This window comes from Hyperolius riggenbachi, chromosome 1, assembly GCF_040937935.1.
Source record: "Hyperolius riggenbachi isolate aHypRig1 chromosome 1, aHypRig1.pri, whole genome shotgun sequence".
Lineage (NCBI taxonomy): Eukaryota > Metazoa > Chordata > Amphibia > Anura > Hyperoliidae > Hyperolius > Hyperolius riggenbachi.
Genome location: NC_090646.1, coordinates 17,667,340 through 17,811,518, shown reverse-complemented (window position 1 = coordinate 17,811,518; position 144,179 = coordinate 17,667,340). Strand labels below are relative to the sequence as shown.

General features: G+C 48.3%; 2 protein-coding genes across 3 annotated transcripts; both read right to left on the bottom strand.

The window, feature by feature from the left end:
* Positions 1-26,922: 26,922 nt before the first annotated feature.
* LOC137545099 (LYR motif-containing protein 2-like) lies at positions 26,923-39,483 on the bottom strand. 2 transcript variants are annotated; one of them, XM_068266209.1, is made up of 3 exons: positions 39,009-39,483; positions 27,939-28,068; positions 26,923-27,444 (listed from the first exon to the last, which is right to left on the bottom strand). In XM_068266209.1, exons 1-3 carry the CDS (start codon positions 39,203-39,205, stop codon positions 27,364-27,366), a joined length of 408 nt encoding a protein of 135 aa, XP_068122310.1. In that variant the 5' UTR covers positions 39,206-39,483; the 3' UTR covers positions 26,923-27,363. The 2 variants fall into 2 exon arrangements, with proteins under 2 accessions (XP_068122310.1, XP_068122315.1); XM_068266214.1 differs by having other exon boundaries at positions 27,939-28,079; positions 39,009-39,453.
* Positions 39,484-63,648: 24,165 nt separating this feature from the next.
* LOC137545093 (uncharacterized) lies at positions 63,649-110,731 on the bottom strand. Its single transcript, XM_068266206.1, has 3 exons — positions 109,512-110,731; positions 81,368-81,760; positions 63,649-64,535 (listed from the first exon to the last, which is right to left on the bottom strand). Exons 1-3 carry the CDS (start codon positions 109,558-109,560, stop codon positions 64,309-64,311), a joined length of 669 nt encoding a protein of 222 aa, XP_068122307.1. The 5' UTR covers positions 109,561-110,731; the 3' UTR covers positions 63,649-64,308.
* Positions 110,732-144,179: the final 33,448 nt, after the last annotated feature.

Sequence of the window (144,179 nt, the reverse complement as noted above, 5' to 3'; positions counted from 1 at the left end):
AATCATAAATTATAGTTTGCTTTAAACCTAATAAGTTGCCAAGATATACAAATTCACACACGATAAAATGTGGTCCATATTCTACATATGGTCTTGAAATCCCCCCAGCATCCCCCCCCCAGTGAAATTAGGCCCAGGTGATTTTTTTTTCTTTCCAAACCATAGGTGCAAAGGATGCTGGTAGACCAATGTCAAAACTCCACCCCTCATGTCCATGTGATCTAATCCAAACAGGCAGACAGACATCTGAAATAAAAATTATAGCAAACAGACATGATAAGACGGCTGCAGCAGTTCTCCTGTCTCTCTTCTCTCCTACACACTGTGAAAAGAGAAATAATTTGATCAAGGCAGGCAGAGAGCAGGGATGGAGGGGCAGGGAAGGGAACCAGGCTGAAGAGGATGACACAATGCTTTAGCAAGACTTCAGCTTCAGGAGAAATAAGGAAGTGGTACTTACAGATATAAATCTGACTCTATTTTATCCACTATGATGTACCAGGTGTAAACTTTATATGTTCATCTAGCTATACACAGTGCATAGACTATATATACAGTGGCTTGCATAAGTATTCAGCCTCTTTGAAGTTTTCCACATTTTGTCACATTACTGCCACAAACATGCATCAATTTTATTGGAATTCCATGTGAAAGACCAATACAAAGTGGTGAACACGTGAGAAGTGGAACGAAAATCATACATAATTCCAAATTGTTTTTACAAATTAATAACTGCAAAGTGGGGTGTGTGTAATTATTCAGCCCCCTGAGTCAATACTTTGTAGAACCACCTTTTGCTGCAATTACAGCTGCCAGTCTTTTAGGGTATGTCTCTACCAGCTTTGCACATCTAGAGACTGAAAGCCTTGCCCATTCTTCTTTGCAAAACAGCTCCAGCTCAGTCAGATTAGATGGACAGCGTTTGTGAACAGCAGTTTTCAGATCTTGCCACAGATTCTCAATTGGATTTAGATCTGGACTTTGACTGGGCCATTCTAACACATAAATATGTCTTGTTTTAAACCATTCCATTGTTGCCCTGGCTTTATATTTAGGGTTGTTGTCCTGCTGGAAGGTGAACCTCCGCCCCAGTCCCAAGTCTTTTGCAGACTCCAAGAGGTTTTCTTCCAAGATTGCCCTGTATTTGGCTCCATCCATCTTCCCATCAACTCTGACCAGCTTCCCTGTCCCTGCTGAAGAGAAGCACCCCCAGAGTATGATGCTGCCACCACCATATTTGACAGTGGAGATGGTGCATTCAGAGTGATGTGCAGTGTTAGTTTTCCGCCACACATAGCGTTTTGCATTTTGGCCAAAAAGTTCCATTTTGGTCTCATCTGACCGGAGCACCTTCTTCCACATGTTTGCTGTGTCCCCCACATGGCTTGTGGCAAACTGCAAACGGGACTTCTTATGCTTTTTTGTTAACAATGGCTTTCTTCTTGCCACTCTTCCATAAAGGCCAATTTTGTGCAGTGCATGACTAATAGTTGTCCTATGGACAGAGTCTCCCACCTGAGCTGTAGATCTCTGCAGCTCGTCCAGAGTCACCATGGGCCTCTTGACTGCATTTTTGATCAGCGCTCTCCTTGTTCGGCCTGTGAGTTTAGGTGGACGGCCTTGTCTTGGTAGGTTTACAGTTGTGCCATACTCCTTCCATTTCTGAATGATCGCTTGAACAGTGCTCCGTGGGATGTTCAAGGCTTTGGAAATCTTTTTGTAGCCTAAGCCTGCTTTAAATCTCTCAGTAACCTTATCCCTGACCTGTCTGATGTGTTCTTTGGACTTCATGGTGTAGTTGCTTCCAAGATTCTCTTAGACAACCTCTGAGGCCATCACAGAGCAGCTGTATTTGTACTGACAGTAGATTACACACAGGTGCACTCTATTTAGCCATTAGCACTCATCAGGCAATGTCTATGGGCAACTGACTGCACTCAGAGCAAAGGTGGCTGAATAATTACGCACACCCCGCTTTGCAGTTATTTATTTGTAAAAAATGTTTGGAATCATGTATGATTTTCGCTCCACTTCTCACGTGTACACCACTTTGTATTGGTCTTTAACGTGGAATTCCAATAAAATTGATTCATGTTTGTGGCAGTAATGTGACAAAATGTGGAAAACTTCAAGGGGGCCGAATACTTTTGCAAGCCACTGTATATCCTACTAATATTATAAACTAGCTGGATGCCCGGCGTTGCCCGGGTATGTATTTGGCAGGTGTTGACCCCGCCCCTTTTCCTAACCCTAACAGACAATTACTTAATTACTTAATGACCAAGTTTGTGAGCTTTGCGATCCTTGGCATCAATAATTTGCATTGAAATAAAATAAATCTGATTGGCTGTGGCTCCACCCCTTTTCTGAATTTGAACCCAAATCACCCAATGGCCAAGTGTCCCAGGCTTGTGCCATTAACAGTGCAAGAATGGCAGCAATTACATATTCCCCATGAAAATCAATAGGTGAATTTTGATCATCTTTTGTAGGCTCCACCCACTTTTCTGAATATTAATCCCAGTCACCCAGTGATCAATTGTGCAAAGTATGAGAACCCTACCATTAACAGTGTAAGAATGGCTGCAGTTTACATTTTCTCAGTGAAATGTGTATTTGTCTCCGCCCACTGATGATGCGGAATTGGCCGATTATGTATTTGGCTGGTGTTGGCTGCGCCCACTTTTCCTAACCTTAACACACAATTACTTAGTTACTCAATGACCAAGTTTGTGAGCGTTGCGGTCATTGGCATCAATAACCTGCATTAAAATGGTGGCTGGATAGTGTAATGGTTAAGGGCTCTGCCTCTGACACAGGAGACCTGGGTTCGAATCTCGGCTCTGCCTGTTCAGTAAGCCTGCACCTATTCAGTAGGAGATCTTGGGCAAATCTCCCTAACACTGCTATGCCTATAGAGCGCGTCCAAGTGGCTGCAGCTCTGGCGCTTTAAGTCCGCCAGGAGAAAAGCGCAATATAAATGTTCTGTGTTTGTTTGTAAAATGAAACAAATCTGATTGGCTGTTTGTGGCTCCACCCCCTTTTATCAATTTAAATCCCAGTCACCCAATGATCAACTGTACCAGGTTTGAGGCTTGTGCCATTAACAGTGCAAGAATGGCAGCAATGAAATATTCCCCTGAAAAATCAATAGGTAATTTTTGATTGGCTTTTGTAGGCTCCACCCACTTTTCTGAATATTTATCCCAGTCACCCAGTAATTAACTGTGCAAAATGTGAGAACCCTACAATTAATAGTGTAAGAATGGCTGCAGTTTACATTTTCCCAGTAAAATTTGTATTTGTCTCCGCCCACTTATGACCCCGTGTTGCACGCTTATGTATTTGGCTGGTGTTGGCTATACCCACTTTTCTAACCCTAATGCACAATTAATCCATTACTCAATTACCAAGTTTGTGAGCTTTGCGGTGTTTGTCATCAATAATTTGCATTGGAATGAAACAAACCTAATTGGCTGTTTGTGGCTGCACCCCCCTTTCTCAAATTGAACCCCAGTCACCCACTGACCAACTGTACCAGGTTTGAGGCTTGTGCCATTAACAGTGCAAGAATGGCAGCAATGTAAATATTCCCCTTGAAAATCAATAGGTGAATTATGATTGGCTTTTGTAGGCTCCTCCCACCTTTCTGGATATTAATCCCAGTCACCCAGTGACTAACTGTGCAAAGTTTGAGAACCCTACCATTAACAGTGTAAGAATGGCTGCAGTTTACATTTTCTCAGTGAAATTTGTATTTGTCTCCGCCCCCTTTTTGGTTATGGGAATAAAAATTATCCTATACTTTAATCCAGGTAATGTACTATGTGTGTGCCAAATTTCATTCAAATCCGTTCAGCCATTTTTGCGTGATCGAGTAACAAACATCCAAACATCTAAACTTTCCCATTTATTATACTCGCTGGACGCCCGGCGTTGCCCGGGTATGTATTTGGCTAGTGTTGGCTCTGCCCACTTTTCCTAACCCTAACACACAATTACTTAATGACCAAGTATGTGAGCTTTGCGGTCTTTGGCATCAATAATTTGCAATGAAATAAAATTAATCTGATTGGATGTGGCTCCACCCCTTTTCTGAATTTGAACCCCATTTACCCAATGGCCAACTGTACCAGGTACAGGTGATTAACAGTGCAAGAATGGCTGCAATTAAATATTCCCCTGAAAAATAAATAGGTGGATTTTGATTGGCTTTTATAGGCTCCACCCACTTTTCTGAGTATTAATCTCAGTCACCCAGTGACCAACTGTGCAAAGTTTGAGAACCCTACCATTAACAGTGTAAGAATGGCTGCAGTTTACATTTTCCCAATGAAATTTGTATTTTTCTCCACCCACTTATTTCCTAACATTGTTCAGGTATGTATTTGGCTGGTGTTGGCTCCGCCTACTACTTCTAACCCTAACACACAATTACTCAATAACCAAGTTTGTGAGCGTTGTGGTCTTTGGCATCAATAATTTGCATTGAGATTAAACAAATCTGATTGGCTGTTTGTGGCTCCACCCCTTTGTCTGAATTTGAACCCCAGTCACCCAATGACCAACTGTACCAGGTTTAAGGCTTGTGCCATTAACCGTGCAAGAATGGTAGCAATTACATAGTCCCCTTGAAAATCAATAGGTGAATTTTGATTGGCTTTTGTAGGCTCCACCCACTTCTCTGAATATTTATCCCAGTCACCCAGTGACCAATTGTGCAAAGCTTGAGAACCCTACCATTAAAAGTGTAAGAATTGCTGCAGTTTACATTTTCTCAGTGAAATTTGCATTTGTCTCCGCCTACTGATGACCCGGCATTGCCCGATTATGTATTTTGCAGGTGTTGGCTGCGCCCACTTTTCCTAACCCTAACACACAATTAATCAATTACTCAATGACCAAGTTCGTGAGCTTTGCGGTCTTTGGCATCAATAACTTGCATTAAAATGAAACAAATCATATTGGCTGTGTGTGGCTCCACCCCGTTTTATAAATGTAAACCCCAGATCAACTGTACCAGGTTTGAGGCTTGTGCCATTAACAGTGCAAAAATGGCAGCAATGAAATATTCCACTGAAAAATCAATAGGTAATTTTTGATTGTCTTTTGTAGGCTCCACCCACTTTTCTGAATATTAACCCCAGTCACCCAGTAACCAACTGTGCAAAGTTTGAGAACCCTACCATTAACAGTGTAATGGGGAGTTCAGCTCCATAGAATAGACTGTGTAGAGTATGGCTCTCATACTACATGGAAGGGGGTAAAATTGGTCTGATATCTTTCATTTATCTTTCAAGTGTGTACACACCATAAAAATGGCTGCTGTTTACATTTTCCTAGTAAAATTTGTATTTGTCTCCGCCCACTTATGACCCGGCGTTGCCCGCTTATGTATTTGGCTGGTGTTGGCTGTGCCCACTTTTCTAACCCTAATGCACAATTAATCCATTACTAAATTACCAAGTTTGTGAGCTTTGCGGTGTTTGGCATCAATAATTTGCATTGGAATGAAACAAATCTAATTGGCTGTTTGTGGCTCCACCCCCTTTCTGAAATTGAACCCTAGTCACCCAATGATCAACTGTACCAGGTTTGAGGCTTGTGCCATTAACAGTGCAAGAATGGCAGCATTGTAAATATTCCCCTTGAAAATCAATAGGTTAATTTTGATTGGCTTTTATAGACTCCACCCACTTTTCTGAATATTAATCCCAGTCACCCAGTAACCAACTGTGCAGTTTGAGAACCCTACCATTAACAGTGTAAGAATGGCTGCTGTTTACATTTTCCCAGTAAAATTTGTATTTGTCTCCGCCCACTTATGACCCGACATTGCCCGCTTATGTATTTGGCTGGTATTGGCTGTGCCTACTTTTCTAACCCTAACACACAATTAATCAATTACCAAGTTTGTGATCTTTGCGGTGTTTGGCATAAATAAATTGCATTGAAATGAAACAAATCTGATTGGCTATTGGTGGCTCAAGCCCCTTTCTGAAATTGAACCCTAGTCACCCAATGATGAACTGTACCAGGTTTGAGGCTTGTGCCATTAACAGTGCAAGAATGGCAGCAATGTAAATATTCCCCTTGAAAATCAATAGGTTAATTTTGATTGGCTTTTATAGACTCCACCCACCTTTCTGAATATTAATCCCAGTCACCCAACGACAAACTGTGCAAAGTTTGAGAACCCTGCCATTAACAGTGTAAGAATGGCTGCAGTTTACATTTTTCAGTGAAATTTGTATTTGTCTCCGCCCCCAAATATCACGTAGGAGAAAGTTTTTGTAAAAAAAAGTTAATTGAATAAGGGCCTGGAATTCTTAATACTGTGGTCAAATGTGGACTTCTACAGCAAAAGAGAGGACAACAGTTATTATTATTACAGGTAGTCTGCGGTTAACGAACGAGATAGGTTCATTCTTAACCTGAATCTGTTCTTAAGTCTGAACATTGTGCCATCTCTGTTTCCTGTACCTCCTCTGTGCCCCCAATGTCCCCCTCTGTGTCACCTCTGCCCCCTGTACCTCCTCTGTGCCCCCTTGTGCCTCCAGTGTCCCCCTCTGTGTCACCTCTTCCCTCTGTACCTCCACTGTGCCCCCCTGTGCCTCCAGTGTCCCCCTCTGTGTCACATCTGCCCCCTGTACCTCCTCTGTGCTCCCCTGTGCCTCCAGTGTCCCCCTCTGTGTCACCTCTGCCCTCTGTACCTCCTCTGTGCCCCCCTGTGCCTCCCGTGTCCCCCTCTGTGTCACCTCTGCCCTTTGTACCTCCTCTGTTCCCCCTGTGCCTCCAGTGTCCCCCTCTGTGTCACCTCTGGCCTCTGTACCTCCTCTGTGCCCCCCTGTGCCTCCCGTGTCCCCCTCTGTGTCACCTCTGTCCCCTGTACCTCCTCTGTGCTCCCCTGTGCCTCCAGTGTCCCCCTCTGTGTCACCTCTGTCCCCTGTACCTCCTCTGTGCCCCCCTGTGCCTCCAGTGTCCCCCTCTGTGTCACCTCTGTCCCCTGTACCTCCTCTGTGCCCCCCTGTGCCTCCAGTGTCCCCCTCTGTGTCACCTCTGCCCTTTGTACCTGCTCATACAAGTTTAAAAGCTATTTTTTTCTTTAATTTTTTTAAAATCGATTTTCTCAAAAACTACAAGTCCTATTTGAATTTTTTTTTTTACGTGTTCCCATGGAAACATTGAATCCATGCCGTTCGTAAATCGGGGACTACCTGTATTATTATTATTATTATTATTAAGATTATTACTATAATAAAAATAAGCTGTCTAGATGTGGGGGTTGGTGTGGCTCTGTAAAAGTTAAAGCTATAGGCTTGCTATACACCAGCGGTTCTGAATGCTTTTAATCACAAACTTATACATCGCTCAGATGTCTACAATAAATAATCAATATGATTCATATATATCATGACACATGTAGTATCCGTGCAGATGTATCACACCAATATGGTGTGTCTACTAAAATCAAAACAGTTCCTGTGTATGACAGAGTTCCATGGGTGAGCTTCTGGAGGAAAAGGCTTGAGTCAGTCCTTTGCTGTAATTGTTATCTCTACCAGAACGGCGCTACAAACATTGATAATCTCTGTAACAGTTATAGCCACCACCAGGAACACCCTAAAGGATCCACACTCACCAACAGCAGTGGGCCAGTTATTACAGTGACCTTAAAATGCCTCTGGGGTACTTGCCAGGCTCCCCACACCCTGTGGCTGGATACCACTCAGATATATCCTTATCTCCTCTTGGGTCACATGTATACCTCAATGCAAACAAATGCTATCATTGAGCAGTTATCTCATTAAAATGACAGTTTATTAGCAGGTTCCACTCACATGACAAAAGCAGATGGTAAGCTTGTGCAGTATAGGAGCGGGCTCCACCCCGTGCAGCCTCCCGGGCTGACCGCCGTATAGTTGTTGTATCAGGTTCCCACTCGCTCCACTACACCACCGCGTCCCGCCGTTTTGGCATGTGTCACTTCCGCATAAGGCTCCTCCCTATCGATTTCATCATGAGAATTCAGGGGATGGAGACACCATGCGGAGATCGCGCATATACGTCCGTCTGCTCCGCCCCGCCCGTGACGTCACACGTACGCCGCATGCAGTGTCGCAGACGCACAGATCCACCCTCCTTGAGCCTCAATCTGCGTTCCGGAGCCTTTCAGATCTTGCCACAGATTCTCGATTGGATTTAGATCTGGACTTTGACTGGGCCATTCTAACACATGGATATGTTTTGTTTTAAACCATTCCATTGTTGCCCTGGCTTTATGCTTAGGGTAATTGTCCTGCTGGAAGGTGGACCTCCGCCACAGTCTCAAGTCTTTTGCAGACACCAAGAAGTTTTCTTCCAAAATTGCCCTGTATTTGGCTGCATCCATCTTCCCATCTTTCCAACTCTGACCAGCTTCCCTGTCCCTGCTGAAGAGAAGCACCCCAAAGCATGATGTTGCCACCACCATATTTGACAGTGGGGATGGTGTGTTCAGAGTGATGTGCAGTGTTAGTTTTCCGCCACACATAGCGCTTTGCATTTTGGCCAAAATGTTCCATTTTGGTCTCATCTGACCAGAGCACCTTCTTCCACATGTTTGCTGTGTCCCCCACATGGCTTGTGGCAAACTGCAAATGGGACTTCTTATGCTTTTCTGTTAAAGTGAATGTGTACCGCTTTAAAAATAAAAAAGTCAGATACTCACCTAAGGAGAGGGAAGGCTCGGTCCTAATGAGCCTTCCCTCTCCTCTCCCGGTGCCTGGTCCTGTGCAGGATCCCCCGTAGCAGTTTGGTCAAATACTGCCACTTCCGCCGCCGAAGGGATGTTTCGGAAGCCTTCAGGAGCACTCGGGCTCCTGAAGACGGGCTGCTCCATACTACGCATGCGCGAGCGCCCTCTATGATGCAATCGCGCGTGCGTAGTATGGAGCGGTCCGTCTTTGGAAGCCCGAGTGCTCCCAAAGACCTCCGAAGTCCCTGCGGCAGCGGACGCGAACGGGGGAGCCAGCAGCTTGTCCAGAGTCACCATGGGCCTCTTGACTGCATTTCTGATCAGCGCTCTCCTTGTTCGGCCTGTGAGTTTAGGTGGACAGCCTTGTCTTGGTAGGTTTACAGTTGTGCCATAGTCCTTCCATTTCTGAATGATCGCTTGAACAGTGCTCCGTGGGATGTTCAAGGCTTTGGAAATCTTTTTGTAGCCTAAGCCTGCTTTAAATTTCTCAATAACTTTATCCCTGACTTGTCTGGTGTGTTCTTTGGACTTCATGGTGTTGTTACTCCCAAGATTCTCTTAGACAACCTTTGAGGCCGTCACAGAGCTGCTGTACTTGTACTGACTTTAGATTACACACAGGTGCACTCTGTTTAGTCATTAGCACTCATCAGGCAATGTCTATGGGCAACTGACTGCACTCAGATCAAAGGGGGCTGAATAATTACGCACACCCCACTTTGCAGTTATTGATGTGTAAAAAATGTTTGGAATCGTGTATGATTTTCGTTCCACTTCTCACATGTACACCACTTTGTATTGGTTTTTCACGTGGAATTCCAATAAAATTGATTTATGTTTGTGGCAGAAATGTGACAAAATGTGGAAAACGTCAAGGGGGCCGAATACTTTTGCAAGCCACTGTATAATGTTACATCAATAATAATCTCTTATATATCTAAAAGTATGTCTCTTTAGTTCCATCTAGTGGTTAATTTCGATATTATTTTCCCTCCTTCACCCTCCATTATATTCAGATCAATATTTCATATGCATCCCCAGATTAATTATATGGTATTCTTCTGTCAACTATCATCAATAAAACTTATAAAAAAAGGAGACCGAGAGCCCAATATAGTGTAGTATGTTATGGAATTGGATGATAATAACCGGAGTATCACACAGCTTAGAGTCCAATGATAGCTTAGAGTCCAATGATAGCTTGGCACCTCTGTGAAGGTGTTGCCAAGCTATCATTGGACTCTAAGCTGTGTGATACTCTGGTTATTCATTGCCTGATGAAGCGGGATGTTGCCCGTGAAACGCGTTGCAGTTGTTGTTTAGGAGTATGTGAATAAATTGTTGTTTCTTCAATCAACAGCATTTTGTCTGTTTTGGTGTGGCTGGTCCACCACCTGAATACTTTTAAACCTTTTATCGAATTTTATCCTATTGGCGCCTCTGTATCTCCATACAATAAAACAATTTAGGTCAACCTCTATGTTCAGACCCTTGGGCTGCATTGTTTCCATCTGGAAAATCCACTGTGTTTCTTTTCTAGAAATAAGTCTAATCTTATTCCCTCCCCCTCCCCCCCCCCCCTCCATGGTATACTCACCTTTTCTATGGCACAGAAGCTCCTAAAATGCTCAGATACACTATGCCCTCTGACCCCCTTTCTTATATTTCTGATATGTTCAGCTATACGTTCTGTCAGCTCCATTTTTGTGCGGCCTATGTACTGTTTACCACAGTCACACCAAAGTAGCTACACCACCCCCTGGTATGGCATGTTCTATTTTGCTCAATGCGAAAGGATCTCCCATTATGAAAAGACACAAACCAATCCGTCCTCATACCCCTGGCCCCCCTACAAGAAAAACATCCCCACATGGGAAAAAAAACCTTTTTTTTCCCATGGTGCCAATCTTGGTAGTTCAGGGGAGCCACACAGCTAGCGGCCAATATGTTTTTTAGATTGTGGGCTCTTCTATATATCATTTTGGGTTTATCATGGAGTAACTTTTTTAGGGTAACATCCTCCAAAAAAAATTCCCCAATACTTCAAAATGATCCTCTCCAGCGTCTTGTGTTGGTTACTAAATTCTGTTACAAACGCTGTTTGGTATTGCTGACCCCCTCCCCCCTCCCCCTTGGTTTGGAATAGTTCCTTTCTGTCCCTTTTCCCACTTCAATCATGGTTCTTTGCAGTTCAGTTTCATCATAGCCCTTCTCCATAAATCTATTAATCAAAATTTGTGATTGCTCTGTGTATTCCTGTACTCTAGTGCAGTTGTGCCACCATCCTCACCATCTGGCCCCCGGGTATCTCCCCTATCCACCTGGGATGGTGATTACTATCCACTGGAATAAATTCATTCCTGTCAGTGTCCTTAACCTTCCAGGCGGTAAGCCTGAGCTGAGCTCGGGCTATGCCACGCAGGAGGATTTCTCAGGCCCTGCTGGGCCGATTTGCATATTTTTTTTTTTGGTACATGCAGCTAGCACTTTGCTAGCTGCGTGTACTGCCCGATCGCTGCCGCCCCGTGCCAATTTGCCGATACGCAGCCCCCCCCAGACCCCATGCGCTGCCTGGCCAATCAGTGCCAGGCAGCGCTGAGGGGTGGATCGGGACTCCCTTTGACGTCACGACGTCGATGACGTCATCACGACAGGGGAAGCCCTAAAGGGATTTCCAGACGGGCTTGATCGCCGGAGGCGATCGAAGAGGGTGGGGGGGTGCCGCTGCACAGCAGCTGTCATGTAGCTAGTGCTGCGCTGCCCCCTTAATTGACCGCCAGGAAGGTTGAAGTGACTTTTCGTGATCAACTTTTGACCCTCTTTCCTTATATTTAAATCCCAAAACATTATAGTGCACATATTAAACTCTACATTGAGTTCAATATTCCAATTATTATTGTTCAACCGTGCATTGAATCCTTGCAAACTTTCAACTGACCCTTCCCATAACCAGAACAGGTCATCTATGTATCTAGACCAATATTTGAACGGTGCCTGTGTTTCCACCTCCGTGACACCCTCTTCCCATCTAGACATAAAGAGGTTGGCAAGACATGGTGCACACCCTGCACCCATAGCATCACCTCGTATCTGTAAAGAATATTCCCCCTGGTGCCAAAAATAATTTCTTTTAAGCGCAAACGTGAGTAGCTCTAATATAAAGGCTATTTGCAGGAGGCCGCACGGGGTGGAGCCCGTTCCTATACTCCACAAGCTTACCATCTGCTTTTCTCATGTGAGTGGAACCTTTTAATAAACCGTCATTTTAATGAGATAACTGCGCAATGATATGCTTTGTTTGCATTGAGGTATACATGTGACCCAAGAGGAGATAAGGATATATCTGAGTGGTATCCAGCCACAGGGTGTGGGGAGCCTGGCAATTACCCCAGAGGCATTTTAAGGCCACTGTGATAACTGGCCCACCGCTGTTGGTGAGTGTGGATCCTTTAGGGCAGGGGTCCCCAACCTTTTCCGGCCCAGGGACCGCTTTCTGACCAAATTTTTCTCCGGGGACCGGGGGGGTGTTATGGGGTGATGAGTTGGGTGCGCGACCTAGTGAACAGTGTCGTGCGCAGCGGGTTACGGGGGGGGGGGAGGGTTCTGGGGTGCAGCTGCATTGCTAGCATAGTTGCCCAAGTATAGGTAGTTTAGTTGCCCCAGTATGGCTAGTATAGTTACCCCAGTATAGTGCCCCAGTATAGCTAGTATAGTGACCAGTATAGCTAGTATAGTCCCAGTATGGGTAGGTAGTGCCCCAGTATAGTGCCCAGTATAGCTAATATAGTGTCCAGTATGGGTAGGTAGTGCCCCAGTACAGCTAGTAAAGTGCCCAGTATAGCTAGTATAGTGCCTGTATAGCTAGTATAGTTCTCCAGTATGGCTAGTATAGTGCCCAGCATGGCTAGTATAGTGCCCAGCATGGCTAGTATAGTGCCCAGCATGGCTAGTACAGTACCCCAGTATGGCTAGTATAGTGCCCAGCATAGCTAGTATAGTGTCCAGCATAGCTAGTATAGTGCCCAGCGTGGCTAGTATAGTGCCCAGTGTGGCTAGTATAGTGCCCAGTGTGGCTAGTATAGTGCCCAGCATGGCTAGTACAGTACCCAGCATGGCTAGTATAGTGCCCAGCGTGGCTAGTATAGTGCCCACTATGGCTAGTACAGTACCCCAGTATGGCTAGTATAGTGCCCAGCATAGCTAGTATAGTGTCCAGCATAGCTAGTATAGTGCCCAGCGTGGCTAGTATAGTGCCCAGTGTGGCTAGTATAGTGCCCAGCATGGCTAGTACAGTACCCAGCATGGCTAGTATAGTGCCCAGCGTGGCTAGTATAGTGCCCACTATGGCTAGTATAGTGCCCAGCATGGCTAGTATAGTGCCCAGCATGGCTAGTATAGTGCCCAGCATGGCTAGTATAGTGCCCAGCATGGCTAGTATAGTGCCCCAGCTTGGCTAGTATAGTGCCCAGCATGGCTAGTATAGTGCCCCAGCATGGCTAGTATAGTGCCCCAGTATAGCTAGTATAGTGCCCAGCATGGCTAGTATCATGCCCAGCATGGCTAGTATAGTGCCCAGTATGGCTAGTATAGTGCCCAGCATGGCTAGTATAGTGCCCCAGTATGGCTAGTATAGTGTCCAGCATGGCTAGTATAGTGCCCCAGCATGGCTAGTATAGTGCCCAGCATGGCTAGTATAGTGCCCAGCATGGCTAGTATAGTGCCCAGCATGGCTAGTATAGTGCCCAGCATGGCTAGTATAGTGCCCAGCATGGCTAGTATAGTGCCCAGTATGGCTAGTATAGTGCCCAGCATGGCTAGTATAGTGCCCAGCATGGCTAGTATCGTGCCCAGCATGGCTAGTATAGTGTCCAGCATGGCTAGTATAGTGCCCCAGCATGGCTAGTATAGTGCCCAGCATGGCTAGTATAGTGCCCAGCATGGCTAGTATAGTGCCCAGCTATAGCTAGTATAGTGCCCAGCATGGCTAGTATAGTGCCCCAGCATGGCTAGTATAGTGCCCAGCATGGCTAGTATAGTGCCCAGCATGGCTAGTATAGTGCCCCAGTATGGCTAGTATAGTGCCCAGCATGGCTAGTATAGTGCCCAGCATGGCTAGTATAGTGCCCCAGCATGGCTAGTATAGTGCCCAGCATGGCTAGTATAGTGCCCAGCATGGCTAGTATAGTGCCCAGTATGGCTAGTATAGTGCCCAGCATGGCTAGTATAGTGCCCCAGTATGGCTAGTATAGTGTCCAGCATGGCTAGTATAGTGCCCCAGCATGGCTAGTATAGTGCCCAGCATGGCTAGTATAGTGCCCAGTATGGCTAGTATAGTGCCCAGCATGGCTAGTATAGTGCCCAGCATGGCTAGTATCGTGCCCAGCATGGCTAGTATAGTGTCCAGCATGGCTAGTATAGTGCCCCAGCATGGCTAGTATAGTGCCCAGCATGGCTAGTATAGTGCCCAGCATGGCTAGTATAGTGCCCAGCTATAGCTAGTATAGTGTCCAGCATGGCTAGTATAGTGCCCCAGCATGGCTAGTATAGTGCCCAGCATGGCTAGTATAGTGCCCAGCATGGCTAGTATAGTGCCCAGTATGGCTAGTATAGTGCCCAGCATGGCTAGTATAGTGCCCAGTATGGCTAGTATAGTGCCCAGCATGGCTAGTATAGTGCCCAGCATGGCTAGTATAGTGTCCAGCATGGCTAGTACAGTACCCAGCATGGCTAGTATAGTGCCCCAGCATGGCTAGTATAGTGCCCAGCATGGCTAGTATAGTGCCCCAGCATGGCTAGTATAGTGCCCAGCATGGCTAGTATAGTGCCCCAGTATAGCTAGTATAGTGCCCAGCATGGCTAGTATAGTGCCCAGCATGGCTAGTATAGTGCCCAGCATGGCTAGTACAGTACCCCAGTATGGCTAGTATAGTGCCCAGTATGGCTAGTATAGTGCCCAGCGTGGCTAGTATAGTGCCCAGTATGGCTAGTATAGTGCCTAGCATGGCTAGTATAGTGCCCCAGCATGGCTAGTATAGTGCCCAGCATGGCTAGTATAGTGCCCAGCATGGCTAGTACAGTACCCCAGTATGGCTAGTATAGTGCCCAGCATAGCTAGTATAGTGCCCAGCATAGCTAGTATAGTGCCCAGCGTGGCTAGTATGTGCCCAGTAAAGTGCCCTAGTATGGGTAAGTGGTGCCCATGCTCATGTTACCTTATGAGCGAGCGGGCGGCCGCTTCCGGATTCCCACAGGCGCCGCTCTCCTTCATGCCTCATCTCCGATACCAGCAGCGCGTCTTGTGGAGGAGGGAGGCGGGGCAGCGGCTTCCTGTAGGGGCGATATGCTATGCTGCTACCATGGCAACTGCTGCCCCGCCTCCTTCCCTCCTCTGCAAGACGCGCTGTTAGCGGAGATGCTGCATAAAGGAGAGAGGCGCCTGGAGGAATCCGGAAGCGGCCGCTCGCTCATAAGGTAACATGAACGGCGGCCGCGGGGGGGGGGCAGAGGGGCGAGAGGACAGACCCTCCGTGGCCCAGCTGGAAACTGCCAACGGACCGGCAGTGGGCTGCGGCCCGGTGGTTGGGGACCCCTGATTTAGGGTGTTCCTGGTGGTGGCTATAACTGTTATAGAGATTATCAATGGTTGGAGCGCTGTTCTGGTAGAGATAACAATTTCAGCAAAGGTTCTGGATGCTTGCCTGGCTTCAGGGTTATAAAGAGATAATTTGCATATTCAGTAGCAGTGCATTATGGGTAACCACAGATATTCACTTAAAACTAAATTATTGCAAGGACCTTCTTTTTTAAAAAGGCAAACCAAACTAAGCATTGTTTTTTACTCGGAGGGCTTTTCAGTCTCTTTTAGTCCTCTATACTTTCCTTGTAGTTTGGGTCACCCTGAGCTGCTTGGTTACTGAGTTATTATTATTATCAGCATTATCTGATTTGTAATGTGTTTAATATTGAGAACGTGTTATAGAATGTGGCTTTATACAGTAATTTTATATTTGGCTAGAAATGTCATTTTGTAGATAAATCCTTTGTACAGTCACACAGGTATTGGCATTGTAACTCCTCTGTATAATTAGATCCTCGTAGCTGGCAGCTTGCGCTCCCCCTCCCTCCTCACCTGCCTGACCCATTACACAGAGGACATTGTCACCTGGCTGTGTAATTGCACAGCCGTAACTTTCATAGAAAGTAAATTACAGTGTGCGTCACTTCTGTTCCAATTTCACCTTCGTTCTCACGGGGAAAGTCTCCAAGGGCAGCCGGCAGCCAGGCTTTCATTATGCAGAAGGGACTGCTACGTAATTGTTTTCATCTCTAAACTTGCAAACACAATAACATGTGTTTTAATTTGGAATTGTTTTTACAGTCCTTTGAGAAATAGACACTGAAATGTTTCCGGACGCACCTGCTATGTGATATTGTAACATGAGAGAAGTAAATCTATACGTGACCGAGGTCACAGCCCAAAAAATCAAGACATGGGAGAAGTTACATGATACATGACCCCGGTCATAGACAAAAAAAGAATCAAGCTATGAGAAAAGTTAACTACTGATACATAGCATGACTCAGGTCACAGCCAAAAATACATAAGTATTAATCAAATTATGCACAAAAACTGCAATGTAGGATTTCAGCAATGACGGAAACAAAGAATAAATAAAAGTACACAGTCATTGAAATTAAAGTCTTGTAAAAATATAAAATACAGTTGCAAGAAAAGGACTGTTTTCACAATGCCCGTATGTCTGAAAAAACATAAATGCTTAAAGCGGACCTAAACCAAACATTTTTTTTAATTAAAAATATTTAGTTGCACCGCTCTGACACATACAAAGATAACTAAACACTCCTTCAAGCCTATGAGCATTTCAGTGCATGCTTTTCACCCTTCTCTGTTCATAACTAGGGTTATACAGGTGGCAGCCATTAGCAATTCCTCCATTGCCGGACACCACCTACTCCACCAGTCTGCCGGATTCTGTCCCGGCAATATGAAAGGAAGGGAGGGGTTCCTCCAATAAATGTAAAATATTTTATATTTGTCATCATGCAGCTGAAAAAAAGGATGCCATTTATTATTATAATTTAGAAAGATTTTATTTCTGAAATCTTGTATTTTTAGTTTGGGTCCACTTTAAGGTTAAAGAGAAACTCCGACCAAGAATTGGACTTTATCCCAATCAGTAGCTGATACCCCCTTTTACATGAGAAATCTATTCCTTTTCACAAACAGACCACCAGGGGGGGCGCTGTATGACTGATATTGTGGTGAAACCCCTCCCACAAAGAAACTCTGAGGACCGTGGTACTCCTGGCAGTTTCCTGTCTGTGCATTGTGGGAAATAGCTGTTTACAGCTGTTTCCAACTGACAAAAAAGCATGCAGCAGCTACATCACCTGCCAACAGTAAAAATGTCACCATGTGATAAATGTCAGAATATAAATCAGGGATTTAAAAGATTTTACAATGGGCAAACACTGACTAAATAATTTATACATAATTATTGTAAAAATGAAGCACTTTTTTATTACATTATTTTCACTGGAGTTCCTCTTTAAATTGAAATTCCAATTTTACTATAAATAATAAATAAAATAAATGAATTCATTTAAACACTTCCCCGCCCCAGTATGTCCGTGCTCCCGCTCGCTCAGTTAGTGAAGGTAAATCACATAAGATATCGCCTGTAGTGTGTGGGCCACTACTCGATCAACTTTCGATCAACCATACAAAAGTCGATTACTTAATAAAGTTGATCGCTTTGCCAATTGAATTAAAATCGCTAGATGTATGGCTACATTTAGATGGCTGACAAAACCACAGATCAACAACTGCACTTAGTGGGGAATTCCCTTTTAAAGTGGATCCAAGATAAACTTTTACTCATTGCATAATTGTGTTCCTTTATATAGTTTATAAGGCGTTCCTCAAGCCCAATACTTTTTTTTTGTTTTAATACCCTAATTCCCTATAAACTAAACAAGCCTAGTCCACAGCTTCTCCAGTGCCAGAGCCTTAGTAGCAAGGGCTTATGGGAGCTTAGTCTGGGCAGGAGGAGGTTACTAGCCAGAGATTTCAGAGGCCGAGGGGAGGAGAGAGGGGTGACATTTTCACAGGGTGAGGGGTGGAGATGCAGAGCAGCTTGCCTGTGTAATGATCACAAACAGAACATGGCTGCCCTCATTGTATCACAGCAAGAAATAATGCTCTACTGTTGAAGCGGTTTGCAGCTAGATTTGCTGTGTAAACTATCTAAACTTTAGATAAGATATAGACAAGTTACTTGTTATATTTAGTGTTTCATCTCGAAACCCTTTATCCTGGCTGGTGTCTTCTTCCAGGTATCATGCAAATATAAACGGATATCTCCACATAGCGTAGTACTGTTTCAAACACTGGACACTTGTTTGTGCATGTCTTTTCCAATGCATGGAGACACCTTGTGGCAATACTCCTCCACCAAATAGACTCCAAGACGTTCCTCTTTGAAACCAGCAAACAGCGCTTGAGCCCTTCTGAGCCATGCATTAATCTCGTGGTCACGTTAAACAACTCAAATAAGAGTTGCCATAGGGTAATAACATTTTATTAAAAACTAATTAAAAGAATTGCTTTCAAAAAAGTGACTGTGTACACTGCACATTTAAAATTCATCCACATGTAGTCAGCATCTCACATTCCAGGCTCCACCCTACCGGTTTCATTATCTGGTGACTCCTCCCTGACATGTTAGGAAGATTTGCCCAAGCACTTCTTACTGAATAGGTGCTGACCCTAGTCAGGATTCCAACCCTGGTCTCCCATTTCAAAGGCAGAGCCCTTAACCTCCTTAGCGGTAACCCCGTGCTGGACATGGGGTAAGCCGCCTCGGAGGATATCTCAGCCCCTGGTGGGGCGAATTCTGTAAAGTGCTGTACGCGCAGCTAGCAGTTTGCTAGCCACGCATACAGCTTGATTGGCGCTGCCGCGCGGTGATCGGCCGCACGCAGCGGCGGAAGAGGGCCCCCACCAGAGCTCTGCGCAGCCCGGACCAATCACTCCCGGGCAGCGCAAAGGGCTGGATCGGGTGCGCCTGACGTCAGGGCGTCGGCTGACGTTCATGACCTCATTCCGATCGTAGCCATGGCGACAGGAGAAGCAAAACAGGAGATCGCGTTCTATACGCAATCTCCTGTTTGCTGTTGTTGTTGGCGGCGATCGGACTAGAGGGACACATGTGCCCTCTAGTGGTGTTTCATGTAGCTACCACTCGGGTAGCTACATGAAACAAAAAAAAAATTACAAAAAAAAGTGTAATGCAGCCTCCTTGGTGGAAAAATTGAACCGCCAAGGAGGTTAAAGGACACCCGAGCCGAAAATAAACTAATGAAATAAACAATTGTATTATTATTTTATGTTTAAATCTACTTTTTAAATGTTTACTGTTTTATTGTTTTTGCTCAATGACACATTCATTGAAGTATGCCAGAGCTAAAATCTATGAACTATAGAACCTTTTTATCTGTTCCCTGCTCTCAGACGCAATTTTCTATTAGGAAAATGCTTTATAGTTGAAATTTCTTATCAGTGAGGGTCACACTGTAGTTACTTCCTGTCTGAGTCATGACTGAGTCAGCCACTTACATGTCTGATATTTAACTCTTTCAGGCTGAGAAAGAAAAAAAGAAACACAGTTTAGTTATTTGTGTGCTAGGCACTGTACATACACATGTCTATCTCATCATGTCACATGTCCCCTCGGGTAGCCTTAAAGGACTTCCGAGGCCAAATCTACAAGAAAAAAAATTAAAAAAAAGTTAGATACCTGCATCACTTTGGAAGACACGGAGGACGCCGTCTGCGCCCTCTGTGCTGTTCCGCCGGGTCCCCGCCGCTCAATAGCCCTCCAAACGGTAACCGACCGCACGGCCCGCTTCGAGCTCTCCTGCCTGCACAAAGATGGCCGCCGGAGCTGGGCGCGGCTGCGCAGTACGCATAGCCGTGAGTGCGGCTGCGCAGCTCTAGGGCCAACCCACCGATCTACGCTACAGGCTGTTTCCCTGGGCCGTGTGGTCGGGAGCCGTTCAGGGGGCTATTGAGCGGCTGGGACCCGGCAGGAAGGCGCGGACGGCATCCTCCGTGTCTTCCAAAGTGATGCAGGTATCTAACTTTTTTTTTTTTGTAGGTTTGGCCTTGGAAGTCCTTTAAACCAGTACACTATCCAGCCACTACATAAACATCCATGTTATGAGCCAGGATTAGGGGCTGTAACAGAAAACTTAAATAGTGGACTACCTGCTATACAAATTGTGACTGGAACAGCGGGTTCCATTGGTGCCCGAAAAAATATGCAGTCATCACAATTTTTTTCAGGCGCCACACTACTATTTATAGATGCAATTTGTAAAGTGGTTTGCCCCAGCACACAGTAATTTATGGGGGGTGCTTTGTGCTGCTAGTCATGGCTATTAACTTTAGTGCCTACGATGGCACCCAAACTTCCCCCAAGTTTACTCTAACGCTTGTGGGCTGCTGCCAAGTTTGAATTACTATACAGCCGATGACTCACTGGGAGTATCAATGCGCCAGAGTTCTCCAGGCTTTGGTGGGAGGATAGTGTTCGGTATAGATGGAGGAGGTTAGTGTTAGGCATAGATAGAGGATGCACAAAAGGTGTATCAGCGCATCACCAGGCCGCCTCCGAATGGCCTCTATTCAGAGGTGCGCTGAGCCCCCCCAGAAACTGCAAACACACCTTGAACCCAAACGGAAGCTCTGCATATACATTAAAAGCAAAGCTGTTAAGTGGGAGCAGCTGACCAAAAATGAATTAAATTAGTACATAGCAAGGAAATGAGCAGCGCTACTTAAAAACAGACTAGTGCCTACCTGCAAAAGAGTGCAAGCCCCACTTGTGGGATATAATACACACCGAGCATACACATGACCTGTCTACCACTTGGAGGATGTTGGTTTCCTGTAACAGCTTGCATGCAACCTATTAAGTACTCGTCCCTCCCACTGCGAAGAAGTCAATCCTCCATGGGAGGGGCCTAACACTAACTAAATCCTAACCTATGTATATGCATAGCCTGGGTGCGGCTAATCAAGTAAATTCGAAAATTGAAAACTGCGCAAAAGGTGGATCAGCACATCACCAGGCCGCCTCCGAGTGGCCTCTATTCAGAGGTGCGCTGAGCCCCCCCAGAAACTGCAAACGCACATTGAACCCAAACGGAAGCTCTGCATATTTGCAGTTTCTGGAGGGGCTCAGCGCACCTCTGAATAGAGGCCATTCGGAGGCGGCCTGGTGATGCGCTGATCCACCTTTTGCGCAGTTTTCAATTTTCGAATTTACTTGATTAGCCGCACCCAGGCTATGCATATACATAGGTTAGGATTTAGTTAGTGTTAGGCCCCTCCAATGGAGGATTGACTTCTTCGCAGTGGGAGGGACGAGTACTTAATAGGTTGCATGCAAGCTGTTACAGGAAACCAACATCGTCCAGTGGTAGACAGGTCATGTGTATGCTTGGTGTGTAGTTTATTCCACAAGTGGGGCTTGCACTCTTTTGCAGGTAGGCACTTGTCTGTTTTTAAGTAGCGCTGTTCATTTCCTTGCCATAGATAGAGGATGGTTCATGCTAGGAGTAGGTGGGAGGAGGTTAGTATTAAAGGGAACCTTAACTGAACGGGGGGGGTAGAGTTTCACTTACCTGGGGCAATGACCAGCACCCTGCAGCAGTCCTGTGCCCTCGGAGCCGCTCTGGAATCCTCCAGTCCCCCGCTGTCACTTAGTTTCGTTTTTGACGACTCACCAGTCGGCCGGCCGCATGCGTATTATTGGACGCATTCCCTACTGCAATTAGCGCTGTTGCGGACCGCAACGCGTACAAAAATACGCGTTGCCGCATTCCGCATGCGTAGATATGCAGCAACGCGTATTTATGTACGCGTTGCGGCGCAACAGCGCTTATTGCAGTAGGGAATGCGTCCAATAATACGCATGGCGGCCGGCCGACTAGTGAGTCGTCAAAAACAAAACTAAGTGACAGCGGGGGACCGGAGGATTCCAGAGCGGCTCCGAGGGCACAGGACTGCTGCAGGGGGCTGGTAATAGCCCCAGGTAATTGAAACTTTTACCCCCCCCCCGTTCAGTTAAGGTTCCCTTTAAGCCTAGATAGGAGGTTTGTGTGAGAGTTAGGGCTCATTTCCATGAGCAGCTGAAGGCGGTAAATTCACCACCTGTCACCCATGTGAATGAACCCGATGTGGCCTGGACAAGCTGACGTCCCAGTGGCTGACAGTGTGTTCACACCAATGGAAAGCCCCACAGATCAGATGCATTTATGAGTGTGGGCATGCCTTGACCGCTTCCTTCCGCACTCTGCTATTATCACACTGTGAGTTCAGCCAGGTACTTGCCATTCAACGCCGGGCCATCAGCCAATTAATGTACTAGTTGATGGCCCGGCGTTCCCCGGGTATGAATTTGGCTGGTTTTGGCTGCACCCACTTTTTTCTAACCCTAACACACAATTACTCGATGACCAAGATTATGAGCTTTACGGTCTTTGGCATCAATAATCTGCATTGAAATGAAACAAATCTGACTGGCTATTTGTGGCTCCACCTCCTTTTCTGAATGTGAACCCCAGTCACCCAATGACCAACTGTACAAGATTTGCGGCTTGTGCCATTAACAGTGCAAGAATGGCAGCAATTACATATTCCCCTTGAAAATCAATAGGTGAATTTTGATTGGCTTTTGTAGGGTCCACCCACTTTTCTGAAGATTTATCCTGGTCACCCAGCGACCAACTGTGCAAAGTTTGAGAACCCTACAATTAATAGTGTAAGAATAGCTGAAGTTTACATTTTCTCAGTGAAATTTGTATTTGTCTCCGCCCCCTTTTTGGTTATGGGAATAAAAAGTATCCTATACTTTATTCCAGGTAATGTACTATGTGTGTGCCAAATTTCATTCAAATCCGTTCAGCCATTTTTGCGTGATCGAGTAACAAACATCTAAATGTTCAAATTTATAATATTAGTAAGATAAGATCTTATCTACAAATTGCATTGGATCTATTTGCTACATATTGCTTGCAAGCGGGAACCAAGCCTAACGTAAGCTGTAATATGCAGGTGATATGGTGCTATCCACATTGCTTGCTATTGATGACTTACTGACTCATCAGTTATGTATAGTAATTTTTCTGTTCACTACTACCATCTGGTGGACAATACTTGGCACTACTGTACAGCACTGAAATTATCAACACGAAAATGCAATGTATACTGCTTCCCTCCAGTGGCCGAAGATCAGTATTGCTGCACATCACACAAAAGAATGCGATGACTAGGACCATTGTGTGTCTGAAACATGTCAACACGTAGTGCCTGATTTTTAACCTGTACTCAAAGCCATTTTCTTGCATAGTTTTGGACATTGTGAGGAACCCTCTTTTCTGTACGGTTTATTGGGAAATGAAAAAGTACTGTCAAGTATTTTCTTGCTTGCTGGTGGCTTAAACAGCATTTCATTAATAAGGTTTGAAAATTGCACCTAGGTCAATGACTCCATTACTTTTGGTGAAAAAAAAATGTCCTTGAAAAAAACATTGGCACTACTCATGATTAACTGTCTGCTGTGTTCCCAAAAAGCTATCTGAGTATGTATATGGTGTATTATTTTTACCCTGACAAGCCAGAGATAAGAATGTGGGGTGTTTGAAAGCTGAGGCCTACGTCATGTGAATTATTTTAAGTGAACTGAAAAAAACTGTAAAAGAAATCACTATTTTTAAAAGTTATGGTCAAATTTCAGCAGAATCGTAAAACTCCAAATGTTATAAAAGAAGGCCTGGCTTTTCTTGAATATTTTGATGCTCCAGGGGCTTTGCTAAGAAAGAATGACTATTATTTTTAGTGCAAAAAATAGCTTTTAGTGCAAAAAATAGAAAAATACATTGGTCTGCTGTGTGTCCAAAAAGCTATCTGATTATGTAAATGGTGTATCATTTTAACCGTGACAAGCAACAGAATAGAATTTGGTGGGTTTTAGGCCCATCATACATGCTGCATCATTTTGAGTCGCCCTACACTCCCCCGCTGCAGTGGACATTAGTCTCTGTGAGACTGGCCACACTACCTACAGTGCGACACCATGCAGTGGGAGTATTGTTGATGCAGATTCTACATTGCGTTACTAAGCATTAGAGTCTATGGCCCCGCAACAATCTATTTAGAGACTACTCAGCGAGTGCAGTAATTGGCCCCAATGACAGAGCCATGGTCCCGCCCACAAGACCATCGGCTCCAGTAACAGTAGTGACCATGCTTGGCAGAACACCCCCCCTCCCCAACCCAATTGGCCACAGAGCATCTGAAGGCTGGCTCATGCTACTTCTGTACACAGGATCAGTCGCTACTCCCTGGATGGAGAGTGATTGATCTGGACAGGGGAACACTGGCCACATTAAGATGGTGCAGCGGGGCAAGGGTCAGCCTGTCTGGCAGCAGAGAGCTCCACCATGTATGTGTGGGGGGACACCTGCCGCTGATCCCAATGGTATTACTCGGACCATAAGATGCACAGATTCCCCCTCACACACACTTGAGGGGAAGGAAAGTGTGTCTTATGGTCCATAAAATACAGTATGTCTTGTCAATTATTTTTTGTGACAAACTGAATCAAAAGCAATAAAATTGTTATTTTTACATACTCTCTACCAAAGAAACCAAAAAGTGACAGAATTTGTGGCGAAAAAAATTATAAAAAAAACAATGTATAGATCATTTAGGTGTGATGAGCAGGGATGCTCATCACGGATGAATCACGAGTAACCACGGTGGTGACTCGTGATTCAAATGAGCGTTAATTGCCCCAGCTGAGCAGGTAGATGCGACGGTGTAAATTACCCATAATGCCACAGTCCTCCCAGTGTTTCAATGAGCTTGCAAGCGTCTTATTGGACGCGCTGCAAGCCTCGCTATGGAGCACTTCCTCTTTCCGGCTTGAAGGAGGAAGTGCTCCATAATGAGGCTTGCAACGCGTCCAATAAGACGCTTGCAAGCTCATTGAAACACTGGGAGGACAGTGGCATTATGGGTAATTAACCCCGCCGCATCTACCTGCTCAGCTGCAGCAATTAACGCTCATTTGATTCACGAGTCACCACCGTGGTTACTCGTGATTCATCCGTGATGAGCATCCCTGGTGATGAGTAGTGATAAAGTTATTGGCAAATAAATGAGAGGAACACTGAAATGTGAAAATTGCTTGAATGCATAAGATGAAAAAAAAAACTTAGTGGATGATGGTGACAAGGCCAAAAAGTCAGGAAACAGGGAACACTAGGATACAGGCAACAACAAAAACCTGACATATATTGCATCCATCTATCCAATATAATATATATAATCATATATTGCCCTTACAGTAAATGTGTAATGTGGGTGCTGCCATCTGCATTCTCTTTGCGGTAGTGCCACGGACTCAACCGTCCTGTTGGTCTTCTGGTGTCTATAGTACATATGAGCCACGCCCTGGACAGACATGTAGCCACGGGAGACATCTCATCTGCATACTGGTCCTTGGAAAAGGGCTCAGGAAGTATTACGGTGGCCATACACTAATAGATAGCCAATAGGGATGATCAATGGCATGCAAATATTTCTGAGTTCATGCAGATTTATGTAAATTTGTATGCAAATAAATGCAGCTTGAAAATGGACCAATCAATTTAAACCTGGGTGAGACTTGATTAGTCCATGTTCAAGCTGCAAATATTTGCATGGAAATTTACATAAATCTGCATGAACTCAGAAATATTTGCATCTCATTGGTCATCCCTAATGGCCACCAGATGGACCGTTAGATAGATCCCTTGCTGTGTACAGTGTGTGGGCAGCCAATCGATCTCTCTCTGATCAGATTTTCAATCTATTTCAGCTTGAAATTGACTGAACATATGTGGAGCCGCCGCTGCCTGCCTGTCCTCCCCCCATCTGGCAGAAGAGCTCACACTTGTCCTGCTGGCGTGTGTCCTCCAGGTCTGGCGGTTTACTCCTCTCTCTGTGTCTTCTCTCCCTGTCATGTGACGTAAGCTGAAGTTCAAACACTAGAGGACTGGCACACGTGCTCCCGGAGCTCTAGTGTTCGAAATTCAGCTTGTGTCACATGAGAGGGAGAGGAGACTGGGAGGAGGAGACCTACGGCATGGAATAAAGACACTGGACACGGAAGAAAGCGCGCCAGCGAGGCAGGTGAGAGTACTGCCAACACTCTGTGTCGGTCATCGCCAAATCCAACTCCACTAGCGACACACTCCCAACCTGCCGCTGTTCAAGCAATATTTTTAATCCTGTACGATCAAGCGAATCGATCGATTTTGGAGGAAATGGCAACATCTGAGTTAGCGACTTCTAGCAGATTCAATCACATCGATCAAATCTGCTGTATATCGATGGGTAAAATCATCTAATGTATGGCCAGCTTTATACACAGGGCACAATAGTGCTTTTACAAGGAAGTCGTCAAACATCACTGAAGAGAAAATAGTCTGATTGGATAATTAATTAATTGTATTTATAGAGTCTCAAAGAGGACTTTCCTGAAATACTATTGTTGTTATTTTTATTTAAAGGTTAAAGAGGTTCTGTGGGTTCCTTTAAAAATCAAAAACTGACACTTACCTGGGGCTTTTACCGGCCCCCTGCAGATAACATGTCCCTTGCCGCCACTGAAGAATCTTCCGTTACCCAGTACCGTCTAATTATTCATCTAACTAGACAAATGCAACTGCGTCTGCGCGGCCGCGTGTGTCCTCACTCACGCTCGCATCTCCAGGAGCTTCCTGCGCAGGCGCAGTACAAGAAAACTTTGTACCGCACCTGTGCAGGAAGCTCCCTGAGATGTGAGTGGGAGCGAGGACGCGCGCAGCCGCAGTTGCATTTGTCTTGTTAGACGGTGACCGGCGGCGGGAGAACGGAAGATTCTCCAGTGGTGGCGAGGGACAGGGTATCTGCAGGGGGCCGGTAAAAGCCCCAGGTAAGTGTCAGTTTTTGATTTTTTTAAGGAGCCCACAGAACTACTTTGAACTCTACCCTCGTGAGTGAGCTGTTGGACATCCTGTCTACACACGGACACAACAGTTTTAGCTGCCACAAGAAAAGACTCGAGGAGTGAAACTGTAAAAGGAATTAGCTTTTAATGAGTGTGTATGCATCATACGCCGCCCCCAGGTGGTCGGTGCAGAACGTGCGGTATGTCCAGTCTTTGGGCTGCAAGTTCCAATCATAGGTCAGATGCACCGTTACCTGCACTGACACCCCGCGACCCTACAGAGCTTCAGTGCTGGGTCCAACTGCATTGTGCCTGATGTGGCTACTATGTTACCCAGTCCTCATCACTTATCCTCGTCACTTGTCACAGGCTGAGAAGACATGTCACGTATCACTCCTCTCCCAATCGAGTCTAGGACCATCCAGTGTAACAGTGACATCAGGGTAGGTCCTCCAATGGCCTCAGCACCACCAGTACCTCCATGAGTGGTTGGCACCTTCTACAGCGCTCCCAAAGGCGGGATATACTCTGCAGGTCACATGACAACGAGCAGTCCACGCTCTATGACTTGGCCAGCTGAAGAGCTCTCTCCAGTTCCTTCACCTGCTGCTGCCCCTGCATGATCATCATCCGGATGGTGGTCTGAAAAAAACACGCAAGAGGCCAGACAGTCAGAAGTGGGGGTGGGGATAAGCATGCTAATCAATCACAATTCATGAGTGCCACCTCTCCTGTGGAACTCTACACCACTGCATGCCAATTGTGCTCCAAGCCTGGAAAACCAAGAACGATCCGTTACAACAGTGACAGGCAAACTTGGCTCTTCAGCTGTTAAGGAACTACAAGTCCCACAATGCATTTGCCTTTATGAATCATGACTGGGGCTGTGAGACTCCTTTATTGCATTATGGGACTTATAGTTCCTTAACAGCTGTAGAGCCATGTGTGCCTATCACTGCCTTATAACACAAGCTTATGACTTGTTATAGGTAGAATTTGGAAGCTCACAGCCTAATCCACTAAACCCTTCATCTCTTCCTTTGGTGCCTCCACCCCTCTACATTATAACATTCAAATAATGGCCAGATAGCGGCTGATTATGTCTTACATGAATCATGCCCTCCTCCAGGACTCACCTCATCAGTAGTGGACTGATTCTGGCGGAACTCGCCCCGGGCCCAATCCTTCATGTAGCTGCGGTCAGCGGGGTCGGGGATCTGACGGACGGCTCGAAGGATGCGGCGGTACAAGCCGAGGACCTGCTGCCTGAGGAGAAACTAAAGACACAAAAATTAGCTCAGATTCCTGGAGCCGTCACACGTCCCTCCCGCACCCAGGAGACGGCACCATGCCTGGCAGCGCTGAGATGCTGGGGGCAAATCCCAGAAGAGAGCTACAGAAGGCGCAACCACCAGGTGGTGGTAATTACTATTCCCCCTCCAGGCCGCCAGGGAAAGATGTAACTCTGCTGAAGTTTTATCGCCACCTAGTGGATGCGCCCGGCTAACGGAAAAGTACCGAAACCCTTTATAGTACACTCCAAGGGACCAGGAAAAGTAGTTTACTATAGCAGAACCGGTCATACATTATTTATACAGACTCATTTGCTGGGACCTGAGGGCTGAGTTTACTATATCAAGAGGTGTACTGTATCATAGTTTTCTATAACGAGATTCTGCTGTAGTATATTCTACTGGGGTGACTGTGTGCCTCCATAATGGCTGCAGCTTCCTCCCTGGCCTCAGGGTACAGGAAGAGGGGGTAATGGTTTGTCAGCTCCCTCTTGGCAGAAAGTTATGGAAGGGACCCAAATGTCTGGAATAGGCGATAGATAGATATCTTAAGTCAGAAAAAAAAATGAGTTTTACTCACCTGGGGCTTCTACCAGCCCCCTGCAGCAGTCCTGTGCCCTCGCAGCCACTCACTAATCCTCTGGTCCCCCGCTGCCAGCTAGTTCTGCTTTTACCAGCCCCCTGCAGCCGTCCTGTGCCCTCGCAGCCACTCACTAATCCTCTGGTCCCCCGCTGCCAGCTAGTACTGCTTCTACCAGCCCCCTGCAGCAGTCCTGTGCCCTCGCAGCCACTCACTAATCCTCTGGTCCCCCGCTGCCAGCTAGTTCTGCTTCTACCAGCCCCCTGCAGCAGTCCTGTGCCCTCGTAGTCACTCACTGCTGCTCCAGTCCCCCACCGCCAGCTAGTTCTGCTTCTACCAGCCCCCTGCAGCAGTCCTGTGCCCTCGCAGCCACTCACTAATCCTCTGGTCCCCCGCTGCCAGCTAGTTCTGCTTCTACCAGCCCCCTGCAGCAGTCCTGTGCCCTCGCAGCCACTCACTAATCCTCTGCTCCCCCGCTGCCAGCTAGTTCTGCTTCTACCAGCCCCCTGCAGCAGTCCTGTGCCCTCGCTGTCACTCACTAATCCTCTGGTCCCCCGCTGCCAGCTAGTTCTGCCTCTACCAGCCCCCTGCAGCAGTCCTGTGCCATCGCAGCCACTCACTAATCCTCTGCTCCCCCGCTGCCAGCTAGTTCTGCTTCTACCAGCCCTCTGCAGCAGTCCTGTGCCCTCGCAGCCACTCACTAATCCTCTGCTCCCCCGCTGCCAGCTAGTACTGCTTCTACCAGCCCCCTGCAGCAGTCCTGTGCCCTCGCAGCCACTCACTAATCCTCTGGTCCCCCGCTGCCAGCTAGTTCTGCTTCTACCAGCCCCCTGCAGCAGTCCTGTGCCCTCGCAGCCACTCACTAATCCTCTGCTCCCCCGCTGCCAGCTAGTTCTGCTTCTACCAGCCCTCTGCAGCAGTCCTGTGCCCCCGCAGCCACTCACTAATCCTCTGCTCCCCCGCTGCCAGCTAGTTCTGCTTCTACCAGCCCTCTGCAGCAGTCCTGTGCCCTCGCAGCCACTCACTAATCCTCTGCTCCCCCGCTGCCAGCTAGTACTGCTTCTACCAGCCCCCTGCAGCAGTCCTGTGCCCTCGCAGCCACTCACTAATCCTCTGGTCCCCCGCTGCCAGCTAGTTCTGCTTCTACCAGCCCCCTGCAGCAGTCCTGTGCCCTCGCAGCCACTCACTAATCCTCTGGTCCCCCGCTGCCAGCTAGTTCTGCTTCTACCAGCCCCCTGCAGCAGTCCTGTGTCCTCGCAGCCACTCACTAATCCTCTGGTCCCCCGCTGCCAGCTAGTTCTGCTTCTACCAGCCCCCTGCAGCAGTCCTGTGCCCTCGCAGCCACTCACTAATCCTCTGATCCCCCACTGTCAGCTAGTTCTGCTTCTACCAGCCCCCTGCAGCAGTCCTGTGCCCTCGCAGCCACTCACTAATCCTCTGCTCCCCCGCTGCCTGCTAGTACTGCTTCTACCAGCCCCCTGCAGCAGTCCTGTGCCCTCGCAGCCACTCACAATCCTCTGGTCCCCCGCTGCCAGCTAGTTCTGCTTCTACCAGCCCCCTGCAGCAGTCCTGTGCCCTCGCAGCCACTCACTAATCCTCTGGTCCCCCGCTGCCAGCTAGTTCTGCTTCTACCAGCCCCCTGCAGCAGTCCTGTGCCCTCGCAGCCACTCACTAATCCTCTGGTCCCCCTCTGCCAGCTAGTTCTGCTTCTACCAGCCCCCTGCAGCAGTCCTGTGCCCTCGCAGCCACTCACTAATCCTCTGGTCCCCCGCTGCCAGCTAGTTCTGCTTCTACCAGCCCCCTGCAGCAGTCCTGTGCTCTCGCAGCCACTCACTAATCCTCTGGTCCCCCGCTGCCAGCTAGTTCTGCCTCTACCAGCCCCCTGCAGCAGTCCTGTGCCCTCGCAGCCAATCACTAATCCTCTGGTCCCCCGCTGCCAGCTAGTTCTGCTTCTACCAGCCCCCTGCAGCAGTCCTGCCCTCGCAGCTACTCACTAATCCTCTGGTCCCCCGCTGCCAGCTAGTTCTGCTTCTACCAGCCCCCTGCAGCAGTCCTGTGCCCTCGTAGCCACTCACTAATCCTCTGGTCCCCTGCTGCCAGCTAGTTCTGCTTCTACCAGCCCCCTGCAGCCATCCTGTGCCCTCGCAGCCACTCACTAATCCTCTGGTCCCCGCTGCCAGCTAGTTCTGCTTCTACCAGCCCCCTGCAGCCATCCTGTGCCCTCGCAGCCACTCACTAATCCTCTGGTCCCCGCTGCCAGCTAGTTCTGCTTCTACCAGCCCCCTGCAGCAGTCCTGTGCCCTCGCAGCCACTCACTAATCCTCTGGTCCCCCGCTGCCAGCTAGTTTCGTTTTTGTCGACAGGCCCGTCAGGACTGGCCACGTGTAGCTTTTTCCGTATTCCTGACTGCAATTAGCGCTATTGCGGGCCACAACGCGTACACAAATACGTGTTGCCGCATATCTATGCGTTCGTAATGCGGCAAGGCATATTTGTGTATGCGTTGCGGCCCGCAATAGCGCTAATTACAGCTAAAAAAAAAAAAGCTATGCGTGGCCAGTCCTGACGGGCCTGTCGGCAAAAACAAAACTAGCTGGCAGCGGGGCACCAGAGGATTAGTGAGTGGCTGGGAGGGCACAGGACTGCTGCAGGGGGCTGGTAGAAGCAGAACTAGCTGGCAGCGGGGGACCAGAGGATTAGTGAGTGGCTGTGAATGCACAGGACTGCTGCAGGGGGCTGGTAGAAGCAGAGCTAGCTGGCAGCGGGGGGACCAGAGGATTAGTGAGTGGCTGCGAGGGCTCAGGACTGCTGCAGGGGGCTGGTAGAAGCAGAACTGGCTGGCAGCGGGGGACCAGAGGATTAGTGAGTGGCTGCGAGGGCACAGGACTGCTGCAGGGGGCTGGTAGAAGCAGAGCTAGCTGGCAGCGGGGGACCAGAGGATTAGTGAGTGGCTGCGAGGGCACAGGACTGCTGCAGGGGGCTGGTAGAAGCAGAACTAGCTGGCAGCAGGGGACCAGAGGATTAGTGAGTGGCTGCGAGGGCACAGGACTGCTGCAGGGGGTTGGTAGAAGCAGAACTAGCTGGCAGCGGGGGACCAGAGGATTAGTGAGTGGCTGTGAATGCACAGGACTGCTGCAGGGGGCTGGTAGAAGCAGAACTAGCTGGCAGCGGGGGACCAGAGGATTAGTGAGTGGCTGCGATGGCACAGGACTGCTGCAGGGGGCTGGTAGAAGCAGAACTAGCTGGCAGCGGGGGACCAGAGGATTAGTGAGTGGCTGTGAGGGCACAGGACGGCTGCAGGGGGCTGGTAGAAGCAGAACTAGCTGGCAGCGGGGGACCAGAGGATTAGTGAGTGGCTGTGAATGCACAGGACTGCTGCAGGGGGCTGGTAGAAGCAGAACTAGCTGGCAGCGGGGGGACCAGAGGATTAGTGAGTGGCTGCGAGGGCACAGGACTGCAGCAGGGGGCTGGTAGAGGCAGAACTAGCTGGCAGCGGGGGGACAAGAGGATTAGTGAGTGGCTGCGAGGGCACAGGATGGCTGCAGGGGGCTGGTAGAAGCAGAACTAGCTGGCAGCGTGGGACCAGAGGATTAGTGAGTGGCTGCGATGGCACAGGACGGCTGCAGGGGGCTGGTAGAAGCAGAACTAGCTGGCAGCGGGGGACCAGAGGATTAGTGAGTGGCTGCGAGGGCACAGGATGGCTGCAGGGGGCTGGTAGAAGCAGAACTAGCTGGCAGAGGGGGACCAGAGGATTAGTGAGTGGCTGCGAGGGCACAGGATGGCTGCAGGGGGCTGGTAGAAGCAGAACTAGCTGGCAGCGGGGACCAGAGGATTAGTGAGTGGCTGCGAGGGCACAGGACTGCTGCAGGGGGCTGGTAGAAGCAGAACTAGCTGGCAGCGGGGGGACCAGAGGATTAGTGAGTGGCTGCGAGGGCACAGGACTGCTGCAGGGGGCTGGTAGAAGCAGAACTAGCTGGCAGCGGGGGACCAGAGGATTAGTGAGTGGCTACGAGGGCACAGGACTGCTGCAGGGGGCTGGTAGAAGCAGAACTAGCTGGCAGCGGGGGACCAGAGGATTAGTGAGTGGCTGCGAGGGCACAGGACTGCTGCAGGGGGCTGGTAGAAGCAGAACTAGCTGGCAGCGGGGGACCAGAGGATTAGTGAGTGGCTGCGAGGGCACAGGATTGCTGCAGGGGGCTGGTAGAAGCAGAACTAGCTGGCAGCGGGGGACCAGAGGATTAGTGAGTGGCTGCGAGGGCACAGGACTGCTGCAGGGGGCTGGTAGAAGCAGAACTAGCTGGCAGCGGGGGACCAGAGGATTAGTGAGTGGCTACGAGGGCACAGGACTGCTGCAGGGGGCTGGTAGAAGCAGAACTAGCTGGCAGCGGGGGACCAGAGGATTAGTGAGTGGCTGCGAGGGCACAGGACTGCTGCAGGGGGCTGGTAGAAGCAGAACTAGCTGGCAGCGGGGGACCAGAGGATTAGTGAGTGGCTACGAGGGCACAGGACTGCTGCAGGGGGCTGGTAGAAGCAGAACTAGCTGGCAGCGGGGGACCAGAGGATTAGTGAGTGGCTGCGAGGGCACAGGACTGCTGCAGGGGGCTGGTAGAAGCAGAACTAGCTGGCAGCGGGGGACCAGAGGATTAGTGAGTGGCTGTGAATGCACAGGACTGCTGCAGGGGGCTGGTAGAAGCAGAACTAGCTGGCAGCGGGGGACCAGAGGATTAGTGAGTGGCTGCGATGGCACAGGACTGCTGCAGGGGGCTGGTAGAAGCAGAACTAGCTGGCAGCGGGGACCAGAGGATTAGTGAGTGACTGCGAGGGCACAGGATGGCTGCAGGGGGCTGGTAGAAGCAGAACTAGCTGGCAGCAGGGGAGCAGAGGAATAGTGAGTGGCTGCGAGGGCACAGGACTGCTGCAGGGGGCTGGTAGAAGCAGAACTAGCTGGCAGCAGGGGAGCAGAGGATTAGTGAGTGGCTGCGAGGGCACAGGACTGCTGCAGGGGGCTGGTAGAAGCAGAACTAGCTGGCAGCGGGGGACCAGAGGATTAGTGAGTGGCTGCGAGGGCACAGGACTGCTGCAGGGGGCTGGAAGAACAGAACTAGCTGGCAGAGGGGAACCAGAGGATTAGTGAGGGGCTGCGAGGGCACAGGACTGCTGCAGGGGGCTGGTAGAAGCAGAACTAGCTGGCAGCGGGGGACCAGAGGATTAGTGAGTGGCTGCGAGGGCACAGGACTGCTGCAGGGGGCTGGTAGAAGCAGAACTAGCTGGCAGCGGGGGACCAGAGGATTAGTGAGTGGCTGCGAGGGCACAGGACTGCTGCAGGGGGCTGGTAGAAGCAGAACTAGCTGGCAGCGGGGGACCAGAGGATTAGTGAGTGGCTGCGAGGGCACAGGATGGCTGCAGGGGGCTGGTAGAGGCAGGACTAGCTGGCAGTGGGGGACCAGAGGATTAGTGATTGGCTGCGAGGGCACAGGACTGCTGCAGGGGGCTGGTAGAGGCAGGACTAGCTGGCAGCGGCGGACCAGAGGATTAGTGATTGGCTGCGAGGGCACAGGACTGCTGCAGGGGGCTGGTAGAAGCAGAACTAGCTGGCAGCGGGGGACCAGAGGATTAGTGAGTGGCTGCGAGGGCACAGGACTGCTGCAGGGGGCTGGTAGAAGCAGAACTAGCTGGCAGCGGGGGACCAGAGGATTAGTGAGTGGCTGCGAGGGCACAGGACTGCTGCAGGGGGCTGGTAGAAGCAGAACTAGCTGGCAGCGGGGGACCAGAGGATTAGTGAGTGGCTGCGAGGGCACAGGACTGCTGCAGGGGGCTGGTAGAAGCAGAACTAGCTGACAGCGGGGGGACCAGAGGATTAGTGAGTGGCTGCGAGGGCACAGGACTGCTGCAGGGGGCTGGTAGAAGCAGAACTAGCTGGCAGCGGGGGACCAGAGGATTAGTGAGTGGCTGCGAGGGCACAGGACTGCTGCAGGGGGCTGGAAGAAGCAGAACTAGCTGGCAGCGGGGGACCAGAGGATTAGTGAGTGGCTGCGAGGGCACAGGACTGCTGCAGGGGGCTGGTAGAAGCAGAACTAGCTGGCAGCGGGGGACCAGAGGATTAGTGAGTGGCTGCGAGGGCACAGAACTGCTGCAGGGGGCTGGAAGAAGCAGAACTAGCTGGCAGCGGGGGACCAGAGGATTAGTGAGTGGCTGCGAGGGCACAGGACTGCTGCAGGGGGCTGGTAGAAGCAGAACTAGCTGGCAGCGGGGGACCAGAGGATTAGTGAGTGGCTGCGAGGGCACAGGACTGCTGCAGGGGGCTGGTAGAAGCCCCAGGTGAGTAAAACTAATTTTTTTCTTTCTGGCTTAAGTGTCCCTTTAAGACAGCCATACACTGGTTGATTGCCACTAGATCGACCAATAGATAGATCCCTCTCTGATCGACTCTGATCAGAGAGCGATCTATTACCTGCCCACCGGCGCGAGTCCCCGGTCTGTGCTGACACTTTCTCCGGCCGGCCTGTCTTCTCTTCACTTCCTGTCCCGTCCTGTGACCAGCAAAAGTACAAACAGTACAGGGCGCTCTACTGCTTGAACTTTGGCTGATCACAGGAGGAGACAGGCCAGCCGGAGAAAGTGTCAGCACAGACCGGGGACTCGCGCCGGCGGACAGGTAATGTATTGCTGCCGCTATGCTGCGTCGGTCAATCGCCGCTAACAACACGCACCTGACCAGCCCCCGATCAAGCAAAATTTTCCGCCGGGACAGATCGACTGAAATTGATTTCAGATGGAAATCGATCGGTCAACATTTGCTGAATCTGCTGTATATTGGTGGGAAATCAACGTAGTGCATGGGTAGCTTTAGAACCTTTTTTTTAATTACAGAAGAATCCCTTTACAGTAAACTCCAAGGGACCAGGAAAAGTAATTTACTAAATCAGAATTTTACTATACCAGAATAGGTAATGTGTTGTATATTTAAAGAAAACCTGTATCTAGAAAAACCTCCCCTGGGGGGTACTCACCTCAGGTGGCGGAAGCCTCCGGATCTTATTGAGGCTTCTCCCGTCCTCCTGTGTCCCACAACGGCGGTGAAAATCCTCCTGGAACAGCGAGATGTAAATATTTACCTCCCCGGCTCCAGCGCAGGCGCAGTATTGGCTCTCCGCTCGGAGATAGGCGGAAATAGCCGATCGCTGTCGGTCCGCTCTACTGTGCAGGCGCAAGTCTCCTGCTCCTGTGTAGTAGAGCGGACCCGACAGAGATCGGCTATTTTCGCCGCAATAGCGCCCCCTACTGGAGCCAGGGAAGGTACATATATCAAGCCTTGTCGGCTTGTCGAGCCCGGATTGCGGGACACTTCGGAGGAGCCAGCGCTGGACTGCCTGCAGCTACAGGGGAGGGGGAAGCCTTATTGGGACCCTGAGGCTTCCCCCTACCAAGGTGAGTACCCCCCAGTGGACTTTTTTTTTGTTACAGGTTCTCTTTAAGCAGACACATTTACTGGAACCTGAGGACTGAGTTTACTATATCAGAGTTTACTATAACGAGATTCTACTGTAGTATTATTTAGTTATGGATTAGATTTTTTAAATTATTTTGGGTGGTTGTTGGGGATTGGGAGGAAGGGGGTCATTATTGTTGTCTGTGTCCCATATTTTCTATAACTATTTATCTGAATGTTCTACAACCCTTTATAGAGTGCATCAATCAGCCAACACTCCGCTCCTCCTATGGGAGAGATGTCCCGCACTTCCTGCTCCTGGGACCTTCATGGAACTTTGTGGTTTTAATACTAAAACAGGTGGACTGGAGACAGGAAGTATATCACACCAAAAACTGTTAGGCTGGATTCTGACCCTAAGGCCCCAGTTACACTTATTCAGTTGCGCTCAGTCATAACTGAAAGGTCAACTGATTTTCAAAGTAATGCTAGGTACACACCATACAATTTTCTGTTAGATTCTTCTGTTAGCTTTTTTCCATGTTGTAGGTAAATCTATCTGGCAGATAAATCTAAGAGAAAATCTACCAGAAAATTGTATGGTGTGTACCTAGCATTAGTCCCATGTTTTCCTATGGCACCTTTCACACTATACGTGTTTAAACAAATCTTTTTCACAATACACTGCTATGGAGAAGAAGAAAAACATACCAACTGTTTAAAGGCCCGTTTCCACTACTAAAGTGATGCGATGCGGCTACCTGGCCGCATCGCATCACTTCCGCCGCATCACTTCTGCATCTCCTGATGCAGAAGTGAATTGAAGAGATAGGACGCGGCGGCTGCGGGCGGATGCAGCCGTGCGAAAATCTGCAGCATGCTGCAGATTCTCGGATTGCTCCGCACCGCACAACATGCACGCAGTGGAAACTCTTCCACCGGCGTGCATGTGTTTCAGCAGACCTGCGGTGCGATGCGGCTATGTAGCCGTATCGCACAGCTCCTAGTGGAAACGGGCCCTACGTGTAAACAGGGACTTAGGCCCAAGTTACACTTATTCAGTTGGTACGCGTTTTTTTTTTCTCCATAGCATTGCATTATGAAAAATCTTGTAATTAAAACACATAGTGTGTAAAATGAGCCATTGGGAAATATGGGCATTACTTTGAAAATCAGTTGTCCTTTCAGTTATAACTGAGCGCAACTGATTAACTGTAAATGGGGCCATAGGGCCCGTTTCCACTACTTAGTGATGCGAATGCGGCTACCTAGCCGCATCACTTCCGCCGCCAGCCGCATCACTTCTGCATCTCCCGATGCGGAAGTGAATTGCGGAGATGGGACGCGGCTGCGGGCGGATGTGGCTGTGCGAGAATCTGTAGCATGCTGCAGATTTTCGGATCGCTCCGCACCGCTCCACTCAACATGCACGCAGTGGAAACTCTTCCATTGCCGTGCATGTGTTTCAGCACACCTGCGGTGCAATGCGGCTATGTAGCCGCATCGCACCGCTCCTAGTGGAAACGGGCCCTTACTCTCTACAAAATAAATACCGGATTTTTCAGAATATAATACGAACTTTTTCTCCCCCAAAAGTGGTGGGAAAAAAATCAGTGCGTCTCATATTCCGAATAATACATTCAGAGCGGCCGCAAGGTGTCCCAGGTATCACCCACCCTGTGCAGCAGCCGTCTGCTGCCACCATACCTGGCAATCTCGGGGTCGCTGCACTTGCTTTCGGAGGTTGTATTTCCCTGATGCCGATGGTCTCACATGCAGGACCAGGGCTGCGACATCGGGGCCAATCACTGAGCACACTATGCAAAACTACAGCTAACATTTTGATTGGAAACTGGCTTCAAACAAAAAACTTAATTCAAGTTGTGAATAGGATGAAAAGGACTTAAAATGCACCTTGTCATACCCCCCAGCAGTCCCAATTTTCCTGGGATTGTCCCAGGTGGGAGGTATGGTCCAGCAACAGCAGGAAACCATATAGGGGAGGAAGGGGTGCGGATGCTAGTCTAATTAGGGGACCTATCAGGAAACCTCATAGGGAACAGTTCTCTAATCGCAGCACCCACTTGCAGAACAAAGTGTTGTGACTGGCCAAATAGTGTGGGCATCGTTTACCACAACTTATCTGGAATCTAGCAGTTCCAGAAGGTGCTGTCCACCCAATCACATTAGCGGAATTTTCCTATGAGGTTTCCTGCAGGGTCCCCTTAACTAGACTAGTGCCCGGGTGCATGCTGCATGCAAAATTGGGGTGTAGTTAAATGTGTGGCAGAGGTGGATCTTAATTTTCCTTTGAGAGGTATGATACTTGATAGGTATGCTTTGTTTTTTTTTTTATCACTGTCAGCGTCCTCGCCCTTCCTGTCCCCGGGAGCTCCAGCGATTATAGGAAACCCTCAGGGGACTGGACACAGGAAGTGAGGAAATCCCACCCCCGCGGAAAACCCAGCTAGCTCTACTCACGCTACCCCAGCCTGACATATCCATACCTCCCAACTTTCTGATATAAAAAAAGAGGAATAGTTAAGCCACGCCCCTGTCACACCTGTGATCACGCCCCCAACACAGCCCTAGTCACACATACTATAACCATAAAGATTTAATAAGAAAAAAATGTTTTATAATTCAAACCACACTGGTCCTTTCTAACCTGGTTCATTTTCCTTCATATTAACATTTTAAAATAAGGAATATTACTAGGCATAAAGTTTAGAGTCAATTAAACACTCTTTTCGGTAGAAAAATACATATATTTGCATAGATCAGTACAGGAGGCGTGAAAGAGGGACAAATGAGGAGGACAAGGTTCCCAAAGTGGCCCTGTCTCTCCAACAGAGGGGCAGTTGGGAGCTATGTATATCTCTGCTCCCTCCAGATGATCTCTCACCTGCCTGAGGCTGAGGGCGGCCGGGGGAAGCCTGGAGGACATGCTGACACCGCTGCCCGTCCCGCAGCCTCCTCCTCGCCTGGCTGCAGCAGCTTCCAGGAAGTGTCCTCATATCGGCAGCCATTTTCCTGGCGTTCTTCCCATAGAGTCCCATTCATTTCTGGTCTTCGAGAAAATGGCCGCCGGCCCGTTCGCATGGGCGCCGCGCGGGGTCAGGATAGAGCGCGGATCCCGGAGAACAGGAGAGGCTTCGGCAAAATGGCGCCGCAGCTGAGGACACATTCCGGGCGGCGGCTTCATCTGCTCCAGGACTGCGGGTCTGCTGGGGCGGCGCCCTCTGCCAGCCAGGCGAGGAGATGGCTGAGAGAGGAAGCGTCTCCTGGTAGCGATCAGTGCAGCCGGGGATACAGGACAGCGTCGCCTCTGCAGCGCCCGCACACAGCCATTACTGCACTGCCTGCAATAGCGAACATCCGCCACAGGAGGACAGCAGCGTGCGCTGTAATACTGTATATCGCAAGCTGTGCTGCGTGGTAACGCCAAGTATCATCCACTGGAGGGCAGCAGCGTGCAGAAATCCACCATGCACCTACTGAGTGCTCAATGTGACAGCACGGTAATAGCATGAACTGTCCACAGGGTGGCAGCAGCGTACAGAAATCCACCATCCACTTTCCCAAGTGCTCATTGCGGCTGCACAGCAACAGCACGTATTGTCCACAGGGTGGCAGCAGCGTACAGAAAACTACCATCCACCACCTGAGTGTGCTCACTGTGGCTGCGCGATAATAGCATGTACTGTCCACAGGGTGGCAGCAGCGTGCAGAAATGCACTATCCACTTTACTGAGCGCTCAGTGCAGCTGACATTTTTGTACACTGGGTGGCAGCAGAGTACAGAGATTTAATTAGTTGCCACAGAACTTAGAACTATGGCTTTAAAATGTCCACTGGGTGGCGCCAAATCGTCAGACTATTTGCATAACGCAGATCCCCGTGCAGTAATAGCAATTGATGTCCGCCAGGTGGCAGAAGTTTACCACAATTACTATGGTACCTGCAGTATGGAGGAAAATGCTGCTCTGTAACTACTGTATGTAGTTGTGCAGTAATTGCATGCATTGTCCACTTGATGGCAGTGTTCATACTATTTTAATAGTTGGGCAATCTGCAGTCGACAAGGAAAAAAAAGCTTCACTTACCTGGGGCTTCCACAAGTCCCCTGCAGACGTCATGTGCCCGCTCTGTCATTCATCAATCATCTAGTGCCCCGCCGTGGCTTTGTTTGTTTTTGGCAACTCTAGACGCGCGTGTCCTTGATTGTGCTCCTGTCCCTGTGGTGATCCTGCGCATGCACAGTACACGTACGTACATAGTACTACACGTACACACATACATACTGCACAGGCACAAGACGGCCACAGGGATGGGAGCACAATCGAGGACACGCGCGATCGAGGACACTGCAGCCAGAGCTGCTCGGCAACTGATCAGTCGCCGAAAATGAAATTAAGCCATGGCAGGAAACCGGATGATCGGTGAATGATGACTTCTGCAGGGGGCAGGTGGAAGCCCTAGGTAAGTGAAACTTTTTTTTTCCATGTTGGTTAAAGTTCTCTTTAATGTCAGTGTCCATTAGGTGGCAGCACTGTCTTGATGAAATCACTTTGCACATCACTGCACGCATTCTATTCAATTTGAAGTGATAGCAACGTCTTGCAATGTCCCATCACTAACATTTGTGCCCCCCAACACTCAACTCACTAACTTGTGCACACCCCCAACACATGCCCTTAATACTAACCCTCGTGTGGGGGGGGCGTCTGTCTGATAGCAACCAGTGCCGTCTGGGATACAGGACAGCGTCATCTCAGTACTGCCTGCAATACCAAACATTCACCGCAGGAGGGCAGCACACTGTATTATTCCACAAGCTGTGCTCTGTGCCGCGTGGTATCACCAAATATTTGCCACTGGAGGGCAGCAGCGTGCAGAAATCCACCATCCATCTACTGAGTGCTCTGTGTGGCTGGGTAGAAATAGCACATACTGTCCACAGGGTGGCTGCAGCGTGTAGAAAACTACCATCCATCTACTGATTGTTCAGTGCGGCTGTGCAGCAATAGCACATACTGTCCACAGGGTGGAAGCAGAGTACATAAATCCACAATCTCCCTACTGAGTGCGCAGTGCGACTGCATGGCAATACCATGTACTGTCCACATAGTGGCAGCAGTGTACAGAAATCCCCATCCACCTGCTGAGTGCTCAGTGCGCTTTTGAGGTAATAGCACATACTGTCCACAGAGTGGCGGCAGCATAAAGAAATGCACTGTTCATCTTACTGAGTGCTCTGTGCGGCTGAAAGTTTTGTACACTGGGTGGCAGCAGAGTACAGAGATTTAATTAGTTGCAAGAGAACTTAAAACTATGGCTTAAAAAGGCCACTGGGTGGCGCCAAATCGCCATACTGTTATCACACTGGTGCGTGACAAGGTAACGTACAGATATATATATATATATATATATATATATAAAACAATGGTACAAGGCGTAGTCTAGATCAGTCCGAACTTGTGCTTAACCGACCGTGTCACGCCGATGGGCGTGGCTGTGGCGGCAGCCCCAGGACCGCCTAACGCCGGCATAAAGTCCTGGGGCAGCAGTTTGCAGGAGATCTGCATCTCCTGCTTGGTGGGTTCAGTCTCTGAGCTGCGATCGCCGCTCGGAAGACTGTTACACAGCGAAACCGCCGTGTATTTACATGTACAGCGCTGCGATCAGCAGCAGCGCTGTACTGGGGACAGCTGTGCGACACGGCTGTCCCCCTGGGGGACAAGAAAACGATCGGCTCTCCTAGGCAGAAGCCTATGACAGCCGATCACCGTGATTGGCCGGCTGGGGGGAGGGAGGGGTTGTAAAAAAAAAAATAGTAATAAAAAAATGTATTTAAAAAAAAATAAAAAAAAATAAACACAGGGGGCGATCAGACCCCACCAACAGAGAGCTCTGGTGGTGGGGGGAAAAGGGGGGGATCACTTGTGTGCTGAGTTGTGCGGCCCTGCAGCTTGGCCTTAAAGCTGCAGTGGCAAATTAAGTAGAAAATAGCCTGGTCACTAGGGGGGTTTAACACCGCGGTCCTCAAGAGGTTAAAGATATCAAGGTACAGAGTCACTAAGCTAAATCGTAGTCAATGATCGAGCAGCGTCATACACGTGTATCAGATGTCAGTCGTATTGCTAGGATCAGGCAGAAACAAAGTCAGGGACAGGCCGAGTCGGTAACGTATATCAGATGGCAGCGGTACAGAAGGACTAGACAGGAGCGAGGTCAAAAGGCAAGCAAGAGGTCGGTACACAGACTAATACAATCAGATGTTCAATAATGATATTACAAGAATATATACGAAAATAACAAACGACTGACTAACTGGAGTACATATATATTGTGCGTCTACACAATATATGGATGTGGCTCAAAGTTACTAGCTAGATCAAGAACCAGTGAACTGATTAGTATCAAGGTCGCCGAGCAATGAGTGCTCTGGTCTTAAATACATGAACTCTCTATCAGCAACCACTCCCACCTGGTGATGTCACCTAGTGACATCACCTGCTGACATCCCTAAACCCTCCTTCTAAGCCTATTAGGCTTATCTGAACTCACGCACGACCCAAAGGTCGCACCACGCACGAGCGAGCCAGAAGACACGAGTGAGCCAGAAGACACCACCGGAGGGAAGCCTGGGACGCCACCAGAGCAGTCCAGCGCAGAAGTCCCGCCACTCACCCGGACCACGCCGGAGATGCCGCGGGACCTGCCGCTGGAAGGTAAGCTCATTACAACTGTATTGTTTGCATAGCGCATACCGCCGTGCAGTAATAGCAATTAATGTCTGCCAGATGGCAGAAGTTTACCACAATTACTACTTTCAGTACGGAGAATGCTGCTCTGTAACTACTGTATAACAGCAGGGTGCAGTAACTGCATGCATTGTCCAGTAGATGGCAGCGTTCGCACCATTTTAATCAATACATAGGGCAATCCGCGGTGGGTGCAGGGCAAAAACTGGTAGCCTAATGGCCGTTTCGCACGGTGGTGCTTCTTCCAAGGCTTTTCCACTTAGGATAGGCTACCCCTTTTTGCCCTGCACCCACCGCCATCCACCTCTGATATGGTAGGACATCTATCTTATCCAGAAATACTAACTCTTGTCACTTTTGCGCCAGCTGTTTGCCTGTGACTTATGCACCTATCATTGAACACAGCAAGCCCACATGGCGTGGTTCACACTATGCTTGGATATTGAATACATTTGAATCTACTGCAGTGCCTGATGGAACTTGTTTCTTCCCTGCTGATCATTTGCTTAACAAGACTTAATAGGGCCCCTCTGCAAAAGTGATATCATCAGGCGGTGGTGACGTGATCATGACCTGACGTCTGACACAATCAGCCCAGGAGGAGTCAAGGAAGGTGATCACTCTGGTAATCTTCTTCTTCCATTTGGCTACACCGCGCGTCACCAGCTCCCTCCGTTCTGCCTGCACCCCCCACCCTTCTTCTACTTTCCGGTCTGCACCCAGGACGGTTGTCCTGTCTGCACTGCCCAAGAAATGGCCCTGTACCTATCAACGTTATTTGTATACAACCATGATCTGTTATGACCACGGCCACTCACATCTGGTCTCTTCATTTATTCTGCACAGGGGCCCACTGTTGGCTTTGTCCACCACTGGGTGGAGGGACCCCCAAAGCCTCTGGGCCCCCCTGCGATGACAGCTGTCGCAGGGGTGATTGCTACGCCCATGCTTTGTTCCCATCCTTTATATTCTCAAATGTTAACATGGAGGAAACTGCTAATGATAGAAAAGACTGATGTGGTTTGAATAATAACACTATCTTTTGCTTCTGCAATATGCATGGCAAGGGGTGTGGCGGGGGTGTGGTTATTGGTGTGGAAGGGGCGTGTCTTAAAGTGTCCCTCTTTCTTATCTCAAAAAGTTAGCAGGTATGATTATAATACATTTCTTATTTTCAGTTGTTAATATGCAGGAACGCCAATGATGACAGACAGGACTAAGGAGGGTCAATGAGATGCAAAGAATTATGCAAACTCTGTATGCAAATTTATACAGCTCGAAAACTGACCAATCAGATTCCACCTTGACGGGATACAACTGGCTGCATGTAGCCTTATAGTGCTTATCTGACTTAATAGTCTGTCTTTAATATGGTTGTTGTACCTGATGCTGTAAATGTATAGGAGAAGGACGTATATGTTACTGTATGTGTATTCACTAAACACTATGGGGTTGATTCACTAAACCGTGCTATGAAAAATAGCACGCCTTATCAGAGATAGCACACCTTATCAGAGATAGCGCGCCTTATCAGAGATATCACACCTTATTAGAGATATCACACCTTATCAAAGATAGCACACCTTATTAGAGATATCACACCTTATCAGAGATATCACACCTTATCAGAGTAGCTTAGCGAGCGCTACAAACCCGCAGGGGCTCAGGGCAGGACGATTGCCATTGCCAATTAGCAGGCATAAGTTTGTAGCGCTAACTATGCTACTCTGATAAGGCATGTTATCTTTGATAAGCCGTGCTATCTCTAATAAGGCGTGCTATTTGTCATAGCATGGTTTAGTGAATCAACCCCTATATCTGTATTGATGTCCTGTGAAGTGACCGTCAAGGTTGTGAGACGTACGGTAACTGCACCAGGCTAATACTTCCATGACACAATTGTATTTATGTATCTGTCCTATAATCTGTCTTTTTAATTGAATATTATAAGTTAAACTTTATATGAATATTGACTGTGCACAATTGAAACTCTTATTTTTTGGGACATGTGCTTTTGGGGAATACTCCCTAGAAAGAGCCAGAGAGTTGAAAATGATAAAACTGCATCTTAGGCTTTAGAATTCAATGTGTTATGCATGACTATGAGAGTAAGGGGTGTTATAAGAGATGTGGCGGGGGGGGGGGGGCATGATGAGAAGGCCTGGACAGAAATCAGAGGGAAGAGAGCCACAAGAAGGCCTGGACAGTGATTGGAAGGCAGGGAGCCATAAGAAGGCCTGGACAGTGATCGGAGGGCAGAAACCATGAAAAGGCCTGGATAGAGATCGGAGGGCAGGGAGCCATGAGGAGGCCTGGACAGTGATTGGAAGGCAGGAAGCCATGAGAAGGCCTGGACAGTGATCGGAGGGCAGGAAGCCATGAGGAGGCCTGGACAGTGATCGGAGGGCAGGAAGCCATGAGGAGGCCTGGACAGTTATTGGAAGGCAGGAAGCCATGAGAAGGCCTAGACAGTGATCGGAGGGCAGGAAGCCATGAGGAGGCCTGGACAGTTATTGGAAGGCAGGAAGCCATGAGAAGGCCCAGACAGTGATCGGAGGGCAGGAAGCCATGAGGAGGCCTTGACAGTTATTGGAAGGCAAGAAGCCATGAGAAGGCCTGGATAGAGATCGGAGGGCAGGGAGGCATGCGAAGGCCTGGGCAGTGATCAGGGACAGGGAGCCATGAGAATGCCTGGATAGAAATCGGAGGGCAGGGAGGCATGCAAAGGCCTGGACAGTGATCAGGGACAGGGAGCCATGAGAAGGCCTGGATAGAGATCGGAGGGCAGGGAGGCATGAGAAGGCCTGGGCAGTGATCAGGGACAGGGAGCCATGAGAAGGCCTGGATAGAGATCGGAGGGCAGGGATCCATGAGAAAGCCTGGATAGAGATCAGGGGACAGGGAGCCATGAGAAGGCCTGGATAGAGATCGGAGGGCAGGGAGGCATGAGAAGGCCTGGGCAGTGATCAGGGGACAGGGAGTCATGAGAATGCCTGGATAGAGATCGGAGGGCAGGAAGCCATGAAAGGCCTGGACAGTGATCGGAGGGCAGGAAGCCATGAGGAGGCCTGGACATTTATTGGAAGGCAAGAAGCCATGAGAAGGCCTGGACAGTGATCAGGGACAGGGAGCCATGAGAAGGCATGGATAGAGATCGGAGGGCAGGGAGCCATGAGAAAGCCTGGATAGAGATCGGAGGGCAGGGAGCCATGAGAAAGCCTGGATAGAGATCAGGGGACAGGGAGCCATGAGAAGGCCTGGATAGAGATCAGAGGACTGGGAGTCATGAGAATGCTTGGACAGTGATCAGGGACAGGGAGCCACGAGAAGGCCTGGATAGAGATCGGAGGGCAGGGAGGCATGAGAAGGCCTGGACAGTGATCAGGGACAGGGAGCCATGAGCAGGCCTGGATAGAGATCAGGGGACAGGGAGCCATGAGAAGGCCTGAATAGAGATCAGGGGACAGGGAGCCATGAGAAGGCCTGGACAGTGATCAGGGGACAGGGAGTCATGAGAATGCCTGGACAGTGATCAAAGGGCAGGGAGCCATGAGAAGGCCTGGATAGAGATCAGGGGACAGGGAGCCATGAGAAGGCCTGGATAGAGATCGGAGGGCAGGGAGGCATGAGAATGCCTGGACAGTGATCAGGGACAGGGAGCCATGAGAAGGCCTGGATAGAGATCAGGGGACAGGGAGCCATGAGAAGGCCTGGATAGAGATCGGAGGGCAGGGAGCCATGAGAAGGCCTGGATAGAGATCGGAGGGCAGGGAACCATGAGGAGGCCTGGACATTGATTGGAAGGCAGGAAGCCATGAGAAGGCCTGGACAGTGATCGGAGGGCAGGAAGCCATGAGGAGGCCTGGACAGTTATTGGAAGGCATGAAGCCATGAGAAGGCCTGGACAGTGATCAGGGACAGGGAGCCATGAGAAGGCCTGGATAGAGATCAGGGGACAGGGAGCCATGAGAAGGCCTGGATAGAGATCGGAGGGCAGGGAGGCATGAGAAGGCCTGGGCAGTGATCAGGGGACAGGGAGTCATGAGAATGCCTGGATAGAGATCGGAGGGCAGGAAGCCATGAGAAGGCCTGGACAGTGATCGGAGGGCAGGGAGCCATGAGGAGGCCTGGACAGTTATTGGAAGGCAAGAAGCCATGAGAAGGCCTGGATAGAGATCGGAGGGCAGGGAGCCATGAGAAAGCCTGGATAGAGATCGGAGGGCAGGGAGCCATGAGAAAGCCTGGATAGAGATCAGGGGACAGGGAGCCATGAGAAGGCCTGGATAGAGATCAGAGGACCGGGAGTCATGAGAATGCCTGGACAGTGATCAGGGACAGAGAGCCATGAGAAGGCCTGGATAGAGATCGGAGGGCAGGGAGCCATGAGAAGGCCTGGACAGTGATCAGGGACAGGGAGCCATGAGAAGGCCTGGATAGAGATCGGAGGGCAGGGAGCCATGAGAAGGCCTGTATAGAGATCAGGGGACAGGGAGCCATGAGAAGGCCTGGATAGAGATCAGGGGACAGGGAGCCATGAGAAGGCCTGGACAGTGATCAGGGGACAGGGAGTCATGAGAATGCCTGGACAGTGATCAAAGGGCAGGGAGCCATGAGAAGACCTGGATAGAGATCAGGGGACAGGGAGCCATGAGAAGGCCTGGATAGAGATCGGAGGGCAGGGAGGCATGATAATGCCTGGACAGTGATCAGGGACAGGGAGCCATGAGAAGGCCTGGATAGAGATCAGGGGACAGGGAGCCATGAGAAGGCCTGGACAGTGATCAGGGGACAGGGAGTCATGAGAATGCCTGGACAGTGATCAAAGGGCAGGGAGCCATGAGAAGGCCTGGATAGAGATCAGGGGACAGGGAGCCATGAGAAGGCCTGGATAGAGATCGGAGGGCAGGGAGGCATGAGAATGCCTGGACAGTGATCAGGGACAGGGAGCCATGAGAAGGCCTGGATAGAGATCAGGGGACAGGGAGCCATAAGAAGGCCTGGATAGAGATCGGAGGGCAGGGAGCCATGAGAAAGCCTGGATAAAGATCAGGGGACAGGGAGCCATTAGAAGGCCTGGATAGAGATCAGGGGACAGGGAGCCATGAGAAGGCCTGGATAGAGATCAGGGGACAGGGAGCCATGAGAAGGCCTGGATAGAGATCGGAGGGCAGGGAGGCATGAGAATGCCTGGACAGTGATCAGGGACAGGGAGCCATGAGAAGGCCTGGATAGAGATCGGAGGGCAGGGAGCCATGAGAAAGCCTGGATAGAGATCAGGGGACAGGGAGCCATGAGAAGGCCTGGACAGTGATCGGAGGGCAGGGAGCCTTGAGAAGGCCTGGATAGAGATTGGAGGGCAGGGAGGCATGAGAAGGCCTGGACAGTGATCAGGGGACAGGGAGTCATGAGAATGCCTGGACAGTGATCGGAGGGCAGGGAGCCATGAGAAGGCCTGGATAGAGATCAGAGGGCAGGGAGGCATGAGAAGGCCTGGACAGTGATCAGGGGACAGGGAGTCATGAGAATGCCTGGACAGTGATCGGAGGGCAGGGAGCCATGAGAAGGCCTGGATAGAGATTGCAGGGCAGGGAGCCATGAGAAGGCCTGGAAAGAGATTGGAGGGCAGGCAGCCATGAGAAGGCTCGGATAGAGATCAGGAGACAGGAAGCCATGAGAAGGCCTGGACACAGTGGACAGTGATCAGGGGACAGGGAGTCATGCGAAGGCCTGGACAGTGATTGGAGGGCAGGGAGCCATGAGGAGGCCTGGACAGCGATCAGAAGACAGGAAGCCATGAGAAGGCCTGGACAGTGATCAGGGGACAGGGAACCATGAGAAGGCCTAGACAGTGATCGGAGGGCAGGCAGCCATGAGAAGGCCTGTATAGAGATCAGGGGACAGGGAGCCATGAGAAGGCCTGGACAGTGATCAGAGGGCAGAGAGCCATGAGAAGGCCTGGACAGTGATTGGAGGGCAGGGAGCCATGAGAAGGCCTGGATAGAGATCAGGGGACAGGGAGCCATGAGAAGGCCTGGGCAGTGATTAGAGGCAGGCGGTAGCCATGAAGAGGCATAGATAGCAATCATAGGGCAGGAAGCCATAATGAAGGATGGCAGTGTCCGAAGCTGAGGAAGCCTGGACAGCGATCAAGAGGCCGGGTCAGGTAAGAAAGCTGTGTTATTCTGCACTGAGTGAGAAGTGATAAATAGGATATTAAAGAGTGCATCAATTTGGGCCTAGAGGAGACCACAGAAAACATCAAGGAAAGATAAGGAGGACAATACAAAGGGGCCTGTAGAGGTCACTACAAGGGGTATCTAAGGAGGCTTCAGGGGAAAATGGAGGATAGGGTGGAGGTCTGCAGTCTAGAAGAAGCAACGCCTTAGATATTTCGAGGCTTACATAAAATGTCTGCCTTAGAGGGGGCTATAACAACAGCCCGTCCTGTCTCATGGGCAGGAAGGAGGAAACGTATCAGGTCACCTCTGGAGAACCATTTGGAATTCCTGTCCTCATTTCTCTGTGTGATATGCAGTCACATGATGTGGAAACAGCCGTGACATTGGTAAGGAATGTGTAGGGACACTGATCTTCATGTCGTGCCACTGAAGAGAAACACAAATGAAGGCAAGCTGGGGGCTGCGCCTGCAATCTATTTACAAGAAGGAAAGTGGAGGCCATTGTGGTGCAGGAAATTACTACACAAACCACAACAGAGAGAGCGAGACGAGGACCCGACGCTCTGACTTCTGTCACACGAATGTCTCTCTCACTTCCCAGCCTGTTCTGCTATCAGATGTACCAGCTGCAAATGTCCCATCACTGCTCTGCACCACACACAGGAAACCGCAGCAAATCCCAGGCAGACGCTTCATCCACCAATCAGGTTTCAGCTGTTAAAGGACCACTATTGTGAAAAATAAAACAATTTAAAATACATGAAAACACATAAATAAAAAGTACATTTCTCCCAGAGTAAAATGTGCTATAAATTACTTTTTTTCGGATGTTGCGGATGCTTACAGTGGGTAATAGAAATTTGACAGAACTGACAGGTTTTGGACTAGCCCATCTCATCAAGGAGGATTCTTAGGGTTCTTTTTATTTTCAGAAGCACTTAGCAATTGGCAGTTGCCCAGTCCAACTGCTAGAATAGTGTGCAGTGAGCAGTGTGGCTGGCCAGCATTTTTGTATAAATCCTTTTCTTTATAAAGACACTTGTTTACTCTGGGAGAAACATACTATTTAATTGCAGTGAGAAGGGGATACATGCTGGGTGGCTGTACAGGCAGATTAGGAGATAAGCGCTAGGTGGCTGCACAGGCAGATGATGAGATAAGCGCTAGGTGACTATGCAGGCAGACAAGGGGATAAGAGCTGGGTGGCCGTGCAGGCAGAAAAGGGGATAAGTGCTGGGTGGCCGTGTAGGCAGATGAGGAGATGAATGCTGGATAGCTGTACAGGCAGATGTGGAGCTAAGTGCTAGATGGCTGTGCAGGCAGAGAAGGGGATAAGTGCTAGGTGGCTGTGCAGGCAGAGAAGGGGATAAGTGCTGGGTGGCTGAGTAGGCAGAAAAGGGGATAAGTGCTGAGTGGCTGAGCAGGCAGAGAAGGGGATATAAGTGTTGGGTGACTGTGCAGGCAGAGAAAGGGATAAGGGCTGTGCAGGCAGAGAAGGGGATAAGTGCTGGGTGGCTGTTCAGGCAGAGAAAGGAATATGTGCTGGATGTCTGTGCAGGCCTAGAAGGGGATACAGTGCATGCTGGGTTGCTGGGCAGTCAGAGAAGGGGATAAGGGCTGTGCAGGCAGAGAAGGGGATAAGTGCTGTGCGGCTGTGCAGGTAGAGAAGGGGATAAAGGCTGTGCAGAGAGAGAAGTGGATAAGTACTAGGTGGCTGTGCAGGCAGAGAAGGGGATTAGTGCTAGGTGGCTGTGCAGGCAGAGAAGGGGATAAGTGATCGGTGGCTGTGCAGTCAGAGAAGGGGATAAGTGCTGGGCGACTGCTCAGGCAGAGAAGGGGATACAGTGCTGGGTGGCTGTGCAGGCAGAGAAGGGGATAAGTGCTGGGTGACTGCTCAGGCAGAGGAGGGGATAAGTGCTGTGCAGGCAGAGAACGGCATATGTGCTAGGTGGCTGTGCAGGCAGAGAGGGGATAAGTGCTGGGTGGCTGAGCAGGCAGAGAAGGGGATAAGGGTTGTGCAGGCAGAGAACGACATACGTGCTAGGTGGCTGTGCAGGCAGAGAAGGGGATAAGTGCTGGGTGGCTGGGCAGGCAGAGAAGGGGGTAAGTTCTGTGTGACTGCTCAGGCAGAGAAGGGGATAAGTGCTGGGTGGCTGTGCAGTCAGAGAAGGTGATAAGTGGAGTTCTGGGTGACTGCTCAGGCAGAGAAGGGGATAAGGGTTGTGCAGGCAGAGAACGGCATACGTGCTAGGTGGCTGTGCAGGCAGAGAAGGGGATAAGTGCTGGGTGGCTGTGCAGGCAGAGAAGGGGATAAGTGCTGGGTGGCTGTGCAGGCAGAGAAGGGGATAAGTGCTGGGTGACTGGGCAGTCAGAGAAGGTGATAAGTGGAGTTCTGGGTGACTGTGCAGGCAGAGAAGGGAATAAGTGCAAACCTGAATTGAACCTGCACTTATGGGAAAATGAACTGTATATGTAGAAGCAACAGTATACAGAACCTCCATGCAGTCTTGAGGATTACTGTTTTCAATTTAAGGTGTTACATTTATTTAACTCTGTAATTTACACAGCAATGTGACATATGATCTGGTTCATTCAGCTGCCAACAGAAAGAAATCAGGGACAATAAAAGGGTAGGAACACACTAAGCAGAATCGAATATGCGTTTTCAATAGCACATAGTGGAAAACGCATATGCAATTCTACCTAGTGTGTTCCTACCCATAACCTTTTCGACTCAAGGTTGTTAATAGCATTGTTTGCTGACACAGATAAAACTAATTTGTCTTCTGTTTACTCTTCAAGACAGCTATGGCTGCATTCATTTTGCTGTTTGGCTGCATCCTTTGCATACAAATTACACTGCTTTATTACCACTTGCAATACGAAAAAACGGCACAGGCAGGTAAGTAGGCAGAGTACTATATGTACCCATGTTTATCTCATTTTGTCACACGTCAGTTCAGATACCCTTTAAAGCACAAGTGCCAAACTCCAGTCCTCATGGGCCATTTGCATGCTGGTGTTCAGGATGAACGGAGAAACAGGACAAAAACTGTGCACAAGAATGAACCATCACCAATGATGGTAAAATGGACACACCAGTGGCCTAACACTTCAGTGAACCAGGACACAGCATGCAAGATCTCAAAGTACTTGTTCTGAAGGTCAACTTCAAAAATGAGCAAGCAAGAAAGATTTCTGAGTACAAATTTATGAAGATGTTTAAGACATTAACAGAGAGTTTAAATTGTGGAATGGGATTCATGGCTCTTTATGTAACATGATTGACTTGGCTTCATGATCTTCAGAAACCTGCTGGATTTCATGTATGGTTGCATGAGCTCACTGGCTCCAGCCTGCTGATCACCTGACACGTAACGGATAAACAGTAACCAGCACAACTGCCATCTACGTGTTTACCATTTACCTGTATCAGTGTTTTACTTCAGTTAACATCTGGATATATGCCTGAAGAAGGGGACTAGATCCCAGAAAGCTTGCATCATTTAACTTTATCAGTTAGCCATTAAAATGTATTACTTTCAAAAGACTTTGTTTTTTTTCTACCTACAGCATGAACGGAGAAATGGAGATATGTGTTCTACTAGATGAACTACAACTTCCCTGATTCAGTTCCATCAATTAATTTGAGCTATGTGAACAATGTGTGTGGCCCTCCAGAAATGCAGTTCATCATCCCTGCTTTAAATGACCACATTTGCGAATTGCACAAGAACGTTATTGCACGCCTCACTGCTCTGTTTATCTAATAAGCGTCCAGCACTTCTTGCCTCATTAAAAATGACACCCTCTTCTCTGTCTGCTGCTGTCTTTAATGATGTCAGGTGTCAGAAGGCTCCGGACCCTCGAAGCTCACATCTTTGGCCTGAGACGGTGATCAGTGCCTGGAGGCGAAACGTAGGCGTTAAATGCTTTTACTTGTGGCCAGAGATTAGTGTGAGTTTCCTCCAGAGATAATATGATTTGGTGACACAGAGCCTTCTTCTGAACTCATTCATGTATCTACCAAGCCGTTGATATCACATCTCCTCATTTCATCAGAGCCGTTTCCTGTTGATCTCTCAATGAGATGATGTGAGGAGCGGAGGCAATATATTGCTATCATTATTTCCAGTCCTGTGGATAGAGTCACTCGCGTCGGCTTTATGGGGGCTCAAGAGAGGCTCGCTGACTCATCGTCTCGGTTTCAGAGGAAAAGTCATGGCTGACATAAAGCCGAGACATAAGCCCCCCTAAACTGGCCTGAGATCTTCGCCAACCATCTCTGTGAATGATAACGTTTCTACTACGTCAGTGGGATTCATGGAATGGATGGTCCTCTGAGCTTCTGCCCGACCTTCTCAACTTCCATCTACGATTATGGGTACTAAGAGGCCACATGAGGCCACCATCCATGGCTGGGGAAATCTGAGAAAATACTGGATTTATTATTTCCTGGAGTTATACACTATATCACTGGTCCTGAGAGTTTCCCCCAGGTAGGGTAAACCGGGCAGCCAAGTCCATAAAGAGGGCAAAATATGAGCTCAGAGAGAACTGGAAAGGGGTCCTCTGGGTGCTCTGACCACTTTTCTGTACTACACAAGCCAGCCATCTCTTGTCTACTAATTTGAAGAAAACTATTATTATTATTTCTTGAGGTTGTAGCTTCACAGCATGAGCTGATGAAGTTATTTGGACAGACAATTAGCACTCTAAATAATCTTCTCATTTAAACTGCACTGAATCTGTCCATGGCCTGGAGAAATAGGCACATGGATACACTCACCGAGCACTTTAAAGGGGCACCTAAAGTGAGATGTGTATAGAGGCTGCCATTTTTATTTATTTATAAACAATGCACATTACCTGGCTGTCCTGCTAATCCTCTGCCTCTAATACTTTTAGCCATAGACAAGCATGCAGATCATACATTTAGATTAGCCAAACCTGGGGCTTCCTCCAGGCCCCTTCAGGCTGATCCTTCCCTTGTCATCCTTCCAGGCTGCCTTGATCCTCGACGAACAGCCCAGTAAATCCGCTAGTCGGCTTCAGTCAGCCTACTCGCAATTCGACCATGATTCCCCGTCACTGCCGGGGAGCGAGCGCAGTTAAGCGCAACTTCCGAGATGTACTAGACCATCTAGCGCCTAGGTTCTCAACGTGTGGTACGCGTACCCTAGGGGGTACTTATGATGGTTCCAGGGGGTACTCGGGCTTGAAAAACTTAACCAAGAATAACAAATCTAGAGTTTTAGAAGATGATAAAACTTATTTAAACAATGCCAAATTAGTATTTTAGCTAATTAAAAGCAATAGTAATGCTTGGAAATTGTTTAGAACCAATTAACATGTACTACGAATAAATATATATTTGTCAAGGGGTACTTGTGATAATGTTTACTATGCTAGGGGGTACTTGGTGAGTACAGGGCTTTAGAAGGGGTACATACCAATAAAATGTTGAGAATCCCTGATTCTAGCGGACGGTGGGATTTGTTTATATCAAACAGCAGTATGAGGAACAAGACTGTGAAGTCCATACTTCTGACTGGTGCCCATCGCTCTCGGACATCAATGAATTGGCTCCACGGCACCACTGAAATGTCTTGTAGTATTGGGCAGCAGGACACTAGCAGCACATACCATATACTGTAAGATAGGGCCACCCACCACAAATCTACTGTAGATGTGGGAAATTTGGAGGCAAAAGAAAATCTTATTCTCCCCACAGCCCAGGTAATCTTTTCCCTTGTTCAATGCACCACTTCTGATGCTCACATGCCAAATGTAGGCACTTTCATTGGGGGACAGTGGTCACATGGGTACTCCAACGCTACACAGCTCCATACTGGTACACACCTTCACACCTTCTGATATGCCAATGATTGGCCAATCATACCTCCTCTATGTAGTATGAGGGTCAATAGGTTTTGAATACTATGAAAATATTGTGCAGGTAAGTTCTCACACTACATGGAGGTCATGGGCGTAACAATAGGGGATGCAGCCATTTTGGGGGGCTGGAGGGGTCGCAGCATGAGCGGGAAGCTATGGCCACACTCGGCGGGGAGGGGGGATGGTTCCCCCCTTCCTTAATCCTGGGTTTTCCCCTCTTCGCTCCCTGCTATATAAGTGCAGCGGAGCGGTGGGCAGCGGCAGGCAAACATTCCTTCTGTGCGTTCCAGCGCGGACACTTCTCGCTCTAGTGACTGACGCGACTTCCTGTATAAAACAGGAAGGCACGTCAGTCACTAGAGCGAGAAGCGTCCGGACGCACGGTAGGTATGTTTGTCTGCTGCTGCCGGCCGCTCCGCTGCACTTACATAGCTATTGGAGCGCAGAGGGGAAAGCCCGAGGTGAGGAAGGGGGGGACTGTCCCCCCTCCCTGCCGAGTGTGGCCATAGCTTTCCCCTCATGCTGCAACCCCTCCAGCCCCCCAAAACGGCCATGAGCGGGCCCTGGGGGGAGGGTGTCCGCTCAGAATTTCTGCAGGGGGCCCGGGGGCTCTTAGTTACGCCCCTGATGGAGTTGGTAAAATTGACCATTGATTGGCCAATTAAAAATAAAATTGTGTATTCCCTATTAGGAAGATGCGATACACTGTGTGTTCTGACAGCTCTCTCTCTCTCTCATGGCCATTATTAAAGGGAACCCGTAACTTCAAAAGTTAGAGACTTACGTACATGGAAAACTGATTGGTCCAAAGGCTTCTATTTCAGCTTTGAGCCCGCCGCCGCTGTGCAGGTTGCCTCCGAACACATACAGCAAGAGCTTGTCAGATATGTTCTCATGGCCGCAGTCCCCTGTGCCTGCGCAGTAAGCCAAAGCTGCTCATTCACTAGCTGCTTCTGCTTACTGCAGGGGCGTGGCTGGACTCCTTCTACATGGGTTAGAGATCGGCAACGACCTAGAAGAGGGTTCCACCCAGTGGTAGGACTGAGGAGGACATGGGAAGCATCTGGACTGACGGGAGGCTTCCCTGAACATGGGTTAGTATACTGTATATGCATATTTTTCTTTTTTAAAAGCTATACATTTGCTTTAAGACCAGACAGGCAGCATTCACTCCGCACACACATCATTAGGCCTGGGGCGCCCATCATCCTTTCCAGCAAAGGATTAAGAAGAAATGGGCCCTAGGCAAGATAGCACACTTTGCCCAGCGCTGATGGTCATTTGGCTTTTTAGGTAGATTTGGTGGTGGGGGGGGGGGGGGGGGTTAGCATCCACCAGGCCCCTAGACTCTCAGCAGGCCCTAGACAGCTGCCTAGAATTCCCTTGAGGATGAAGTTGTAATTTGGTCTCTTCAGCTGTCAGCTCAGGAATCTCCTCTGCCACGGCAGAGCAGCTAATTTGTAAACACAGGATGTTAACAATATATCTGCTTCCATGAAAGCAGGAAGTAGACACACTGCAGATTAATTGCAGGATTTTTATCAGCTGTAACAGAAAAGTTTTTTCTTTAACAATTATTATGCTGTTCCTTATCTTTTAAAGCAGAGAGAAAGTTCTGAGTTTAGGTCCGCTTTAATAGCACATTGAAAACAACAACAACAACAGGCAGGTAATTAGCTAGGGGGAGGGATTAGCTGTAACACAGGTGATATATTAAACAGGAAGTGTAGGCCAAAGCCTTAATCTTGGTGGTGGGCTGTTTCACTTCACTGCTGGGAATTGTGAGCTCTGATTATATTATATTGCTGTTGTTTGTAAATTTGTGTTTTGCTGCTTTGATATCTGGTAGGCTTGTGCATTGCAGTTCATCAGATATCTAGTCGCAAGTGTTAGTTTTAAACGTTTTTAAAAGTACATTTTTTTTCCCTCTAGTGTGCTTGCAACAGGCAGGTAATTAGCTAGGGGGAGGGATTAGCTGTAACAGGAGGTATTTGGTCAGCTTCAGGACTCAGTACTGAGCTTGCTCAGTCTGTGCCTTGCTCACTAAGTGGCTTCGACACAAGTGGCATAGGCGTTAAAAACAGGCGTTACAACACAGGCACAAACAGAGAGGTGAGAGGAAGCAGGTAAAAAAGAAAAAAATAAATAAAAAAAAAAATAAAAAAATATTTAAACAATATTGCGGTTCTTTGCATTGGTTAGGATGTGCTAACACGTTGTGGTGTAGTCTTTAAGTTTTGAGGACTCCACCCCAGCTTCACTCACTCCCCCTCCTCCACTCCCCCTCCTCCACCCCAACCTTACTCACTCCCCCTCCTCCACTCCAACTTTACTCACTCCCCCTCCTCCACTCCCCCTCCTCCACCCCAACCTTACTCACTCCCCCTCCACCCCTCCCCCTCTTCCACCCCAGCTGCACTCACTCCCGAACTTCACTACCTCTCCCGTTTCAACTTTTACCGCCACAGTTTACTTTAAATAAAATTTCCCCACACAATAGTCATCATGTTGGACTATGCTGTACAGTGTACATCCTGTGACATGTATGCATGCCTTGATCAGCGGATTGAGGGTGTTTACTGTTGCCCTGGGTGTGTGCGTGTTGCTCAGTTAGAGGCGGAAGTCGCAGAGCTAAATAAGCATCTCGCAACACTGAGACGCATACACAACATGGAGATGAGCTTGGATCTCACGATCCAGACACTGGATGGAATCGGTGAAGATGAGGTGGGTGGAGTAAAGCCGGAGCAAGAAGCAGAGGTAGCCGCTAGTTGGGTCACAGTTAGAAGGGGTAGGGGAAAAAGTGACAGGGAGGCTAGTCCCGAGTTGTCCCTCACTAATAAGTATGCTTGTTTGCGTAATATTGGGGAGGATGATTCAGGAGTAGCAATGCTGCAGCAGGATGTGCTCCTTAGCAACCAAGGGGCAGACTGCTGTAACGAGAAAGGGAATAGGAGTGCAGCTAAGGCTAGACAGGTACTGGTGGTAGGGGATTCAATTATTAGGCGCACAGATAGGGTAATCTGTCGAAGAAACCGTGAATGCCGTACAGTCTGTTGCCTCCCGGGTGCTCGGGTTCGGCATGTAGCGGAAAGAATTGACAGATTATTGGGTGGGGCTGGGGAAGACCCAGCTGTCATGGTACACATTGGCACCAATGACAAAGTTAGTGGGAGATGGAAGGTCCTCAAAAATGATTTTCAGGTACTTGGAGATAAACTTAAAGCAAGGACCTCCAAGGTGGTGTTCTCTGAAATACTGCCAGTGCCACGCGCTACATCTGAGAGACAGAGGGAGCTTAGGGAGTTAAATAAGTGGCTGAGAAATTGGTGTAGGAAGGAAGGGTTTGGGTTCCTGGAGAACTGGGCAGACTTTGCAGTCGGCTACAGGTTCTACAGCAGGGATGGGCTGCACCTTAATGGGGAGGGTGCAGCTGCATTGGGGGAGAAGATGGCTAAACGGTTGGAGGAGATTTTAAACTAGGATCTGGGGGGAGGGGGGAGGATAAAGTCTCAATATGTAGACAAGATAAGGTAAAAAGACAGTGGGAGCCTAACATGGGGGGTGGAGAGGGGGGTGGGGACAGTGTAAAGATTAAGGAGGTTGGTAAAACTTCAAGTAGCCCATTTCGTGTAAACAAAATTGGTAAATGTGTTGGTAAAAATATAAAGTGCATGGTAACCAATGCTCGGAGCCTTGCAAATAAAATAGACGAACTAGAGCTCATTCTGAATGACAAAGGCTATGACATTGTGGGAATAACCGAGACATGGATGGATGAAAGCCATGACTGGATAGCTAATTTAAAAGGATACAATGTGTTTAGGAGGGATAGAACAGGGAAAAAAGGTGGAGGGGTTTGTCTCTTTGTTAAGAATTCTTTTACAGCTGTCCTCAACGATGAGATGGAGGAAGATTGCGAAGATGTGGAGTCCGTTTGGGTAAATATTCATGGTGGAAATAAAAGTTGCCAATTGCTTATTGGGGTATGCTACAGACCACCTCTTATTAATGAAGCTGCAGAACTGCGATTACTACAGCAGATTGAAGAAGCTGCAAGTAAAAACGAGGTCATAATTATGGGCGACTTCAACTTTCCAGACATTGACTGGGGTATTGAGGCTACCCATTCTGGTAAAAGCAGCAGATTTCTGGCAGCACTACAGGACAATTACTTGACTCAAATGGTAACGGAACCAACTAGGGGGAATGCGTTACTGGATCTGATCATTTCTAATAGACCAGATAATGTATCAAATGTGCAGGTTCAAGAACATTTGGGAAATAGTGATCACAACATGATAACGTTTGATCTGGTGACTGATAGGCCACGGGGCAGCGGGACCACTAAAACTATGAATTTTAGAAAAGCAAAGTTCAATCAAATTAGGCAGGCACTAAGTTTGGTGAACTGGGATAATGTACTACAAGGGGACGACACTGAAGGGAAATGGCAAGCTTTTAAACGTATTCTCAATCAATATTGTAGTATGTATATCCCATATGGAAACAAAATGTCTAGGAATAAAAAAAGGCCTCTATGGATGAATAGAAAGGTTAGGGATAAAATGAAGAGGAAAAAGAATGCCTATAAGGTCCTAAAACAGGAGGGGACTGAGGCTGCACTAAGCAATTATAAGGAGTGCAATAAAAATTGTAAAAAAGAAATTAGGCTGGCAAAGATCGAAGCTGAAAATCAAATCGCTAGGGATATCAAATCTAACCCAAAAAAGTTTTACAAGTACATCAACTCTAAAAAAAGAAAGGTTGACTGTATAGGAATCCTAAAGGATGAGGGTGGGAACTCAATGGTGGATGACCAAGGTAAGGCAGAGTTATTAAATGCTTTCTTTGCTTCTGTCTTCACAAAGGAAACAGCACTGTTGCAAATTACAGAGGCAGAAGAGTCTCAATCTTCTAACTGTAATATTAAATACTTAACGCAGGAAGAAGTAAAGGCAAGACTAAATAAATTAAAAATAGACAAGGCACCTGGCCCGGATGGCATGCATCCTCGGGTCCTAAGAGAATTAAGTTCAGTTATAGCTAAGCCCCTTTATCTTATCTTTTGTGACTCTCTTGCAACTAGCAGAGTCCCAGTGGATTGGCGTACAGCCCACGTTTTCCCATTATTTAAGAAGGGCAAAAAATCTGATCCAGGAAATTATAGACCTGTAAGCTTAACATCAGTTGTATGCAAACTATTTGAGGGGTTACTAAGAGATACTATACATGACTTCATAGTAGAAAATAATCTTATTTCTCAGCATCAACATGGGTTTACTAAAGACAGGTCCTGTTTGACTAACATGCTCAGCTTTTATGAGGTAGTGAATGCTAAAATGGATATTGGGAATGCTGTAGATGTGATATACTTGGACTTTGCAAAGGCCTTCGACACTGTTCCCCACAGAAGTCTGGTGCAAAAGTTGAGGATGCAAGGACTGGGGAAGAGTTTGTGTGCATGGATAGGGAACTGGCTAATGGACAGAAAACAAAGAGTTGTGGTCAATGGATCGTACTCAAAATGGGAGACTGTTAGCAGTGGGGTCCCACAGGGGTCTGTACTGGGTCCAGTGCTCTTCAATTTATTTATTAATGACCTAGTAGATGCAGTAGTGAGCAATGTTGCTATTTTTGCAGATGATACAAAATTGTGCAGAATCATCAACTCTCAGGAAGATAGTGTCATATTGCAACAGGATCTGGATAGGATGGCTATATGGGCACATACATGGCAGATGAAATTCAATGTTGACAAATGTAAAGTCATGCATTTTGGTCGTACCAATGGTCTAGCACCATACAAAATAAATGGGATACAGTTGGGAACATCAAACTTGGAGAAGGACTTAGGAGTACTCATCGACAACAAGTTAAATAATCGTACTCAATGCCAAGCCGCTGCAGCTAAAGCGAACAAAATTTTGGGATGCATTAAAAGGGAAATAAAAACTCGAGATGCTAGCATAATATTGCCCCTGTTTAACTCTCTAGTAAGGCCACATCTGGAATATGGAATTCAGTTCTGGGCACCACATTACAAAAAAGATATTGCAGTTTTAGAGCAGGTGCAGAGACGAGCTACAAAATTGATACGTGGGATGGAAGGTCTCGCTTACCAAGAAAGGTTAGATAAACTGGGTTTATTTAGTCTAGAGAAAAGACGCCTTAGAGGAGATCTAATTAACATGTATAAATACATTAGAGGGCAATATAATAGCTTGGCGGATGAGCTTTTTGTCCCTAGGCCTTCTCAAAGGACTAGAGGACATGAGCTGCGCATGGAGGAAAAACGTTTTAGCCATTTATTTAGGAAAGGGTTCTTTACAGTAAGAGTGGTTAAGATGTGGAATGCATTGCCACAGGAAGTCGTTATGGCAAACTCTATACCTGCATTTAAAGGGGGCTTAGATGCTTTCCTTGCGTTGAAAGACATCCATGGCTACAATTACTAGGTTATGCCTAATGATGTTGATCCAGGGATTTTATCTGATTGCTATCTGGAGTCAGGAAGGAATTTTTCCCATTTGGGGCTAATTGGACCATGCCTGGTGGGGGTTTTTTCGCCTTCCTCTGGATCAACAGGGGTATGTGGGGGACGGGCTGGAGTTGTACTTTGTACTGGTTGAACTCGATGGACGTATGTCTTTTTTCAACCAAAATAACTATATATATGTAACAAAACATAGTTTAAAGTAAATGTCCAAATCTAGAGTTGTTGAGCAAGAGTAACTAATTTCTCCACATTTTACTATGTATATTGTATAACACAGGACTCAACTTACACACCATCTCCCAGGACGGACTCTGTGTGTAAGTAGGGGAGCGTCTGTAATCAGTAAAAAATAAAACATTTCATCTTCTACAAACTGTTCATAGCAAAGTTTATATCAGTAAACTGTATTAATATTTAAAGTGAACCAGAGATGAAGCACGCTCATGTATTTTACCATATATATCAGTGGGAACATTAGAGAAAACACCTACCCTGCTCTCTGTTTCATCCTTCACTGCTCAGCCTGCTTGTTATCAGCCCTGATAAAATCCCAGACTGAGCATTCAGTCTGGCTTTGCTATAATGACTCAGCTATAATGATTCCTGAGCAGAGCCACAAGGGGGGCAGGCTTGGGCTTGCAAAGACATCAGAGAAGACATAATCAGCTATAATGATTCCTGAGCAAAGCCAGACTGAATGCTCAGTTGGGGATTTTATCAGGGCTGATAACAAGCAGGCTGAGCAGTGCAGAATGAAACAGAGAGCAGGGTAGGTGTTTTCACTAATGTTCCCACTGATCTATATGGTAAAATACATGAGGGTGCCTCATCTCTGGTTCACTTTAAAGGTTACGGATACACTGTATTAAATAGGGTGTGAATAATTAACGTTCTCTCCTACATGAGAAAAGAAGGTTTCTAGAAAACTTGGTCTAATGTTTATTAAAAAAAAAAAAAACACCTAGGGGGTATTTACCTTGGGAGGGGGAAGCTTCTGCCCCATCCTCCTCTGTCCCTCCATTGCAACACTTGAAGCCCCCGAACACCAGGGAGGTAAATATTTACCTACCGCAACCCTGCGCAGATGCAGTAGCAGCTTTCCAATGGGCCGGATTGTGCCTGCTCTACTGACCTGATCAGGCTCGGCTATTCCATCTGAAACCATCGGAAAGCCGCTACTGCACCTGGGCTGGAGCCGGGAAAGAGAAAATATGCAGGCGCTACTGCGCAACAGCGGACAGGCTTATCGGCTGTGGTTGTGGAGGAGTCAGCACTGGAACAGAGGGAGAGAGGAGGACAGAGGAAGCCTCATTAGGATCCAGAGGCTTCCCACTCCTGAGCGAGGTGAGTATCCCCCAGGTGGTTTCTATTCATTACAGTGTCTCTTTACGTATCTGAATGTCATTGGCTAATGCTTAAAGGATACCTGAACTGACATGCGACATGAGATAGACATGGGTATGTACAGTGCCTAGCACACAAATACCTATGCTGTGTTCCTTTTTTCTTTCTCTGCCTGAAAGGTATGTAATTGGCTGACTCAGTCCAGACTCAGACAGGAAGTGCCTACAGTGTGACCCCAACTGATAAGATTTCCCCCTTTTTATCTCTTTCTTGCTCTCAGAAGCCATTTTCTGCTAGGAAAGTGTTTTATAGTTGAAATTTCTTATCAGTGATGGTCACGCTGTAGTCACTTCCTGTCTGAGTCAGGACTGAGTCAGCCACTTACATACCTGATATTTAACTTTTTCAGACAGAGAAAGAAAAAAGGAACACCGCATTGTTATTTGTGTGCTAAGCACTGTACATACACATGTCTATCGCATCATGTCACATGTCACTTCCGGTATCCTTTAAAGCCACACAGTGCCACCATTGTGTATATACATGGTGTGGTTGGATTGGAGGAATAGATCTGGCTGTGGCAGCAGTGGTAGTGTGGGATGGAATCTAGAGCCCTCTGGACTTTTTTTTCTACCACAAGTAGTTTCACCCCAGCTAATCACAGATGATAACAAGCTCTGCTACTGCGGAGGACCAGGGAGCTGTCCAGACCAGAGGCTGGACCTGGACTATAAAGATAGAAACTTTAATTTGCTTGTTATCACTTCAAATACCGCAGAGCTGTCAATCTCCAACCCTTGAGGGCCACGCCCAGGCCAGTATTCTGAGATGGAGAGTCGCTTACTTGGTGGACCATTCTTTAATTTTCAATTTATTTTTATTTTTTTACTTTGATGTGTGAGGATCTTTACCCAGCAGGAATATAGGAACAGGACAACCATGAAATACTCTGGGATTCAGGGAAAACTCATTTTAAAAAATGCCCACAAATCCTATGATTTGGGTTTTGGAAATGAAACTAGAAATGAAACTAGAAAAGGTACAGTTTTTACCTAATAATTTAGGCCTCAGTCTTGATATTATCCTTTTATGAATAATTTAAGGGGTCAATAATCATTACCATGCTGTTACTGTAGTCCCTGTCACCCTCTTCTTGTCAGGTCTGGGTGGAGAGGGTAAAGAAATTGGTGCTTCATAGTTTACACCCACTCCTTCCCATGTACCTCCCTACTCAGTCCCGTTATCAGTCTGGCAACATGGATTCGGTGACTCTGGTATGGCATGTCTGTGACTGGCAATATGGTCCTTTCATGGCATATAAGATGAAATAGGAATGCTGGAACGCAAGATATCCTATGGACAGGGGCTGTTCTGTTGGTGGCAATAAAAAGGTCCAACATGGATTTTATTGTTTGAGAAGCATCATATTGCAGAGGGTTCCACACTTGCTGGGGTTGGACCTCTTTTGTTTTTCATGTTAGTCCTTTGAAATCCTAAGTCAAAGTCAATGAAGAACCATCAGCGATACCTACTAAACTGGGATAGCCACCTTTGCCTGTGAATTTTCTTGTTGTGAATGTGAAGGCTGAGGATGACCAGAAGAGCAATGAATACGGAGGTCAGGCGACTACTGAGGATGATCCAGGCTGAAGTGGGAACATCCACACTGCTGTTGGTGGCACAGATGCATTGTCTTCCATCTCTGAGTAGAGTTTCCGGTTCTGTGGTAAAGACCTCTTCTGGCTCTGAAATGACATACAAATCCTGAAATCTCTACATCTGAGTGTCCACAGACTCAAAGCTGAAAGTGAATAAGTCATTCGCATCGGAACAGTTAAGAATATTACTCAATTAGAAAGACTTGTCTAGTGTGACTGGAGGTGTGGAGAGTTTGACTGATAGGGTTCAGGAGGCATGGTTGGGTGTGACTGGAGGTGTGGGGAGTTTGACTGATAGGGTTCAGGAGGCATGGTTGGGTGTGACTGGAGGTGTGAGGAGTTTGACTGATAGGGTTCAGGAGGCATGGTTGGGTGTGTGGGGAGTTTGACTAATAGGGTTCAGGAGGCATGGTTGGGTGTGACTGGAGGTGTGGGGAGTTTGACTGATAGGGTTCAGGAGCAGGGCCGGCCCTAGACTTTTTGCCGCCTGAGGCAGATTTAGAAAAAAATTGATGCCCCCCCGCCGAGCCGGAGGGGTAGCGGGCAGGTCGGGGGTATTGGGCTCTAGTGGTGGGGAGGGTGGTCAGACCCCCCCCCCCCCCTCCCTCGCCTGCATCGCCGACAACTGTATTGTAAGTGGACGGCAATGCAGAAAGTGACGTCAGTGGAGCGCACGCTGGAATGCGGGAAAAGTTGAGTCCTCCCCGCCCGTGCCTCTTACTATCGGGCATCGGCTGCTTCCTATTTACAGCTGGAGGGAAGCGCAGATCGGGGGACCCAGGCGAGGGAGGGGGGGTCCGACCCCCCTCCCCACCACTAGGCCCAATACCCCCGTCCTGCCCGCTACCCCTCCGGCTCGGGCCCCCCCCCGCACCCATGGACGGGCGTGTGCTGCCCCTAGAAGTTTGCCGCCTGAAACAAAAATTTCACCCCGCCTCATAAGCGGGCCGGCCCTGTTCAGGAGGCATGGTTGGGTGTGACTGGAGGTGTGAGGAGTTTGACTGATAGGGTTCAGGAGGCATGGTTGGGTGTGACTGGAGGTGTGAGGAGTTTGACTGATAGGTTTCAGGAGGCATGTTTGAGTGTGACTAACGGTGTGGGGAGCTTGACTGATAGGGTTCAGGGGGCATGGTTGGGTGTGTGGGGAGTTTGACTGATAGGGTTCAGGAGGCATGGTTGGGTGTGACTGGAGGTGTGGTGGGAATGGCACTGTAGGTAAAATGAAAGTGACTAGAAATGTAGTTGGGGCATGGTTGTAGGTATAATGATATCATGACTAAGAGTGATGTAGTGGCGTCACTAAAGAGGTGGGGAGGAAATGACCGAAGGTGCAGTATGACTGAAGGTGTGCCTGAAGGATGGTGATATGACTGGAGGCATGGTGGAAACATGGTTGGAGATAGGGCAGTGATGTGACTGGAGGTGTAGTGGGGAAATGGCTGGGGATGTGGTGGGGATATCACTGGTGGTGTGGTGGGTCATAGGGAAAGAAAAGGGGGATGTTGGTGTTAGGCACAGACGAGGAGGCAGTGGGGGGGGGGGGTAAGGCATAGATAAGGGGAGGAGGAAGGTTGGTGTTAGGCACAGGTGAGGGGTAAGGTAAGGCATAGTCATAGGGAAAGAGGAGGGGGATGTTGGTGTTAGGCACAGATGAGGAGGCAGTGTGGGGGGGGGGGGGGGAGTAAGGCATAGATATATAGTGGTTTGCAAAAGTATTCGGCCCCCTTGAAGTTTTCTACATTTTGTCATATTACTGCCACAACCATGAATCAATGCAATTGGAAATCCATGTGATAGACCAATAGAGATGGCCCGAACCTCCGATTTTCGGTTTGCGAACTTCCGCTAAAGTGCGGTTTGCGCGAACTTTCGCGAACCACAATAGACTTCAATGTGGAGGCAAACTTTGAAAACTGGAAACAGTTATGCTGGCCACAAAAGTGATGGAAAATATGTTTCAAGGGGTCTAACACCTGGAGGGGGGCATAGCGGAGTGGGATACATGCCCAAAGTCCCGGGGAAAAATCCGGATTTGACGCAGAGCAGCATTTTAAGGGCAGAAATCAGATTGCATGCTAAATTGCAGGCCTAAAGTGCTTTAAAACATCTTGCATGTGTATACATCAATCAGGGAGTGTAATTAGAGTAAGAGTACTTCTTCACACTGACACACCAAACTCACTGTGTTACGCACCTCAAACAGCTGTTTGCATAGTGACGGCCGTGCTGGACTGGTGCGCACCATGGCGAGAGTGTAGGCCGTGGCGGTTTTCAAGCCCATATGGTCGGGCTGAGTGTGAGGAAACGCGGAAAAGCCGCCGTCTCTCGAGGTGAGGCGGCTGTTTCCGCGTCCAGCATGGCGTCACAACGCGGAAAAAACGCTGCATGCCGCATGGGCAGTGCGGCGGAATCCGCATTGGTAACGGCGGAATCCGCATCAGAGGCGGCCCCCGCATTAGATTCATTGCATGACAGTACTGGTGTGGCTGGGACTGATAGTCCACCAAGATTCAGACTTACACGCGCGCGAGCACAGAGGCAGAGTTTAAATAGCAGTTAGAAGGGTGTCGGCTGACCAGCTGGGTCAGCTGACAAATTCCACTGCTCCCATTGGACCAGCAATTAGGGAGGTCCTGGAAAGGTCCTAGAGTATATATACTGCTGGTTGTTCACTTGCTCTTTGTCTGGCGTGCGATCACACATGTGGGAGCACCCAGATCCGTAGTCAGATCCGTAAGTGTGCCGGGACCAGCTGGAGCTGTAATCCTACACTTAGCTAGATTCTGTTGATAGCTAAAGTACTAGTTTGATTGTGATTATCTGTTATGACTTTTGCCTGCCTTGACCACCCTTCTGAACTCTGATCTTGTACCTCGTTATTTCTGATACTCTGTTGCCGAACCCCGGCTCGTTCCTTGACTCTGCTTCTGCCTCCTGATTTTGTACCCCGATATATCTGATACCCCGTTGCTGAACCCTGCCTGTACTTTGACTCCGCCTTTGCCTCCTGATCTTGTACTTTATCTGTCTGTGTGTGTACGACCTGGCTTGTCCGACCTCGAGAACCGACCTTACCGTTAGAGGCGGTTCCTCGCTCTGTTAGCGATCCTCCCTCCTGAGGGTCACTTTCAGATATACCTTCCTACTGTCAGTCTGACTCCTCCCGTCTTGGAGAGCTCAGGTCTGCGGAAGGAATCTGTGCAGTACTCCTTGCTGCATTGAGGCCTTGTCCTCTAAGTGTTACTGTTACACTAAACACTACACTCTACTCAGGTGAACAGAGGTTAGTTTGTATATCGGATTATCGGTGAGACTGCAGATCACTTATATAATCTGGTATATATCTGTATTTCCGGTGATACTGCAGATCACCGGTAATCAGATACTCTCTGCACCCACCGATCGTTACAGAACGCCAGACCAAAATACAAAATGGACGCAAACACTGATTGTCTGGGTGTACTTGCCGCTTCGGTGGACAACATCAATCAAGTACTGGGCACTCACATAACTCTTATTGATGCCCTATCAGGGTCTGTACAAACCCTCCAGACATCAGTGGATCATGTGCGATCCTCTCCTAGCTCTGACATACGTATGCCTGTACCTGAAAGCTTTTCCGGCCACAGATCTGACTTCCGGAATTTTAGGAGTAGGGTGTTGTCCTATTTTGAGTTGAGACCCCAATCTTCGGGTACTGAGACCCAGAGGGTCACGTTTATTAAAACTTTGTTGTCCGGCGACTCCCAGTCTTGGGCGTATAGCCTGCTCGCCGGAGACAAAGCTCTTACCTCTGTAGAGGAATTTTTTAAAGCTATGGCAGTAATTTACGACGATCCAGACCTTGCCTCGACTTCTGAGCGGAAGCTCAAGCTTTTGCGTCAAGGCGAAGGTCCGGTCGAAGATTACGCGGCCGAGTTTAGGAGGTGGTCAGTTACGGCCAGGTGGGACACCTATGCCCTATTAGATCATTTCTTGTCAGGGCTGTCCGATGAGGTCTCTGATTTGATGTTAAGCCAGCCCGAGCCCAGAACAGTCGATGAGGCCATCTCAGCGGCCATCCGAATCGACCGCAGGCTGCGCTACCAAAAACAGACCAGGGGTAGTTCCCGTCTCAGAGGGGTATCTTACACCACGGTCCCAGTGACTCCACCTCCTACTATTTCACCTTCTCCCGTCTTGCCTCCTTCCGAGCTGATGCAGATTGCTCGGTCAAAATTAACCCAGGTAGAGCGAAGACGGAGAATGACCGAACAGCTGTGTTTGTACTGCGGTGAAGGGGGGCATATAGTACAGAACTGCCCCAATAAGCCGGGAAAACGCTACCGCTTAGGAGTGGTGGGGGGTAACACCCTGGGCGTCCGACTTTTACCCCTAGAAGAAAAACGATTGCTTCTTCCCTGTACCGTTACGTGGGAAGATAAGACTGAGGTCACGGAAGCCTTTATCGATTCAGGCTCCGCGGCAAATTTTATGGATTTTGAGTTTGCTAAGAGATTGTGTATTCCGCTCACACCAGTACAACCACCCATCCAGGTTACGGCAGTGGATGACTCTCCTCTGCAAGGGAATCACCCACTGTCTCAGACACCAGAGGTGGGGGTCACCATAGGGGTACTGCACTGGGAAAAGTTACAGTTCTTTGTGTTGCATATGACAACCTCCACCATTATACTCGGCATGCCATGGTTGCACCTTCATTCTCCACACATTGATTGGGCCACCGGCCAACTAATTTCTTGGTCAGCACACTGCTTTCAGCGATGTTTAGGGAAGGTGACATTGGGCCAAACCAGGGTTCATGTACAGGGGGTACCTGAGCAATATGTGGAATATTCTGATGTATTCTGTCCCAAGGCTGCAGACAAGTTAGCCCCACATCGCCCTTTCGATTGCCCCATTGATATACATTCAGGTTGTATGCCCCCTCGGGGTCATTTGTACAATTTATCTGGGCCAGAGAAATTGGCTATGCAGGAATATATCCGTGACAATTTAGCCAAAGGCTTCATCCGGCCATCCCGATCGCCTGCTGGAGCAGGTTTCTTTTTCGTTAAAAAGAAAGACGGGGGCCTGCGGCCCTGTATTGATTACCGGGGACTAAATAAGATCACGGTAAAGAATCGCTATCCGTTACCCCTGATAGACGATTTATTTACGCAGGTCACCGATGCTAAGATCTTCTCAAAGCTGGATTTACGGGGCGCGTACAACCTGGTGCGCATTAGAAAGGGCGATGAGTGGAAAACGGCCTTTAACACGCCAGACGGGCATTACGAGTATCTGGTGATGCCCTTTGGGTTATGTAATGCCCCGGCCGTTTTCCAGGAACTCATCAACGAGGTCTTCAGAGAGGTGTTGGGGAGATTTGTGCTGGTCTATCTAGACGATATACTTGTTTTCTCCAACAACCTCTCTGAGCACAGAATGCATGTGAAATTTGTACTCAACAAATTAAGACAAAACTCACTCTACGCTAAGATTGAGAAGTGTATTTTTGAAGTCACATCTGTCGCCTTTCTGGGGTACATAATTTCCACCACGGGCCTGTCTATGGACCCCGCCAAAGTCTCCGCTGTTTTGGAATGGCCTCAGCCGGTTGGGTTGAAGTCTTTACAGCGGTTTTTAGGCTTTGCGAATTATTATAGAAGGTTCATAAAGGGGTATTCCACGGTTATCGCACCCCTCACCTGTCTTACGAAAAAAGGGGCAGATACCACCCACTGGTCTCCTGATGCATTAAGTGCTTTCTCCACTTTAAAAGATTTGTTTTGTTCCGCACCCATCCTGAGACATGTAGACACCTCTTATCCTTTTATTGTTGAGGTAGACGCCTCGGAGGTTGGGGTAGGGGCTGTGCTGTCTCAGCGGTCAGGCTTGCAGGGAAGGCTACACCCTTGTGCGTATTTCTCTCGTAGGTTCTCTCCGGCAGAGAGAAACTACGATATAGGCAACAGAGAGCTCTTAGCCATTAAACTTGCCTTTGAGGAGTGGCGTCACTGGCTGGAAGGAGCAGAACATACAATTACTGTATACACGGATCACAAGAATCTAGAATACATCGAGGGGGCTAAGAGATTAAGTCCCTGTCAGGCTCGATGGTCTTTGTTTTTTTCGAGGTTCAGGTTCATAATTACGTATACCCCGGGTAGCAAGAACATTAAGGCAGATGCCCTGTCCAGATGCTTTGAGTTGGAGACAGCACAGCCTTCTGCCCCAGAGACCATTGTCCCACAAAATTTGGTGCTGGCCGTAACAGAGACTTGGGAAGACTGGACAGAGACCTTGAGTCCTTTTCAGCAGGATGTCCCTGAGGGGAAGCCTGAGGGGGTTTTATTTGTGCCTCTGCCATTCCATCTCCGGGTGCTACAGATATTCCATTCACACAAGAATGCGGGACATCCTGGGGCATCTAGAACGCAGGATCTTGTGGCCAGGTGCGCTTGGTGGCCGTCTCTGGCAGCCGACTGCAAAGAATTTGTTAAGGATTGTGCGGTATGTGCTAAAAGCAAACCCTCCCTGCTGGCACCTGTAGGGAGGTTGCAGCCTTTACCCACCCCGAGTGAACCATGGACCCACTTGTCCATGGATTTTGTGGGTGAGCTTCCCAGATCAGAGGGCATGTCGGTCATTTGGGTGGTAGTCGACCGCTTCAGCAAGATGGCCCATTTTGTGCCCTTGAAAGGACTCCCCTCGGCCCAGGAATTGGCAGACTTGTTTATCAAACACGTGTTCCGGTTGCACGGCATTCCGGAAAACATAGTGTCCGATCGGGGAGTCCAATTCGTATCTAAATTCTGGAGGGCATTCTGTCATCAAATGGGCATGAAGCTGTCGTTTTCATCGGGCTACCACCCACAGACCAACGGTCAGACGGAGAGGGTCAACCAGTCGTTAGAGCAGTTTTTGAGATGCTACGTTGCAGAGGCGCAGAATGACTGGGTCAAATTTCTGCCCTTTGCAGAATTTGCACAAAACAATTTGAAAAGTTCTTCCACTGGATTTTCTCCGTTCCAGGTTGTGTCTGGAAGATTGCCCAAATTTTCACCGTTACCAGTGGCCTCCACTCCGTTTCCAGCTCTGGAGGCTTGGCAAAGGTCTTTTAAAGACATTTGGCGGACGGTGAGAGACAGTTTGGAAAAGGCGTTTCTGAGTCAGAAGGGTCAAGCTGACAAGAAACGGTCTTTGGAGTGGAGATTCCAACCAGGAGACTTGGTTTGGGTATCCACACGTCACTTGGCCCTGAAACAGCCCTCAGACAAGTTGGGTCCCAGGTTTGTCGGGCCTTTTCCGATAGCCAGAAGGATCAACAACGTCACTTACGCTGTTGATCTTCCCGCCAGCATGCGTGGGGTAAGGTCCTTCCACGTATCCCTGCTTAAGCCAGCAGTCCATGTGGGTCCCACTCCTCCTCCTCCTGTGTTGGTGGATGACCAACCTGAGTACGAGGTAGAAAAGATTTTAGATTCACGCGTTGTACAAAACTCGGTACAATATCTCGTACATTGGAAAGGGTACGGCATTGAGGAGAGACAATGGGTACCGGGGAGTCGCATGCATGCGGACGAATTAAGGAGGGAATTTCACGCCTTACATCCCGAGAAACCTGGTAGGAGTTGTCCGGAGTCCACTCCTCGGGAGGGGGGTACTGTGAGGAAACGCGGAAAAGCCGCCGTCTCTCGAGGTGAGGCGGCTGTTTCCGCGTCCAGCATGGCGTCACAACGCGGAAAAAACGCTGCATGCCGCATGGGCAGTGCGGCGGAATCCGCATTGGTAACGGCGGAATCCGCATCAGAGGCGGCCCCCAGATTAGATTCATTGCATGACAGTACTGGTGTGGCTGGGACTGATAGTCCACCAAGATTCAGACTTACACGCGCGCGAGCACAGAGGCAGAGTTTAAATAGCAGTTAGAAGGGTGTCGGCTGACCAGCTGGGTCAGCTGACAAATTCCACTGCTCCCATTGGACCAGCAATTAGGGAGGTCCTGGAAAGGTCCTAGAGTATATATACTGCTGGTTGTTCACTTGCTCTTTGTCTGGCGTGCGATCACACATGTGGGAGCACCCAGATCCGTAGTCAGATCCGTAAGTGTGCCGGGACCAGCTGGAGCTGTAATCCTACACTTAGCTAGATTCTGTTGATAGCTAAAGTACTAGTTTGATTGTGATTATCTGTTATGACTTTTGCCTGCCTTGACCACCCTTCTGAACTCTGATCTTGTACCTCGTTATTTCTGATACTCTGTTGCCGAACCCCGGCTCGTTCCTTGACTCTGCTTCTGCCTCCTGATTTTGTACCCCGATATATCTGATACCCCGTTGCTGAACCCTGCCTGTACTTTGACTCCGCCTTTGCCTCCTGATCTTGTACTTTATCTGTCTGTGTGTGTACGACCTGGCTTGTCCGACCTCGAGAACCGACCTTACCGTTAGAGGCGGTTCCTCGCTCTGTTAGCGATCCTCCCTCCTGAGGGTCACTTTCAGATATACCTTCCTACTGTCAGTCTGACTCCTCCCGTCTTGGAGAGCTCAGGTCTGCGGAAGGAATCTGTGCAGTACTCCTTGCTGCATTGAGGCCTTGTCCTCTAAGTGTTACTGTTACACTAAACACTACACTCTACTCAGGTGAACAGAGGTTAGTTTGTATATCGGATTATCGGTGAGACTGCAGATCACTTATAATCTGGTATATATCTGTATTTCCGGTGATACTGCAGATCACCGGTAATCAGATACTCTCTGCACCCACCGATCGTTACACTGAGGTAGCTCAATGATAGAACAACAGTGACTGTCCAGCTGATCAAATTTGGTCTGTCCACAATGAAGCAACGACTTAATTATCTTGGGTGTGCCCTCCTGAGACGCTCAAATAGCCGGCGGTCATTGCTTCATTGTGATACGCAAGCCCCTTCACCGTGGCAAGGTAATGATTATCTGCTGAAAGGATCCGCACCGTTTTTAAAAGTTCATATTTATTAAAGCTCTTTAAAATGACATAGGCAAAATGTCAGTGTGAGCCAGGTCACCATTGACAAACGGCGTTTCGGACAGCAGTCCTTCCTCAAAATGGTTCCAGTACACGCTACAAGCCAACACAGACACAACAAGCCCTTTAAATAGTACATCAGTGGACCTGATGGAAAACTGCAACATTTTCAGAAAATTAGCATACATGCATATTCATCAAAGTGGACAGCCAATCACATCGCTATCATATTAGTTCAGAGGTTTGTGGATCAATAAATAAACCCATAGCTAAATAAATAGATACATAAGCCCATGGCAGCTAGGAAACGTATGTCCAAAGAGCCCATCTCCAGAAATACACGTCACTCTCCTGTGTAAAAGACATGTAATACACGTCTCAAACATCCTGGATCATTGTGCCACTTTGTGTAGTTCCTTTAGTGCGGGGTCTTACAATAGAAACTGTGCCGACAACGTCCGCTAGGCTATTCAGGACCCACCATCTCCAGCCAATGGGGAGGCAGCCTGCCGCGTCCGCTCTAAGACTGCGGCGTCCACCTTCCCCGCCGGCCAATCCGGCTTCTGCCCACAACGTCCGCTTGAGGACTAGTAAACAAAAGCACATGGCCCGCATGTCACGCCTCTCAGCCAATGGGAAAACGAGCGACAACGTCCGCTCATCATAAAGGACTTGCAATGGACGGACGCATACAGCGTGCGTCCCAAGCAGCCCCACTGAATGTTAACATAATCCCATTGGCCACAGGGCGCGATGTTTAGTATACCATACCTAAAACCCTTCCGAACTATACTGGCTCCACCTACTGTAGTGGTAAAATATATTAATACACAACACTTTTTCTGATATGTCAGTTCTTTTAAAAAATCAATTTACTAAGCTCATATTCTCTATTTAAACGTTTAGGCTCAAGAGTCTCCAGTTTCTTTATCCAATAGTTTTTTCTTTTGAGAACTTGTTTATGTCTATCCCTACCTCTCCTCTGGATCGGGACCCCCTCCAAAACCTTACCCTCAATTGTGACAAACTGTGTCTTTGGACAGTAAAATGTTCTGACACAGACAAATCCATATTCTTATTTCTAATATTGGACTTATGTGATGCCAACCTATCTCGCAATGCCTGGGTGGTCTTCCCCATGTAACCCATCCCACAGGGGCACTTCAACAAATACACTACATATCTAGATTCACAGGTAAAAAAACCTTGTATCTTAAAGAAAACCTGAACTGAAAATTAAAAGTCAAAATAAGCATACACAAGTCATACTTGCCTCCGGTGTAGTCTACTCCTCAATCTATTTTTCCTCTCCTGTGTCCTGTTTGTCCACTGTGATCAATGGAATTCTCCGTCCTCCGTTTTGAAAATGGCCATTACACCATAACAGCTTTCTGGTCAGCACACAGTTAAACTGCAACATCACCCACTTGAGCCGTAGGGAAACCTGGACACATCAGTTCTCCTCTCAGCTGTAACTGACAGCAACTGATATATAACTGAGAGCAACTGATATATTTCAGTTCTGACAAAATGTTGTCAGAACTGGAAGGGATCATTGTCAGAAGAAAATGGTGAGCTTCTGAGAGGAACTAATGGCAAGGTAACTATGTAATGTTCATTTGAAGTTACCTCGAGTGTTTATTTTAAATTATTTTACTCAGTACAGGTTCTCTTTAAATTTAGTGCCCCTGCTGGGATGGGTAAAAGAGTCACCCTTACACACGTAACTGCAGAGATGGCAACCCAGGCATGGATAAGTCCCATTTCTCACCGTCCCCTGTTTCTTCTATGTGCCCAAATCCCCTTTAACTAATATATCATGTAAAGATGGTGCACGTTTATAGGACATCAGGGGATAACCATGAAATTCATGTACGTAGGGCAAACCTTCCTTTAACATGGGCCAAAATTTGTTGATAATCCCTGGTATTTTCTCTGATAGGACGTTGTACGTTGTGACACAAGGTATCCTACTATTGACATTTCTTCCCTTACTATGTAACCCAAGTCTCCTACTTACACCAGCTCCCATTTTATGTCCATTCTCGAAACAAGTAATAGGATAGCCTCTAGCTAGAAATTTGTATTTCATCTCCTCTAAGCGTGTGGTCCTGACTAGTGTGATATACCACTCCGTGCATACCTGTTAACTGCACCTGTGTGACTGACTGCACATTGTATTAGTCAAGTCAGTGCATACCTTTCACTTCATCCCCCCCCCCCCCCAATATGGACAAAACAAAAGGCAGAGGCAGGCCACCTGGCAGGTCTGTTCGAGGTCGCGCTGTCGTGATTTCGTGCAGCCCTCGACCAAAGTACAGTGTTCAGAAGAAGGCACGTGCCATCAACCCCCAATATTGTCAGGATGTAGTTGACTATGTAACATAGAACACCTCATCTTTCTCAGCTTCTGCACGGGAGCGTGACATATCTTCCTCCTCCTGCTCTGATTCTGGCACCCCACTTAACACTCAGTCGGCCGCCACCACCAAAGTGCCATCACCCCAGGGCTCAGCGGTGTGGACATTTTTTTGTGTGTCTGCCTCAGATGAGAGCAATGCTATCTGTACACCCTCCCACCGAAAATTGAGCCGTGGAAAGACCATGACCCGTGTAGGGACAACTACCTTACGAAGGCACATGATTACAAAGCACAAACTGCAATGGGATGACCACCTGAGAAAAAGCAGCACACAAAAGCAAAGCCACACACCGCAGTGGAAGATACCAGACCACAATTTTTTCTCAAAAAAGGCGATACCTAAACTGTACCATGATATTGAAAGGCAAGTGGTGACATCTCTGGCACACGCCGTTGGGTCAAGGGTCTATCTGCAAAGCACGCTCAGGCCTGCCCGAAGACTAAGTCGCTCCCCACACAGCACCTCTGCCCGCAGGCCGCTTGACTGTCTTCTCCACCACCACCAACAGGGTCCAGGACTCCAGGTGGATTCCTGATTTTTTAAGTCCGCTGCTAGCAGCGGCCGCTATACTACTTTTTCTGGTGCGTGTACATGCCTGCCTAATTTTTCTGGCTGCACTGCAGCTGCAACAACACAACAAAAGGCATGTACATGTGCCAATTCCCCTTCGTGATCATTACCTTGCCGCGGTGAAGGGGCTTGCGTATCACAATGAAGCAATGACTGCCGGCTATATGAGTGTCTCGGGTGGGGGTTAGGCACAACCAAGATAATAAGGTCATTGCTTCATTGTGGACAGACCAAATTCGATCAGCTGGACAGTCACTGTTGTTCTATCATTGAGCTACCACAGCCCGGCGACCATATGGGCTTGAAAACCACCACGGCCTGCACTCTCGCCATGCGGCGCACCAGTCCAGCACGGCCATCACTACACAAACAGTTGTTTGTGGTGCATTACACAGTGAGTTTGGTGTGTCAGTGTGAAGCAGTACACTAATTACACTCCCTGATTGATGTATACGCATGCAAGATGTTTTAAAGCACTTTAGGCCTGCAATTTAGCATTCAATGGGCTTGATTCACAAAGTGGTGCTAACCTACTTAGCACGTCTAAAGTCTTTAGACGTGCTAACCAGGGTGCTAAGTAGGTTAGCACCAAATTTCTGAATCAGATAATTCGGTGCTAACCTACTTAGCACCCTGGTTAGCACGTCTACAGACTTTAGACGTGCTAAGTAGGTTAGCACCGCTTTGTGAATCAAGCCCAATGTGATTTCTGCCCTTAAAACGCTGCTTTGCGTCAAATCCAGATTTTTCCCCGGTACTTTTGGCGTCTATCCCACTCATCCATGCCCCCCTCCAGGTGTTAGACCCCTTGAAACATCTTTTCCATCACTTTTGTGGCCAGCATAAATGTTTCTAGTTTTCAAAGTTCGCCTCCCCATTGAAGTTTATTGCGGTTCACGAAAGTTTGCGCGAACCGAACTTTTGCGTAAGTTCGCGTTTGCGGTTCATGAACCGGAAATCGGAGGTTCGGGCTATCTCTGGTGTTAGGATTAGAAAAAAGTGGCCACAGCCAAATATATACCTGGGAAACATCAGGACATCAGTGGGTGGAGACAAATACAAATTTCACTGGCAAAATGTAAACTGCAGCCATTCTTACACTGTTAATGGTAGGGTTCTCAATCTTTGCATAGTTGGTCACTGGGTGACTGGGATTAATATTCAAAAAAGTGGGTGGAGCCTACAAAAGCCAATCAAAATTCACCTATTGATTTTCAAGGGGAATATTTACATTGCTGCCATTCTTACACTGTTAATGGCACAAGCCTCAAACCTGGTACAGTTGGCATTTTGGTGACTGGGGTTCAAATTCAGAAAAGGAGGTGGAGCCACAGCCAATTAGATTTATGTCATTTCAATGCAAATCATTGATACCAAAGACCGCAAAGCTCACAAACTAGGTCATTGAGTAATTGTGTGTGAGAATTAGAAAAAAGTGGGCGCAGCGAACAGCAGCCAAATACATATCCGGGCAATGCCGGGCGACCAGCTAGTGAAGCTATAAGGGGTTGATGCTTTGTACTAATCTTCATATAGCGCAGCGATGCTGTGGAGCTGTCAGCCCCCTATATAACTGGCTGCTATGTGCACTGGAGGGAGGGATATGCTGAGCACGCCGGGCAGTGTTGTGTGAGGGGTTAATCTGTAGACTCAGTTTGCAGAAGACAGCAGAACATTGTCCTGAATCTCAGATGTCTCACAGCCTGGACCTGTCCACACACAGAGACCCCCCTGCACAGCTCACAGTGTATGGGCCCCCTGCTGAGCACCCCCAGCCTGTCTCCTCTCTCATACAACAACCAGCAGGAGCTCTGCACAGCCTGTGATATCTCTGCACCACTGACATCCCACACCGCAGAGATCGGTCCCTGGGGGGCGCTGCTCTCACTGAGTGTCAGCTCTGCCAGCACTCTACATACTGTCTGCAAACCAGAGAGGTGTCACCGGCTATCGACAGCTACATCCATCCTCCACTCTCCCCCCCCCCCCCCCCCCCTAAGAAAAAAGAAGAAGAAGAAAAGGGTGATGATGTGAAAACCAGGAGAAGCATTTAACAATAGACTCCGAAATGCAAGTGTGTACATAATTATGTATGTGTACAGCATATACTTGGGGTCAGCAGACATTCAGCACATGCGCTGTAGCTAGTTTACTATCAGTAAAGGCACAGAGTAACAGCTTATACTGTACATACTGGAGGCAGCAGAGATCAGCACACACTGCAGCTAGTTTACTAACAGTGCAGGCACAGAGTAACAGCTTATACTGTATATACTGGGGGCAGCAGACATTCAGTACAAGCGCTGTAGCTAATTTACTATCAGTACAGGTACAGAGTAACAGCTTATACTGCACATACTGGAGGCAGCAGAGATCAGCACACACTGCAGCTAGTTTACTATCAGTACAGGCACAGAGTAACAGCTTATACTGTATATACTGGAGGTAGCCAAGATCAGCACATTGCAGCTAGTTTACTATCAGTACAGGCACAGAGTAACAGCTTATACTGTACATCCTGGAGGCAACAGAGATCAGCACACACTGCAGCTAGTTTACTATCAGTACAGGCACAGAGTAACCGCTTATACAGTACATACTGGAGGTAGCAAAGATCAGCACACACTGCAGCTAGTTTACTATCAGCACAGGCACAGAGTAACCGCTTATACTGTACATACTGGAGGCAGCAGAGATCAGCACACACTGCAGCTAGTTTACTATCAATGCAGGCACAGAGTAACAGCTTATACTGTATATACTGGAGGCAAAAGAGATCAGCACACACTGCAGCTAGTTTACTATCAGTGCAGGCACATAGTAACAGCTTATACTGTATATACTGGAGGAAGCAGAGATCAGCACATTGCAGCTAGTTTACTATCAGTACAGGCACAGAGTAACAGCTTATACTGTACATACTAGAGGCAACAGAGATCAGCATACACTGCAGCTAGTTTACTATCAGTGCAGGCACAGAGTAACAGCTTATACTGTATATACTGGAGGTAGCCAAGATCAGCATATTGCAGCTAGTTTACTATCAGTACAGGCACAGAGTAACAGCTTATACTGTACATCCTGGAGGCAACAGAGATCAGCACACACTGCAGCTAGTTTACTATTTGTACAGGAACAGAGTAGCAGCTTATACTGTAGATACTGGAGGCAGCAAAGATCAGCACACTGCAGCTTGTTTACTATCAGTACAGGCACAGAGTAACAGCTTATACTGTATATGCTGGAGGTAGCAGAGATCAGCACACACTGCAGCTAGTTTACTATCGGTACAGGAACAAAGTAACAGCTTATACTGTACATACTGGATTCTAGACTCCTTGCTGCCTGAGGCAAACTTGTGAGGATGTGCAAACTCCAGCCGCCCAGATTTGGAATGATTGTACATCACCCGACAGTTTACTCTGCTTCATTAAATGTCCTCACATGACATGCTGTAGCTTAAAGAGAATCTGTATTGTTAAAATCGCACAAAAGTAAACATACCAGTGTGTTTGGGGACATCTTCTATTACCCTCTGTCACAATTTCGCCGCTCCCCGCCGCATTAAAAGTAGTCAAAAACAGTTTTAAAAAGTTTGTTTATAAACAAACAAAATGGCCACCAAAACAGGAAGTAGATTGATGTACAATATGTCCACACATAGAAAATACATCCATACACAAGCAGGCTGTATACAGCTTTCCTTTTGAATCTCAAAAGATCATTTGTGTGTTTACCTTCTGTCCCCTTCTTCTCTCATGCACTGAAGTGACAGGCTTCCTGCAGACAGCTCTGCCTGTGTTTGTAATTCCTCAGTAGTTGTCAGCCAGCTACTTTCACAGCCTAACAGAGGAGGATTTTTATCCAGCTCTCTTCTATCACTGATAAGATAGCAGAGAAGCTGCTGGCTTATGTAAATAAAACACACACTGAAGTGTGCATAGAGGAACAGACCAGCACGGAAGAGTTGGCAGCCTTCCAGACACAGGCCGACAAGTCTGACGGGAAAGATACATTGATTTATTACAGAGGCCGTGATAGTACAAAGTGCTGCAGTGAGCCAGAACAGATTAGAATAGGTTTAGGAACTTGTAGGATCGTAGAAAAAACGTTGTAATTTTTGTTACAGAGTCACTTTAACACAATAGCAAATTGGCTGGCTGTGAGTCTGTGACAAACTGCTCACTCTCAGCCACTCCATTCCTCCTCAGCCAGGATAGCGGTGCTACCTCCTACCTTCTGCTGTTTAAGTCAAATGAAACACTGTTCCTCCTTCCTCCCCCTCCTCACTCGCTGTCAGACTCCTCACACAGGACAACAAGCTGCTGTTCCCCAATGATGACCTCTTCACCTAGCTCTCCTCTTGCTTCTCCTCCTACTCTGACTGCATGTTGTAAGTGTAAACACAGTACAAACATGCTGCCCCTGTCATCTCTGCTGCCTTATGCAAAGGTTTCACCTTGCTTCATAAGAGAACCGGCCCTGGCAGAGATCAGCACACACTGTAGCTAGTTTACAATCAGTAAAGGCACAGAGTAACATATTATACTGTAAATACTGGAGGTAGCAGAGAACAGCACACACTGCAGCTAGTTTACTATCAGTACATGTACAGAGTAACAACTTATTCTGTACACACTGGAGGTAGCAGAGATCTACACATGCTGCAGCTAGTTTACTATCAGAACAGGCACAGAGTAACAGCTTATACTGTACATACTGGAGGCAACAGAGATCAGCACACACTGCAGCTAGTTTACCATCAGTACAGCCACAGAGTAACAGCTTATACTGCACATACTGGAGGTAGCAGAGATCAGCACATGCTGTGGCTAATCAGAGTAAGACAATGGGTTTGACTTTGGCAATGGTGTCATTATTTTTCTAATTTCTAGAGCTGAGGTGGTTTCCTAGCTCTGATTCCTCCAGCCTTACCTTGTGTCGGCACGGGGATCACTGTGATGTTGATATAAGTTTCTATAAACGTTTTGGAGTCCAAGAAGTAGGCTCTGTAGGTTCCGGTGTCCTTCATCATCAGGTGGTGGATCATCAGGGATCCATTCCAGGGGAAGATGGTCATCCGCTTCTCGTAGCCTTGAGGTGGGAATTGCTTGATGCTCTTCTCGTCAGGTGGCTGGGAGGAATTGTCAGCCTGTATGGTGCAGATAACCAGCTGGACCAGTGTAGAATTTTCGTAGATGTCCCAGCGGATCTGGAACCAGTCAGGCTCCACCTCAGTGTAGTAGGCCACCGGCAATATGATGGAAGTTCTTTCATACACGGTTACTTCTGGCTCCTTAATGGAGAAGTTCAGAGCACCAGCTATGCCTGGATCAAGAGAAGGACAGAAGATCAGTGAGAAGTAATGGCTCCTATACAGTAGATCTGCTACACCATCAGAAGTGGTACTCAACTTTGTTTCCTGCCTGAAGCGAGCTTAAAAATGTGTTCCACTAAAGTACCGTAGGTAAGTGGATACTGATACTGGGAACCTACAGTATTTAAGCCATGGAAATTCTTGTCTGTGCTTTAAACTGAAGGGTGGGTGATGACATCCAAATGTTTTCTTAGTCTACATTCTGCAGGTAAATACTGATTACAAGCAGGGCCGGATTTGTACTTTTTACCGCCCTAGGCCACTGTCACCAGCCACCCCCCTTCAGCATAGGTAACGAGATGACCCCTTCCCTCTAGTATAAGTAGCCTGATGACCCCCGCCAATATAAGTAGCCAAATGACTCCTCCCCTTTCCCTCCAGTATAGGTAGCCTGATGACCCCTCCCCCTTTCCTCTAGTATATGTAGCCAGATGACTCCTCCCCCTTTCCCTCCAGTATAGGTAGCCAAATGACTCCCTTAATCCATCTTTTTCCACCCCACCCCCCACATCTTTCAGTATAGGTAGTTAGCTCGCCTTCACACTGCAGTAGCCATCAGTTATCACTCATTTCTCCGATCTTCTCCAGTGCAGAAGCTTCCTCTTCCTTTCCGTCTCCAATGCTGCCCAAGTCCATAGCCACCAGCCACAATGCAAACGTGCACAGAGAGCAAGGTGGCTGCTGCACAGGCAGCTATCAGCAGAGTACTGCGGTCAGCATTTGCAAGCTTGCAAATGCTGCACCAGTTTAGCCTGCTGCTTTGGTGCCCTTCCTCCTGTGGTGCCCTAGGCCATGGCCTAGGTCCATGGCCTAGGTGGCCTTGGCCTAAATCCGGCCCTGATTACAAGACTTTAGGTGGTCTCGCTGGAATACTAGAGAAAACTAATACAAACCAGTACAAGTACAAATGAAGCAACTCTAGTGCAATACAGGTGTGGAGGTGGAGTAGTTGCTCAGAGCAGCCAATCAGAATCCTCGATCTGGACTTTTTTGTACCAGTTCTGCTTTCGATTTTTTGTGCTGGTTCTGATAAATCTGCTCTGTTGCCTATTTAAGATGAGCCCTCAACACACATACTGGGCCACACCAGTGTTAGCTTTCTCACTGCCTGTGACCACCACCTCACCTGGCCTTAGGGAAGGACTGACCCTGTATACCACCTGTAAGGCCCCTTTTATACTTACCACGTCTTGTTGCACCACAATACTTTGCCAATCCCACAGTTTGTTGCACTTATATCTTGTGCACAAGCCAAATACAAATACCAAACTCACAGAAATATCATCAAATACAAGACCAATTTTCCTGCGAGTCATCCAATGTTGTATACATGATACGTTGCATGAAATGCCCCTCAAGAGGAATCTATATAGGAGAAACAGGGCAAAAACTGCGCACAAGAATGAACCATCACCGCGTTAAAATTAACCACTTCGCCATATCTGGACGCATATATCCGTCCAGATAGGCAGTGGTGCTGCAGCCGTGTGGTGCGCGCGATCGGGCGCGCGCCTGCGCGCGCTCCCGCTGCCTCCCGCTGCCCCCCCGATCAGTGAATGGGAATATAATTCCCATTCACCGATCTAAATCCCCGGCAGAAATACCGACGCTTTCTCATCAGAGAGCGTGGTATTTCTGCCCCCAGGAAACTTCTTCTCTTCTTTTTAGCTCCTAGATGCGACATCGTTCGCATCTAGGAATTTTTTGAATGTGGCCATCTTGTGGCCAAATAGTAAACTGCACCCACATACCTGTACTGAATAAAAAAATACATTACATTACATCTAAAATTGGCTATTTACCCCCCAAACTAAAATTACCCAAATACAGTTTTGTATTAAAAAAAAAAAAAAAAAAAATTACAATTAAAAAAAAAAAAACTACATAAATAGTTACTTAAGGGTCTGAACTTTTTAAATATACATGTCAAGAGAGTATCTTATTAAATTTTTTTAAAATTATAAGCTTGTAAATAGTGATGGACGCAAATTGAAAAAATGCACCTTTATTTCTAAATAAAATATCGGCGCCATAAATTGTGATAGGGATGTAATTTAAATGGTGTAATAAGCGGGACAAATGGGCACATAAAATGCATGGGTTTTAATTACTGTAGCATGTATTAATTTTAAACTATAATGGCCAAAAACTGAGAAATAATGATTTTTTTCCATTTCTATCTTAATCTTCCTGTTAAAATGTATTTACAGTAAAGTGGCTCTTAGCAAAATGTACTACCTAAAGAAAGCCTAATTAGTGGCGGAAAAAACGAGATATAGATCAATTAATTTTGATAAGTAGCGATAAAGTTATTAGCGAATGAATGGGAGGTGAACATTGCTCGGATGCATAAGATTTTCGAAGCTGTAGGCTGAAGTGGTTAATGATAGAGTTGGGCCGAACGGTTCGCCTGCGAACGGTTCCATGCGAACTTCTGTGGTTCGCGTTCGCGTCCCGCAGGCGAACCTTTGCGGAAGTTCGGTTCGCCCCATAATGCACCATGGAGGGTCAACTTTGACCCTCTACATCACAGTCAGCAGGCCCAGTGTAGCCAATTAGGCTACACTAGCCCCTGGAGCCACTCCCCCCTACTAAAAGGTAGGCAGCGGCGACCATTACGGTCACTCGTGTGCCTGCATTAGTGAGAGTAGGACGAGCTGCTGCACACTCTCTCTCATAGGGAAAGATTAGTTAGGCTTAGCTTGTCCCTGGCTGCATACCTGTTCTGTGAACCCACCACTGCATACCTGTTCTGTGAACCCACCACTGCATACCTGTACTGTGAACCCACCACTGCATACCTGTTCTGTGAACCCACCACTGCATACCTGTTCAGTGAACCCACCACTGCATACCTGTTCAGTGAACCTGCCACTGCATACCTGTACTGTTCAGTGAACCCGCCACTGTATACCTGTTCTGTTCAGTGAACCTGCCACTGCATACCTGTTCTGTTCAGTGAACCCGCCACTGTATACCTGTTCTGTTCAGTGAACCTGCCACTGTATACCTGTTCTGTTCAGTGAACCCGCCACTGCATACCTGTTCTGTTCAGTGAACCTGCCACTGCATACCTGTTCTGTTCAGTGAACCCGCCACTGTATACCTGTTCTGTTCAGTGAACCTGGCTGCCACTGCATACCTGTTCTGTTCAGTGAACAGTTTGGTGTGTCAGTGTGAAGCAGTACCTTAATTACACTACCTGATTGATGTATACAAATGCAAGATGTTTTAAAGCACTTTAGGCCTGTCATTTAGCATTCAATATGATTTCTGCCCTTAAAACGCTGCTTTGCGTCAAATCCAGATTTTTCCTGGGGACTTTTGGCGTGTATCCCACTCCGCCATGCCCCCCTCCAGGTGTTAGACCCCTTGAAACATCTTTTCCATCACTTTTGTGGCCAGCATACATTTTTTTTTTTTCAAAGTTCGCATCCCCATTGAAGTCTATTGCGGTTCGCGAACTTTAACGCGAACCGAACCTTCCGCGGAAGTTCGCAAACCCGGTTCGCGAACCTAAAATCGGAGGTTCGGCCCAACTCTAGTTAATGAGGGTAAAATGGATACACCGGTTGGCCAACACTTCTGTGAACCAGGACACAACATGCAAGATCTCAAAGTACTTGTTCTTAAAGGGAACCTGTACTGAGTAAAATTATTTAAAATAAACACATGAGGTAACTTCAAATGAACATTACATAGTTACCTTGCCATCAGTTCCTCTAAGAAGCTCACCATTTTCTTCTGACAATAATCCCTTCCAGTTCTGACAACATTTTGTCAGAACTGAAATATATCAGTTGCTCTCAGTTATATATCAGTTGCTGTCAGTTACAGCTGAGAGGAGAACTGATGTGTCCATGTTTCCCTATGGCTCAAGTGGGCGATATTACAGTTTAACTGTGTGCTGACCAGGAAGCTGTTATGAGGTAATGGCCATTTTCAAAATGGAGGACGGAGAATTCCATTGATCACAGTGGACAAACAGGACGCAGGAGAGGAAAAGGAGATTGAGGAGTAGACTACACAGCAGGTAAGTATGACTTGTGTATGGTTATTTTGACTTTTAATTTTCAGTACAGGTTTTCTTTAAGGGCAACTTCAAAAATGAACAAGCAAGAAAGATTTCTGAGTACAAATTTATGAAGATGTTTAACCACTTTACCCCCGCCCGTATGGATTTCTCCGTCCCTTTTTCCATCCTTTAACCCCCAGGGACGGAGAAATCCGTACTTTGCGCACTCCCGCCGCTGTCCGCGCTCCCGCTCGTAAACACGCCGCCCGCCGCTAGTAAACACGCCGCCGCCCGCTCGCCCAGAGATCAACGAACGGGAAAATCCATTCCCGTTCGTTAATCTAAGCCCCGGCTCGGCTGAGCAGCGCGATCATTGTGAGCAATAACAAATTCCCAGCCTCTTTCTACTTCCTGCAAGCATCCGGAAGGACGCTTGCAGGTCGCATGAAACAAAAAGTTACTGTTGCCATCTTGTGGCCAAATAGTAAAACTACACCCTAAGCATTTTTACACACAAATAAACTAGTTTTACACAAAAAATTAACTCCTTACCTCCCACACTCCCCAATTTTTTTTTTTTTTGTAATTAAAAAAAATAAAAAATTTACAATTTTAAAAAAATACATAAATAGTTACCTTAGGGACTGAACTTTTTAAATATTTATGTCAGGAGGGTATAACACTGTTACTTTATAAACTATGGGCTTGTAATTAGGGATGGACGCAAAACTGAAAAAAATGCACCTTTATTTCCAATTAAAATATTGGCAGCAAACATTGTGATAGGGACATAATTTAAACAGTTTTATAACCGGGATAAATAGGCATATACATTTAATGGGTTTTAATTACAGTAGCATGCATTATTTAAAAACTATAAAGGCCGAAAACTGAAAAATAATACATTTTTTCCCACATTTTTTCCTATTTTCCCATTAAAACACATTTAGAATAAAATTATTCTTGGCATAATGTCCCCCCTAAAGAAAGCCTAATTGGTGGCGAAAAAAACAAGATATAGTTAATTTCATTGCGATAAGTAATAATAAAATTATAGACGAATGAATGGAAGGAGCGCTGAAAGGTGAAAATTGCTCTGGTGGTCAGGGGGTAAAACCCCTCAGTTGGGAAGTGGTTAAGACATTAACAGAGGGTTTAAATTGTGGAATGGGATTCATGACTCCTTATGTAACATGATTGACTTGGCTTCATGATCTTCAGAAACCTGCTGGATTTCATGTTTGCTTGCATTAACTCACTGGCTCCAGCCTGCTGATCACCTGACATCTAACTGCTAAACAGCAACCAGCACAACTGCCATCTACGTGTTTACCATTTACCTGTATCAGTGTTTTACTTCAGCTAACATCTGGAAATATGCCTGAAGAAGGGGAATAGATCCCAGAAAGCTTGCATTATTTAACTTTATCTGTTAGCCATTAAAAGGTATTACTTTTACAAGACTTTGTTTTTTTCTACCTATACAGTTTGTTGCAGTGACCATTAAAGTCTATAAGATACGTCCCACTGCCGGAGGTGTGATGTGATGCCGCAGAGATGCTGTGGGCGGTGCAGAAGTAACGCAGAACCTGCAGTGCTTTACTCTGTGACACCCAGAAGCGCACCAGAAGTCGAGTGTTAATTAGTATTTTTTTGTCGCACTGCAGGTATACCGACTTCGTACAACTTTTTGGCTGTGGTGGGGTGCAATTGTTCCGAATCGCACCACAACTGCAGCACACTACTATAGAAGGAGCATCAAGATCATGAAAGCAAGAACTTGAATTTTGAGTAAAGGAGGAAGAAAGTGAGTGATTGATTGTGACAGCCGTATTGGTCAGAATTAGTAGTAGTAATCTCCTCCTTAACATGCCCAGCTCTCTGTGAACTTGATTTCGCCACCTAGGATTAGAGTTGGGCCGAACCTCCGATTTTTCGGTTCGCGAACCGGGTTCGCGAACTTCCGCGGAAGGTTCGTTTCGCGTTAAAGTTCGCGAACCGCAACAGACTTCAATGGGGAACTTTGAAAAAAAAAAATTATGCTGGCCACAAAAGTGATGGAAAAGATGTTTCAAGGGGTCTAACACCTGGAGGGGGGCATGGCGGAGTGGGATACACGGCAAAAGTCCCCGGGAAAAATCTGGATTTGACGCAAAGCAGCGTTTTAAGGGCAGAAATCATATTGAATGCTAAATGACAGGCCTAAAGTGCTTTAAAACATCTTGCATGTGTATACATCAATCAGGTAGTGTAATTAAGGTACTGCTTCACACTGACACACCAAACTGTTCACTGAACAGAACAGGTATGCAGTGGCAGGTTCACTGAGCAGAACAGGTATGCAGTGCCGGGTTCACTGAACAGAACAGGTATGCAGTGGCGGGTTCACTGAACAGAACAGGTATGCAGTGGCGGGTTCACTGAACAGAACAGGTATGCAGTGGCGGGTTCACTGAACAGAACAGGTATACAGTGGCGGGTTCACTGAACAGAACAGGTATGCAGTGGCGGGTTCACTGAACAGAACAGGTATGCAGTGGCAGGTTCACTGAACAGATATGCAGTGGTGGGTTCACAGTACAGGTATGCAGTGGTGGGTTCACAGAACAGGTATGCAGTGGTGGGTTCACAGTACAGGTATGCAGTGGTGGGTTCACAGAACAGGTATGCAGTGGTGGGTTCACAGAACAGGTATGCAGTGGTGGGTTCACAGTACAGGTATGCAGTGGTGGGTTCACAGAACAGGTATGCAGTGGTGGGTTCACAGTACAGGTATGCAGTGGTGGGTTCACAGAACAGGTATGCAGTGGCGGGTTCACTGAACAGAACAGGTATGCAGTGGCGGGTTCACTGAACAGAACAGGTATGCAGTGGCGGGTTCACTGAACAGAACAGGTATACAGTGGCGGGTTCACTGAACAGAACAGGTATGCAGTGGCGGGTTCACTGAACAGAACAGGTATGCAGTGGCAGGTTCACTGAACAGGTGTGCAGTGGTGGGTTCACAGTACAGGTATGCAGTGGTGGGTTCACAGAACAGGTATGCAGTGGTGGGTTCACAGTACAGGTATGCAGTGGTGGGTTCACAGAACAGGTATGCAGTGGTCGGTTCACAGAACAGGTATGCAGTGGTGGGTTCACAGTACAGGTATGCAGTGGTGGGTTCACAGAACAGGTATGCAGTGGTGGGTTCACAGAACAGGTATGCAGTGGTGGGTTCACAGTACAGGTATGCAGTGGTGGGTTCACAGAACAGGTATGCAGTGGTGGGTTCACAGTACAGGTATGCAGTGGTGGGTTCACAGAACAGGTATGCAGTGGTGGGTTCACAGTACAGGTATGCAGTGGTGGGTTCACAGAACAGGTATGCAGTGGCGGGTTCACTGAACAGAACAGGTATGCAGTGGCGGGTTCACTGAACAGAACAGGTATGCAGTGGCGGGTTCACTGAACAGAACAGGTATACAGTGGCGGGTTCACTGAACAGAACAGGTATGCAGTGGCGGGTAACTGAACAGAACAGGTATGCAGTGGCAGGTTCACTGAACAGGTATGCAGTGGTGGGTTCACAGTACAGGTATGCAGTGGTGGGTTCACAGAACAGGTATGCAGTGGTGGGTTCACAGTACAGGTATGCAGTGGTGGGTTCACAGAACAGGTATGCAGTGGTGGGTTCACAGAACAGGTATGCAGTGGTGGGTTCACAGTACATGTATGCAGTGGTAAGTTCACAGAACAGGTATGCAGTGGTGGGTTCACAGTACAGGTATGCAGTGGTGGGTTCACAGAACAGGTATGCAGTGGTGGGTTCACAGTACAGGTATGCAGTGGTGGGTTCACAGTACAGGTATGCAGTGGCGGGTTCACTGAACAGGTATGCAGTGGTGGGTTCACAGAACAGGTATGCAGTGGTGGGTTCACAGAACAGGTATGCAGTGGTGGGTTCACTGAACAGGTATGCAGTGGTGGGTTCACAGTACAGGTATGCAGTGGTGGGTTCACAGTACAGGTATGCAGTGGTGGGTTCACTGAACAGGTATGCAGTGGTGGGTTCACAGAACAGGTATGCAGTGGCAGGTTCACTGAACAGGTATGCAGTGGTGGGTTCACAGTACAGGTATGCAGTGGTGGGTTCACAGAACAGGTATGCAGTGGTGGGTTCACAGTACAGGTATGCAGTGGTGGGTTCACAGAACAGGTATGCAGTGGTGGGTTCACAGAACAGGTATGCAGTGGTGGGTTCACAGTACAGGTATGCAGTGGTGGGTTCACAGAACAGGTATGCAGTGGTGGGTTCACAGTACAGGTATGCAGTGGTGGGTTCACAGAACAGGTATGCAGTGGTGGGTTCACAGTACAGGTATGCAGTGGTGGGTTCACAGTACAGGTATGCAGTGGCGGGTTCACTGAACAGGTATGCAGTGGTGGGTTCACAGAACAGGTATGCAGTGGTGGGTTCACAGAACAGGTATGCAGTGGTGGGTTCACAGAACAGGTATGCAGTGGTGGGTTCACAGAACAGGTATGCAGTGGTGGGTTCACAGTACAGGTATGCAGTGGTGGGTTCACAGAACAGGTATGCAGTGGTGGGTTCACAGAACAGGTATGCAGCCAGGGACAAGCTAAGCCTAACTAATCTTTCCCTATGAGAGAGAGTGTGCAGCAGCTCGCCCTACTCTCACTAATGCAGGCACACGAGTGACCGTAATGGCCGCCGCTGACAAGAGAGAGATAAGTTGATTTATTACAGAGATGGTGATAGTAGAAAGTGCTGCAGTAAGCCAGAACAGATTAGAATAGCTTTTGGAACTTGTAGGATGATAAAAAACAGGATGCAATTTTTGTTACAGAGTCTCTTTAAGTCTGAAGTACCGTTCTGTTTTTCATGACAACAGCATTTATGCCAATTAGGTAGTCAAACAAAAAGTCAAATTCAGCCTAATGACTTGAAAAAGCATTTTTATTTGACCAAGGAGATGTTGCTGATAAAAGGTATAGTGCTGAAAGTTTAGCTTGCCAATACTTGCTTTACAGCTGAATGAAGCAGTTATTGATATTTGTCTATCATTTATTGTCTATCATTGGTAATTTGTGCACATCATTGATCTCTACCTAATGTTGGTATTATCGGTTTGTTGTTGGTAATATCTTCTGTATAATGCTTTCTTAAATAAAACATTAATATGCATACCTCCCAAGTTTTTGAGATAAAAAAGATGGACACTTATGCCACACCCCTAATCACACCCCCAGCACACCCCTAGTCACACACGCCATAAAGATTTCATAAGAAAAATATGTTGTTTTATAATTCAGACCATACTGGTCCTTTCTATCCTGGTTCATTTTCCTTCATAGTAACATTTGAAAATAAGAAATATATCAATTTAAAGGATGGGAATAAAAGTCAGTCAATTAGACACATATATTTACAAAGATCTGTACATGAGTTCTGAAAGAGGGATAAATGAGGAGGAAAGAGGGACAGAGGGACAGGGCTCCTGAAGAGGGACTGCCTCTCCAAAAGAGGGACAGTTGGCTCGAACCTCTGATTTTAGGTTCGCGAACCTCGAATGTGAACTTCCGCAAAAGTTTGCGAACCTGCGAACTTCGCAAACCGCAATAGACTTCAATGGGGATGCGAACTTTGAAAACTAGAAACATTTATGCTGGCCACAAAAGTGATGGAAAACATGTTTCAAGGGGTCTAACACCTGGAGGGGGGCATGGCGGAGTGAGATACATGCCAAAAGTCCCGGGGAAAAATCTGGATGTGACGCAAAGCAGCGTTTTAAGGGCAGAAATCACATTGAATGCTAAATTGGAGGCCTAACGTGCTTTAAAACATCTTGCATGTGTATACATCAATCAGGGAGTGTAAGTAGCGTACTGCTTCACACTGACACACCAAACTCACTGTGTAACGCACCGCAAACAGCTGTTTGTGTAGTGACAGCCTTGCTGGATGGTGCGCCCCATGGCGAGAGTGCAGGCCATGGCGGTTTTCAAGCCGATATGGTCGCCGGGCTGAGGTAGCTCAATGATGATCGAATTTGGTCTGTCCACAATGAAGCAACGACCTTATTATCTTGGGTCAGGTGTGCCCTCTCCCCCCCCCCCCCCCCCCGGACACACTCATATAGCCGGCGGTCATTGCTTCATTGTGATACGCAAGCCCCTTCACCGCGGCAAGGTAACGATCACGAAGGGGAATTGACACATGTACATGCCTTTTGTTTTGTTGTTGCAGTCGCAGTGCACCAGAAAAATTAGGCAGGCATGTACACGCACCAGAAAAATTATTATAGCAGCCACTGCTAGCAGCGGCCTTAGAAATTCAGGAATCCACCTGGAGTCCTGGACCCCCTCCCAACTTTTTTGAGATCAGAAAGAGGGACACTTAAGCCACACCTTTAACCACGCCCCAAACACAACCCTAGTCACGCATACTATAAAGATTTCATAAGAAAAATATGTTGTTTTATCATTCAAACCACACTGGTCCTTTCTATCCTGGTTCATTTTCTTCCATAATTAACATTTGAAAATAAAAAATATATCAATTTAAAAGATGGGAATAAAGTTTAGAGTCAATCAAACATTTTTTCTGTCGAAAAATAAATATATTTATATAGATCTCTACATCAGTCCTGAAAGAGGGACAAATGAGGGAGAAAGAGGGACAGAGGGACAGGGTTCCCAAAGAGGGACTGTCCCTCCAAAAGAGGGACAGTTGGGAGATATGCTGGACCCTGTTGTTGGTGGTGGCGGAGAAGGCAGTCAATTGGCCTGCGGGCAGAGATGCTGTGTGGGGAGCGACTTAGTTTAGGGGCAGGCAGTCACACAGCATGCACGCAGAGATGCTGTGTGTGGGGACTGACTTAGTCTTCGGGCAGGCCTGACCATGCTTTGCAGACCAGGCATCTGTGGTCAGATGGACCCTTGACCCAACGCTGTGTGCCAGAGATGACACCACTTGCCTTTCAACATCACGGTACAGTTTGGGTATTGCCTTTTTTGAGAAATGATTGCGGCCTGGTATCTTCCACTGCTGTGTGTGGCTTTGCTTTTGTGTGCTGCTTTTTCTCAGGTGGTCATCCCATTGCAGTTTGTGCTTTGTCATCATGTGCCTTCATAAGGAAGAAGTCTCTACACGGGTCTTGGCCTTTCCATGGCTCAATTTTTGGTGGCAGAGAGTACAGATGGCATTGCTCTCATCTGAGGCAGACACCGCAGAGCCCTGGGATGATAGCACTTTGGTGGTGGCGGCCGACTGAGTGTTAAGTGGGGTGCCAGAATCAGAGCAGGAGGGGGAAGATATGTCACAGTTCCGTGCGGAAGCTGAGGAAGCTGAGGTGTTCTGTGTTAAATAGTCAACTAAGTCCTGACAATCTTGGGGGTTGATGGCACGAAATCACGACAGCACGACCTCGATCAGACCTGCTGGGTGGCCTGCCTCTGCCTGTTTTGCCCAAATTGGGAGGAGGAAGTGAAAAGTATGCACTGACTTGACTAATACAATGTGCAGTCACACAGGTGCAGTGAACAGGTATGCAGTGACTAGTATTAAAAATGTGCAGCTGTGACACACACACAGGTACGGTGAACAGGTATGCAGTGACTAGTATTACAAATATGCAGCAGTCACACACACAGGTACCGTGAACAGGTATGCAGTGACTGCTATATAATATAACACTGCATGCTGTCACACAGGTGCACTGAACAGGTATGCAGTGACTAGTAGGGCTGCACGATTTCTCGGTTTTAAACCGAAACCGCGGTTCCTGTGAAGACGATTTTGGGATCGTCTGGATCCAGCGGTTTTCGGTCTTTAGTGCTTGCCCGCATGCCCATGATCCGCGCCTACCGCAGCCGCTGTGCCGAGCCACAGAAGCAGTGCATATTTATTGATGTTAATGAGTCGGGCAGCGGGGGTGGAGAGTTCAGTACTGAGCGGCACACAGCTTCTCCAATCGCTGGATAGCAATGGAATGACGGAGGCAGAAGGTGGAGCTGTACGCTCTAGTACAGCTCCGCCTACCGCTGCGGTCATACCATCGGTATCCAGCGATTGGAGAAGCTGTGTGCCGCTCTGGACTGAACTCTCCTCCTCCGCTGCCCGGCTCATTAACCTCATAAATATGCACTGCTTCTGTGGCACGGCGCAGCGGCTGAGGTAAGCGGATCATGGCCAGGCGCGGGCATGGCCGCAACCGCGTACCTACCTACCTACCTATACTGCACACTTTACTAGCTGTACTGGGGCACTACCCATTCATTCTGGGCACTATACTAGCTATACTGGGGCACTTTACTATCTATACTGGCGCACTACCTACCCATAGTGGGCACTATACTAGCTATACTGGGGCACTATACTAACTATACTGGGGCACTACCTACCCATACTGGGCACTATACTAGCTATACTGGGGCACTACCTACCCATACTGGGCACTATACTAGCTATACTGGGGCACTACCTACCCATACTGGGGCACTATACTAACTATACTGGGGCACTACCTACCCATACTGGCACTATACTAGCTATACTGGGGCACTACCTACCCATACTGGGGCACTATACTAGCTATACTGGGGCACTATACTAACTATACTGGGGCACTACCTACCCATACTTGGCACTATACTGGGGCACTATACTAACTATACCGGGGCACTACCTACCCATACTGGGCACTATACTAGCTATACTGAGGCACTACCTACCCATACTGCCGGGCACTATACTATCTATACTGTGACACTATACTAGCTATACTGGGGCACTATGCTAGCTATACTGGAGCACTATACTAGCCACACTGGGGCAACTAAACTCCCTATATTGGGGCTACTATGCTAGCTATGCCGCTGCACCCTAGTCCCCCCCCCCCCCCCCCAAAAAAAAACCCGCTGCGCACGACACTGTACACTAGGACAAGCTAAAGCTTGTTTTGGAAAAAATCGTGAAAAAAATCGAAATCACAATTTCTGACAGAAAAATCGCAATTTCAATTTTTACCCAAAATCGTGCAGCCCTAGTGACTAGTATTACAAATGTGCAGCAGTCACACACACACAGGTACCGTGAACAGGTATGCAGTGACTGCTATATAATATAACACTGTGTGCTGTCACGCAGGTGCACTGAACAGGTATGCAGTGACTAGTTGTAATGATCCGCTCAGCTGGATGCACTGGCAGACAGCTGTTTGACCAATCCTCTAGTCTGTGGGCTCCAGGTCTCTGCAGGAGAGACCTGTTTTTCCATTACAAGTTTCTGGTCTGTTCTGCTGCTGAGGAATTTGCATACACTCGTTATGCAAATCTCTTAGCTGCCTCCTTTGATGACTGGCAGTATAAAGAGCTATGTTTCCCAGAGTCCTTTGCTGGTCATAAGAGCTGGAGTCAGTTCCTGTGTAACACTCGCCTGGAGTGTCAGCCTTGCTCTTTATTGAAGATTCGCCTAGAGTAATTCCTGGGACTGCACTAGGCAGGTTTCCCTAGTGCAGTTAGGATTGCTTACCTGTTTTGTTTGTCTGTTGCGATTGTCCTGTCCCAGCGGTGGTTGACAGGAAATCGTTCTGTGTGTCTGGGTGCTAACCTACAACAGCGGTTGTTACTGGTGGCCCCTTCTGTTCTGTCTTCCTGGATCGCACTAGCCTCTTGCGCTCGTGCTGTGGATCTTTCTGTTCTGTCTGCCTGGATCGCACTCGCCTTGCGCTAGTGCTGTGGATCCTTCTGTCCTGTCATCCTGGATCGCACTAGCTCTTGCGCTAGTGCTGTGGATCCTATATCTCGCTTATTCCTGTTTTCAGGTATCTGTCTTGTCTGCTACGAACGCTTGCTGTAGGCTCGGTGAGGTAACCGTTAAGCAAGCGCTCGCGTCCTCTGTTTCATGTTTGTCTGTCCGTGGTTAGTTAGGCGTGCTTGTCTCTGTTGTGCTTATCACGCGGAGACCGCGCATAAACGCGTGCACTGTTGCGAATAAGTGCGGTGTTCTCGTTTAGCTAGCGTTTGTTATTTTCCGTATCTCCTTATTGTATGATTTGCTGTGCCTTTGCTACTCTCGTGCTTTGCCTTGCTGTAGCCTTGTGTCACCTCTGGCAATCGCCTCTCTCGCGATTGCGTTCCTGCTTCCTATCTGCTGTTGTGTATGCACCGTCGCGGGTTGGCGACTGGTTTGGTGCACACACATACAATCTGTCCCTTTGCTCGATCTCCTTCAGAGCTATCTTGACCTGCGTTTCTTCCCTTCGTGCAATTCCTGTCTGGCGTGTGTGGTAGGGCAGAGGAGCGGTTCCTCTGCACTCCACAGCTCTATCTGTCGAATTTCCCTCTACAGGTGCATTGCACCTTTTGCTGGGTTTCCGCAAATTACACGCTTGTGGAGGATTTCCGCAGTGTCAGCGCACGTCTTGTGCGCTGATCACGGAGAGAATTCCACAATCTTTACACTAGTATTACAAATGAGCAGCTGTCACACATGCGCAGTGAAAAGGTGGTCACTGAATGTGCTGGAACTTGCAGTATAGGAATTAGCAAGGACCAGCTGCGACTGACTGTTAGGGCTGTGTCAGTGGGTCACAAAAAAAAGAAACACCTCAAAAGAACATTAGCTCTCAAAAAAGAGCTGTTTTGGGGTGCTTCTTAGCAATCAGTATCAGCAAGGAGCAAGCTAACAAGCCTAAGGGCTGGAACCCACAGGAGCGCTTTTGGCAGCGTTTTGGCAGCACTGCGATACGCTAGCAGTTTGCCAAAACGCTGGGCTAATGTTAATGGATGGGGCAACTTCCACAGGAGCGTTTGCGTTTCTCAGAAACGCAAACGCAGGACATGCAGCATTTTGGGAGCGTTAGCGCTTCAATGCAAAGTATTGAAACGCTAGCAGAAACGCTCAGCAAAACCTAAACTGAGCGGTTTTGCTAGCGTTTTGCGGTTCAGCACACTGTAACAAAATGAAAAATAATTCACAGGACCAATCAGGATAAAAACGCAAAACGCAAAACGCTAGGCACCCGCTGGGGAAAAAAATACACTGTTGCAAAACGCGACCGAAAACTCGCATGAATCAGCTTGCAAACCGCTCAGGCAAAACGCTAGCGGTTGCGTTTAGCGTTTGCGGTTTGCAGTGGGTTCCAGGCCTAACAAGAGCCTAACTAAGCTTTCCCTATGTCTCTCTGCAGACTGCAGCACCTCTCCCTTACTAAGGCATTTCCTGAACAGCAGTTTAACTGCCAAAATAGTAAGATACCAGCCAGCCTTTTCATAATCACTTGCACGCGATTTTGTCAGCTAGACTTTGCAACTGCTGTTCAGGAAATGCTGTTGAAAAGAAAGAAAACACTAAGAATCCCCCATGAGGAGATGGACTGGCCAAAAACCTGGCTGTGCTGTCAGATTTTAACTGCCTACTTTTTTTTGTGATAGTGGTCCTTTAAAGAGAAACTCCGACCAAAAATTGAACTTTATCCCAATCAATAGCTGGTACCCCCTTTTACATGAGAAAGCTTTTCCTATTCACAAACAGACCATCGGGGGCGCTGTATGGCTGATAATGTGGTGAAACCCCTCCCACAAGTAACCCCTTCCACAAGAAAAGTTCGAACTTTTGTGGGAAATAGCTGTTTCCAACTGCCAAAAATCATGCAGCAGCTACATCACCTGCCAACAGTAACATGTTCACTGGAGTTCCTCTTTAAGATGTCTGCAGATACAGCTGTGGGAGCGCAGTACACATTACATAAATAAGTACAGACTGCGACACAGAGGAGAGTGGGATCCAGGAACGCAGTGACTCACATCGGTAGAAAATCGTCATTGGCTCTCGTAGAGTAGTAAACAATCCAAAGTGCTGCTTTTGTGAAACTCAACTTCCTCTCTAAATGCAAAACCCAAACCCACCAAAACATCACAATGGCCACATCCTGCCCAGACCCCACACAATGTTCCACTTCTCTGTAGCCTCCAGCACTGTGCTTCAGTCACACTGGGCGATATATGCTGGAGACCTCACATGGACAAAGCCCGGAAGTGACCATGCTGGCCATACCGGAAGGGTCACACTGGAGGGGAGGCTCTGTCCTGTGGAGCAGAGGCCACTAAACTGTCATTTTGTGCTACTTAGCACCTAGTGACACCCATATATCAATGCTAACGCTACAACTTAGCATAAACGAAACCAGATTGTATTTAGCAAGTAGTTTAAGAGGCTTCCTCTATGTCTCACAAGGCTACCTTAAAGGACATCTGAGGTAACATGATGAGACAGACATGTGTATGTACAGTGCCAAGCACACAAATAACTAGGCTGTGTTCCTTTTTTTCTTTCTCTGCCTGAAAGAGTTAAACATTAGGTCTGCGAGTGACAGTTTCTGTCTGGGTCTGGACCGGGTCGGACTACAGTGCGCCCCTCACTGATAAGGAATTACAGCCATAAAACACTTTCCTGAGAGCAGGAAAGAGATACAAAGGATCAGTAGTTCATAGATTTTAGCTCTGGAATACTTCAATGAATGTGTCATTCAGAAGAGGCCATTAAACGGTATTAACCTCCCCAGCGTTCAATTTCCCCAGGATTTCTGTGCAAAAAGTGATAAAATGTATTTTTAAAACTTTTTTTTCCCTGTAACTTGCCAAAATGTGTCAAGCAAGGGTCTAGTATACAGTGCAGGAGAGTATTGATGTGTATGCATGTTTATACTGTTCACAGCATGTTTTTATGGATGGATATATCTGTCAATACCGCTGGGGAGGTTAACTTAAAAATTAGATTTAAATTTAAATATAAAATAAAACTGTGGGATATCTAATGTCATTTATAGAAGAAGGAAGATAGATACAATTGTTTATCTTGTTCAATTTTCACCTCGGTTGTCCTATAAAGTGTACCCGAGATGAGGGAGCATTAAAGTTTTATACATACCTGGGGCTTCCTCCAGCCCCCTCCATGCAGATCGTTCCCTCGCCGCGGTCTAAATACTCCTAGATTCTCACATAGCAGCCTGTTCTCCGTGGTAAGCCAGTCGGCCAGGTGCAGAGTGGCCAAGCGTGCTCCTCTGTCTCACTCCCGTGGCTGGGAGCATTCTGAGCAGTAGTACTGTGCAGGCGCAGAACGCTCCTGGCGACGGAAGCACAGTGAGGTGGGTGTGCACGGCCAGGCCGCATATGCACAGTACCCCTAACTGGCCCAGAGGATTGGGCTGCTACAGGAGAGTCTAGGAGGATTCAGACCACAGCGAAGGATCTATACATATGCCATTTTGGTAATTAGTCAGAGGTTAGGGTCCCATCGAAAAGTGTGGCCTCATCGCGGTGGAAGGGCCTAGTACAGAACAATTGGCATGCAAACTGTTTTGGAAGGTAACATCCTCTATTAATGTTAACTTGATGCATCTGTTTTGAATGCAGGATGTGTACCCTGCCTATAATCAGGCTCTGCACACTTATGCTGTTAGTGTAAGGCTTGACAGGTTATGTTCACAATAAGTCTTTATGCCCGAATCTATTGCCGTGACTCTGAGTCTGGCCGATGGTCTTCACCTATAGACAAGCCCCCGCATGAACAGGACACTTTATTTGTCTCCTGACTGTGGTTACCCCCAGGTCTTAATGTGCAAGACATACAGACTGAAGTAGAGTGACAATAACCCCCAAGAGCCCCACTGAAACTAGTATCACGCACTTCAAGTTCAAGGACGTAAGTACCTGAGATAATGAAAATGAGGCCCTCAGTGGAGGTAGGTGATGGTACACAGTTCAGGCAGTATTCAGAAGTATCCAGGTAACAGGCAATGGTCGGTCCAGGCAGCAAGCAAGAGTATCCAGGTAACAAGCAAGAGTCGGCCCTGGCAGCAAGCAGGAGTATCCAGGTAACAAGCAAGGTTGGTCCAGGCAGCAAGCAAGAGTATCCAGGTAACAGGCAAAGGTCAGTCCAGGCAGCAAAAAAGAATGGTCAGTAACAAGCCAAGGGTCAACAGCAATTGCTGCGTCATCAGCGGGGAACAAGCGACAAGACCCGGAAGTGACAGTTTCAGCCTGGGTCTCGGCGTTACTATCATTAGCCAGTCCTGGGAAGCGCTGCCAGCCTGCCACCTTACTGGAGGTCCTCCAGTGCAGGGATGCTCATCACGGATTAATCATGAGTAACCACGGTGGTTACTCGTGATTCAAATTAGCTTTAATTGCCGTAGCTGAGCGGGTAGATGCGGCAAAAAATGGGCGTGGTCATGCCGCAGAAAGTGGGTGTGGTCATAGGTGGGGCCAAATGTACTGAAACATAGCAGTGGTGTAACTTAAATGTAGTCAATAGGTAGCATTTCACATAAAAAAGCCCCTCACCTGTCTTCTGTCTTGTTTTCGGCTGGCTGACCTGTGTGCTGTACTGGCGGTTATGCTGGGCTTGCTGGTGGTGATGCTGTGCCGGCCTGGCTGGTGGTGATGCTGTGCCGGCCTGGCTTTGCTGGGTGCTGGGCCTGGGGCTTTGCTGAGTGATTTGATGGGAGCTTTGCTGGGCTGGGCAATTTGGGGTATGGGTCCTTCAATATAGGTAGGTAGGTAGATATGGGTACATCAGTATAGGTAGGTAGGTATGGGTACATCAGTATAGGTAGGTAGGTATGGGGCCTTCAGTATAGGTAGGTAGGTATTGGGCCTTCAGTATAGGTAGGTAGGTATGGGTACATCAGTATAGGTAGGTAGGTATGGGGTCCTCAGTATAGGTAGGTAAGTATGGGGCCTTCAGTATAGGTAGGTAGGTAGGTATATAGGTATAGGACCTTCAGTATAGGTAGGTAGGTATGGGGCCTTCAGTATAGGTAGGTAGGTATGGGTTCCTCAGTATAGGTAGGTTGGTATGGGGTCCTCAGTATAGGTAGGTAGGTATGGGGCCTTCAGTATAGGTAGGTAGGTATGGAGGTATGTGGTCCTCAGTATAGGTAGGTAGGTAGGTATGGGGCCTTCAGTATAGGTAGGTATGGGGCTTTTGGTATAGGCAGCAGGGGCATAACAATAGACCATGCAAGAGATGCCTCCGCAGGGGGGCCCAGAAGCCACAGGGGGCCCGTGGGGGGAAAAGTTTGAGAGACTGACAACTAAGGGCAGGGAGAGAAAAAAACGTATTCTACTCTCACAGAATTGTTATATTGACTGCATGTGTCCACCACACAGATAAGGAATCATACACACGTTGGAATTTGTACACTGTCTCTGCTCCCTAGGGTTCGTAAAAAACATCTGTCTCACACTGCAGCGAGTCACAGGTTAAAAAAAAGTTGTAGACTGTCCCTTATTCAGCAATCACTCCAAAGAGATTCCAAGATTCTTATCACAAACAGGCTAATGACCTTATCGTGTCTGATTACTTTTACAACACAGGGGTAAGATTGATGTATTACTGCCTCATTGAGAGCTTGTTGTCTCACATGGAGTCCAAGATCTCATAATAACAGTATCAACCAGTGACATTCTGAATGTTTTGCCAAAGTTACAGTGAATGAATACTGTTATTATTGTTCCTCCATATAGCATGTGCTCTCATGTAGTAAAATTATACGGCTGTGTGTGTATGTATGTACTGGGAGCAGAGCTGCAACAAGGGACTTGTCGGCTGTACGGGGCTGGAGGAAGCCCCGGGTAAGTAGATCTGGGGGGAGCACAGATTGCCTGACATTTCCTTTAAGTCTAAGTGTTTTTATCTGCATGGGGAAAACACATTGGTCCCCAGTTTTCCTGTGCAGAAAGCGAGGGGGGTGGGGGGCCCCATCCAAAGTTTCGCGCGGGGGCCCAGTGATGTCTAGTTTCGCCCCTGATAGGCAGGTAGGTTTAAGCCCCCCCCCCCCTTCCTTTTTCCCCGCTGGTCCCCACGCATGTCCGCCGCTCATCTACAAGCAGCGGCTGCTTACCTCTATCTGGATTTCAGTGTGGAGCCTGGAGCGCACAGCCGAAGACCTAATATTCAGAAAAGTAGGTGGAGCCTACAAAAGCCAATCAAAATTCACCTATTGATTTTCAAGGAGAATATTAAATTGTTGCCATTCTTGCACTGCTAATGGCACAAGCCTCACACCTGGAACAGTTGGTCATTGGGTGACTGGGGTTCAAATTCAGAAAAGAGGGGGAGCCACAAACAGCCAATCAGATTTGTTTCAATTCAATGCAAATTATTCATGTCAAAGACCACAAAGCTCACAAACTAAGTCATTGAGTAATTGTGTGTTAGAGTTAGAAGAAGTAAGCGTAGCCAACACCAGCCAAATACATACCCGGGCAACGCCGGGCTACCAGCTAGTAAATAAATATTTTTTTAAAAATAAGCTATTTTCTTAGTTAAATTATTTTCACTACAATTCCTCTTTAAATACACAGGCTTGCTCAAATAGAAAGAGGCATTTCAGTGACCACTTCTGCTAGTGTTTGGTAGCTTCCACTTCCTGTATTCCTGCACACCTCCCTGACACATAGACCAGCTCCAGACAGCTGCCATTGTTTTTGAATGCCTATGTGTGAAGAGAACCAGTCTTCACCTCTCACCAGCACTGGCTGGTGGGCAGACATGATTGTGAAGAGAACCGGTCTTCACCACTGCTCACCAGCGCTGGCTGTTTGGTGGGCAGACATATCTGTGAAGGGAAACGGTGTTCATCTCTAAGGCCTGGAACCCACTGAAAACCGCAAACGCAAAACGCAACCGCTAGCGTTTTGTCTGAGCGGTTTGCAAGCGGATTCATGCGCGTTTTTGGTCGTGTTTTGCAACATTGTATTTTTTTCCCCAGCGGGTGCCTAGCGTTTTGCGTTTTGCGTTTTTATCCTGATTGGTCCTGTGAATTATTTTTCATTTTGTTACAGTGTGCTTAACCGCAAAACGCTAGCAAAACCGCTCAGTTTAGGTTTTGCTGAGCATTTCTGCTAGCATTTCAATACTTTACATTGAAGCGCTAACGCTCCCAAAATGCTGCAGGTCCTGCGTTTGCGGGAAACGCAAACGCTCCTGTGGAAGTTGCCCCATCCATTAACATTAGCCCAGCATTTTGGCAAACTGCTAGCGTATCGCAGTGCTGCCAAAACGCTGCCAAAAGCGCTCCTGTGGGTTCCAGCCCTAATAGTTTCAAGCTTGCACAGATTTCATCTTTTGTGCCTGGAAATGGCAAATCAACATCAGCTGATAGAATTTGATTGGCTCGATCCATCCCTGCAATGTCCGACCGTGTTTTAACATGATTTTTCATATTTGCAATTCTGCATTTTGTGATTTTTAAATCTGATTCTCCTTTTTTTCATGTTTTTATGCAACATTTTTGCAATTCACTTTTTTTTACTTGCATGTCAATGAAGATACATTGTAGGATTTGTATCTAATTAACTGCACATTTGTCTGCATATTTTCACATTTGGAACGTGAAAATTCACATTCCGGTTGGTTTACACTGCATGTGGGAATAAAAGTATACATCTAGACCGTTTTATTTCTGCAGATAATTTGGATGCGAAAATCTGCATAACAACGCAGCGCCATTGACTTGCTTTTAAATATTCGGCAAATATGAATTTGCGGAAACGGAAATCACACTCAGATTCTGCCATGTGTGAAGCGTGTCTTAGGCCCGTTTCCACTATGTCCAATTTGCTGCATTTCCCCGCATGCAAAATGGGATGGGAAAATGCAGCCTATTGAAATCCGATTCACATGGGGGGAGGGGGGATTGGACAACATGCAACAAAAATATAAATTGTGCATCTGAATCTCTGGAGCCATGCATGGCACCAGGGCCGGATTACCGACCAGGCAACAAAAGCAGTCGCTTGGGGCCCCCATTCAGAGTCAAAGGGGCCCCATCAGCACATAAACCAGCCCTCGCCATCCTGTCAGCGGTGGCTGGATGGTATAATGGTTAAAGAGACTCTGAGCAGTGCAGTAACTATGGAAAGATGCATATCATTTTAAAGCTCTCTTTCTCCTCTTTCCAATGATATATAAACCGCCACCCTATGCCTTTTAGTTTTCGCTATTTTCGCGATCGAATTCACGGCCACTGCAATTTCAATCGCGAAAATAGCGAAAACTAAAAGGTGTAGAGTGGCAGTTTATCTATCATTGAAAAGAGGAGAAAGAGAGTTTCAAAATGATATGCATCTTTCCATAGTTACATTGTATTACACAGGACGACTTTTCTCCAAAGTCGGCAGCTCGATTCAGCACAATGCAATGAAATATAAGGAACCCAGGGGGATATAATTACAAACATCATGCTGGTAGGTGTGAGGATGTAATTAATTAGTTGTGGGTATGCTTAAAGGCATACCCACAGGCACTGCTCGGAGTCTCTTTAAGGGCTCTGCCTCTGACACAGAAGACCAGGGTTCGAATCTCGGCTCTGCCTGTTCAGTAAACCAGCACCTATTCAGTAGGAGACCTTAGGCAAGTCACTCTAACACTGCTACGTCCTAGTGGCTGCAGCTCTGGCGTTTTGAATCCGCCAGGAGAAAAGCGCGATATAAATGTTATTTGTCTTGTCTTGTCAAATGATGCCGTGCGCTGCTGATTGTCTTCAGAGCCAGGCTCTCCTCCTAGCTCCCCCTCCTGCTACTGTGCGCTCTGCCACTGCCCACTCCTCCCTCCCTTCCCACAGAGAACCACAGCTGCAGCAAGAATGATAGCAGCAGATGGCAAATGCTCACTCACCCATCCATGATCCAAGTGATAGAGATCCCGTCATCTGAAACCCATCTGTCTCTTCTACAGTGCAGCCGCTCGCTCTGAACTTCCTGATTCTCAGATCAGACAGGAAGTAGGAAGTAGTAATAGTAGTAGTAACAGAGCGGCAGCACTCTAGAGGAGACAGATGGGCTCCGGATGACGGGACCTCTATTGCTTGGATCGCAATAGGTGAATGTGAGTCATCTGGTGCTGTCATTCTCCCCCGCTGCGGCTGCCTTCTCTGCTGGACTATCGTATTCACTGGGATGGAGGCTGCATGGTGGCTGTCTAGTTTGGGAGGAAATCAGCTGTTCGGTGGGGGTGGTGGTTATGTAATTCTGTCTGGGGAGCGGCTTCCAGTTTGGCAGTGTCCAGAGCTTTCTGCTATTGCCAGGCTGGAGATGCAGGGGGAAAGTGCTGCTGCTGTGATATCTGCCCTCTTCACAGCGGAGCCCCAGCCCCTGAATGCAAATGTCCCAGCCATTCATCTCTTACTCTGCATTTTGCCGGTGCTATTCCCTGCATTGTGCACCCACAGAGGAAAGCGGGCTGTTGCCCATAGTAGCTTGGCTGCCCCGGTGTGTGCGGCATTTTGCTGTGCAGCTGCATCTTCTGATTCTATTACAACATGATGAGGGGGCCCAAATCAGTTACTTTGCTTAGGGCCCCATTTAGCCTTAATCCGGCTCTGCATGGCACAGCTGCAGGGATTTGTACTGCACATGCTAACATGCGCCTCGCAAGACTTAGGGTACGTACACACTTGTGACTAGGGTTGTTTGAAACAGCAGCTTAACAGTCGGTCTGCCGACAATCGGGTAAAGAACTTTACCAAACGAATGTTATTCATTTAATTGCTTGCACACTGTTAAGGTGGCCACACATGATACAATAAAATGATCAGATTTTACGTTAATTCGATAAAAACGATCAGATCTCCCGGAAAAATCGAAAGCTTTTTTTTCATTCGACTGAAAAATCCGATCGTATTTCCCGTTTTCTTCGATTTTAATCGATCCGGAATGCCAGATATTTTTCTTCAATCTTTCTAAAGATTGTATGGTGTGTGTTGGATTGTTAATTTATTATTCTACACATACTAGCAATTTTCTCTGAGTTTCCAATCATTTTTATCATAATTGGGGAAAAATTGAACATAGGTGTGTGGTACATTGGTCATATTTTTGAAATGTTACAATCAGTCAGAAAAATTGATTGCAATTCTTAAATTGAACAGATATTTAAAAAAATTGTATGGTGTGTGGTGGCCTTTAGACATTTATACATTTTAGTCATCATGTTAAATCAGATTGTAATCAGCAGTGCTGTATCTTGTATCAGTGTTCATATTTGATGTATATCATTGTCTGTATCATTATGTATCCCTTGTTTGTTTTCTTACATTGTACAGCGCCACAGAATATGTTGGCGCTTTATAAATAAATAATAATAATAATAATTAAGTACAACGACGAATGAACAATATCGACACGATGAGAAAATCCAACAGGACGGATCGTATCGAGCGACAATCGTTACAAAACTATGGTGTGTACAGTTATCTGCCGAGAATGATCGTTACAAGGGCCAATGCGCCTGCGTTGGATTCTGCCCAGCTTCTGTACCTCCTGTGTAGCGCGATCCGTAAAGATTGTAACATTACAAATTTCAAATAAACGTTGTTTTCAAGTCAACTATCATATATTTTTATCTATTGTAACTCCATGTTAGTGGATTTCGTTTAATTTTATATAAATATGTACGCAACATTTCCCTCTAATCGTTCTTTTCTGTGAGAACGATCGTTAAAATGTGTATGATGATGGCTGCATCCCATCGTTGCATTCCAATCATTCCGATATTGTTCTGGTAACTATCGTTCTTTGCAAACGATCGTTATCACAAGTGTGTACGTAGCATTACTCTGGCATAGTGGAAATGAGCCCTTACTGGTAGATCTTTTCGTCGATTCAAACTCTCTTATGTGGAAAGTACAATGACGTGTTGCAGAAAACACAGCTAAGTCAGGGAGAAGCAGAACCTCTGAAAATTCACAGAGAAACAAAAAGAACCAAAAATCCCCTTCACTAAAAGCACACTTCGTTAATTACAACTTTGCCTGCCTAAAACAGAAGGTATCTGAAGGAATGCAGAGTGACGTGAGCCAGAAGTTATCGTGTAATGGCCCTCATTCAAATAACTTTCCTCCTCAATTTTCTCCTAGGTGATATTTTCACACCGTATCAATAACATGATTTTTAAAGGGAGTCTGAAGCCAAAATAAAATAAATAAACAGATACTTACCTAAGGAGAGGGAAGGTTCTGGATCCTATAAACTTTATAGGTCCCTAACCCCCGGTCCACGGCCCACTGCCGGGCCACAGGATGTGCTGAGGTGGGCCGTGCACATCTGACTTCCTAGTGCATGGAAGAGAAGCGAGCTGAACAGTCACTGAACTGGAGAGCAGAGCCGTCTGCCTCCATTGTTACTGCTGCCACCTGGTGTCTGTAATTTGTATTGCAGTAAGCTTTCTGTCTGTGCGGACACTGGGTGGCAGCAGTGAGGATGACTATGACACTGGTCTCTTACCAGCCACAGAGTCTGCACGGAGGAGAGCAGCTGGTGCAGGAAGAATGGAAGATTAAGGGCCCATTCATACTAGAGTGTTTTGCCGCGATTTCAGCAAAACGCTCAAACGCTAGCGCTTTTTAAAAGCGCTAGTGTAATGTTACACTATGGGCCTGTTCTTACTTGGGCGATTTGCGCTAATCGCCGCAAAAAGAAAAGAGAGTGGGGAAGAGGGAAGGATGAAGTGAGTGTGGGTAGGAGAGAAAGATGGAGTGTGGGGAGGGGAAAAGGCTGGAGGTGACTGTGCCAGCAGATAGGGAAGCCCAGACAGTACCCCCCTCTCTTTCACCACCTGTCTCACCAAATGTACCTTGTATACTGTTGGGTTATGCAGCAGACACATCTTTTCCAAGTTGCTGAGGGTAATGATGATGGTAGTTGCATGCACCACCCAGTCCCTGGCAAAATTTCCTGATGCTGAAGTGGTCCTTGGGCCAAAAAAGGTTGGGGACCACTGCTTAAGCCTTCCCATTCCTCTCCGCGTCCCGTCATTCCTGCGCTGGCTTCCTTGTTAGCAGTCTCTGACCGATTGGTTGGAGACTGCTCTCTCCCGCAGCGGTTTGTTATCGAAAGTCTTCGGGAGTACTCAGGCTCCCGAAGTCTGCTGAAGCCTCCCGCTGCGGGAGATTTGAGTGGAGGAGCCTGCGGGGGAACGCCGGGATGAGGAGGAGAACGGGAAGGCTCTATAGGACCTAGAGCCTTCCCTCTCCTTAGATAAGTATCTGTTTTTTTTGGGTTTTGTTTGCTTGTTTTTGTTTTGGCTTCAGATTCACTCTAACCACATAAGTACCAGCGGTCTCTGCCCCCTTAACCTCCTGAGCATTACGCCGCTCAGGAGGTTTTGCTACTAAGTCCCCATGGTTAATTTATTAGATCCAATGGCTGCAAAAAGTTTAACTAGCACTAGGCTAGCGAGTCGTACATGTGGCCGTCACCCTCGATCCAGCGCTTATACATTACCCAGCCTGGCTCCAGCGATCGCCGCAGGCCTCCCCGCACAGCTCCGCTCTTCTCTACGGGGAGGATCGTACATGAAGTCATGCGCAGTCACGATCCTCCCCCAAGAGAGACCAGAGCTGTGCAGGGAGGCTGCGGCGATCGCTGGAAGCCACGGGATCCTAATGAGGCTTCCCCCATTGGTCTGGTGTCCCCCATCGCTGGGCGCCCCCCCCCCCCCCCTAAGACTAGCGACAATGCAGTGTCGCTAATCCTATCGGGGCCATGCAGCTCCTCTTCCGCAATCATGGCCGCATATTGTAAGATCAAGCCCTTCTGCGCATGTTCAGTAGCATGGAGCCCACAGCTCTGTGATACTGCGCATGCGCGGGTGGGCTCGATCTTACAAGGCGTGGCCTGGTTTGTGGAAGAGGAGCCATGTGGTCAGAACTAGGAGTTGGCCGCACTCAGCATCAGGGGCATTGTAGACCACTGAGGGAAGCCTCAAAAGGGCTCTGAGGGGTGATTATTAATTTTAATGTAATTAATTATTTAAAAAAAACATTTTTTTATGTTTTTTTAATAATCTGAGCCATCGTCTAACTTCAGGGCAGCAAGTGAATATGCAAATCACTTCTTAATTTCTCTGAAAAGTCAGGCATATATCCAGAGCAAGCAGCATATTCCATGTCTACTAGCCTGTCTGCTGTTTTACAGAGCCGTACGCTCCAGCTTGTAGTCAGCAGTTTCAGCCTGCTTTAGCCTTCTTCAGGGCAAGATAAGGATTAAAGCTGAGCTGAATATCTTCGCTGAATAAGGGCAACACGGTAGCGTAGTGGTTAGCGCTCTCGTCTTGAAGCACTGAGTCACCAATTTGAATCCCAGCCAGGGCACTATCTGCATGGAGTTTGTATGTTCCACCATGTGTCTGTGTGGGTTTCCTTCAGGCACCCCAGTTTCCTCCCACATTCCAAAAAACATACAGATAAGCTAATTGGCTTCCCTCTAAATTGTCCCTAGACTATGATACAACACTACACAATACATACACAGACATATGATATGACTAAGGCAGGGACTAGATTGTGAGCCCCTCTGAGGGACAGTTCTGTGACAAGACTATATACTCTGTGGAAGATGCCAGCGCTATATAAATACTACATAATAATAACAATACCTAGTGCTCTAAGACAGAGGTGCCCACACTTTTTCGGCTTGTGAGCTACTTTAAAAAATTAGCTAGGCTAAATGATCTACCTATGTACAATTTTAGGAGCACACTTGTATATACAGAATGGAAAATGCAGTGTGGTTGGGATCTACCATGAAGTCCTTCGCGATCTACCTAATGGGCACCCCTGCTCTAAGAAGACAGAATTGTATTGAGCCTGGTATTTGGAAGCGAGGGTGTGACTTACCGGTGACGGTCAGGAGACACATTACAGATAGGCAGAGTCCAGAGCCCATGGTGAGGCCGGTGAGGTGACTGCACGGTACACAGCTCTGCAGACCGGGTGCCCCCTGTGAAGGAAGTAGGTGAGGCGAGTGCACGGTGCAGCAGCTCTGCAGACCGAGTGTCCCCTGAGAAGGATGTAGGTGAGGCGAGTGCACGGTGCAGCAGCTCTGCAGACTGAGTGTCCCCTGAGAAGGATGTAGGTGAGGCGAGTGCACGGTGCAGCAGCTCTGCAGACTGAGTGTCCTCTGAGAAGGATGTAGGTGAGGTGAGTGCACGGTGCAGCAGCTCTGCAGACTGGGTGCCCCCTGAGAAGGATGTAGGTGAGGAGAGTGCACGGTGCAGCAGCTCTGCAGACTGGGTGCCCCCTGAGAAGGATGTAGGTGAGGCGAGTGCACGGTGCAGCAGCTCTGCAGACTGGGTGTTCCCTGAGAAGGATGTAGGTGAGGTGAGTGCACGGTGCAGCAGCTCTGCAGACTGGGTGCCCCCTGAGAAGGATGTAGGTGAGGTGAGTGCACGGTGCAGCAGCTCTGCAGACTGGGTGCCCCCTGAGAAGTATGTAGGTGAGGAGAGTGCACGGTGCAGCAGCTCTGCAGACTGGGTGCCCCCTGACAAGGATATAGGTGAGGAGAGTGCACGGTGCAGCAGCTCTGCAGACTGGGTGTCCCCTGACAAGGATATAGGTGAGGAGAGTGCACGGTGCAGCAGCTCTGCAGACTGGGTTCCCGCTGAGAAGGATGTAGGTGAGGCGAGTGCACGGTGCAGCAGCTCTGCAGACTGGGTGTCTGATGACAAGGATATAGGTGAGGAGAGTGCACGGTGCAGCAGCTCTGCAGACCGGGTGCCCCCTGAGAAGGATGTAGGTGAGGAGAGTGCACGGTGCAGCAGCTCTGCAGACCGGGTGCCCCCTGAGAAGGATGTAGGTGAGGAGAGTGCACGGTGCAGCAGCTCTGCAGACTGGGTGCCCCCTGAGAAGGATGTAGGTGAGGCGAGTGCACGGTGCAGCAGCTCTGCAGACTGGGTGCCCCCTGAGAAGGATGTAGGTGAGGCGAGTGCACGGTGCAGCAGCTCTGCAGACTGGGTGCCCCCTGAGAAGGATGTAGGTGAGGTGAGTGCACGGTGCAGCAGCTCTGCAGACCGGGTGCCCCCTGAGAAGGATGTAGGTGAGGCGAGTGTTATGTCACAAGCTGGTTACAGAAATGAAAGTATTTTCCTCTCATTTCCTGTATAGAGCAGCCCCTGTCTGCTGTGCATGTGAGGCTGCTTATTCAGCCAAGTGTCAACCCCAATCCTTGCGTGTGAAGCACAGCTCTGCCCATAACCTTAAAGGAGACGTCCGAGGAAAACAAAATCTACTTACCCGGGGCTTCCTCCAGCCCCTGGCAGCCGTCCTTTGCCCTCGCCACAGCTCTGCTTCCAGCCGGTGTCCCGGTGGTGTTCTCCGGCGCAGATACCGCCCTCGCCAGGTCGGCATCTTCTGCACCTGCACAAAACGCACGGCTGCACTGCTCGCGATCACGCTCATGTAGCCTGGAACATTCTGTGCAGGTGCAGAGCACTCCCGGCCACTGGAGCGCGACCTCCTCGTACACGGAATGTGAACTAAGAGCAGTTCCGTTGCAGCATCGGTGGGGTGGAGGAGGACTATTATCCATCTCTTCCCACTTACTTAGGTAAGTATCCAATTTTCTTTTTCATTTTTATTTGTGACTATACAGGTGAGCTTTAAACTGATACTGAAGCGAAAAAAAAATCATGATATAATGAAAAAAAAGTGTATGTGTAGTACGGATAATGAATAGAACATTAGTAGCAAAGAAAATAGTCTCATATTTTTATTTTCAGTTACTGTATTTTTCGGACTATAAGACATTCCTGACCATAAGACGCACCTAGGTTTAGAGGATAAAACCAGGCGAAAAATGTATATACTAAACCTGGTGCATCCATGGTGAAGGGGCATCTTGTGGATTATGCCCCCTTTGTACCTCATTCCCCCTTGTACCTCTTGTGTGTCCCCCATGTGTCCGCCTCTGTCCTCCTTGTGTCCTCCTCTGTGCCCCTTTGTGTCTCCCTGTGCCCTCCTGTGTCCCCATGTATCCTCCTCTGCATGGGCAAAGTACAGGAAGTCCCCAACATTGCGGCAGGCTAGAGGTTTGTATTGGCAGATGTTCACAGGTCAGGAACTCCCTGCATTTGGACTATAAGATGCAATGCCTTTTTCACTCACTTTTGGGGGAGAAAAAGGCCTCAATTCACTACGCTTTATCAAACACTTTATCAAATGTTTGATAATTTACCTCATGGATAAAATCTAATTTTGAATTCACTAAGGTGTTATAGATTTATCGAATGTTTTATTGATAAAATGTTCAATCAATCTATAACACCTTAGTGAATTCAAAATGACATTTTACCCATGAGATAAATTATCAAACGTTTGATAAAGTGTTTGATAAAGCTTAGTGAATTGAGGCCAATGTGTGTCTTATAGTCCAAAAAATACAGTATACAGCACTGTAGCCAACCCAAGATGTTGGAGAGCTCAGAGAAGCTCTTTTGCATAGATAACAATTGAAGTTTCTTAACTCTTTTTGTACTGGAAACAATATATGACTTGTTTCTTTGCTATTAATGTTGTATTTCTTAGCTGTACTACACATACAAAGTATATCATAAGTTTATTTTCACTTTTAGGCCAGTTCATACATAGGCATTATAAAAACCTCAGCCATTTTACCAACCCATTTTTTCTACACACACTCTACCACACTTTAACTCCCTCCACCGAAAGCCTATTCTCAGCCCTGCCTAGTGTGTCCTTCACCCCCCTCCCCCATACTTAGATTGTAAGCCTCTGGCATGGTCCTCCAGCGTCATTTTTGGGCACCTTTCCCTTGGTCCGCATCAGACTTGAATTGTTGGATGTCTTTTAAGCGGACCTGAACTCAGAACTTCCTCTCTGCTACAGCATAAAAACATTTCTTTGTTACAGCTGATACAAATCCTGCAATAAACCTGCAGTTTGTCTACTTCCTGCTTTCACGGAAGCAGACATATTGTTAACATCCTGTGTTTACCAATTAACTGCTCTGCCGTGGCAGCCAGCTGGCTCAGCTGAGAGATCAAATTACAACTTGTGATTAGTCACAGATGAGGGGGAATTAGAAAGGCTAAACTCTCTAAATACATACAGGGTGCATTCCTCTATGTTTTTCTTCTGTCCTGTGCAGGAGTTCAGGTCCACTATAACCAGCTGTCCTATCGCACAATCGTGTATTGTGTTTCCTGCTTTGCCCTGTGCAACCTTGTGCTATGTTATGTCTGTCACCCCATGTTTACATTGTATGTATCCCTATTTATTGTCCAGTAATGTCTAATAGGCTGGTGCTTTATAAATCCCACTAATCCTACTAATATAATAAATGGGAAAGTTTGGATGTTTGGATGTTTGTTACTCGATGACGCAAAAATGGCTGAACGGATTTGAATGAAATTTGGCGCACACATAGTACATTACCTGGAATAAAGTATAGGATACTGTTTATTCCCATAACCAAAAAGGGGGCAGAGACAAATACAAATTTCACTGGGAAAATGTAAACTGCAGCCATTCTTACACTGCTAATGGTAGAGTTCTCAAACTTTGCACAGTTGGTCACTGGGTGACTGGGATTAATAGTCAGAAAAATGGGTGGAGCCTACAAAAGCCAATCAAAATCCACCTATTGATTTTCAAGGGGTATATTTAATTGTTGCCATTCTTGCACTGTTAATGGCACAAGCCTCAAACCTGGTACAGTTGGTCACTGGGTGACTGGGATTAATATTCAGAAAACTGGGTGGAGTCTAGAAATGCCAATCAAAATCCACCTATTGATTTTCAAGGGGAATATTTAATTGCTGCCATTCTTGCATTGTTAATGGCACAAGCCTCTTGCACTGTTACTCACCTGTACTGTACCACAAAGCTCACAAACTTGGTCATTAAGTAATTGTGTGTTAGGGTAAGAAAAAGTGGGCATGGCCAACACCAGCCAAATACATACCCGGGCAACGCCGGGCATCCAGCTAGTACAATAATACTATTTTTAGCCTAGTGCACAGATACATATCTAACAATGCATCAGAACACCTCACACATACCTGGCAAGCATTACAAGGCATTATGAGGCAATATGAGTAATTACTTACTGCTTTATAGGTGTGCAGGTCATTAGATACCATTAATTTACTATATCTCATATAATAACCCCATCCTCCATAGGAGAGTGACTTGCAGCAGCCAGCGTGTCCTGAGGGTATACGCCATATATACTGTGCAGGGCACACAGGGGTCAGGCTGAGGGCAGGAATAGCTACGGGGCCATAAGACACCCCTTGATGTCATATGTGGACTGTCCCCAGTGTGGCAATAGCACAGTGACAGTAACACAAACAGATATCACACATAAAGGCACTCCAATCACTGCCTTGGGGTCTCCACACCTCCACATAACCTGACAGGATCAATATCCACTGTCACATAGAAAGACTGCTCAGAACTCCAGACATCTCTTCATGCGAAGCAAAAAGACAGACGCGCCCTAAAGAAACTGCTGCATCTAAAGAGACTGCTGCTCCCTAAAGAGACTGCTGCGTCCTAAAGAGACTGCTACGCCCTAAAGAGACTGCCGCATCCTAATGAGACTGCCGCGTCCTAAAGAGACTGCTGCATCTAAAGAGACTGCTGAGCCCTAAAGAGACTGCCGCATCCTAATGAGACTGCCGCGTCCTAAAGAGACTGCTGCAAATAAAGAGACTGCTGCGTCCTAAAGAGACTGCCGCGTCCTAAAGAGACTGCTGCATCTAAAGAGACTCTTGAGCCCTAAAGAGACTGCCGCATCCTAATGAGACTGCCGCGTCCTAAAGAGACTGCCATGCCCTAAAGAGACTGCTGTGCCCTAAAGAGACTGCTGCGCCCTAAAGAGACTGCCGTGCCCTAAAGAGACTGCCGTGCCCTAAAGAGACTGCTGCGCCCTAAAGAGACTGCTGCGCTTTAATGAGACTGCCGCGTCCTAAAGAGACTGCCGCGCCCTAAAGAGACTGCTGAGCCCTAAAGAGACTGCCGCGCCCTAAAGAGACTGCTGCGCCCTAAAGAGACTGCTGAGCCATAAAGAGACTGCTGCATCCTAAAGAGACTGCCGTGTCCTAAAGAGACTGCTGCGTCCTAAAGAGACTGTCGTGACCTAAAGAGACTGCCGCGCCCTAAAGAGACTGCCGCTCCCTAAAGAGACTGCCGTGACCTAAAGAGACTGCTGCGCCCTAAAGAGACTGCCGCGCCCTAAAGAGACATCTTCTCCCTAAAGAGACTGCTGTGTCCTAAAGAGACTGCTGATCCCTAAAGAGATTGCCGTGCCCTAAAGAGACTGCCGCTCCCTAAAGAGACTGACGCATCCTAGAGAGACTGCTGCGCCCTAAAGAGACTGCCGTGCCCTAAAGAGACTGCTGTGCCCTAAAGAGACTGCTGCGCCCTAAAGAGACTGCCGTGCCCTAAAGAGACTGCTGAGCCCTAAAGAGACTGCCGCGCCCTAAAGAGACTGCTGCGCCCTAAAGAGACTGCTGAGCCATAAAGAGACTGCTGCATCCTAAAGAGACTGCCGTGTCCTAAAGAGACTGCTGCGTCCTAAAGAGACTGTCGTGACCTAAAGAGACTGCCGCGCCCTAAAGAGACTGCCGCTCCCTAAAGAGACTGCCGTGACCTAAAGAGACTGCTGCGCCCTAAAGAGACTGCCGCGCCCTAAAGAGACATCTTCTCCCTAAAGAGACTGCTGTGTCCTAAAGAGACTGCTGATCCCTAAAGAGATTGCCGTGCCCTAAAGAGACTGCCGCTCCCTAAAGAGACTGACGCATCCTAGAGAGACTGCTGCGCCCTAAAGAGACTGCCGTGCCCTAAAGAGACTGCCGTGCCCTAAAGAGACTGCTACGTCCTAGAGACTGCTGCACCCTAAAGAGACTCCCGCGCCCTAATGAGATTGCCGCGCCCTAAAGAGACTTCAGAGCCCTAAAGAGACTGCCGCGCCCTAAAGAGACTGCCGCGTCCTAAAGAGACTGCCGCGCCCTAAAGAGACTGCCGCGTCCTAAAGAGACTGCCGCGCCCTAAAGAGACTGCCGTGTCCTAAAGAGTCTGCCGCGCCCTAAAGAGACTGCCGCGCCCTAAAGAGACTGCCGCGTCCTAAAGAGTCTGCCGCGCCCTAAAGAGACTGCCGTGCCCTAAAGAGACTGCTGCGCCCTAAAGAGACTGCGGCGTCCTAAAGAGTCTGCCGCGTCCTAAAGAGACTGCCGCGCCCTAAAGAGACTCCCGTGCCCTAAAGAGACTGCTGCGCCCTAAAGAGACTCCTGCGCCCTAAAGAGACTGCCGCGCCCTAATGAGATTGCCGCGCCCTAAAGAGACTTCCGAGCCCTAAAGAGACTGCCGCGCCCTAAAGAGACTGTTGCGCCCTAAAGAGACTGCCGCGTCCTAAAGAGACTGCCGTGTCCTAAAGAGACTACTGTGCCCTAAAGAGACTGCCGTGCCCTAAAGAGACTGCTGTATCTAAAGAGACTGCTTCACCCTAAAGAGACTGCCGCATCCTAATGAGACTGCCGCGCCCTAAAGAGACTACCATGTCCTAAAGAGACTGCTGCATCTAAAGAGACTGCCGCATCCTAAAGAGACTGTCGTGCCCTAAAGAGACTGCCGCGCCCTAAAGAGACTGCCGTGCCCTAAAGAGACTGCCGCGCCCTAAAGAGACTGCCGAGCCCTAAAAAGACTCCTGCGTCCTAAAGAGACTGCTGCATCCTAAAGAGTCTGCCGCGCCCTAAAGAGACTGCCGCGCCCTAAAGAGACTGCCGCGCCCTAAAGAGACCGCCGCGTCCTAAAGAGACTGCCACGTCCTAAAGAGACTGCCGCGCCCTAAAGAGACTGCCACGTCCTAAAGAGACTGCTGCGTCCTAAAGAGACTGCCGTGCCCTAAAGAGACTGCCGCGTCCTAAAGAGACTGCCGCGCCCTAAAGAGACTGCCATGCCCTAAAGAGACTGCCGCGCCCTAAAGAGACTGCCGTGCCCTAAAGAGACTGCTGTGCCCTAAAGAGACTGCCGCGTCCTAAAGAGACTGCCGAGCCCTAAAAAGACTGCCCTAAAGAGACTGCTGCACCCTAAAGAGACTGCCGTGCCCTAAAGATACTCCTGCGCCCTAAAGAGACTGCCGCGACCTAAAGAGACTGTTGCGCCCTAAAGAGACTGCCGTGCCCTAAAGAGACTGCTGCGCCCTAAAGAGACTGCCGCGCCCTAAAGAGACTGCCGCATCCTAAAGAGACTGCCGTGCCCTAAAGAGACTGCTGCGCCCTAAAGAGACTGCCGCGCCCTGAAGAGACTGCCGTGCCCTAAAGAGACTGCTGCGCCCTAAAGAGACTGCCGCGTCCTAAAGAGACTGCCGAGCCCTGAAAAGACTGCCCTAAAGAGACTGCTGCACCCTAAAGAGACTGCCGCGTCCTAAAGAGACTGCCGTGCCCTAAAGAGACTGCCGCGCCCTAAAGAGACTGCCGCGCCCTAAAGAAACTGCCGCGTCCTAACGAGACTGCCGCGCCCTAATGAGATTGCTGCGCTCTAAAGAGACTGCTGCGCCCTAAAGAGACTGTCGTGTCCTAAAGAGAACTGCCGCGTCCTAAAGAGACTGCCGCACCCTAATGAGATTGCCGTGCTCTAAAGAGACTGCCGTGTCCTAAAGAGACTGCCACGTCCTAAAGAGACTGCCGCGCCCTAAAGAGACTGCTGCGCCCTAATGAGATTGCCGCGCTCTAAAGAGACTGCCGTGCCCTAATGAGACTGCCGCGTCCTAATGAGACTGCCGCGTCCGAAAGAGACTGCCGCCCCCTAAAGAGACTGCTGCGCCTTAAAGAGACTGCTTCACCCTAAAGAAACTGCCGCGCCCTAAAGAGACTGCCATGTCCTAATGAGACTGCCGCGCCCTAAAGAGACTGCCGTGCCCCAAAGAGACTGTCGTGCCCTAAAGAGACTGCCGCACCCTAAAGAGACTGCCGCATCCTAAAGAGACTGCCGCGCCCTAAAGAGGCTGCCGAGCCCTAAAAAGACTCCTGCGTCCTAAAGAGACTGCTGCATCCTAAAGAGACTGCCGTGCCCTAAAGAGACTGCCGCGCCCTAAAGAGACTCCCGTGCCCTAAAGAGACTGCTGCGCCCTAAAGAGACTCCTGCGCCCTAAAGAGACTGCCGCGCCCTAATGAGATTGCCGCGCCCTAAAGAGACTTCCGAGCCCTAAAGAGACTGCCGCGCCCTAAAGAGACTGTTGCGCCCTAAAGAGACTGCCGCGTCCTAAAGAGACTGCCGTGTCCTAAAGAGACTACTGTGCCCTAAAGAGACTGCCGTGCCCTAAAGAGACTGCTGTATCTAAAGAGACTGCTTCACCCTAAAGAGACTGCCGCATCCTAATGAGACTGCCGCGCCCTAAAGAGACTACCATGTCCTAAAGAGACTGCTGCATCTAAAGAGACTGCCGCATCCTAAAGAGACTGTCGTGCCCTAAAGAGACTGCCGCGCCCTAAAGAGACTGCCGTGCCCTAAAGAGACTGCCGCGCCCTAAAGAGACTGCCGAGCCCTAAAAAGACTCCTGCGTCCTAAAGAGACTGCTGCATCCTAAAGAGTCTGCCGCGCCCTAAAGAGACTGCCGCGCCCTAAAGAGACTGCCGCGCCCTAAAGAGACCGCCGCGTCCTAAAGAGACTGCCACGTCCTAAAGAGACTGCCGCGCCCTAAAGAGACTGCCACGTCCTAAAGAGACTGCTGCGTCCTAAAGAGACTGCCGTGCCCTAAAGAGACTGCCGCGTCCTAAAGAGACTGCCGCGCCCTAAAGAGACTGCCATGCCCTAAAGAGACTGCCGCGCCCTAAAGAGACTGCCGTGCCCTAAAGAGACTGCTGTGCCCTAAAGAGACTGCCGCGTCCTAAAGAGACTGCCGAGCCCTAAAAAGACTGCCCTAAAGAGACTGCTGCACCCTAAAGAGACTGCCGTGCCCTAAAGATACTCCTGCGCCCTAAAGAGACTGCCGCGACCTAAAGAGACTGTTGCGCCCTAAAGAGACTGCCGTGCCCTAAAGAGACTGCTGCGCCCTAAAGAGACTGCCGCGCCCTAAAGAGACTGCCGCATCCTAAAGAGACTGCCGTGCCCTAAAGAGACTGCTGCGCCCTAAAGAGACTGCCGCGCCCTAAAGAGACTGCCGTGCCCTAAAGAGACTGCTGCGCCCTAAAGAGACTGCCGCGTCCTAAAGAGACTGCCGAGCCCTGAAAAGACTGCCCTAAAGAGACTGCTGCACCCTAAAGAGACTGCCGCGTCCTAAAGAGACTGCCGTGCCCTAAAGAGACTGCCGCGCCCTAAAGAGACTGCCGCGCCCTAAAGAAACTGCCGCGTCCTAACGAGACTGCCGCGCCCTAATGAGATTGCTGCGCTCTAAAGAGACTGCTGCGCCCTAAAGAGACTACCGCGTCCTAAAGAGAACTGCCGCGTCCTAAAGAGACTGCCGCACCCTAATGAGATTGCCGTGCTCTAAAGAGACTGCCGTGTCCTAAAGAGACTGCCACGTCCTAAAGAGACTGCCGCGCCCTAAAGAGACTGCTGCGCCCTAATGAGATTGCCGCGCTCTAAAGAGACTGCCGTGCCCTAATGAGACTGCCGCGTCCTAATGAGACTGCCGCGTCCGAAAGAGACTGCCGCCCCCTAAAGAGACTGCTGCGCCTTAAAGAGACTGCTTCACCCTAAAGAAACTGCCGCGCCCTAAAGAGACTGCCATGTCCTAATGAGACTGCCGCGCCCTAAAGAGACTGCCGTGCCCCAAAGAGACTGTCGTGCCCTAAAGAGACTGCCGCACCCTAAAGAGACTGCCGCATCCTAAAGAGACTGCCGCGCCCTAAAGAGGCTGCCGAGCCCTAAAAAGACTCCTGCGTCCTAAAGAGACTGCTGCATCCTAAAGAGACTGCCGTGCCCTAAAGAGACTGCTGTGTCCTAAAGAGACTGCAGTGCCCTAAAGAGACTGCCGTGCCCTAAAGAGACTGCCGCGCCCTAAAGAGACTGCCGCGCCCTAAAGAGACTGCCGTGCCCTAAAGAGACTGCCGCGCCTTAAAGAGACTGCCGTGCCCTAAAGAGACTGCCGCGCCCTAAAGAGACTGCTGTGCCCTAAAGAGACTGCCGTGCCCTAAAGAGACTGCTGTATCTAAAGAGACTGCTTCACCCTAAAGAGATGGCCGTGCCCTAAAGAGACTGCCGCGCCCTAAAGAGAGTGCCGCATCCAAAAGAGACTGCCGCGCCCTAAAGAGACTGCCGTGCCCTAAAGAGACTGCTGCATCTAAAGAGACTGCCGCATCCTAAAGAGACTGTCGTGCCCTAAAGAGACTGCCGCGCCCTAAAGAGACTGTCGCATCCTAAAGAGACTGCCGCGCCCTAAAGAGACTGCCGAGCCCTAAAAAGACTCCTGCGTCCTAAAGAGACTGCTGCATCCTAAAGAGACTGCCGCGCCCTAAAGAGACCGCCGCGTCCTAAAGAGACTGCCACGTCCTAAAGAGACTGCCGCGCCCTAAAGAGACTGCCGCGTCCTAAAGAGACTGCTGCGTCCTAAAGAGACTGCCGTGCCCTAAAGAGACTGCTGCGTCCTAAAGAGACTGCCGCGCCCTAAAGAGACTGCCGAGCCCTAAAAAGACTGCCCTAAAGAGACTGCTGCACCCTAAAGAGACTGCTGCGCCCTAAAGAGACTGCGGTGACCTAAAGAGACTGTTGCGCCCTAAAGAGACTGCCGTGCCCTAAAGAGACTGCCGCCCCCTAAAGTGACTGCCGAGCCCTAAAGAGACTGCTGCGTCCTAAAGAGACTGCCGTGCCCTAAAGAGACTGCTGCATCCTAAAGAGACTGCCGTGCCCTAAAGAGACTGCTGCGCCCTAAAGAGACTGCCGCGCCCTAAAGAGACTGCCACGCCCTAAAGAGACTGCCGTGCCCTAAAGAGACTGCTGCGCCCTAAAGAGACTGCCACGTCCTAAAGAGACTGCCGAGCCCTGAAAAGACTGCCCTAAAGAGACTGCTGCACCCAAAAGAGACTGCCGCGTCCTAAAGAGACTGCCGTGCCCTAAAGAGACTGCCGTGCCCTAAAGAGACTGCCGCGCCCTAAAGAGACTGCCGCGTCCTAAAGAGACTGCCACGCCCTAATGAGATTGCCGCGCTCTAAAGAGACTACTGCGCCCTAAAGAGACTACCGCGTCCTAAAGAGAACTGCCGTGTCCTAAAGAGACTGCCGCGCCCTAATGAGATTGCCGTGCTCTAAAGAGACTGCCGCGTCCTAAAGAGACTGCCGCGTCCTAAAGAGACTGCCGCGCCCTAAAGAGACTGCTGCGCCCTAATGAGATTGCCGCGCTCTAAAGAGACTGCCTCCCCCTAAAGAGACTGCCGCGCCCTAAAGAGACTGCCGCATCCTAATGAGATTGCCGCGCCCTAAAGAGACTGCCGCGTCCTAATGAGACTGCCACGCCCTAAAGAGACTGCCGCGCCCTAAAGAGACTGCCGCGTCCTAATGAGACTGCCGCGCCCTAAAGAGACTGCCGTGCCCCAAAGAGATTGCTGCGCCCTAAAGAGACTGCCGAGCCCTAAAGAGACTGCTCTACTCTACATGCTACTGAGACTTCTGAAGCCTCCCATAGCGGGGGACTTGAACGAGGGAGCCAGCCAGAGCCGGGACAAGGTCCTCCAGCACCCAAGGTGCGCCCCTCCATCCCTGCAACCCCAGCCATCACACACTGATTGCTATTAGACTAAGAGGCGCCAGAGGGCCCTCATCCTCCCCAACACCTTAATATCTAGTTATCTGGCTTGCAGTCACTGCCATGTATCCCCTTTTCTTATTTCTTTCTGCTTCAAACACAATTAGGAATGACAGCTGAATGAATTCTGTGCCCCCTCCTACACTGCGCCCTGAGGCTGGAGCCTCTCCAGCCTATGCCTCGGCCCGGCCCTGGAGCCAGCGCTGGAATGTGGGGACTGTAGGAGGAACAGGAAGGCTCTATGGGACCCAGAGACTTCCCTCTCCATAGGTGAGTGTGTCTGTTTGTTTGTTTTTTATTACTTTGCTTCAGACTCACCTTCATAGTTGTTAAATGTTTATATGACTGCAATTAGTGAAAATGATTGCACCAGATTATTAATGCTTGAACTTCGTTATATTAACAAAACTAAAATAAAAAAAATAATAAACATATATAAACAAATAAAAATAAATGGGAAGATTTTATTGTTTTCAGAACAGGAGAATATGCTTCCGTTTGTCACTCTGCCAGCATACTGATCCCAGGATTTGTCCGTTTACCATTACCGTTCGGAGAAGGATTTTTATTTTGCGGTGTACATAAAGTCAGGTCATGTTGGGTGCGGATTGGCAGGCGAATCTCTGGATCAGCCCCGGGTTTGCTGAAGATTTTGTATTATTTTTAGAGAAAGGTTTATTTTTCCAGCAAAAACAAATAAGAAGTTTCTCCCGGATCAGAAGTAATGCCGCGGTGCGCTTTCATTACGCAGACTGGCGTCCGCTCTCATTACACTGAAATACTCGCCGTCCTTGGCTTTGCGAGGTGCGTCAGCCGCCAGCCATCCCCATCAGCCATTCCGGAGAAGCTGTCATGGCTGCTGAGCACTGAGAAGACCGTCATTATGAGTTTACCTCATTCCTCCTCATGGCTGGCGCAGACCTGCCGACTGATCTGCGTGACGATCTGCAGCGGCGGCGGGTGACACCACCGCACAGCATACTTTCATGTTCCCTGTCTGAGAGTCGCTAATTAATCCCTTTATCCACACGTCACTCCCATTGCCGCCACTGGGGGGAGCAGGAGGGGTGAGTTTCCAAATGTTTTATTGCCAACCCTTTATAGTTTTCATGTCACCTAAAACATCATCTGATTTTCAAACAAGTCCTAAAAGTAGATCAAGAAAACCTAATGAAATCAATGAAAATGATTAGTTATGGTTACCGGTGTACGTATTTGATACAATGACAAAACTTTGGATGGGGCCACGCCTACCAAAGGAGGGGAAGAAAGGCTGGGGGTAGAACAGTGCTGTACACAAGACCCTGCTGAACACTGAATAGGGACTGTCTACAAATCTTTGTCTGCAGAACTTTGTGTGATTTGTTATAAGTGGCTGAGCAGATGCAGTCATTACAACAATTGTGCAGAGAGCAGGATGTTTTTTCTTCCCTTGCCCTTATTTGTCAGTCTCTCAAGACTGGGCCCCCCTGTGACTTGTGCCCCCTCTGCAGCTGTATCCCTCGCAGGGTCCATTGTTACCCCCCTGCTGGGGCTTCATTCAGGTCCCTTTAGGCCGTGGGCTCCCTCACCATCCTCCCAGGACTCTCCGATGCTCAGCTGGCCAGCCCAGTCTCTTCTTCAGTCACCTCAATCACTGTGTATGCTTGGCCTGGCCATCATGCGACAAGAGCGTGATGGGGGATTGTGTGGCCGGGCATGTGCAAAACAGTAGGACTGGTGGCGACAGGAGAAGAAGACTGGGCTGGCCAGCGGAGGATCGGAGTGTCCCAGGAGGACTGTGAGGACACACATGGCCTAAAGGGATCTGAATGCAGCCCCAGGTAAGTATAATTTGTCTCAAGTACATTTTAAAGGTGAGATCAGAGTTTGGTGTTTTCTGTTGATGGAAAGACAATCGGATGGGAATAAAACTGTTTGTTAAAGGGAAGGTCCAAGCAAAAAAAAAAAAATGAGTTTCACTTACCTGGGGCTTCTACCAGCCCCATGTAGCCATCCTGTGCCCTCGTAGTCACTCACTGCTGCTCCAGTCCCCCGCTGGGAGCTTTCTGACCTCGGAGGTCAGGGCCGAATTGCGTACATTTTTACACATTTCCGCTAGTGCAGGAACATTAACGCATACATTTTTACGCGTTAGTGGTGCAACGCGTAAATTTTTGTTCCTGCACTAGTTGGAATGCGTAAAAATGTATGCAATGTGTCCCTGACCTCCGAGGTCAGAAAGCTGCCAGCGGGGGACTGGAGCAGCAGTGAGTGACTACAAGGGCACAGGATGGCTACATGGGGCTGGTAGAAGCCCCAGGTAAGTAAAACTCATTTTTTTTTTTTTGCTTGAACCTTCCCTTTAAAGCAATACTGAAGCCAACCAGAAAACATAGTTAGATACTCATCTATGTAGAGGGAAAGCTGTGGATCCCATAGAGCCTTCCCTGTCCTCTCTCTGTGGCTGTGCCCATGGCCCAGCACTGTCCTCCCATCAAAGTCCGCACCTACCGGACTCCATGGAAGTCCTCAGAAACACTCGCATGACTGCTTCTGAAGATGAGCCGCGAAGAACTGCTGCTTTTTTTTTAGGGGTGGCTTCTATATTGCTTTAAATAAATGGGATCAGAAAAGCCGGTCACACATACAACACATCTGTGGATGCTTATGGCTGGGACAAGGGAGACATCTGAGGACCTCAGAAAAAGACTTGCTGATGACCATAAAGCTGTAAAATAAAAAAGAACACCTCTAAAGAGTTTGGACTCCACCAGCAGTCAGACCCATCACACCTCCGATCGCATGTGTGTGTGTCTGTGTGTATGTGTGCGTGTCTGTGAGTGTATGTGTGCGTGTCTGTGTGTGTATGTGTGCGTGTCTATGTGTGTATGTGTGCGTGTCTGTGAGTGTATGTGTGCGTGTCTGTGTGTGTATGTGTGCGTGTCTGTGTGTGTATGTGTGCGTGTCTATGTGTGTATGTCTGTGTGTATGTGTGTGTGTCTGTGAGTGTATGTGTGCGTGTCTGTGTGTGTATGTGTGCGTGTCTGTGTGTGTATGTGTGCGTGTCTGTGTGTGTATGTGTGCGTGTATGTGTGTGTGTCTGTGAGTGTATGTGTGCGTGTCTATGTGTGTATGTGTGCGTCCATGCATCTCTGTGTGTGTGCACGTGCACCTGGGTGTGTTTGCATGTGTCTGTGTATGTGCGTGCATCTGTATGTGTCTATGTCTGTGTGTGTGTGTGTATGCATGTCTGTGTATGTGTCTCTGTACGTGTGTGTGTCTCTGTGTGCGTGTGCGCATGTCTGTGTATGTGTGTGTCTATGTGTGTTTCTCTGTGTGTGTGCATGCACGTGTGTCTCTGTGTGTGTGTGTGTGTGTGTGTGTGTGTGTGTGTGTGTGTGTGTGTGTTTGTGTGTGTGTGTGTATGTGTGTGTCTCTGTGTGTCTGTTTGTGCCTCTGCCTCTGTGTGAGCGTGTGTGTCTGTGTGTGTATCTGTGTGCATGTATGTATGCGTGGTGTGTCTGTGTGTGTATCTGTGTGCCTGTGTCTGTGTGTGCACATGTCTGTGTGTGTGTGTGTGCCTATGTTTGTGTGTGCCTATGTCTGTGTCTATGTGTGTGTGCCTCTGCGTGAGCACATATGTGTCTGTGTGTGTATCTGTGTGCGTGTCTGTGTGCGTATCTGTGTGCATGCGTGTGTGTCTGTGTGTGTATCTGTGTACATGTGTGTATGTGTGGTGTGTCTGTGTGTGTATCTGTGTGCCTGTGTCTGTGTGTGCGCATGTCTGTGTGTGTGTGTGTGTGTGTGTGTGTGTGTGCCTATGTCTGTGTCTATGTGTGTGTGCCTCTGCGTGAGCACATATGTGTCTGTGTGTGTATCTGTGTGCGTATCTGTGTGCATGCGTGTGTGTGTGTGAGCGCCTGTGTGTGTGTGTGTGTGAGCGCCTGTGTGTGTGTGTGTGTGTGTGAGCGCCTGTGTGTGTGTGTGCCATAGCTATCCGTAGTAGGCTGGTGAAGGGACTGTGCAGTATTTGATCCTCTGCTGCCTCGTGAAGTGGCTAATTAGATTAACCCCTTCCTCGCGCTCCTCATCATGAAAGAGGCTGAGAGAAGCGATGAGTGTGGCGGTGACAGCGCTTTCATGTTCCCCAATGGAGAGCGGATAATTAATTCTCTCTCTCCCCTCTCATGTCTCTATTGCCTGCGGAGCCTCTTAGATGAATGACAAGCCTTGTACATGGGGTGCTGCTGGGCAGAGGGGAGACCAGGAGAAGAGGTGACCAGGAGGAGGGGTGACCGGGAGGAGGGGTGACCAGGAGAAGAGGTGACCAGGAGGAGGGGTGACCGGGAGGAGGGGTGACCAGGAGGAGAGGTGACCAGGAGGAGGGGTGACCAGGAGAAGAGGTGACCAGGAGGAGGGGTGACCAGGAGGAGAGGTGACCGGGAGGAGGGGTGACCAGGAGGAGAGGTGACCAAGAGGAGAGGAGACCAGATGGAGGGGTGACCGGGAGGAGGGGTGACCAGGAGGAGAGGTGACCAGGAGGAGGGGAGACCAGGAGGAGAGGTGACCAGGAGGAGGGGAGACCAGTAGGAGAGGTGACCAGGAGGAGGGGAGACCGGGAGGAGGGGTGACCGGGAGGAGGGGTGACCAGGAGGAGGGGAGACCAGGAGGAGAGGTGACCAGGAGGAGGGGAGACCAGTAGGAGAGGTGACCAGGAGGAGGGGAGACCGGGAGGAGGGGAGACCAGATGGAGGGGTGACCGGGAGGAAGGGTGACCAGGAGGAGAGGTGACCAGGAGGAGGAGTGACCAGGAGGAGAGGTGACCAGGAGGAGGGGTGACCAGGAGGAGAGGTGACCAGGAGGAGGGGTGACTGGGAGGAAGGGTGACCAGGAGGAGGGGTGCTGCCGGGCAGAGGGGAGAACAGGAGGAGGGGAGACCAGGAGGAGGGGTGCTGCTGGGCAGAGGGAAGACCAGGAGGAGGGGGGCTGCTGGGCAGAGGGGAGACCAGGAGGAGGGGTGACCAGGAGGAGGGGTGACCAGGAGGAGGGGTGCTGCTGGGCAGAGGGGAGACCAGGAGGAGGGGTGACCGGGAGGAGGGGTGACCAGGAGGAGGGGTGACCAGGAAGAGAGGTGACCAGGAGGAGGGGTGACCAGGAGGAGAGGTGACCGGGAGGAGGGGTGACCAGGAGGAGAGGTGACCAAGAGGAGACCAGATGGAGGGGTGACCGGGAGGAGGGGTGACCAGGAGGAGAGGTGACCAGGAGGAGGGGAGACCAGGAGGAGAGGTGACCAGAAGGAGGGGAGACCAGTAGGAGAGGTGACCAGGAGGAGGGGAGACCAGATGGAGGGGTGACCGGGAGGAGGGGGTGACCGGTGTCAGGAACCGGCCCGCGGCACGCCTGCGTATACGGTTCCCGACTGCGGGTTTGACCAGATTAAGCGGGGAACAGCCTTATTTAACCTCCCTGGCGGTTTAATTATTTTGCCAGGGAGGCTGCAATGTGGTTTTTTTTGAATAAAAAAAAAAATATTTCATGCAGCCAACTGAAAGTTGGCTGCATGAAAGCCCACTAGAGGGCGCTCCGGAAGCGTACTTTCGATCGCCTCCGGCAATCGAAAGTAACAAGATAGGCCGCAATGAGCGGCCTATCTTGTTTCGCTTTCCTCGTCGCCATGGCGACGAGCGGAGTGACGTCATGGACGTCAGTCGACGTCCTGACGTCAGAGCCGCCCGATCCAGCCCCTAGCGCCGGCCGGAACTGTTTGTTCCGGCTGCGCTGGGCTCGGGCGGCTGGGGGGACCCTCTTTCGCCGCTGCACGCGGCGGATCGCCGCGGAGCGGCGGCGATCGGGCAGCACACGCGGCTGGCAAAGTGCCGGCTGCGTGTGCTGCTTTTTACAGAATTCAAATCGGCCCAGCAGGGCCTGAGCGGCGACCTCCGGCGGCATACCCCGAGCTCAGCTCGGGATTACCGCCAAGTAGGTTAAGCTACAACCAAGGCTGGAACCCCTCAAACACTTCCCACTGCCACCACTAGCGTTGCTAGACACGTTCACTCAGCTATCGAGTGCTCAATACGCACTCCGCGTTTTCGGATTTGGGTCAGCTTTGCGCTTAGGCCAAATACGGGAACGCCACGCACCCACACACCCACACAGTTGCAATCTTACACTGTCGTGAAGCAAAGACCCACTAACAGTCGTTCCGAACGATACTGTTAGCCACTCTGCTGTCGCTACTCGCACTGGCGTTGTTCGTACGTTGGGTCAGCTGCGCGCTTAGGCCAACGTATGACAAACGCCCCCACACACAATGCAATTACAATTTCATACGGTAGTGTTGCTCAAGCGTACAATTAGGCATGAACTTATACACGGTTACACTTCAGTCTCTTCTAGGCTATGAGTGTTAGTTTAGTACGGCAGAAGTCAAACTTATTAAATAATAATTTAATATTCTAGAAAAACATAGAACAATGCAGAACTTAATATATACAAAAAGATTACAAAAAACAAAGTAAAAATGTTACAAGATAAAAGTTACAAAAATAACACACACGGATATTTGCATAAAAATAAACGGGGGAAAAAAGAACGTTACCAGCTTAGGTTAGAACGTTGTTTGACGGGAGGACGCCGTTTCGACCAGGAGTCGCGATCCTCCCTAGCTATTCGCTACCTCCGAGAGAAGACACCGGTGGCTGTCCTGGGCCACCTTAAATAGTCTGAAGTGTCCCCTGGGGCATTTAATGTCCAACCCCCAGGAACTAATGCAGTTTCCCCGTTTGTGACATCACCGAACGCTTGTCATAATCCTTCTTGTGATATGCACTTCAAAGGGGGTTCCTGTTTTAGCTTCTTGAAGTTTGGCAGGACACAATCTCACCCATTGAACTCTGCAGACATCAAAAAGCTTCCTCCACATTATTTCCTTGGGTAAAGTGTATATTAGCACATACATGAAAAGATTGCCTGTAGACAGAGGCAGACAATCACCCCTGGGACAGTAGATCAAAAGTGACTGCTAGGGGCTTAATGAGCTGCTTCCTTGCCTATTGAAGGTGACTGGTCGTATTCACTGAAGACCTCTTTAGATGCAAATGTAGGTCTAGTGACCCACCCACACAAATACATGAACAGTCCATGAATCTAGCCTGCATCTCTACACCTTTGACATACCACAGCAGATATAAAAATGGGAAAATGAAAATATATTACTGTATTATCCTTAACAGCATCAGCACCCCAATATATCTTCACACCTCCGCCGTTAACTTGGTGCAAGGCAGATGATCTTCCCAGATTATCCTGCCAGCACCTACATTGTTGGTTCTGCTTGACGGGACAGTCCATCAGCATTCCCATGATTGCTCCCCTTCCGGATAGCGCTGGCAGGTGATTCTAACGAATCATCCTGCCAAAGCCTACATTGACGGCCTGGCCGGGTGGGGTAACCCTTTAGCTTCCTCAGGAGGGTTCCCCACCTGTCAGTTAGCTCCAAGCTACACGACTGGAAAGCTAGGTCAGGTTGCTGCAATGTGTCGTTGCCCTTGGCAACCTGAAGTAACCAACCAGGGGAATGTGGGTCAGTGACGACCATGAATTCCCGACCATAGAGACAGTGCTGCAGCTGGGGGAGGGTTCCAACCGTCGCTCCACGCACTTTCTCTATAGTGGCAGGAGCTATCTCTCGGTCCCTTTGGGGAACGATTCTCTGCCGGGCTGCCTCCTCCACTTCGGACAGCTCCGAGGGAATAACTTCCCAGAACCCTCTCAGCCCGCCCCTCCCAGCTGGCGACCTGCTGGCCAGACCCCTGAGCTCTTCCAGGCTGCTGTCAAATCGAACAGCCCCAGAGAGCTCAGGGCTGCCTGTCACACATTCTAGGAAGGCTGCAGACGGAGAGGCTCCTGGGCCCTCCGGGCCAGGTTCCGAATTGGATGTGGCTGACCCAGCAACATTTGCCACTTCGGTGGACAGTCCCTCTGCTGTAGACCCGCTAGCGCTGCGGGTTACCACTGCAGCTGAAGGAGTGCCCACATTATACACATCATGAATCACATCACATTTGGTCTTAAAAACATCTGAAGGGGAAAGATCTGGCCTGGTGCCGTCTGCCCCTTCAGTTGGCAATCCATCTGCTGCAGCCCAGCGAGCCCGGCTGGTTACTCCTGCAGCCGACGGAGTGTCCACCTGACACACAGCATTATGTAGCACAACACAGGTGACATCAGCATAATCAGCCCTACGTATATGGTCATTTGGGACATCACATACAACATCCACATTATCTGTATCATTATACACATTGCTACTCAGCACTTCACAAGTAGCATCAACAGTTCTTGCATCGATCGCCTCGATAGTCCGTGCGTCACAAATGACATTATCAATTTCTGCATTCTTTGTATCAACATGTCCCACTCCAGGCCTAGGCACTGGAGAATCACTAGGGCTGGCTCCTAGCACACAGTCCCTAGTCCCTGGGGCCCCACTAGCACTCCCCACTTGCACAGCATTATCAAACAGTACCTTGCAAGAGTCCTGAACTTCTGCTGGGGATGCAGGCTCCACGGGGGTTGGATTAGGCTCATACCGGGCCACTAACCGTCCCAGGTCAGTACCCAGCAAAACATTGGTGGGGATTTTGTCAGTTACCCCAACTTCTTTCAATCCGCTGCCGGCCCCCCAATTCAGGTGGACCAAGGCGGTGGGTATGGCTGGGGTGACACCCCCAATTCCTCTGACAGCAATCATTTTCCCAGGTATGTACTGCTCCGGGTTCACAAGCTGGGGATGGATGAGAGTCACTTCTGCTCCAGTGTCTCTCAGCCCAGTGGCAACTGTACCCCCAACCGTGACACGCTGCAGATTCTCTGCATAGCCAGTGGCATTCCTGGTAGCACACAGAGCAGTTGGGACTTCACGGGGGTTTGAGGCCTCACTGGATTTTGGGGCCTCCCTTTTCCTCTCTGGGCAAGTCGTGCTGATATGACCCACCCTGTCACATACAAAGCATTTCCGAGTGTCAGGTTGCTTGAATCCAGGAGACAGCGGTGCTTGCCTCCTCTGGGTGCTGGGTGAAACAGGTTTAGCCATCTGTTCTCCTCTCCAGCTGGGCGTAGTAGTCCTCCGGGACTCAGGTGCTCTATGGGCGGTGTAGGCATCGGCCATTTCCGCAGCCTCATCCACTGTCTTTGGTTCTCGATCCAGCACAAACAGCCGGACCTCAACAGGACAGGTGTGTAGGAACTGGTCTTTTATCATCAGCTCCTGCAGGGCATCCAAGGTTTTGACTGACAGTCCTTTTAACCACTGCTGGAAGGCAGTGCGCAGGTTGCAAGCATGATCCAGGTAACTGTCATTAGGACCTCGCTGCACTGTCCTGAAACGTTTGCGATACACCTCTGGCGGGAGGTGGTATCGCGCAATGATGGCTTTCTTAATTGCCTCAAAGTCTGTTTCTTCCTCCTGGGGGAGACTCACAAACGCCTCCAGGGCCTTGCCTCTCAGCCCTGGTGTGAGGTATCTTGCCCACTGCTCACGGGGCACCCCATACTGCCGACAAGTCCTTTCAAACCCCTGTAGGAAAGTGTCTATGTCAGAGTCCTTGTCCATAGTGGGGAACTTATCCAGGGGGATTCTGTGGACTCGCTCACCTTCGCGTTCTGCGGGTCCAGCAGACCGGTTCTGCTGCTGAAGTTTAGCCAGCTCCAGCTGGTGTTGCCGTTCAGCACTTTCCCTCTCGGCTTGGAGTCGCTGGGCAGCTTGTTCCCTCTCAGCCTGGAGTCTTTCCCTCTCGGCCTGGAGTCGCTGTGCAGCTTGTTCCCTCTGGGCTTGTCGTATTTCCCTTTCTGCTTGCCGATGTTCCAGAATCAGCTTTAGGCGCAGTTCGGGCTCAGCCGAACCTAGTAGCTGTAGGTCGGCTTCCAGAGATGTCATCTCCGTGTTCGGTGGATCATCCAGGACATCGTCTCCACTCGCATCCTGTGGCGGGAGCGATTCCTCCTCTGGCGTGTCGTGAGCTGCATCCACTGACGTTGAAGCACGGGCTTGCTCTGCCTCATCATACTCCTCGAGCGCACGAACTAACTGCTCCTTAGTCTGGCCGCTCACCGTCTTGATGCCTTTGTGCTCACACAGGTTGAGTAGTATCTCTTTGTTTTGCCTTGCATAGCTGGATGCTTTCTGAGCCATCGTGTTGCAAAAAAGAAAAAGAAAAAGGGGGGAAGGGAAAGCAAATACCAAGTGTGTATCTTTGAACAAAAAAAAAACGTATATAGATTCTGCACTGAGTAGACTTCTGTAGGCTAGTTGCTTCTAGCAAGCTTCCAGCCTTTAGTACTCAGAATAGCGAGCTAAACTGCGTACTAATGTACTAAACGATCCCACCACTGCCACCAATTATGTCAGGAACCGGCCCGCGGCACGCCTGCGTATACGGTTCCCGACTGCGGGTTTGACCAGATTAAGCGGGGAACAGCCTTATTTAAGCTACAACCAAGGCTGGAACCCCTCAAACACTTCCCACTGCCACCACTAGCGTTGCTAGACACGTTCACTCAGCTATCGAGTGCTCAATACGCACTCCGCGTTTTCGGATTTGGGTCAGCTTTGCGCTTAGGCCAAATACGGGAACGCCACGCACCCACACACCCACACAGTTGCAATCTTACACTGTCGTGAAGCAAAGACCCACTAACAGTCGTTCCGAACGATACTGTTAGCCACTCTGCTGTCGCTACTCGCACTGGCGTTGTTCGTACGTTGGGTCAGCTGCGCGCTTAGGCCAACGTATGACAAACGCCCCCGCACACAATGCAATTACAATTTCATACGGTAGTGTTGCTCAAGCGTACAATTAGGCATGAACTTATACACGGTTACACTTCAGTCTCTTCTAGGCTATGAGTGTTATTTTAGTACGGCAGAAGTCAAACTTATTAAATAATAATTTAATATTCTAGAAAAACATAGAACAATGCAGAACTTAATATATACAAAAAGATTACAAAAAACAAAGTAAAAATGTTACAAGATAAAAGTTACAAAAATAACACACACGGATATTTGCATAAAAATAAACGGGGGAAAAAAGAACGTTACCAGCTTAGGTTAGAACGTTGTTTGACGGGAGGACGCCGTTTCGACCAGGAGTCGCGATCCTCCCTAGCTATTCGCTACCTCCGAGAGAAGACACCGGTGGCTGTCCTGGGCCACCTTAAATAGTCCGAAGTGTCCCCTGGGGCATTTAATGTCCAACCCCCAGGAACTAATGCAGTTTCCCCGTTTGTGACATCACCGAACGCTTGTCATAATCCTTCTTGTGATATGCACTTCAAAGGGGGTTCCTGTTTTAGCTTCTTGAAGTTTGGCAGGACACAATCTCACCCATTGAACTCTGCAGACATCAAAAAGCTTCCTCCACATTATTTCCTTGGGTAAAGTGTATATTAGCACATACATGAAAAGATTGCCTGTAGACAGAGGCAGACAATCACCCCTGGGACAGTAGATCAAAAGTGACTGCTAGGGGCTTAATGAGCTGCTTCCTTGCCTATTGAAGGTGACTGGTCGTATTCACTGAAGACCTCTTTAGATGCAAATGTAGGTCTAGTGACCCACCCACACAAATACATGAACAGTCCATGAATCTAGCCTGCATCTCTACACCTTTGACATACCACAGCAGATATAAAAATGGGAAAATGAAAATATATTACTGTATTATCCTTAACAGCATCAGCACCCCAATATATCTTCACAACCGGGAGGAGGGGTGACCAGGAGGAGAGGTGACCAGGAGGACGGGTGACCAGGAGGAGAGGTGACCAGGAGGAGAGGTGACCAGGAGGAGAGGTGACCAGGAGGAGGGGTGACCAGGAGGAGGGGTGACTGGGAGGAAGGGTGACCAGGAGGAGTGGTGCTGCCGGGCAGAGGGGAGAACAGGAGGAGGTGAGACCAGGAGGAGGGGTGCTGCTAGGCAGAGGGGAGACCAGGAGGAGGGGAGACCAGACCAGGAGGGGTGCTGCTGGGCAGAGGGGAGACCAGGAGGAGGGGAGACCAGGAGGAGGGGGGCTGCTGGGCAGAGGGGAGACCAGGAGGAGGGGTGACCGGGAGTTGGGGTGACCAGGAGGAGGGGTGCTGCTGGGCAGAGGGGAGACCAGGAGGAGGGGTGACCAGGAGGAGGGGTGCTGCTGGGCAAAGGGGAGACCAGGAGGAGGGGTGACACGTGACTGTCTGCATATTCAGCCCTACATATACCATTCCATAGCTCAGTGTACAAATCTCACCTCTTCCTTGACAGGCAAGGAATTCTCTGCATAAAAATTGTTTTTAGTTTTTATTTATTTATTTATTTTTTTTAGTTTTTTTGCTTTTCAACAATTTGGTAATGTGATGTGAAGGAGCCCTGCTGACAGAGTTTAATGCAGGCTCAGGGGATGGGCTTGTTGCTGCGGCTTCTTGTTAGGACTGAAGAGAAGCTCACCACAGTGAAGATGTCTGAGGAGATCTCAGCCTGCAGCTCTGGAGAAGATCTGCTGCAGGGAGTGGCTGGTAACAGTAACCCTGGATAGATACTTATGTCATTGACATTGACAGGAAGCTTCTGCTCCGAGAAAAACTAGCTCTCCTGCTGACCGCTGTGTGGATCCAGGAATACATCTGTACTCAGGGTTGGAATTTAGGGCCGGGACCCCCAGGAGCTTGTCCGGACGCGCTTTAGAATCGCCAGAGAGTCCAGGAGCGCTAGGCTACCAAAATATATTAGCGATTGTATTTTGGGATTTCTACTGGGCCCCGGCCCTTAGACTTTCTGTATTTAGCAGGGACAATTTGTGGAGTTATGTAACATCTCCCGTCGAACAGCAGCATTCAGTGAATTAGGCTGCTTTGGCTTCACCTCCAATTTTAGGAAATTTGTAAAATTCACAAAATTCGTCAAAATCTCATACTCATCACAAAATAAATTACATGTAAAATGGAGAGGTTTTAGGCACTTCAGAGGGGAGTAACTGAGATCTGTAGTGACATGTGTAAAGGATGTCACATGAGCAGGAAGGTCCTCTGCATGGTGCAGAACTTCTGCTGTCACTGTCAGCAGTAACTCAAGCAAGCATGTGGGAACAAATTACTCACCCTTCATCCTTTGGGAGTTACCACTTGGATGGTATTCTGTAATAGCATAATGCACACCTCACACAATGTTTTGAGAAGCCACTGCTGTTCATCAGGAGCACCTGATGAAGGCCTAGACTTGCCCCCAAAAATGTGGGTGATGATTTGTACCTTGCTACTCCATATACCATAAAAGGGGCTACCCCCTAAGATGAAAAGTTTAATGCCAAACATTTGTTTCTACAGCTGGATTTATTATAACTCATGATGGATCTGAGTGTGTTTTGATGTAATATATGGGCTTTGTTGTTACATTCCAACCTGTAAGGTTAATGTCTCCTAATGTAATTTTATGTGATAAATCTGCACAAAATAGTCTGTGCTGGTAAAGTGAAATGAGAAAAATATATATAAAAATGAAAAAAATAAATAAAAGACATGTGTGCATATGTATTTACCCCCTTTGCCATGAAGCCCCTAAAAATTCCTGGTGCGTCCAATTCCCTTCAAAAGTAATATAATTAGTAAAGTCCACTATGTGCAAGTGTCACATGATCTGTCAGTATAAACTAACCTTTTCAGAAGGCCCCAGCAAGAGTCATCATGCTATGAAGACCAAGGAGACCAAGGAACAAGTCAGGGACAAAGTTAGTGTGAAGTACAAGTCAGGGATGGGTAATACAAAAATATCCAAAGCTTTGACTATTCCCCGGAGCACCAACAAATCCATCATCTTCAATGTAAAGAACCTGGTATCACAATAAGCCTGCCAAGAAAGGGATGCCCACCACAGATCAGGTAAGGAGGAAATCAATCAGAGAGGCAGCACAGAGATCAAAGGTAACCCTGCAGAGTATCTGTCCATAGGACCGCAAAATGCCATATACACCATAGAGCTGGGCTTTATGGAAGAGGTATAAGAAAGACCATTACTTTATGTTACAACATATGAAGGCACTTTCTGAGTTTGCCAAAATGGGCAACTCCACAAACGTATGGAGGAAGGTGCTCTGGTCAGATGAGAATAAGATTTAAAATTTCAGCCACTGGGGAAAATGCTGTGTCTGCTATAAACCAAACACATCCCATCACCCCAAGAATACCATTGCCACTGTGAAACATGGTGGTGGCTCATTATGCTGTGAGGATGTTTTTCAGCAGCAGGGACTGGAAATCCAGAGTCGATGGAAAGGTGGATTGTGTTTGAGCAAAACCTGTGACAGTCTGCCAGTTATTTGACACTGGGACCAAGGCTCACCCTCCGGCAGGACAATGAACCACCATCAATCTAAGTCCAGACCTCAATCCAACAGAGAATCAGTGGTCAGATTTGAAGATTGCTGTTCACAAGCGAAAACCATCCAACATTAGGAGCTGGAGCAGTTTTGCCTTTAGGAAATGACAATAATCCCAGTGGCGAGATGTGAATAGGTGCTACCACATAGACATTTTTCCAAAGCAACTTGCAGCTGCAGTTACCACAAAAGGTGGATGGCTTTACAAAGAACTAACTGTAGGATTATTTTAGTTATTTTGTCCTATTTGTTGTTTGATTAACAATAAATCAAAACATACATCTTAAAAGTTGTAGGCATGTCCTGTCAATGAAATGGTGCAAACTCTCAAGTAATCCATGCCAATGGGGGGTGAATGCTTTTGCAAGGCACTGTAATGCTGGATACACACGGTTCGTTTCCGCACTCTATTCCCGTCGATGCGCCGCTCGATTCCCATCGATTCGTTTATTTCCAACATGTCCGATTCGCGTTTCGATGGATCGTTAGGTTGATTTGCCATACTTTACATGGCAATCGACCTAAAAATCATCGAAATGCGCTCGGAAATGTTCGGGAATATTTGATTCGTCGGGAATCGATCGGCGCATTCGATGCGGGAACGAACCGTGTGTATTCAGCATAACTTCCTCTCCATGTTGCAAAGCTTTTCTTCTGCAGATGCCATCCTGTAAAGCCCACAGTCATGCATGCTGGTGGTCAACAGGAAGGAAATCAGTCAGTATGTCCTAAGCCCATCTCCTTGCTTCAACTACTTCTCATTGATAGGGGTCTTATGAAGGGGGCAAGGTATACTCAATCATTTTTAGCTCTCTACTGCATAGATGTCCTAGGATTGTACAATCGAAATTCTATCATCAATGGAGACCTCTTTAAGTGCCCAGTTGGAAACCTGGTGTGGATTTTAGCACACTTGCAGTGCAGTCAGTGCATTCTCTAAAGATGTATCTTATCATGGTCACCACATCACAACCCGTGGCATATGGGCTGAGACATGAGGATGTCCAGTATGAGGCAGTGAACTCAACTCCAACTGACATAAACATGTCCCTTCATGGCCAACAAAGCTCCAGTGCTCCTGTCTGAAGTTTCAAGCTGAAGTCACAGAAGACAGGAACTCACATTATTATCCAAGGTGACCTCTTGGGAGAGAAGAAGGGGGCTGCATACATTGTGCTGAGAGTCTGCAATAAGCTGTAAGAGGTGGAAAATCGATGTTAGTCACAGCGCATTATGGAGTGTGAAGTTTGGAGTGCAGCTGGATTAACTGTCTGTAAAGAGCAGTAGAGTATTGTATGTTAGCCATCAGTACAAGTAAGATGTTGGAATCAGGATGACAGGGCCGGTTTAAGCAACAATGGGGCCCCAGGGCAACATAAACCTGGGGGGCCCCCCCAACAGATACCCCAGAACAAAAATCGGCATTAAGGGACCTTTTTTGCAGCTGGTATAGTCAGGGTGTGAAGCCCCAATCGGTTGGACTCCACATTCTGGCTACCCCAGCCTGCATGGGGGACAAGGGGTTAAAAAGTTTCAGGAGGGGGGACCCCACATAATTTTTTTTTAAAAAATTCCCACACTCTAAACATACATTTTTTTGGGGGGTAAACAGGAAAAAATGCCAGGGATCTTCATACAGCCATATTGCGGCTGTATATCAATCCCTGCCCAAAGCGCTGCGGCTGCGTATAGACCCCCTGGAAACCCCGTCTGGAAATTTATTGCTCTTTCTTTTGATGTATGTAAAATTACACTACCGTTAGGTTTGCTACTAAAAGTGACATTTACCAAATTTAAAAGTATACTTTTTTCCTTCGAAACTTTAAAATCGATTTTCTCAAAAACTATAAGGTCTTTTTGAAAAATTGTTTTTTCCTCTTATTCCCAATGATCTCGTTAACATATCCGGCAAATTTAGGGTTTCTAGCATTTAAGGTGGATTTGCTATTAACCATTAAAGTCGGCAGGTTTTTAAATGTATATTTTTTATCCTTTGAAATTTTAAAATCGATTTTCTCAAAAACTATAAGGTCAATTTGAAAAAAAAATTTTCCTCTTGTAGCCACTGGGGGCCCCTACAAGCTCTGGGGCCCTGGGGCAGTTGCATCCTTTGCCTCTATGGTAGCGCCAGCCCTGCAGGATGATACCATTTATTGACTAATTTAAAAGAAAAGGAGTACGTTTTCAGCTATTTGGCCTTCTTTCGACTCTATTCCTGTAGGCTGACAAGATGTTACAGTATACAGCTTATATACATGTAACACCAGGAGGTACATACAGTAGATTGCTTTGCTAATATACAGTAAATAAATGTAATTCAGAATACAGATGTCTTTATTAAAACAAAACAACCCAAAGGGGGTCTTGAAAGGATGTTTGCTAATTTATGACAAATCAATAAGATCTTTTGTTTATGCAATCATCTCATAACTGAGACTCAGGCTGGAATGAAGAGATCGTAAATTCCGAGTTTGAAACTTAATTTAGAAGCAGAATGGAATCGATACATTATTTGTTTAGGCTGAAAAGAAATGTGGCATTAAATACCATTATTATTATTATTATTATTAATAATTTATAGGGTGCCAACATATTCTGTGGCGCTGTACAAAGTAGATAAACAACAAGGGGTACATAATTAAACTGTTAAATGTAAAGATGTAATAATTAAATGTAAACATACAAATTCCAAGACCCAAAAGGGTGAGAGAGCCCTGCCCTTGAAAGCTTACAATTTAAGTAGGGGGGGGGGGGTGTCAAGAGGTGGGGAAGTATGCAGTATACAGTCAGTATGACTTACCATCAGCATCATACCAGCATATAAATTGCTTTCCTTGCTTAAACCTCTAGCTAGTTTTGAAACAATGTATATATTTTATCTCTGTCTCTCCTATTAGTTTTTCTTTATGCCACTTAAAGCTACCATTTGGAGCAGTAACCAGAAGGTCTCATATGCTGTGTCCATGTGAACAGAAATGTGCTGGAACTGGGAGATCAGTCAAGATGTATGGGATCGACACAAGGCCTTCCTGTGAGGCAGAGGGGAGCTCTGAGTTCTGAAGCATCAACCTCCTCAGAAGAATGGGAGATAACACCCATAGGACGCTTTCAGAACCCTTACATTGATGACATTTATTCTGGGACTGGAGGTGTCAGTGCGCTGCAGTGTATTGTGGATGTTGGACAATCAAATAATTCATTTTGCCATCCAGTGTGTCCGTAACTCAATATAACGTATGTATATAGAATAGTCTCCCTTTCATTAAAGCGGACCCAAACCAAACATGTTTTTTAATTACAAATATTTAGTTGCACCACTCTAACACATACAAAGATAAATAAACACTCCTTCCAGCCTATGAGCATTTCAGTGCATGCTTTTCACCCTTCTCTTTTCAGAACTAGGGTTATACTGGGGGCAGCCATTAGCAATTCCTCCATTGCTACTCCACCAGTTTGCCGGAAAAATCCCGGCAATATGAAAAGAAGGGAGTGGTTCCTCCAATAAATGTGAAATATTTTATATTTGTCATCATGCAGCTGAAAAAAGGCTGCGATTTATGATTATAATTTAGAAAATAGATTTTATTTCTGAAATCTTGTATTTTTAATTTGGGTCCACTTTAACCATAAAGCTTCATACAAAGTATGAATCTCTGTATCTCGCTCGTCAGAGATCGGTCCCATGGTGACATTGTAGGGCTAAGGCTGTACTTGTTTCTATTTGGAGGGAAGGAGGTAGTCCACATGGTGGTGGTGGTGGGGGTCTGGGGAGAACAAAGCTATTGGCCTGCTATTGGCTGAATCCACTGGGCTAATCGCTGGCTGGGGCATCGGGGTTGCTGTACACATGCTGGATACTTGGCAGAGACGGTCATCATCGGCAGACTCACCGAGTTTTATCCACCATGTTTACACAGCTTAACTCACCCATCTCTGATGTCCTAGCTATTGCTCAAAATGCAAAATACAAGGCTCCCTTCATGTCCTAGCAATATCCCCCTCCATAGCAACACAATGCCAGCCTGCACATCAACAACACGTCTGTACAGAAGTTAGCCCTGAACTGTTGCCCAAGGGATCAAGTCCTGATTAGGGTCATGAGACATCCTCCAAAAGGAGTCCTCTTTTTTAACACGGTGACCTCGGCCCACCAGGCTTTCCAAAAATTCTTTAAAATGTCCTGATCCGGGTGATGGTCCTTGTACATCATATAAAAAGTTGACCTTAAGTTCACCTATGAAAACTTTTGCCGAACTAAATTGTAACCCAAATCTGTTCCATAAATATATTTTTGACAAGTGGGGCTCTTGGGGGAGGTAGGGTAGCAGTAAGAATGGGGTTACAAGGTGACACAGGAGAGATTACAGTGAGGCATAGAGTTTGGGTTGAGGTTACGGTTAAGCGTAGTGGAGTGCAGGTGTATGTGTGGTCACACAGAATAAACAATAGTTTCCTTGACTTAGCCCCAACATCCTGCAACCAATCCAACAAGGCTGACATGCAGAAATTCTCATTCCTCACACTCAGTGGACACAGGAGACGAAACAGACCCAGACACTATATGACCACAAACTCAACTTCTAGAGATTACTGATATTTTTTTCCCCAATGTAAAGATCATCACTATGGTTGTTCCAGGTGTGACTCCACTGGCTGCATGCTTGTTCCAGGTGTGACTCCACTGGCTGCATGCTTGTTCCAGGTCTGACTCCACTGGCTGCATGCTTGTTCCAGGTGTGACTCCACTAGCTGCATGCTTGTTCCAGGTGTGACTCCACTGGCTGCATGCTTGTTGCAGGTGTGACTCCACTGGCTGCATGCTTGGTCCAGGTGTGACTCCACTGGCTGCATGCTTGTTCCAGGTGTGACTCCACTATCTGCATGCTTGTTCCAGGTGTGACTCCACTGGCTGCATGCTTGTTCCAGGTGTGACTCCACTGGCTGCATGCTTGGTCCAGGTGTGACTCCACTGGCTGCATGCTTTTTATGCTTGTTCCAGGTGTGACTCCTCTGGCTGCATACTTGTTCCAGGTGTGACTCCACTGGCTGCATACTTGTTCCAGGTGTGACTCCACTGGCTGCATGCTTGTCCCAGGTGTGACTCCACTGCTTGCATGCTTGTTCCAGGTGTGACTCCGCTGGCTGCATGCTTGTTCCAGGTGTGACTCCGCTGGCTGCATGCTTGTTCCAGGTGTGACCCCACTGGCTGCATGCTTGTTCCATGTGTGACTCTGCTGGCTGCATGCTTGTTCCAGGTGTGACTCCACTGGCTGCATGCTTGTTCCAGGTGTGACTCCACTGGCTGCATGCTTGTTCCAGGTGTGACTCCACTGGCTGCATGCTTGTTCCAGGTATGACTCCACTGCCTGCATGCTTGTTCCAGGTATGACTCTGCTGGCTGCATGCTTGTTCCAGGTGTGGCTCCATTGGCTGCATGCTTGTTCCAGGTGTGACTCCACTGCCTGCATGCTTGTTCCAGGTGTGACTCCGCTGGCTGCATGCTTGTTCCAGGTGTGAATCCACTGGCTGCATGCTTGTTCCAGGTGTGATTCTACTAGCTGCATGCTTGTTTCAGGATTGACTCCACTGGCCGCATGCTTGTTCTAGGTGTGACTCCACAGGATGCATATGCTTGTTCCAGGTGTGACTCCACTGGCTGCATGCTTGTTCCAGGTGTGACTCCTCTGGCTGCATGCTTGTTCCAGGTGTGACACCACTGGCTGCATGCTTGTTCAAGGTGTGACTCCACTGGCTGCATATTTGTTCCAGGTGTGACTCCACTGGCTGCATGCTTGTTCAAGGTGTGAATCCGCTTGCTGCATGCTTGTTCCAGGTGTGACTCTGCTAGCTGCATGCTTGTTCCAGGTGTGACTCCGCTGGCTGCATGCTTGTTCCAGGTGTGACTCTGCTAGCTGCATGCTTGTTCCAGGATTGATTCCACTGGCTGCATGCTTGTTCCAGGTGTGACTCCACTGGCTGCATGCTTGTTCCAGGTGTGACTCCATTGGCTGCATGCTTGTTCCAGGTGTGACTCCTCTGGCTGCATGCTTTGTCCAGGTGTGACTCCTCTGGCTGCATGCTTTGTCCAGGTGTGACTCCTCTGGCTGCATGCTTGTTCCAGGACTCAGAATTATTAGGAAAACTCAGAGAATTCGGAAGTGGATTATACATAAATAGTGGCCTTGGCCCGTTTAAAAACTGGCTCTAGTCATCACCCCCATATGCAGCGCGCACACCCGTCCACATGGCCAGCCGCCTGAAACGTCCTGCTCCTGTCCCAGGCTGTCCGCGCAGCAGAGAAAACACACGGACACACTGATGACGCAGGGACGCCTGCTGCGGTTTTATTACATAGGATACCAAATATCTGCAAAAATTAGCAAATTCTGCAAAAAAACTGTTTGTCAACTGTATTGACAAAAATATCAAAAACAAATAAATAACGTTCTGCGGAAATTGGAAAGACACTTCTAGGATTGTAGAATTTCGTGAGAGGATGAAATTGGCATTTCCGAGCATCCGTAATGATAATAGCAGCCCCTGTGTCCCTCTCTCTTCAGGACTCCTGCAGTACGTAGGGAATGGATTTATTATAGGAGAAGGTATTCCTAATCACACAGAGGAGCAGCCGACACCACCGGGGGGATGTCACAGTGATATCCTTATTGTAGAGGAGGTGATGTGCAGGCAGGATGCTGCTGCTGCTGGAGAGGTGCGACAGACAGCGGGACACATGCTGAGAGGATTATCGCTGTAACATGGTTCTGTGCTTCGCTGTCACATGCTAAGAATAGACTGTGTATAAATATGTAAGCATGCGTCTCCACACATATCTGAATAATTGTCTGCAGGAATTTCTGCCTGATTACATCGCTGCTAATCCATCAGCGCAGGCGGGACGCCCGTAGGCTGCTCGCCAACCTGAGAGAGAGCAGCGTGTGACATATACTTACCTACAAGCACGCCAACCTGAGAGAGAGAGCAGCATGTGACAAGTGACATATACTTACCTACAAGCACGCCAACGTGAGAGAGAGCAGCGTGTGACATATACTTACCTACAAGCATGCCAACCTGAGAGAGAGCAGCGTATGACATATACTTACCTACAAGCATGCCAACCTGAGAGAGAGCAGCATGTGACATATACTTACCTACAAGCACGTCAACCTGAGAGAGAGAGCAGCGTGTGACATATACTTACCTACAAGCATGCCAACCTGAGAGAGAGCAGCGTGTGACATATACTTACCTACAAGCATGCCAACCTGAGAGAGAGAGAGCAGCATGTGACATATACTTACCTACAAGCACGCCAACCTAACAGAGAGCAGCATGTGACATATACTTACCTACAAGCACGCCAACCTAACAGAGAGCAGCATGTGACATATACTTACCTACAAGCACACCAACCTGAGAGAGAGCAGCGTGTGACATATACTTACCTACAAGCATGCCAACGTGAGAGAGAGCAGCGTGTGACAAATACTTACCTACAAGCATGCCAACCTGAGAGAGAGCAGCGTGTGACATATACTTACCTACAAGCATGCCAACCTGAGAGAGAGCAGCATGTGACATATACTTACCTACAAGCACGTCAACCTGAGAGAGAGAGCAGCATGTGACATATGCTTACCTACAAGCATGCCAACCTGAGAGAGAGCAGCGTGTGACATATACTTACTTACAAGCACGCCAACCTGAGAGAGAGAGCAGCGTGTGACATATACTTACCTACAAGCATGCCAACCTAAGAGAGAGCAGCGTGTGACATATACTTACCTACAAGCACGCCAATGTGAGAGAGAGCAGCGTGTGACATATACTTACCTACAAGCACGCCAACCTGAGAGAGAGCAGCATGTGACATATACTTACCTACAAGCACGCCAACCTGAGGGAGAGCAGCATGTGACATATACTTACCTAAAAGCACGCCAACCTGAGAGAGAGAGAGCAGCATGTGACATATACTTACCTACAAGCACGCCAACCTAACAGAGAGCAGCATGTGACATATACTTACCTACAAGCACACCAACCTGAGAGAGAGCAGCGTGTGACATATACTTACCTACAAGCATGCCAACGTGAGAGAGAGCAGCGTGTGACATATACTTACCTACAAGCATGCCAACCTGAGAGAGAGCAGCGTGTGACATATACTTACCTACAAGCATGCCAACCTGAGAGAGAGCAGCATGTGACATATACTTACCTACAAGCACGTCAACCTGAGAGAGAGAGCAGCATGTGACATATACTTACCTACAAGCATGCCAACCTGAGAGAGAGCAGCGTGTGACATATACTTACCTAAAAGCACGCCAACCTGAGAGAGAGCAGCATGTGACATATACTTACCTACAAGCATGCCAACCTGAGAGAGAGCAGCGTGTGACA

Excerpts from the sequence above, each read along its gene's own strand:
- LOC137545093 (XM_068266206.1), bottom strand. The coding sequence starts at position 109,560 with ATGGGCTCTGGACTCTGCCTATCTGTAATGTGTCTCCTGACCGTCACC. Across the intron at positions 81,761-109,511 it reads GTGTCTCCTGACCGTCACCG|GCATAGCTGGTGCTCTGAAC; the intron begins GTAAGTCACACC and ends CTCTTGATCCAG. Across the intron at positions 64,536-81,367 it reads GATCCCCGTGCCGACACAAG|AGCCAGAAGAGGTCTTTACC; the intron begins GTAAGGCTGGAG and ends ATGTCATTTCAG.
- LOC137545099 (XM_068266209.1), bottom strand. The coding sequence starts at position 39,205 with ATGCGAACGGGCCGGCGGCCATTTTCTCGAAGACCAGAAATGAATGGG. Across the intron at positions 28,069-39,008 it reads CCGCCCTCAGCCTCAGGCAG|GCAGCAGGTCCTCGGCTTGT; the intron begins GTGAGAGATCAT and ends GTTTCTCCTCAG. Across the intron at positions 27,445-27,938 it reads ATCAGTCCACTACTGATGAG|ACCACCATCCGGATGATGAT; the intron begins GTGAGTCCTGGA and ends TGTTTTTTTCAG.